Raw genomic sequence first — 144,179 nt, forward strand, 5'->3', positions numbered from 1 at the left:
GCTGATGTTCAAGCCTCCAATGGCCAATAGGATGGCAGAAGGCAGACGAGGCCGACCGAGGAGTCTGTTTTTGCATTCGATGACCACAGAGACTATGGCCTGGCACCTCAAGTTGTCCGTCACCAGCTTATTGGACAGCACATGACTCTGTATGTACTCTGTAGGCATCATGCTCAGCCTCACCTACAACAATACAGAGAATAAAGAGGATATAACTCATCACACTAGATGATATTGCACCTTCTGGCCTATAAAAGGGTAAAGGATGGCTGTACTGGCTTCATCATGACATGGAGCACATCTAATAACTGATAACCCTCTATTGGGCTGAGGTTTGCTTCAGTCACTGTCTTGAAATAGATTAACCTATAATATGAAAACTATAATGTATAATATAAAGTACCTCTGACATAAGAAAAGTGGTGTATCCTTCTCGTTCCTGAGGTTCATGTGTGATCCACCGAATGACGGCCTCAAACACAGCTGCCTCCTGCCTCACAATGAGGTTGTCACTGCTGACGATGTCACTGACATCCTGGGCCGAGAGCTGCAGGAACTCTTTGCCGAAAGCCACTTCCTCAAAGTGACTGAGGACATAGTGGAAAGCCTTGAGGTGCAGTTCAGGGGCGAGGTCGTTTTTTGTAAACTGCCAGATGCCGATGCAGTTGTCTGGGCAGAGCATCTTTTCAAAAAAGTTGCAGCATATTTGCACCAGCTTCACTATTTTAAGCGAATCAGCTGCCATGAAAAGCCTCTGTGCATTGGACTCTGTCACGTTAAGAGAGCCGGTGTATGCAAACTCAATGATGAGCTCCATCACGTCTGAGGATATGTCAGGGATACTGTAGACTTTCCTGTCAGGTTCAGACCAGCGTGTGAAGAGAGCTCTGAAAGACATAGAAAAAGTTCCACAACATTATACACCACTTTTATGCATTTCAGTTTTTAAAATGGATACTAAAATTAGTCACTAAGTCACTGGTGGATTTATGGATAACTTTATTCAACAGTCTAGTTAAAGGTCTAAATCTAATTGGTGTAACATATAATTCACTTATGACTTCTAAACTATAACTCAAGTTTAAGTTTAAGATAAAACTAGAAAAATCATTTCCTGCGTGCAATGCAAGTTTGATTGCAGAAGCTGAGGCATTGCTTTGAAAGCTTATCTGAACAATTGCTTTGAACTCTAAAAATATGAAAAAAACACAGTAGAATGCAAATGAATAGAAGCTGAATGGCAGAACAAGAGCTGATTTACTCTGAACACAATTATTAAACATAAGCTGGATCAGTCATAAATACAGCTAAATTAATCTGAACAGTAGCTGAATCAGTCATAAAAGCAGCTGAATTAACCTGAACAGGAGCTGGATAATTGCTTTGAATAGCACGTGAATTGGCTTATCTTGGAATAATAGCCAAGCTAAGGCTAGCTAAGGCTAGTCACTTCACCGTTTATATGGGCTGTTAATGAGGAAAAGAACGGCACTCTCCCCGAACAGCTGGCTCTACAGGCAAAACGGTTTGGTTCTCAGTTTTAAGAGTGACACCGTCAGAAAGCTAAGAATTTTTCCTTCGAACTGAATTATCCCTGTTAGATAAAAGGTGCAGACATGACAGCAGGATAGAAATGCAGAAACTGGTTTGATTTTTTTCCCTCCCACACTCTTCCTTTGAAGATTCCGCGCAATACACACTAATGTTAAACTGAGAGGAGACCTCAAAAACCACTTGGTATAAAACTGTTAACGATTTGAAAACTATGAATAGCAGAACTCTGAAAATTAAGAGCTAAAAAGACCAGACGAAGCTGAACATTTTGATATATGAACGGTTTCTGTAGCTGAAAGTATGCAGGCGCTGAAAAATTTTAAATGTTGAAGACTCCGAAGGGCTCTCTCATAGAGTTTAATGTTAAATTTAGATTTTAAAATGCTTAATATTTTAAAAACTATAGATAGCTGAAAACAATTAAAAGTTGACCCATCATGTCCTTGGTTACTAACACATTAATTTAAAATTGAGATAATCAGTTCACCTGAAGTAAGTGTACTTCGCCAAGATGACTCTGTGGATGGGAAAGTCATCATCCTCCACTCTGATGACGGCATCGCAGAGCATCCCCTCCTCACGGAGATCTGTGAACACGTTCATGTTGACTTTGCAGACTTATTTGCAGACTATTTTCTCTGTTTGTTGCCTGTCTCCTCTCAGTATATAACAAAAGTTCAAAGACACACTGAGAATGGAACTCTTGTCATCAAAGCACTCCACATCACCATGGAGACATACTACTATGACAACAACTACACCTTTATCAGGTGCTCCAATACATCCCTATAGCCTTCCTCGTTCATAACATGGCTGTATTATTAGTAATCCATGGCTGAGCTGTTGCATTTCATTTTGTAGGTGTGCCAAACAAAGTTGTTCTCCGTTTACAGTTGTAGTCCACATTTTTCTAACATCAACTAACACTAACACATAGGCCATTAGGCCAATTGCCCAACAGGGTCAATCAGGCCACAAACACGAAGTTAACAATTAACTGAGTTAACATTGGACATTTTTCCGACCTGTGCCTCTTAGCAGGCCTATACACATACATACGCCTTATGTGTCATTCAGGAGCAATCATGACCTGTTACTTCAAAGTGATTTGACAGTGCTTTATCATTTATTTTGTAACATTAAAATACATTTTTGAAGATTAAAGCTTTAAAATGGAGCATGATAACATTGTACTAACACATATATAGAACACCTAAAGAAAACAGCTACACAGATATGTACAAATACATAAAAACAGGCAATAAAACTGTAAAATTGTAGTACATCTGACAGGAACATCAGAAGGAACACCTGTAAAACACAACAGCTCCAATTTAAGCAAACATTAGGAGTGGCAGTGGCACACACACACACACCCACACACACACACACACACTGACACCCACACCGACAGACACAGAAAGACAGATACAGACAGACAGACAGACACACACACACACACACACACACTGACACCCACACACACAGACACACACACACAGACACACACACACTGACAGACAGACAGACACACACACACACACCTGGGCAGACACACAAGCTTTAGAGATGAGTGATATTTTTACAAGCTGAGTCAGATTGCGTACTCATGTTGTGAATGATGATGATCATAGAGGCAAAGCATAATTTGGATATTTTCTTAAATGTTTGATTTTTTTCTAACTTGACTTTATATGAGACAGAAATCCTGAAAACATTCTGACAGTAAACACATCACCTAGTACCACTCTCTAAACAATGAGCTTCAGTAGCATCCTTTAACACTTCCCCCTCCAGCTGTCCCATAAAGCGATGCTCTTCCTATCTCTATATAATGTGCCTTTTTTCACCATGTTGCTCTGTCTGTGTGTCTGGTCCTTGTAAAGATTTAGTTTTACCAGATGCTGTCTGCCTCTTTAACTTCAGCCCATTTGTCCCATTGTAGCTCAGCTCCTTTAATAAGATTTGCATGGCTGAACATGAAGTCAACAATTCAAGAAGCTACCCACAGCTATGTGTGGTATAAGTTGAAACTCCTCCAGAGTCTCTTACCCACCACTGCTCCTGCAGCCATGTTTTCTATGTTGTAACTGTAATTACCATAAACCTTTTATCTGTAGTAATACATAATGTTCTATAGTGAAGAAAAGTAGAACATGCTGGTTTTAATCTCAGAAGTGAGGTGTGGTAATGACAATTTATTGCCGCAAGTAGACCTACGTTTGGAGTCTTGGAGGAGCATTCAAATGTAATCTGATCATGGGTTTTGAGTAATATGAGATACTTGAAAAATAAAGATTGATGTATATGTGTAAAAATGAAACATTTTGCTAATCTACGCCTACAATAAATCACACATTTTACCCCAAATCTTTGATACTTTTATGTAAACGTCATGGAGATGTATTACAGTATCAACCTCGGTTGAAATAAATAATCCATCTCTGTCAGATTATAAATGATTTTTTTGTTGGTAAAGCTGACTTTAAGTAATACTTTGGCATAAATGTAGCAGTTTAGTGACCATAATTCCAACCAGATGCACGAATTTAACAAAAAATGTTATCACTGCCATAAACTTCTCAGGGATCTCTGAGTGTCTGTGGCTGCTTTAGCTGTTGTCTCTGTCTTTCCTGACCCCCGGGGGCCAGCTGGCTGGCATTAGGAGAAGGAGGGTGCTTCTCGTTAGCACTGGGGGCCATTTAAAGCTGATTATATGGAGCTGGCTGTGCCATAAAGCTTCCCTTCATGAGAGATCTCACCCAGACAAACCGCACGTCCCACTGTCAATATGACGGCTTGTTGCCCGGCCGGCCAAGCACCGTTAGCTGGAATGCAGAGTGTTTAATCAGAAGACAAATGCCATATTTTGAGCAGTTTGTTTTTATGGCACGGCGGGGGGGTGTGACTCTGTGTCAAGTTTTGTGTGAGATTATATAAACGTGCATTAAGCACGTTTTTTCTGTTGTTTCTGTGCACACATTTGTTAGACGTTTGTTTTGTCAATGGCATGGGGAAGGTGCCTAAATGTACATGTGTGCGTCTACAGTGTTTTTTTTATGTGATTTTTACATACATGGCCTTTTTTTTTTTTACACACACGGCCACCCATGATGATTGAAGTAACACAACTTGAATCAACAGCAGGACAAAACACATCTGAACCCTGCTGAGCTTCTCTGTAAGTAGGCAGTTAATGGTCCTGCTCTGAAAACACAAACAGCAGACAAACGCACAGTAGCAGCCATTGTGTAGCTCTGGCTTCATGCTTCTACCCTGTTTTGACACTTCTGTCTTCAGTTAGCGGACTGTTATTAACAGTGAAGGAGCGCCGACTGCGGCACAGTTACATTTGACTTGTGATGTGGGGTTAGATGTGTACTTGGTGCACCTCCCACACAACTAGACCTGTAGCTGTTTATATACTTTCCTTCCCTCCATCAACGTGTTTACCACAGAAAGAAGAAATATAGTTGTGATGTGCTGCAGGCAAACAGGCTATGCTAATGTTGAATGCCTGTAATGATGCTTGGAGTTCCTGTGCTTTGACATCATCATAAATACAGTGTGAATCTGTCCCTGTGTCCAACCCAGTAAACACACCGATGCCTTCTGTCTGACAACAAAACAGTGGTGCACTTGGAGAGTATACGCTTGTTAGCTCATCATTTTGTTTTCAACTTTAAAAACTGGTTCGTGGTTCCTCTCTTCAGACCTTGCTTATTACAATTCTGCCTACTTTTGCTTCTTTTAATTACTCCCACATTCTAAAGACATGCTGAGGTTAATTGGTCACTCTAAATTGCCCCGTATGTGTGCCTGTGAGTGTGAATGGTTGTCTGTATGTGTGTTGCCCTGTGATGGACTGGTGACCTGTCCAGGGTGTACCACGCCTCTCACCCATAGTTAACTGGGATAGGCTCCAGCCCCCCATGACCCTGCACTGCAGAACAAAGCAGGTTAATAGAAGATGGATTCTATTCTAGTCTTAGTTTGCTTCGTTTTTTATCACTCTTACCTGTCGCGTGTGTGGTGCTGGGAGCTTGTTTTTGTTACCTGGAACCAGACTTCATCTTGTGTTTTTGCAGATTTGCATTGCTTTGCTGCACTAATTGCAATTGTTGCTCATTCTTATCTATAGTATAAGAGCTGCCGTCTCCTAAGATTTTGCTTCTAAAAAAAAAAATCACAAAACTAACAAATTACACCAGGAAAAAAAAATTGATGCAATAGCACATTAAACACCCTAACAATAAATAACACTGCTGCTTTTTAAACTACAGAAAATAAACCACAACATCATAAAAAAGCCTCATAAAAGCTAATATTACTTTTTTTAGTATTTTAGTATTGTGTTAAATCGCTGAATTTGGCATACCTGTTGTTTTGTGAAATATATTTGCACACTATAATAAAATCAACAGGAATGCTCCTGTTTCCCAAATGTCCGCATGAAAAAGACTTAATTTCTGCAGAAGTGAAATGAAGTCATGTTTTTGATTTGTGTAGGACTTTACCTTTAACAAGCAGCATCTGTCTTTAACAAAATGTGGAGGACCGTTCAGTGCTCGGATTTTTTGCTAAACAAATAATAAATAAGAGAGATTTGCACTGGATTAAATTCATACACAACTTCTGTAAATACTAAATATGAGCGGGGCTTTTTGGCAGAGACGGACTCATAGGAGACTGTCTGTTTTGTTCCAGTGCTTATGAAAATGCAGGATAAATAAATGTATGAAGGTTTTTTTCCTTAAACACATTTAAAAGCCTGGGGGGTGCTGGAGTCACATCGCCTGGACCGGCTTCTGTTGATTAGCTCTGTACTGTAGTATTTTTTTATATTACATAGCCCCACTCAGGTCTGTAATTGATTGTTGATTAGTTTGATTTGAGGCAGACTTATGATGACAGTTTGTAGAAATAAATAAATGTGAACTAAAATTTCAACAGCTACCTCTACTCCAGCCAAGGATTTAGAGAAAATATGCATTTAAATCAGCTCCACGGTGAACATATAAACAGTATTTAGCATGATTAGATACACCAACTCAGAGCTGGATGTGGATAGGATTTATCCCATCTTTCTTCCAAACCTTGAACTCTACAGCTGATGTTTTCCCACACCCCGATAAAACCCGATTCTGGCCCAGAGGCGACTGCTACTCGAACATCCTCATTGGAACTGATGATCTGGGTTATTCAGTTCTCATTTTGGAAGCTGGCTGAACGCTCACACTAACCACCACGCTGTTTCCAAAATGGGGAAATAAATAAAGGATATTGGTGTCTTCCCATTCCATTTACAGGAATGCTCTTTCTCCACATCCTGCTGGACCCGACTAACCTCTATGATTGTGAATATTGTGTATGTGAATGAATCAAGAGCCACAGCCAGATCACAGCGACCATAAATACAGAGAGGAAGTTACAAAACACGTGGAAGCAGGAATCTCACCCTGTGAGCCGTCACCTCAAGGTGGTTACACCCATATTTTCCCCCTATGGAAACTCCTCCCAAAGAACATCTGTTAGCCAATCATATCTTAGCAACAGTATCTAGGCGCTGGAACCTGGCAAGCTTTCGATCAACATGCTGATCTATGATCATAGCTTCTCGGGAGTGTATAAACAGGATGCGTGGTGTCAATTTCATCAGATATTGTCTGATCGTTGACAAATAATGTTGTGGATATACTGTCTGCTCCCTCTGCCTGGCTCTTTCGGATACTTTCCGATAATTCCCTTTGGGATATCTGTCGCTAGCATTGTTGAGATATTGTCCTACGGTGAGTATGTGAAAGCTTGCCAGGCGTAGCAACAGTAGCCAAGGAAGGCGGGATTCCTAAAAGTCCTAAAATAGTTAAAATGAGTGAGTTCTTAAAAAATATCTTCTTGTATTCTTGTAATTTAGTTGTGATGAGACAAAAAAAAGTTGTTGTTGTTTATTTCTGCTTTAAAGTTTGCCACTTTAACAAAGGAGTCTATGGGGACTGACTCATTTTTACAGCCAGCCTATAGAGGCTGTGAGGTGAACTGCAGTTTTTAACACTTTATTTTCAGCTGCTCAGTGGGGTTGCTGCTCAGTGTATCATCACTTTGCTTTGCTGAGTTGTGTTTTTGTATCAGTGGTGCATGACGGTACGCTCTGTTTCTTACCGATCACCTGATGCCAGCAGGAAGGAAGGAACGGAAGCTTTGCAGGAAACGATCCCTCATAAATGTATAACTTTATGGACTTTGGCACACCTAAGAGGAGTCATGTAAGCCTGCTAATGTTATCAAGTCATTACAAAGTGGCCCCAAAACTATAGATAAAAGCTGCTTTTATACCTGATGAAGTCTGATTGGTACGGCAGTTACGCTATGTACGGTCTTTCACAGCAGTTTAGGGACAAAAAACATCTAAGAGAATGTTTTCCTCTGCATGCACAGTCTATACGATCTAGTCCATATCTAAAGACAACACAGGCCAGCCTTCCCACTGCATGGAGCGCCTGTGCCTGGGCCTTTGAATGGCAGTCAAAGGAGATCATGTTTTGCATCCTGTTTAGCGGTTTGGGAGAGGAAAGACGCTGGCAGAAATCAAAGACGCGTCTTTGTAGAAACAAAGATCATCTGTCTCTTGTCTTTTCTCCTCTGACAGGAAAAAGACCATCTGAGGGTTGTGATTAATGAAAAGATGGCGAGGGTACAGTAAGTCAAAAAAAAACATGTTCACATGCAGGCCAACAGAGCCTGGGCACCCGGAGGACAAATAATAACCATCACAGTGAGAAAGGCCCCCACCAGCCAGCTCAGCTGTGTGTACTGAGACACACACACACACATCTGCTGGAGGAGCTTCAACTGTCATCAAAAGTTGTGGATGGAATCTTCGTTAGTGAGAATAATGGTGTTATTATTACAGTGAGGTAATGGCAGATGGAGCGGCCAATGTCAGACACACACACACACACACACTCTAAACTACTTTACACCTGTTCTCACAGACACACACGTTCCCTAACCCTAAATCCAAAAGTCATACAAGTAAGTAAGACATACACACATACAACTTGTACACAGATTTACAGACACACGCAGCCATAATGACAGTAAAACTTTTTAACTGCTGTGCGGATTGGCTTCAACTGAGCGTGCTCAGACTGTTCCTAAGTGCTGCGGTACCCTGCGGGAAGCAGAGCTGAGTGTAAATGTGACAGAAGCCGAGTTCCTGTCTCTACTGCTGTCATTACACTTAACTTGTGTTGTTATTGGATGAATTTAAAGCTTTAAACTGCTGCCGTTACAGATTTTCTCATTAGTTGAGCAAAACTTCAGTCAACAGGGGCTCCAGGTCCAAACCTTTCTTTGTATCCTTTCACTTGCTGATAAGTAATGCAACCGTTTATTGATGAGAAGCACTTCTTGATTACATTTTGCAATGTACCCCATCACTTTGACACTACATTACATTTTATCTAGCTTTATAATGAGTAATTATTAATTTCCCTTCGCTTGCTGTTTTAACTTTTTTGTTTACTTTGAGCTAGCATTGACATCAAACCATTTATCAATCACTTTTATCTACACTACTTTTTGATTTTTCCATTCAAAATCAATGGCTGTTGCCATTTGTGCAAAATGTTAGTGTTTACCCATCGCTTTTAACTAGTGCTAGTGAGTATTTTATGAGTTATTTTTAGCTGTCAGCTAGCAGTTTAGTCCTTTGTTCTCAGCTTTGTTTACTTCTCGACTAGCATTCCAATTGATCTAAGCTATGTCTGTATTTAATCAAATTTTACCTGCTCTTATCACGACAGTGTAATTTGAATAGTTGTTCAGTCTGTAGACTCCACAGTCTTCTAATAATGGCTCATACAGGCGAACATGTGTAATTACCCATGCACGCCCATACATTCACATGCACAAGAGCACACACACTAATAATGTGCATCTTTCAGCAATCTGATGGTCTGTCTGCTCTGGTAATAGCCAAGCAAACACACAGTTAGACTGATAGACTCTGTGCATGGAGGAGTGCATAAATTGAAAAAATATGTGTATGTAAGCCGCCATTTTTTTGTCTGGCAACAATTGAGATATGCATGTAGAGTTCTCACATTGCACACAGCAGTTATCACGAAAGCTAAAGTTATCAGTGACGAGTCCTGGAAGCAGTGTGTCTCATGACTTCCACATCCACTGAAACCCACTCAGCGATCAGCGTTACACTGATACCAGCTGAAGCTCTGCACTGCCATCTTCTGGATTTGTACACACTGTGATAAGACGTTTTGGAGGGAGATAACAGGTCACATTCACACCCTACAACTACAATACAACTTTACAGCAGCTTTCATTCCTGTTCTCCACCAGGTTGGAGTTCAAGATTCATAAATGATTCACAACATGCTCAAAAGACTCTTTGTAGCCTTAAATTTGCCAAAAGGAAAACATCAGGAACGTCTGTGGAGACAAAATAACAGGTGGAGACTATTTGACCCTGCAGGTCAGTATGCATTATGCACACGCAGTCCATTTCCTTCTATACGTGCATTCGTGCATCCATTGCTTGATTCAAGCTCCTGTCCACCTTGTAACAATCTGTGCATGCTGTGTATCAAGTCATCCGTTCCAGGCAGTGATTGAAACAAGATGGACATCGCGCTGGGCGGATGATTTGTACAATACATGGCAACAAATTATTTACAGGGATCCTTGCCACCCAAAAAAAACATTTACAGGCTGAGTTTTTACTGGGTCGAATGAGACTTTTATGAGATGTGATGGACAGATACAGGCCTGAGATTTATGGCTCTGGCGTGGCCTTGCTCATCCACTGGGAAACATTATGGAAGGGAGAGATAGATGAAGAGGAAGAGTAAATGGTGAAGGGGAGGAAGAGGGGAAAGAATGTGCAAAGAGGATATAAACTGGAGGAAACAGAGGAGAGAGAGAGAAAAAAAATGAGTGCTGTGGGGATTGTTGAATTCCTTTCATTCAGTGACATTATCAAATAAAAGAACAGCCAGGGCAGCGAGGAGTCGTTCCAGAACATTCCTCCCAAATGGAGGTGAAAAATGCCAACTAATTTGCTCTTGAAAACTTGACAAGCTAACTGTTAAAAAAGCATTATGTTCCATAGAAATTTATAATTGGCCCATTCTCATTTAAATAACACCGAGTGTTGACATTTGTTTATTTTAACAGGAAGTGAAAAGATAATTGGATTTATGCATTTATGTTAAAAAAAGACCTTCTCCGTGTCATTTATTGTAAAGTAAGCCCTCTGTCCTGCAGTTTACCTCTGCTAACATGCTAATATTTTTAAATGTATGATTATTTTCATGCCTATGTCTGTGAAAAAAACTGACTACTTGCATCATGTTTTCTGCTTCATTATTTGTGTCACAAACTGGATCACTGCTGGCTAAATAGATAGAGAAATGCATGACAGCATATAATGCTAATGCTAATTAGTTTGATTGCCGTTGCTAGGCAATCCCTCTTTCTTCTTCTTCATTTGGCGCAGTGTATCTTCAGCATACATTGACCGATTTCAGCCATTCAGTTATCAAAATGTTCATCTCACAGAGGACATTCCGGGTCAACTTCAAGTTTTTTTTCAAAAAATTATAATTTTTCAAATATTAAGCAATTTCGATGTCATTTTTAACATGGGAGTCTATGAGAGAGCCCTTCAACGAGGGTCATCTGCCAAATGTATCTCCACCTACAAATTTCAAGCTACAGACTCAATTTTAGTCTTGAAACGCTCATTAGATGCTGCTCTATCAAACTTGTATTCAGAATTTTCTAATTCTGAATCATTTCCGCACGCCAGGCTCTCAAATTTGGAGTGGTTTTTGAGGTCTCCTCTGCTGTTACCATGGTGACAGGCTGACACACAGAGGCATACAAAGCTCTGAATTGCTCTGATTCTCCAGCAATTCAGAGCAATCCTTCACATCAGCATTCAAAGCAATGCTTCAGCTGCAGCGATCAAACTTGCATTCAGGAAATGCCCTTTTCTAGTGCATTGTGGGATACATTGAGTTAAACTCTCCCTGCATACTTTATGAGTGTGTTCACATTGATGTCAATCAGTGGTCAAAACACCTACTGCTGATTGTACTTGCTGAAAACAAAAGCCATATATCAGGCTGCCTTAGTGGTTTGAAACTTGCTGCGGTTAAATGTCATTTGTTATAAATCAAGGGGAGACACCTTAAATTTATGATGTGGTCACCACAAGGCCGAGTTCCTTCATGCTGAATTCGATCTTTGGCTACTGCTCATTGACATGTCTGCTCTGCCAAAGAGAAATTTTTCTTTAGGTTATACTCCAAGCTGCAAGTGTTAACTGGGCCTTGGGGAGTGGTCCAAGAGAAGGTACGGGGCGTTCGGAGTGGGGGGAGGAAAGGCAGCTGATTGAGGGCTGGACAGAGAGCGTAGGGCTTATAAAAGTTGTCTGGGGCTGATGCGGTCTCGCTGTGTTTCACAGAGGCTGATATTAACTGCTGCAGCAAGGTGGAGGGTCCAAGGCTCAGCCTATTTATCCTGGACAGGAAGGTGGCCGGGGGCTTTAAGAGAGAAAGAGATGTTTCTGGAGGTTCCAGGCGCTGACTGCAGATGGGTGGGCTTTACAGTGCATGTGGGGATGCTCATGCCACCCAGCTGACAGAATGATTGTTGACTTCACATTGTACTCCATCAGGGACTGTCATGTTTCATCATTGACAAATGGATTCTGCATCGCACATAAAGTTATTTTTCTCATCTATCTCAGCTGGATGCAGATCGGCAGCTCAGCTCTTTCCAAACTTTACAGTCACAGTCTGAATTTAAGGAACACAGTGCATACATTCTCCTACTGTAAAACAACAGGCCTCACCTTGATTTATTTCCCTGACTCATTTTCTCATGCACATCTGGGTGGCAACTTACACCAGGATTCAAACCATAAAGTTGCAATGGAGCGTGTCTCATTCTACAGTGCAGCACATTTGGTCAATTAGCACTAACGGTTCAATCCCCAAGCTCTGTGGAGATTCCTGATTTCTTGTGAAGAGTCATCTCACACTTGACTGAATTTTTTTTATCAAGAGCAGCATTAGTGATTGGAGGCAGAGCGTGCTGTGATGTAACTATGATATTAGTGGTTGAAAATTGCAGATTGCTAGATGCTAGTTAGCTCAGCACGCTAGTGTTAATGTTATTGTAAGGTTTAATCTAAATTGTTTGGCTGTAGACTGAATCACTGAGTGAACAGGTCGCATTTATTTGTGTGAAGATTAAGCACTATATTAGCTACTTTAACTTATATTCATGGTGCTGGACTGTTTCTGCAGCTACTTATGTTTGCCTCATTAAGCCACTTCTGGAAAAATGAGTTAATTTGTCACACAATACCTCATCCTTCTGCTCATATCATCACTGCAAAAGGATTCAGGCAAATTAAAGTCCCATCACTCCTCTTACAAGTACCATTCCTCCCTCATTGTAAGTTCATAACCAGAATTTTTGGCCTTGACGCACGCAGAACATGACCTAACCTCAGCTGCGAGGGAGACTGAGCCTCTTTCCCATTTGGCCTGTTTGATCCTTTGCACAGATGGTTTTCTTCTGGGAAAAGGTGCTGAGTGAGAGCTGAAAAGCATTTTTTTGCAGCATCAAAAGCACCCGAGAACACTGACTGACCGTTCACAACGTCCTTCTCGACTAGCAGCAAAATGAGCAAACGAAACCACGGAATGTAGAGATGAGAGTGTTGGAGTCCCCGACATAAGAATAGCAATAATGGAAGAAAAGTTGTAATCTGTAACATAGTAATGCCTCTTGTTTGGGATTCTTCATTGTAAAGCTAGCTACGTTAGCAAGACGTACAATATTCATAGTAATGCAGTCAGACGTTGTCCCAGTACAAAGGCATCTGTGGAGATTCTGCTCATTAGCTGCATTAACCAGCAGTGGAGCACTCTGGCGTTAGTGTGTACCTCCCAGATGTAAATGGGTGTAACCAAGTGTGAAGTTGGTGTTAGTGAGAAAGAGCACATTACAGTCACCTTCCCGGGGATAGGTGGATCTTGTCAGTGTGTCTACAAGTTCCACAGGGTGTATTTATTTCAATGGGAATGGGAGAACTGTAAATCACATATAATGAAGTAATCCCTGAACTCTCTGGCATCAATCAGAAGCCTTATCAGATATATATATTGTAGTGACCTGAGTTATAAACTAACCATTTAATCGTGTTTGAACAGTATTTCTAGCTGTGACACATGAATTATCGGATTCCTGTCGTCAAAATGAGTAAATCTTTCATGATCCTTTTCCGCTTCATGGGCTGTGACAACCACAGCTCCGGCTCCAGCTCAGGGGTCCTCTCCTTGGGTTGTTTTGCTTTGCTAAAAGTGGTGGAGATGTATGATGAGGATTTCCGTTGAAAGAGCTGTTAAATTTCTCCCTTGTGTGTCAGGCTGCGTCCCCCTTGGGCGACCTCCCACACTGAACAATGTTGACACATTATGAGCGAGCTGAGTAACTCCTATTTCTTTTGATTCTCTAATTTTCCCTCTGTGTGTGTCTGCACATATGAATACACACTGACTTACTCTTTCACCCCCTATTCATCTATTTGACATATTGAACTTTTATTCTCTTTTGACTGCTTCCTCCTTTTCATTGACGTCCTGGGTTTCTTTCTCTCCTCCACGCCATTTTGACGCCTCCAGAAACATGGAATTCTTTCCTCCATTAAAATGTGCAATTACCTTTGTTTTCATTTTTAAATATTGACCCATTTTGGTCAGGATATAATTATAATTAGGATATCCTTTTCCATCTGCCAGTAGTAAGTGAGAGCTGGAGGCCTTTTCCAAGTCCAGGGTCCCCTGGATGCTTGGCACTGCAACCATGGTGATGGATTTGAGTCCATTCTCAAAAACAACACAGCTTACCTTTAAACGCAACGTGGTCCACTTTACACATTAGCACAATCAGTTTAATTGGGGAAGCAGCTAAGTGAGAGGTGACATCAAAGACAAACAGGCCGAGGCATGCAATCTGCTGGCATCCATCGCCGCGGTGGGTGAAGCCGTACGTCATGGTGGCTGCAGTGGAAAATGTGAATCGTGCACAATGCCTTGCAATGCAAAGAAAGGCCCTGCCACACTGCATCACTCTGCTCATTTATCTGCTGGTTTTCATGTTGCTTTAGGGGTCATGGAGCTTCAGCATGTGAGGTGCAGACATGCAGAGATGTTTACCCACATAAACAAGCTTAAGGCTGACAACAAGAGACCAGATCACCACCATCTTAGATGTAGCCTAGCTTATAGCTAGGAAAATAGTGTTAATCTCAAGTAAGAAAGGCTACCCTCAGGTTGTCGATATGGCTACCACGCACATACCAACTTAGCAGTTTTATTTCTGGCAAGTGCCTCCTGCATATTCTGTAGTGCTCTGCACTAGCTAGCAGTTGGTTTTCGTGCATAGCAAATGGTCTGACACAGGACACAGTCTCCTGGATATGCTGCAGACACTCACTTAAATCTTTGTTAATACAGCTTTAATGATGGCTAAGATGCTAAATGCTAAAGATAGGCAGATATCTATTTCATGAAAATTCGAAAGAATTTCCCTGAACACTGTGATTAAAACCGCTTTTGAAGTCTTAACAGAGCTCCGTAGTTCAACAGTAAACGCCTGCTTCCAGAAACCACAATTCTATTAAGCTTTTCACAGTAAAACTAAAAAAAGTCACTCAGCAAATGGATGGTGGTTTCCTTTTGTTTTAAAAAAAATCACACATGGCAAAGTTAACAGTGGCTTTATTCCAGCATTTTCATCTATAGTGAATGAGAAAATACTGTTAGCACATAATGAAATGTTCCCTGGTTTATGCAATTATAACGCAATGAAAGCACAAGCAATGATGTTTGTGTTGCTTTTATGCTAAATCCAGGGTCAAAAGGGTCATCCAGAACCTTTGGAGTCCATCACAATGAGGAAGGTCTACTCTGCTGTTGATGATTTCATATTTCTTAATTTTACTGTACACCAGAACAGCTAAACTAAAATCAACTGAAAGACATCTTGGCCCCATCTTTCAGCCATCAGTCATCACCACACGCAGTGACCTGAGTAGAGGCTGCAGAGGTCAAGACCACGCTGTCCACCTCTGTTACTCTCCTCATGAATAAACAGAGGCCGGTGTATGGGTGTGCGTGTCCGTCAGGGCGATTACTTGCACACAAAAACACACTCACACACACGCACACACATACTCATGCCGACTCCACTGGCATAATTAGAAACATTTGGGATCATTTGCAAAGGGAACACAAGCTCTGATGGGATCCAGATGCACTACTGGGTTTCACTGAAAATACAGGAACCCTTATTTACGAGGGGCCATTGCTGGCTGCTCACCCAGGGAGGTGTGGATGTGTGTGTCTGTGTGTGTGTGTGTGCGCACTGCCCAGCTTGTCCACATTCTAAATGACTGTTTGGGAACAGATCATCCATATTCAGGTCAGACTCAGTTTAATGGGCTTTGTTGTGTTGGTTAAATGAATACACATGGCAGAAGATGATGAAGTTTTGTTAAGTTTTTAATAAAATAATGCAACATATTCATATTAATAACTGTGTTTTTTTTGGTCTCAACAAAAATTATACCACAGGTTCTTTTACAGTTTGTGTCAATCATCTTCCTCTTTTAGTGTCTTCAAAATGACTTCCTGTGGAGAAGAATGACAAAGAAATCACATGACTAGCTTCCCAAATAAATTCTGTTAATTGTAAAGTGAGACCTAAACACAGATGAGAGCAAAAAAAAGAGGCTTTTATTATGTAGCACAATGCTACCACCTTGTGGATAAGACACGCATGGCAGCGTGGATAAAGGAGATGTACAGTATGTGGTTGGGTAAGATGTTTGGGTGGTGCGGGTCAGGAAAAGGGCATATCAGTGTGTAAATATTATGAGATTCTATGGCAACAACAAAAATAACCTGATGAGTTTAAGTGCTTTTCAAAGATATATTTTTGTAGGGCACATTAATACAACACTGCTGGATGAGTTGAGTTTGGAAGGAGGACTTTTTCTTTTCCCCATGTTCCATGACTGCTGGTGTGTAACTGTATTAGGGGGGATTTGATTACAGATTACATTGTTATCCACTCACCTGTCATTCAGTTATTTTATCCACAAAGTGTTATTCAGGCTCCAACCTCGCCAAGCTCCTGCTCCATCTCTGTGTCTTTGTATGAAAACATTGATATGTATTAGTGATACATTGTTACCATATTGTGTAAGATATTAGTTTGTTGCATTGCTTCTCATGACTCGTTATGTAATATTATTGTTTGAGGTGATCACTTCATCCCTCTGGACGACCAAACATCATTACACAGACTTGCACGGTGACACTGATAAAAGGTGACGATGCAATCGGATATGACAACACTGCCCCCTGGCTGTTTTAGGGGTCAGGTGGGGGACACAATGTGTTCTGTCAATTTGTATTATGTGATGCCGTGGAACATTACTGACCTTTCTGCGTTGTTGGCGGCCATTGATAGGATCAGATTAATGTTCCTTGATCAGAACAGCTTATCAGCTTTGTCACCTTCACCACTTTCTTCTTAATCAGAAAGCTGCCTCTGAGGGTCCACTATCGTCAATGCTGCTGCGTTACAGTGTGACATCACTCATGTGCCGGTGAACTGATCAATAGATGGAAGAATCCCTGTGCGACACAAACAAACAATGAGTGAAGGCTGTGCAAACTATAAATGGCAGGATTGTCAGAGATATGTGTGCATACCTGGTGGAAGCCGGCAGAGACTCAGTTGTACTTCAGCTGGGGAGTTCTTGAACAGCTTTAGCACCTTCTACAATTGGAAAAGAGAGCAAGGTTTTATATAGATAATCACAGTGCATTTCAGGCTCAGCATTTTGGCATCTGCACGTACTGGATAGGACAGCTCTTTCAGGGACTGGCCGTTTATGGACAACAGGATGTCACCCTCTTGGATTCTGCCGCTCTGCTCAGCCGGCTGGCCAGGGAAAAGCTCCTTTATCCGAACCAGGCTGCCAAAATTGCGGGTGGGTGGGTCCAGCTCACACATTATGAAACTAAAGCCCAGGCCATTGTCAGTCTTGGTCAGAGTCACTTCCTGTGTGTTGTCTTGAAGTAGGAGGGGAACATTGAAGGGTTGATGATAAAACATCATAGCGTTTGATAACAATTAATACTTGGACATCTTTTCGTCTATTTACAGCCCCTAAAGCCCGGCCCTGTCTAAAGAAAGATTTTAAGAAGTCAGGAAATTTTTAGACAAAAACAACTACTTGGTAGTTTAGCAAAATATTGTTACTTGGGCAAATTGCTCTCCTAGAATCTGTCTTATTTTTAAGCCAGTTGTCTTTGAGACAACTGGCTGTGTTTTTGTGTTTTTGAGATCTAATATTAAGGCAAAATCAAAGTAAAAGTCTTAAACCCTGAGACCCAAAATAAATAAATAATTACTTGCTTTCTCTCCTCAGCCAACTGTAGATGTAATAAAAGTGGGATAAAATTGTATTCTGTTAAAACGTGATGTTCAGAAGTGTACGTGGATGTGTGTATGATGTGTAGTGACACACACAAGGACAGGCCATAAGATAAAGGAATAAAGAAGAGGAAGGTCAGGGTCAGTAAGGAAGATCAGGATGAAGCGTGATGAGAAAGTGTGTGAAGGTTCAACTTCAGGCAGTCAGACTATCCTGGACACACACACTTGAGTACACAACAGCTTAAAGGTTCTCTCACCAAGGTTCTTCCTTGCTAGTCATTCATGTTCTCATACTTTTTCCAAATTGTGTTTTTTTATTAAATGTACTTTTTGTGTATTGGCCTACACCTAAACTGTGGTGTCTTACCATCTGTGACAAAGCTGTAGTCTCTGGACTGGTTGGGTATCTTCTTTGGAGAGGTGCTGACGGTTGGGCAGCTGTTGAGTTTTGGCTGATGGATAGGTGGACTGAGGCACTGATTGGAGACACTGTTGCTCTTGTCAGAACTGAGGCAAACCCTGGGTAGGTTGATAGACTCCCTCATTACAACCAAGGATACCACCTGTAGGAGAGAAGAGGATGAGAGGACGAATGAGTTAGAGGAAAGGAAGTATGCGGGTTCAAAGAGAAAGAAATTGCTCAGAAATTTGTCGCAAGGAAAGAGACTGACAGGGCTATAAGCTAACATCAGGGCCGAGCTAACAAAATTTGGACATGGTGATTATAGAGCTATTTGTAAATCAGTGGATTAAAAGATTATTGCAGTTCATCCTGTGGGGAACATGAATGCCTGTACTGCATTTTATACATTATATGAAAATCCAAGTGCTGAAATATTTTACTCATAATGAGCCTTGTAGCACTGGTTTAAATTGAGGTGACACCAAAATTATTGTTGGTTCATCCTCTGAGGACCATGAAAGTCTCATTCATTCAATATTGTTAGGAATTTTCATTCCAATCCTGCCTCATAGTATCACCAATCATTGTGGTTTAATACTCTAGGGATAATAAATGCCTGTACAAAATGCCAGAGAAACCCAAAACCATTTTTAGATGTTTTACTCAAAATCAGCCTCATGTTGGATTGAGGAAACAACCAAAGTGTTATGGGATTATCCTATGGGGACCATGAATGGTTGTGTAAAATTCAACTCAATTAGTGTAAAAGTGATTTTACTCAAATCTAGCTTCATGAGTGCAGCAGCGTACAAGGCAAGAATTCACCTAAATTATTAGGTAAAATTAGAGGGACACCCTCTGGAGACCATGACATTCTAATAGCTATAGAAACAGATGAAATCATTCTTGAGACATGTCACCCACAGCCAGCGTCATGTTTGTGCTCATGGAAAAGTCAGTAAATCACCAAAATTATTATGGTTAATCTTCATTTTGTCATTTACCTCCCCAGTTTTACTCAGACACTCCACAGCCTGCTGGTAGGTGATACTTTGGAAGTTAATTCCATCCACCTCCAACAGTCTATCACCTGTAGATGCACAAAAAGAGGACAAAAAAACAGGTCCATTTTCACTTTAGGAAACTTCTAACTTGGACATTTCTTGCTCACATAGGTCTTAGAAGTGTCACATTTGACTTTGAACTGTAATACCTGCATGTAAACGTCCATCTCTCTCAGCAGCCCCTCCTGACACAAGGCTCTTGATGTAGATTCCCCCACTGGGAGTGTTTACCCCACCCTAAAGAATTAATGACCATTTAGGTTCATCTTTCATCCACAGCATACCACAAGTGATGTAAATATTGCCCTTTGCATTTCTCTTGCTGGATCAGTAAATTATGTGAGTACAGTAACTCCTTCACTCTCTCTCTCTTTCTCTAATCCTGTCAGACCACAGATGTTAATGGGATTGTGTAGAACAGACTTTACTTTACTGATTAGCCTCCCTGACCCCTCATTCCCAATGTTTTAATCTGGTGTTGTAAATGCATAGGGAAGATCGAAAAACGACAAAAAAACCTCAACCCATCCATCTCAGTCCACCTCAAGGGACTGGAGCCTATCCAATTGACAGAAGGCGGGGTACACCCTAAACAGGTTACCAGTCTATCAAGGGGCCAACATAGAAAGACAGACAACCAGTCACACTCACATCTACAGCCAACTCAGAGACCCCATTTAATCGTACATGTAGGTCTTTGGTATGTGGGAGGAAGCTGGGGTACCCAGAGTATCCCCATCAAAAACAGTATTTCCAGGAATGTTTTGTGCAATCATAATCTAGACATCTTTAAAATGCATTCCTAAATGTAGTCCTATTCATTCACCGAATACTTCAAACACTCACAGAGATGCTGATTCCAAGAGTTCCCGATATTTTCCGGAGTTCCACAGGGATTTCCTCCGGCCTCAAACAGTTCAAAGACGGAGACAGCGAGAAGCCATCCTGAAGCCATTGGAAACATTATCAATACAGACATACTCCTGTATATGACTAGCGCTGGGTATTAATTAGTATAGGGTAACCATATCTATTTAACAAAACCACCCCCATCACTATAACAAGAAACAGTTCAGTAACTGGTTTTACCTGTGCACCACGTACTTCACGGGGGACATGTAGCCTGTTCCTGGTCTTCGGTGTCATCATGACAGAGACGATCTCGTCGAGGCTGTCATCTACCGATCGTCCGTCTGCTGTAAGCGTGGACTGGGATTCATAATTCCTCAGCACAGACGAGCGAACACTGTTGGGACTGATGGAGACTGCAGATGAAAACAATAAAACTCAGTTTTAAGATGAGAGGTTGATGCTGCCTCCTGTTTTTCTGATCAACTTTTTTTTAAAATGACAAATACAGATTTATTGTCACATAGCATAAGACATTTTCCTATTTTTCAACATTACACATGCAGTCACAGCCACACTGTTATCACACACACATGCACAGCACCTTTTGGCTGAGAGATAATGAGCTGCACCTCCTCTGGGCTGCTCTGCATGACCTCTGCTGCCTCGTTGAAAGTGACACCCTCCAGGCTGATGTGGTTCAGAGAGATCAGACGACCACCTGAGGGCAAAGGTCACAGTAAAATGGCACTAGTGTCCAGGAACAATGTAGTTTAAAAGACCTTATGTGAACCCAGAGGCCCCACATCCAACCTCAGAAACCCTCTTTGTTCTCTTTTGTGGTGTTCTCCCTGCATTACTTTATGAAAAAATTAGATTTTCTACCTGGTCTGATGCGTCCGTCCTTATCAGCAGGTCCACCAGGCACGATGGAGGCAACAAAGATGCCCAAGTCATAACGGCCCACAGTATCCTCTCCAACTATCACTATCCCTGTATAGACACAAAGCACAGGTGAGTTTGCAGCTTTCCTATTATGATGTATTATCAATGAACCATTGTCTAAAAACCTCTATGATCTAAAACAGCTGTTTGTTGATGATGTATGAGGAACTTACCTAGTCCAAGCTTTGGGTCTTTCTTTAAGGAAACACATATGACCTCTCTCTCTAATGGCGTCCCCAGTTTAGGTGGGGTTTCTGTGAGATTTACAGAATATCACAGTAAATGTCTTTTTCCCTTTAAAGATAGAACAAAGAATCATCTGGCACTGTACCTCTGGCTGCTGGAGAACCAGAGGGTGCTTCAGATCCGCTCCTTTGAGAGCATGCTGGGGAACGCATACCCATGCTGCTACGTTGACTGCTGGAGCAGGTGCTACAAAACAAAAACAGACAAAAGTTGTGGGGAAATATTCAGTGACTTCAGGAACGATTTGAAACACATTCCGACTTGTGCCGGATACCTATATACCTGTGCTCATTGAAGCTCTGGCGCTGCTGTTTTACACGGGCTTCGAACCTGGCTGTGACATCATTGCACAGTTTGTTGAGGGACTCGTCCTGAGGTGTGGTCAGACCGCTGTCATCTTGTGGCGTCTCAGAACACGAGTAGGATTTGAGGTTGCTGCTCTGGGTGCGGCACACTGCTGAATATTGCACAAGGTTATCCTCTGGAAAAAGATGTGAGAAGTCACTAAACACATTTGACTTAAACACAGGAGTAACTCTGCAGTGACTTACCTGAGACCAGGCTGTGGCTCAGCTGACGGGAGTTCATCTCATTGTTAAACTTGTGCTGGGCTGAGCAGAGGTTACACAGGTATTTGGCTATCTTTGACCTCTCTGTGATGAAGGTGTACTTCTTCTTACTGCCTCGACACTCTACTATAAACTTGTGCCTCTGCAGAAAAATAAAGGAAATTCTTTTTAGGACATAAAAAAGTTCACAGAAGAGTAAGCTGTGTCACTGTCAGCCAATTCACTCACATTAGAGGAGATGGTTGCTGTCTCCCTCCAGTAGAAATTCTGAGCTGTGGATCTGCAGCCATCTTTAACCTCATAGACAATAACACCTTTGGCACACACCCCGAGGATAATCTCTCCGTCTAAAGGCTTTTTGTCACGCATCACACGGTGGAACAAGACCCCGTACTCAGGAAGCTGCTGACAAACCTACAGGGATACACAGAACAGATAGTCATGTGGGCGTATAGCAGCAGCATTCTAGCCTGGAATACTCAAATTTCAGATTACCTTAAGGAATTCAAGCTCTGATTCATCTGTAAGCATCTGTGCGTTGTTGGTGTGAAGTCGCAGCAGCTGCCCCTGAATGTAAGGCAAGGCACGTTTCTCCATCACGCTCTTGGAGACGTACTGATCAGGGCGGTAGTAGTTCCTACCATACACCTAAAAAATAACCGATCACAACACTCTTAATAGGCATAGTCACGAGGAGGTGTGTGAATCTTTTTCTATATTTCTGCATAAATATGACTTAAAACAGCAGCTCATTAGAAGTGAGGAAGTTACTGTATTCAAGCATAAGAACCCTCAGTGAAGCATGGTGGTGGTAGTATCATGGTTTGAGCATATTTTGCTTCATCTGGGTCATGGCAGCTTGCCATCATTGATACAACAATTTTGAACTATACCAGTGAAGGAAAATATCAGGACATCTGTCCTGGCATGCATGCAGCCAGAAGAGTAGTAAGTATTTCTTTTAAAAAAAGAAAGAAATGAAAAACATCCTGTTTCAGTTGCATTTGAGAATACAGTAAGATTCAGAACACCAGCTTCAACAATAAACTGAGCTATACTATATTTGTGCTACCTCAGGCATGCAATCTCCATACTCCGTCTGCAGGGCCAGAGCTCCAAGGTACAAGGCTGTCTCCTCATGGCAGGACAGCCTGTCCTCCAGAAGGTCTCTCCTGAGCTGAAGGTAATACTGGTGACGGGTCTGTTTGTGCCTGGTGGAGGAGATTGAAAACATTGGAAGGTTTATGTCACATACTTTGCAAATCAACGTCTGAGATTAACCCAGAATAAAACACTTACAAAAGAAGAGAAATGTCATTGACAAAGAACTTGACTCTGAAGAAAAGGACAAAGGTGGTTGAAGGCACTTTCTTCCAGCTATCTGGTGCAACTTTGGACATCTTAGTATCATTGTCCACAAAGAAAAATTCATTATCTGCCCACAGAATAGGAAAAGGAGCAAAGAAATAATTGAAGAAACACAATGAAATGAGTCTTTGTTGTTGTTGTTGTTGTTTCGACTACAATTCGCTTTACCGTCAATGTAAGCAAGGCCAAAGTAGAAATGTTCCATGAGGTTGGCATGAGCCACAATCATGTCAAAGACGTCCCCTCCTCTGGATTTCACCTCACACTTGACCAGGATGCTCTGACCGTTTGGCATCACCACACTGAGCTCTCTCTGGGTGGTTGGTGATTTCCCTTTCTTTGACAGATGAGAGAGAGAAATCAGACTTGTTAGTTGTTGTTGTTGTTGTTTGACAGCTCAGTTTTTAGTGCCATGTTTCATTAATCAATCCTCCAAACTGAAATTTGGGAAACAGGGAAACGCAACTTTTGAGTACATTTTAAGCATGTTGTGTGCTCACCACAATAGATCCAGGCAGCTCCAAGACAACCAGAGGCTCATCTAGTACCCTAATGAATTCAGGCCCCATTTCCTGCAATGGAACGGAAAAGGGAAATGAAGAGATTCTGTCAACCTTCATATTAAGAGAGATATTAAATTACCGTGTATGACATCATGTCGTTCTCACCTTTAATTTCTTGTCATTCAGACTTATTGAAGACTCAAACTGTGCGAGCGCTCGTGAGTTGGCATTTCGATTGCCATCCATGTACGGACTACAGGGACCACGGTTTAGCTGCTGCCAAATGCCATAACTCTCTCTGCGTCGACCTCCCGAGGGAATCCTGGGGAAAATGAGTTTTCCATTCTCAGTCTGATTGTAGGCGAGATCTGTCACCCGTGAAATGACGGCTTATGATCATACAATATACATATATTATCATGGAAGTGGCTCTGTCACTGAGCCCTCTGGCAGTTTTCTACTCTACATATGTTTTTATACAATTTTAGCAACTACATTGATTTTTTTGTGCTGTACACAAACTATGATTTGGTTTTATTTTGTATCTAATACAGTGTATTATATTCCTCTATTGGACTACTGGACTTCCTACCCTGTGGGTTCAGCTGGATAAGATACTCCTGTGAATGTTCTGGAGACCTTCTTCTTCAGGGCCCACGTGGAGTTACTAAAAGAGCTTCCTGAAAGACAAACTAGAGTGTAACTTTCCATGTAGCAGTGTCATAGCTACAGTATGTAGAAACGTGTCTTTCTGTGTGCCAGTTCAACATGGTTAACATGGATGATTAGGGCTAGATATTGACTTTTTCAAGAACATTCTATTTTTGGGTTACTTGGGACAGAGCCTCATATTTAGAGTGGTATTGATCTTCTTATCTCTTAACAAGAAAGCCAGAAAACTTTACATCTGACAGAGGGATCAATTTCTTACTGTGTAATCTGTCCCTGACCATTTGACTGCGGTCTGTTAGCTGAGTTCCGTTTTCAGCCATGGACATGTGATCAACCTGCAGCGACATCAGAAAAACAAGTGACCATCAGAACAAGAACTAAATCAACAAACCAGCTGAAAGAAAAACGGATCCGTCAAACACAACTCACTGAGATTCTATAAACGTCCTCTACCAGCTGCCTGATGAGACGGTCAACAGGGGGCAGTATGGAGGCCTTGTGGTGAAGCTCACAGGTCTCCAGCACAGACAGAAGGTCAGCCCTCTTCACCGCCACATCCTCGCACATGCTCAGCAGCAAACCCTCCAGCTCAGAGCTCATCTGGACCGGCTGAGAGGAAACAAGTAACAGCAGGATGGGTAAGTGCTAAGAAGTTGGAAGAAGGAGTTTTGAGTCAGAAGCGAGGGGAAAGTACCTGGTTTTGAGGTAGATGATAGTCAACGCACCAATAAAGAGTCATCCCCAGGGAGTACACAACCATCTGAGGAGTACATGACGTACGTTTAGTAAAATGGGGCTCAGTTTCTTTGAAAACTTTTGAATCATAATATCTGGAACAACATGAGTGTTTCCAGAGTTTTCCAACCCTTTCTGCTGCGGTCCTGGTGGAGGGAGCGTGACCCTGCTGGACTTCAGGAGCTGTGAAGGAAGCCACATCTTCGTACCGTGCACAGCTCTTGAAGGCCAGACTTCCATTGGCTGACAGAAGCACTGAGCCTGGGCTCAACACACTGCACATGTTACCTGGACCTAAACAGAGACACAAATTTGATTAAAAAAGGTTTTTCATTGCTTTCAGATTAAACCCTGGACATAAAAATAGGAGCTGACTCTTTCTAGCGATTACCTTTTTTGGAGATTTCCAGTAAGGCGTCAGTGGTAGCGAGCAGCAGACACCAAACCTCATCCTCCTCTAGTGGTGAACCCCGGGCCTCCAACACTTCTGCCAGGGTCACAAAGGTACCCATGCTGCTGGGATACACATGCAGGGGAGGCACAAGCAGTGCTACATTATGTCATCATAGAAAATAAGTCTCTTATTTCTGACCCGTACAGTGACCGGCCAAATTTATAACTCAAGAATAGTGCAGTAATCTTCATATAAAATAATAAACATTAGAAGAAAGCGAAGTTTTGATGCTATTTATGGCATGTAGAAAATGAGGAGATGAGAGGTCAGTGTTTCAACAAGCTTACCCTTAAGTGGGATTTAAGGAAGCTGCACAGAAAGGAATCCAACACTTGTGTATAATGCCTCTCACTCTTTTTCTGTCAGAACGATGTTAACATTTTGCTCATCAGAACACACTCTATACAGGATGTGTGACATAGTGAACACTGACAGGCTTCTAGTTGTAAAAAATATGTGATTAGAATGTATGGATAGTGTGCTGTGAAAATGCTACTGTGTGAACTATAAGCAAATATCATCAGAGTGACAGCATCTACAATACGACAACTAACAACAACTGAGTGGATCCTGAAGGAATTCCTTAATGACTCTAAACATGGAAAAGGGGCTATTCCAAAGCAAACTGACCTAACCCCAATAACCTGGGGTCGGATCTGTCAGATTACCATCCAGATGTGACTTCCTCCTCCTAATAATAACTTCATGGCATCCATTTGTGACCTCGCTGACACATGACATGGGATTAAAACACTGACAGAAAGCAGACATGATTGTAAAGTAAGCCCCGGCTGTATATATAATCATGTTATGTGCACTCTGATTTAATTTTACCCAACATGGAAGATGTCTGCATGGAAACAATTAACGTGGGCCTGTCTTTCATTTTGACTTCTGACACTAGGAAAGCATCAGACATCTCTGCATTCATTTAAGCTGTGGCGGTGTGACAGTAAATTACCAGGACCAAGAAACAAATAAGTGAGCATAGAAGCACACAGTAATTACACCAAAGTGGTTCATTTGGAGACGATGATGCCAATTTTATCCCAGCAGACATTTGTAGTGTCACTGATTGCTCAAGTGCTTGTATCAAACAAATTCCTGTGTCTGTCTTTCCTTTCACACTGCTTCTAATTAACTAGAGAAACAAAGCACAACGCCACGTACCGGTAGTTTTTTGCTGCCTAGCATGAATCCTTACAAATTGGGTTATTACAGTGACTGACATAGAGAATTAAGGACAAAAACCACGCTGACATTTGTGGCTTCGTCCCAGCCAACACACACTTTCCTGCCAACAGGTGGTCTCATGACAGAAAACATTAGAAGTTCTTGCCTACCTTATTTCATCTGAAGGTATCTGAAGAGATTCTTTCTTAAGTTCCTTTCAGACATCCGCCACACCGAACCTAATCCTTCTTCCTCTTATGCATCCCCTGCTGCCATTGCACCCACCTCCTCTCCCTCTTCCAGACAGTGTCTGTCATGGCAGCCCATCACATTCACTGTGTCATCATTTCATGACACATCAATCGTCTCCGCAGGAAAGAAGAAACCAGATCAGCTCCATAACATAATTTACTCAGTGTGCTCACATCTAATGACGTGGTGTTTCTGCGTTTTCCGTCATTTTCTACTATTTTTAGCCCGGGGAACATAAGAACATAATTGGATTTGCAGGGCGAGCTAACGGCAGATGGGGCAGCAAAGGACCAATCCATCCTAGGCGACACTGTGTTAATCTGATGTTTCAACTACAAGTGACACATTAATTGTCCCACTTTCTACAACACAGATAAGCACATAATTAATGGGCTAATACATACAGCTTGACTCCCTAAATAGGTCAAAGAGCATGTTGTACTTTTCTCACTGTCATTTGATTAACTTTTTTTTTTTTTTTTTAATAAAATGAGTTGTTAAAAACTGAAAAGGTTAATTCTCAAATAAATAATTAATTTAATAAAAACAATCCTGTTAATTAATTGATGTGGTGTATAACTATCACTGATCTGTTGACATGTGAGCTGATGTCTTTCAGGCAGATTTGACTTGGCCCTATATGTGCTAGTATGACACACATACGTTATATATGTTATATATGTATGTTTAGCCCATATTTAATTAAGTTGTACACCGCATTTACTGGCCTATAATCTATGCAAATTAATGTATATAAAATTTGTGTTTTACTTGCTCTTACATCTGTCAATGGAAATTGCCCCAGTTATCCTATAAGCTATTTATTAATGTAAAATTAATAATAATAATAATAATAAATAATGTACATTATGAAATTATTATTAATAATACACACACTGTGTGTGTATATAATATGTGTTAAATGTAATTATAACATATCAGCATGTTCCCGTTACGACGTCATTTCAAAACGTTGCGAAACCAGTCCGCTTCCGCTTTGCTGAAGCGACAGTCGGGAACGCGCAGGCGGTCTTGAACGTCCCCCCCCCCGGTCCTCATTGTGCAGCCGAGGAAACATCGGAAGGTTTCGACGACGTCGGTATGAAATGGCAGAAACTGCCCGTGTCACGGAAGCACTAAGATTAGGTTACGTAGAAGCTACACATGTATTTTGCGGCGACCCTGGCATGTTAGTGTGAAGAAATTAGTAGTGTATCTGGAGAAAACAAGGGGATTAAAGAGCTGTTTTTCCTCCTGGAAACCGTTCAGGTTGTGTCTCCGGCAGCAGCAAGCAAGCAGCGAGCAGCGAGCGGCGACTGCGGGTCGACACTGTTGGAATTAACCGGAGAAGGGGGTGAGCTCGACATATGTATATTTTTCCCCCTCTGGGACGTGTTTATTGTCAACTGTTTGTGGGCTGATATGTGTTGCACACGTTACTGTTAATAGGTGGTACTATACCACACACGGTGACCACCACAGCAGGCAGGACAGGTCTGGCCTAAATGGTACGAGGCAACCAGACTGTGTGGCTACACACTGTAACCTATCCGCGTTACACACACATTAGCACCGCTTACACTGTGAAGTGTGCACCGGGTGCTGTTGCCAGTCATTGAACCGGTATAATGTTCAACTAAAAAGGCTGTAATCTCCAGTCTGTTCTCACCTACAGACAACAACACCCTCCTTATTAGCAGAATCCCCTTATTGACGCTGTTGAATACACCCTGTTTTTAGCTAGCATCCGTGTTTTTTATGTGGCTAAAACTCCTTTAGACTGAGTTTGTGTACGTTTACAAAGGGTTATTATACTGTAGCTGCGTCTCTGAATTCAATAACACACACATCAATACGTGGCTGATACACAACACTGCAGTGTTAGTGTAGATTCTAGCTGATGGGCTGCACACTGACAGATGAATGTGATTATCTTGTCTTAAGAGATAGCTTATCATGTCAGTGGATGGAGTGTAAAGTTTTGTAATCCATCATTGATATTAATAACTTTATCATCTGATCAAAGGTGGGCCGACGTTGTCACAGGTTCACTCTTAATGAGTGTGTGTGTGTCCAGCATGCTGTTTACCTGCTGTCATGTTTGGGTGATGTAGCACTCTGACTGGAGCTAGTGAGGTTTTCAGCCTGCCAAGAGGACGGGGGTTGTTGGCCAGATGCACCAAGAAATCTGACTCCTGCACCAAAAGATAGTCTGCAGTGATAACACATGATGAGTCCACTCTTGTTTTTTTTGTTGCCTTGAACAGATTATTTTTGAATATCAGATTGTGATCATTTCTTCAGCTTCAGCAGGTGTATACCATAAATTGGATGGAGTCACTGTTCGGTATAACACACTGTCCTGGTCAGCCATGACACAAATAAAACAGAACACACCACACTTGAAGCAGTCATGGGTGAAGGCAAATACAGTTTCTCTGAGAGCGTGTCTCTTGCTTGTACGTTCGCACCTTTAGATCAGGTCAAATCCTCCCTCGAGATGTCGTGTTTGTTCTGTTGTTATTCTATGCTTGTGCAAACGGAGCAAGCATTCCTGTCAACCTGTCAACATGTCGGTCTTGGCACTAAAATTCAATTCAACATCTTCTGATCACAGCTTATTTTTGCTACAGGTAACTATTTCTAGATAGTAACTATTTATTTAGTAGCTTATTATTTTAGGATCTGCACGTTGACTATGAATGAGTAGACCTCAGATTTTGTCTCTGTGGTCAGGGTCTTTAAAGGTGATAGTGTTTGGCGCAGAATGCATCCTTGTTATCAGGAGACGCCACTTTGGCTGAAGTTGAGATAAAATCCAGGTCGTCTGGTGGACCTGATCGTGGTCATCTAGATAACTCTGACCTAATATATGCAAGAATCCCGCTGCCTTCTGAGTGAAATGGAGCAGACCTGTAATAGCCAGTGAGAGACAGATCCGGTCCCAGGATAGTTGGGAGTGATGGGCAGCTGTGTGAGGGACGATCTGGACATGACTGCTGGTTCAGAAGCCGTATCTGGCTCATTTTGACACAGTTATCGCTTCTTTTCTGTCTGGCTGTCAGAAACAGTACTTGCTCAAAGCCAGGTTATCAGTGGATGGCAGTCGGTGTGCCAGCTGTGGGTGATGGGAAATCTGTGACTTGGCAGTTCATTTTCATCTGTGAGCAAGACGACAAAAAAAATCTGTAGATCTGAATGACCTTTGACCCTTGACCCATGTAGTTAGGTCGATGTTGCTCATTTTTCATTGTCATCAAGAACGAGCATGCGTACGTTCGTTCAATCAGTTATGTTCATGCTTTCCGAGCTCCTCCTGTGTTATGGTGGTCACACATGCATGCTTCTCTGGGTTGTAACGGCTGAATGGGGCTGAATAGGTCTGACACACTGTCAGATCACTGAGCCCCATTTTCCCACACTGCCCCAACCTCCAACGGGGCCTCTGATACTGTACATGTATCACAGCAGTCATGTATGTTGCACTGGCAGAACCCTCCCTCTGGTGTGGCCTATGTATGAATTACCCAATGGCAGTTTATGAAGAGCATGTCAGAAATTGTTTACATTTTATTTTTGGTACTCGTGTTAAATAAATATGAGTTATTAGTAGGTTAAAAGCAACAACAGTAGACTGATAATATGAAGGTGTCAGGACGTGAGGGTGTTACCATTCAGAATTATGGAAATAAATATTTGAATTTTGCTTACTGTTTCTTTTTGGACTAAGCCACAGGGGATTTATCATATCGTATCATCACTTTACCACCAAATGTGTTGCATTCCTGCCTCAGAACAAGATGTTTGCTCAGTGTATCTCTTGTCTGTTTGCCCAAGAAAGATTTTTTGCAAAACAGTTGTCAGAACGCTTCTTGCTAAGATAAAATAACTGTGTTCAGACTTCTTTTGATGGGAACCTTTTATCCATCCCAGTGTCTCAGCACAGTGAGGCTCAGCTGCACACTGCTGACAAGGTTTTGCACCGGGGAGAAGGGAGACGTTGTTCTGATCAGAGTCAGAGTGAATAAGACAGGAGAGAGGAGAGGAGAAGGTGGAAGGATGAAACCCGAAGAGAGGGAGGAGAAACACCGGGAAGTCTTTCAAGAGGAGACAGGAGCTATCTGGCTCAGATATTTTATAATTTGGGATTTTAATTTGACATAGTATTTCTAAAAGTTCCTTTCTGATCTGGACCTTGTCTCAGAATTTACTCCAGTAGAGTAGAGTAGAGGTCTTCATCAGCATTGCACAGTAGGGTTGCGGCAAAAAAAGGTGTAAAGATGTTGAACCCGACGTAGAACGGGGATGGTAATATAGAATAGAGCGAGGAGAAGGAAAAGGATTGAAGGCTAACTGATAGTGAAAGGAAAGGGGTGGGCGGGGTGGGCTCACAGTACTTAGGAGATAGCCATAGGTCAGGTCGTGGCCTGTGAAACGTTCAGCTATCACCACAAAGCCGACCTCCTCAGCACAATGTTCCAAATTCCACTAATGATTTGTCATCTACATACCCAGCATGAAACCCGGCTTCCTGCTTCCTCTCTGCTTCCTCTCTGCTTCTCACTGCTTGGATCACTGCTCCATCACCCTGACCTTTGGATGTTACATATATTGTATGCATAACTCCTCTCTGGCTTATGTGATGGATTTCAGAGGTCATTATAATTGATGAATATCCCTTTAGGAAAGGAAGCATTGGTGACATTAATGAATTCTTTTGATATTAAATTAAGAATTCAATTGGGCTGAAGGGAGAGTAGGATAAGATTTATACTTTGTCTCTGCAGTGGGCTGATGGCTACCGGTAACTCAATAATTGTCTTGTAGATAACAGAGTTAAGCATTCTTTACAAAAGGCCTCCATATACAGTAACACTAATCTGGTAAGTGTTTAATTAAATTAACTGATTGGCTTGAAGACTGTCTGTGCCAGACAGCCTGTAGTGTGGGAGTGCTGTCTGAGCAGTTTTCACCCAAAGGTAGTGTCATTTTAACAATGGCATTGGTGCTAATTTTCTAATTAATATGATTAACAAGAACAAGACTTGCCAGAAACTTCTCCTTAAGTTGCCACATTAGGCTGGCTTCAAAAGAAAGGAATCTTCTTCTTACACCTTAATGTTAAAAATGACCATCCACCATCAGGAAAAACAGGTTTTCACTGTGGCTACTTTTGAGTGACAAGGCTGTCTGTCAAGGTGCCATCTTCCCACCTTTGTTGCCTGTTTACAGACTTTCCAAATAGACATCCATGCTCTACTAATTTCACACTGGGACAGAGTTGCTTTGTGACAAACAGTGACAGCATCTCATGCCCAAGTGGCAACCTACATGGTTGAGAAATGAAGCTCATGCAGCCCAGGCTGACGCCAAAACCCAACAGACTTCCATTTATGTAAACATGTATATTTTTGCTGTGAAGTTTGCTGTTTTAACATGGGAGTCCATGTGGATTGACTTGCTTTTGGAGCCAGCCCCTAGAGGCTGCTGGGTGAATTGCATTTTTTAAACACATTGGTTTCATGTGTGAGAGGTTCCCACTTGACAGCTACCAACATGGCAACCCTATGGGTGACGCCACAGAGGCTTCATCCATAGTTGTGAACAGTGTATACTCATGCCAGAGAGTTTTGTGGTGTAAAGTAAAAAAATTGATTATCGTATGTCATTTTTTTTTAAAAATAAAGAAATGTTATTTTCTTCTCTCTCTTCTCTGCTTGCAGGTCTTGAGAAGCAACCTCCACTTGGATGCCAAGTCACAGTGTTCATCCAAGGCTTCACCATGAACCGGAACAAGCGTGAAAAGGAGTACTACAGTATAGATGTAGGAGATTCAACTTTTACTGTTTTAAAGCGCTACCAGAGCCTCAGACCCATTGGATCTGGTGCACAGGGAATTGTTTGGTGAGTAAAAATAACAAAAATGAAATTGAAAAAGTTTAAAAATGAGGTTAAAAGCTCAGTAACTGATTTTACCAGCTGTTGGCACAGAAAGGTGATGAGATTGGATGTAAAAGAGCAGCATACAACACAGAAACTGATGCAAAATATAATATGTGTTGACAGCACAGTAATCCACAGGGGTTGTGTTACCTGTGGATTTTTGTTGATGTGAGACTGGTGGGTGTTGATGTGACTTTTAATGTGAAACCCACAGTCACTCAGTTCCCATGTCAGAGTGTGCTGTGATACATGGCATTGTTTACATATCTATCGTTCCAGCGGTTCATTGATTGGATGCCTAATTAACTGTCAAGGAATCCAGTGCCAGTTCTTGTAACATGAGTTAAGCATGGTGGAGTCATCTAAGTTCTCTGCTGTCATTAATCTTCTCTGGTCCTCATACCGAGGAGAAACAGCCAGAAACCGATGCACATGAGCATCAGTCAAGACTTCAGTCGGTCATCTGAGGAATGGCTCATATAACTACATCTGCAGTGTTTCTCGCCCAGTGGCTTGATTTAAGAAAATGATGAAAAATTAATCTGCTTTTTGTGGTTAAAAACCCAAAGATACAAGGTTCACAAAGTAACTTGGCAACCAGGCAAGATGGACTGATGTAGGAAACTCCAGTCAACTACAACTCCCAAGATGCATTTCAGCAAAAAGTGTCCAATCATAGGCTTAGATTCTGTCACATGAACAATTAATGACAGGAGAGGGATGAAGAGGAAAAAACACAAACATTCCCTACTTTCCTGACAGGAACTGCTGACAAATATTAGCAGCAATGATTTATATATATATATATATATATATATATATATATATATATATATATATATATATATATATATATATATATATATATATATCAAACTGTTTTTGTTCCAGTAAAATATCTGAAAATATTCCTGTGTAAATGAGTGGCAGACTTCTGTGTGTCGTGGATTACTGTTGATTTAAATTCTGCCTTGGTTCTTCACTCCAGTTCATCATACGACCACAACTTGGAGAGGAACGTCGCCATCAAGAAGCTGAGCCGGCCCTTTCAGAATCAAACTCATGCAAAACGGGCTTACAGAGAACTGGTGCTCATGAAATGTGTCAACCACAAGAACGTAAGGATTTTGTGCTGCTTGTATTTCTTGTGCATGATTTCAGTGTTTCTGTGAAAACTCCTATTTAAGCTGAGACACCCTGACAGGATACATAAAGCACAGATATATGGTCGTATTTAGAGTGATGTTGAAGTGTCAGTGAGGAGATTTTTTGTGTTGTGGGCAGCAGACATGGAGACAGAAACAGTAATCTTTTGCGTCGCCCTGCTATGCTTCATTATTTTTTTTCTAATCTGGTGTTGGGACTTAGTAAAAAGTCCTGCTGTTTATTCATAATTGATGCTCAGGCTACTGCAGTGCGAGCCTGTCAGATAAACAGTCAGCCCTGCTGGTTCAGAGATACAAAGGTGGGGGTGATGTTTATTACAAACCTAACAATGCTTGTTTCTTTTTTTTTATTTTGGCAGATCATCGGACTATTAAATGTATTTACACCACAGAAGACACTGGAGGAATTCCAAGATGTGTGAGTATCACAGAACCAAATAACAGCTGCTCACATCAAATCTGGATATATTGCATGCTGCTGAGGGCTTAAGGGGTTCGACTTTTAAGACCTGGTTAGCTGGATTGTTGTGTTATGTTGTGGACCCCCTAATAAAAGCATCAGTCTATGTCTATGTTTAGCAGAGTCCTGAATGTATTTCAAAGTCCACAAGATGTCCATGTGAGTGGAAACTGGCTGTAGCACACAGAGGGGAACACTAGACAAAGATGTGGGGGAAGTGATGGTTTTGCAGAGTATGACAGGAGCAAACATGATTAATGCCATCCTCTAGAAGCCCTGTGTGTGTGTGTGAGAGAGAGAGAGAGAGAGGAGGAGAGAGTTTGTGTGCGTCTCTACTGCTCTGTCTGCCTGATTGGAGCTAAAAAGGAAACTGGACAAAATCATAGCCAGAGGGTTGCAGTGCTCACACATAGTCAGAGGAAGAACACTCCATTTGCTCATGTGTTTGTATACTTGAATGCATACGTGTATTACAGGGTTGACTGTGCGTTTTTTCTCATTTTCAAAACACAACATATCGTATTTAAAAATGTAGCGAGCGCACACAGAAGTCTTGTCTTGTGACAGCGCTGTTGCCAAGATGTTGCTTTTGGGATAGGAAAAAAAAAATCTGTCAGAGGTTGTGTACTCTATGTAGGAGGGATGAAGGAAGTGATGATGATGTAACAGCTGCCAGATAACATAACATCATCATCATGTTTTGAGAAGGAGAACCTGTACTGTCACTTTCCAAATGCCAGGCAAAAGAGTGCGAGTGGGTGAAGTTATAAACCAAAATATAGCTTGAGATTTGTATTTTGTAAGCATAAAAAACTCTGCATCTTTTTAGCTGCCACATAAGCTTAAATCATGTAAAAAAATACCTGCTGAAGTTAACATGTATTTACTTCTGTCTGCCCATTTTTTTAATCTCTGCTGGTTCCCTGCAGGTATCTAGTGATGGAGTTGATGGATGCCAATCTCTGTCAGGTAATTCAGATGGAGCTGGACCACGAGAGGCTGTCCTACCTGCTCTACCAGATGCTGTGTGGAATCAAACACCTGCATGCCGCAGGCATCATACACAGGGTGGGTCATACCAATATGTATATAAGCACATACCTGAGATTTCATGCAGAGGTTAAAATAACAATGTGGTCCAAAATGATAAAAGGTGCTGATAAATCAGCATTTACAACATAAACAAATTGTTACGGAATGGTGATGTACACACACACACACACACACACACACACATACACACTTACGTCGGTGCTTGAGTTCACCCTAAAGCATCAGCTACAACAAACAAAGGATCCGTCTTCCATGTGTAGTCATGAAGACGCACGCTGTCAGTCACCCTCAGTGAGATCTGCAGCAGTAGATTAGCGGAGCCCCTTCTGCTCTGCCAGCCAGAACTAATGGCGCCACAGGCGGAGCTAACCAGCCTCACTCGCCTTGGCACAGCTCGGCACGCAAAGCTTTCATAAGGTGAACAGATGCAACATGAGTCATGGATCGCCGAAGACCCTGCGCTGTTGTTTGTTTTGTTTTTCAAAACTGAGGATTCACAAAGTTTCCTATCTATGAGGGCAGTGAGACGTACACAGCTTCCAACCTCACAGTCAGAGAATTAAGAAAGATTTTGTGAAAGTAGTGTGTAATGGTAGCGCAGACACCTGTACGTTTGTATGATTCTTTTGAATATTAATTAAAGTTGTTTTCATATAATAAAGCTTTAAATTAAGCTAAAAAAATAATTAGTTAACCTCAAACTGTCATGGCTGGAAAATGAGTTGGAATAAATGTGCTGCCATTTGTAGATCATAAGCACAGGCAGTGAGCCTTTATGACAAGATGCCTTATGGCTTGGAAATATAAATAACTGGAGCTATAATGTCACTTCAGTTCATCAGACGAGAGGAAACAGTCGCTACAAATGAAGCTATTTAAACGCTCTTTTCAGCAGTGATGATCCATACGTCTCAGTCCGCCTAATCTTTCATTGTTTTTTGTTTGCACAGGACCTGAAGCCCAGTAACATAGTGGTGAAGTCTGACTGCACACTGAAGATTCTGGATTTTGGCCTGGCCAGGACGGCCGCCACCGGCCTCCTCATGACGCCCTATGTGGTGACCCGCTACTACCGCGCCCCTGAAGTCATCCTGGGCATGGGCTACCAGGCCAACGGTGAGTGGAGCAAGCAGCTTTCCTGACAGCAACCGGCCAATGAGGAGCTGCTGCTGCCTGGCCTGCTGCATGGCCTTCACATCCCCCTCTGAGATGTTTCAAAAGCACCCCTTCAAACACACAGACACACACACACTCCTTGCTCCTCTAAAGGTTATGCTCAGGAGGAAGTTGGCATGTGGGGCATCAGTGCATTGTGGGGAACTTCCTGTGTGGAGACTCTGGTGCTCAGCAGTGCTTTAGCATGTATTTGATGTTTTATTAATTGGTTGCCTGTCCTGAGCTTCAAAATAACACAACAGGCACTTGAGCATGCTTTAGCAGTTTCACTTTTCACCTCTGCAAAACAGTCATGAAGGAATAGTTCGAATCATCACCCGCTCTCATGTCTGTCCATTAGAAGCCAGTGGTAGGATATGTTTAGCTTCATAGTTAGCATAAAGGCTGGTAGGCGTTGGTCAGCTTTGGACAGAGGAGAAGGATCCCTTCACTGTAGGTGTTTTTGAACTGCAGGAACTCATTTATAGGAACCCTCCTCCCTCGTTAGGCTATTCAGTGTAGTGAAGGATCTGCTCAATCTGCAGTATAACAAGCCAAGAAAGCCTTACCTTCTTCCTTTTCATCTCTTCTTTCTTAGTTCTGTGGTTCTTTGACTTGCTTCTGCTGGATTTTATTTATGCTGTAATCGCATTTGTTTAACAAAAAAAGTCAATATTATTTATATAGCACAATTAAACGAGCCACTTTTGACCAATGTCCGGCACACAACCGATAAATACAAGGGAAAATATCAGCACATCAGAGCTAGCATACATAAAAATGCAATAAAAAGCACTTACAATGTTGAGTATAGCCCATTCTGCCCCACCTACCCTACAATATGTACATTATTCATTTAATAAAACAGGCGGGTAAGTTCCTGTATTTGAAAAACACCTGTGTAGTGTACAGATATGTGATTTAGTGCAGTAAAGTTAGACTTTCAGACACAGAATTAAATGGCCATTTTACGTAGGTCTTTTAGGGATTGGGGGTTTAAGGAGAATAAATCCTCATGTAGCCCAGTCATCGTGAGGTGGAGACAGTTTTACAACAGTAGAATCTTATGAATACTAATCCTAAAACCTCTCCTAAAACCAATTTTTCCTGCTGACTTGTTGCATTTTTTTTATTTTATTTTTATTTTTTTTTTGCTTATTCTCTTCTCCCTCCTTTTATGCTGCGCATATTTAGTGGATATTTGGGCTGTGGGCTGCATTATGGCAGAAATGGTTCGCCACAAAATCCTTTTTCCAGGAAGGGATTGTATCCTTGAGCTGCTTGCAGCAGTGTCTGGCATTCCTTGTGACACAAGCGCGTAGCACAGGAAAAAAAAATCGTTCATTTTTATTTTTACTTATTTATTTATTTTATCATCAAATGGATCGCAACTACAGAAATTCTATTTCCAGACTGATTTGCCTGACACACCTTGACTTACAACCACCCACCTGCTTTTTCCTGCAACACACAACAACACTGTTGCTTCAAGCACCATGACTGTCACATGAAAGAACTGAAATAGAATTTAATAGTTTGCTCTTCCATAGCTGAGAGTGGAACTGCAAAAAAATGCCCTCATCTATCCTCTGACTGCTTCCCGTACGTCTTTGTGGATGCAAAAACGTAATGAATTGGAGCTTAGTCACACAAAGTGAGGCTCTTAATCTGCAAAGTCACACATGTGGGTGTTACGAAAAGCTTAAAAATAATAACTTCATGGCCTTATAGATGAAAATATTTCAGTTTTACATTTCCAGTGTGAAGTGCAGTGAGGATACAGAGGGTGTTAAAATGCATTCCCACAAAACCGCATTCAAACACCTGTGGGACACTGACCCAGGTATGAGAGTGCGCTCAGCCGCATGCAGAACATGTTTTTGGTGTCATGTATCGCACACATCACCTTGCACGAACATCATGTTTTAATTTTTTCCCTTCTGCTTTCAGTTGTGTCTTCGTTTCTTTTGTGTTTTTTTTTGGTCCTGCATGCTAATTAGGTGGTTGTCATTTCATTTTTCAGTTGATGTCTGGTCTGTTGGCTGCATCATGGCTGAAATGGTCCGGGGTAGTGTGTTGTTTCCAGGCACTGATCGTATCCTTAAGTTAAAACCTCCATCTAAACCCCCCCAAAGTACCGTGTTTGTCTCATCCTTTGTCTTGTTCATATCTTTACACTCGAAAGGAAAACCTGACAAGATACTGCTGCTGCTGTTTACTCTTGTCGTGATCTCACTGTGATTAGTGTTGACATTCGACACTTGTTGTGTGTTATTATAGGACTGCTGATGGCTCCATTCCATGTAGGTGCTCCAGGCTGCCTTAGCAGGCAAGCAAATCTCTGAAACTCTAACACTACCGTTCAAAAGCTTGGGGTCACCAGGCCAGTTCTATAGCTTCTCTGATCAGCATAACAGTTCAGCTGTGCTAACATAATTTCACAGGAGTTTTCTAATCATCAATTAGCCTTTTTAAAGGTAGGGTAGGAGATTTCATTCTGATGCACTTTTTGTTAAATTAGTGTAACTTCTCTTTACTGTCCGATAGCAACCGATTAATTTGGCAGTTTCGCTTTAAAACGAAGAATATGAATCATCTGTGGAAGCTATAAAACGCTAAAAACATCAGCCAATCGTCCGGGTGGACCCTGCACGGAGCATTGGCTGGTTGTCACTCTCTTCCTGCTCTGTGCGCACCAGAGAGGTACGTGCATGATGGCTAAAGTCACAGCTCGTCTTCAGGTAATGCACGTCCATGTGATTGGGAGGCGTGGCTTTGGGGTGAGCTCCGAGAGAAAGGGGCGTGTTTTTACTTTTAAAATCTGGCTGACTCTCACTGAGTTTTCAAAATCTCCTACCCTACCTTTAACACGATTAGCTAACACAATGTGTCATTAGAACACAGGAGTGATGGTTGCTGGAAAAGGGCCTCTGTATACCTTTGTATATATTCCATTAAAAATCAGCCTTTTCTAACTAGAATAGAATAGTCACTTACCACATTAACAATGTCTGGACTGTATGTCTGTTATCTTCATTGAAAAAAAAAAACATTTAAAAAAAAAAATAAAGAACGTTATTTAGAGTTTCAGAGAGTACCAAAAAAGTGAATATGGCTTCTTTATCTAGAACCTGTAGTTAGCTGTCATTTATTTCTGAGTTGGTTAAGGTTAGCATTAGCTGAAAATTAGTTTGCAAAGATGAGCTTTACTTGGTTGTTGGACACAGTGAGCACCTCAGTAAAAGAAGATAAAGCATTATATTAGCATAAATGATCTAAATTAGCCTCAAAGTGCCAAGAATGCTGTTTCTTGACATAGTAAGAAAGCACTGAGTGACATTTCTCTCCTGATGTTTTACCTAAAAGTGTGGAGGCTTAGAGTTTTGTCCGAATAATTTCAGGAGACAGGTTTTTCCTTGTTGTTTATTCATTGTAAAGAATGAACAAAGATGTGAACAAGCATTTGTTTACATGTTACATCTGTGTTTATGTGTGTGTTTAGTCCTGTCTAGGAAAAGGTTCTGTATGCATTTCCTGCATCTGCACTTCACCTCACCTAACATGCAGTATTTTACAGTGCAGATGTTTTTTCATAGTGTTTTTATTCCACTCAGTCAGTCCTTACTGTTTGCTACAGGACATTTGGATGAATTAACTTCTGTAGCTGGTCACCAAATGTGCATTTTCCTGCAGGTTGTTTAGTCACTGAGGGAAAAAATGAACTCCTTTTTTTCCCCCTAAGTCTGTTGTCAGGGTGAACAGGGTGAACTTCCTTTACCCTTTTCTGCATCGCTTCCAGATAAAACGATTTGACATTTTCTTTGTCAGCACAGTCTCACGAGTATTTCAGGAACATGTCCAAGACAGAGCAACCCCATCACTGTATATGACCCCCCCCCCCTCCACCCTGTGAACGCCTGCTGCTCTTATCCAAACCCAGCCTGGTGCTTTTCTTAATACTATAACTACAAGATATCGACCAGTGGAATAAAGTCATCGAGCAGTTGGGGACGCCGTCCCAGGAGTTCCTGATGAAGCTCAACCAGTCAGTGAGGACCTACGTGGAGAACCGACCGCGGTACGCTGGATACAGCTTTGAGAAGCTCTTCCCCGATGTCCTCTTTCCAGCAGATTCTGAACACAACAAACTGAAAGGTAAGCACTGCGAGAGCTGCTGTGAATCCAGTGCTGAAGGAGAGCATGTAGAAAATTCAAATAGGCGTTTTATCTCCTGCCTGAAGCTATGTTTAAATTCTACAGTTTAAACAGAAGACCCTGTTCTGTTTTCTAATACAGAATTTATCATTGGAGACTGTTTAAATTGCTGAATAATAATAATGAAAGGATTAATATAATGGGTCTGTGGTGAAGCAGGAAGTTTTCCTCCATCGGTTTTGTGCTGTAGCACTTCTTTGCCGCCTCACAAAAATCTGCCTACAGCAAAGCCCGAGTGACAAATCCATTTTCAGCGGCTGCCTTACATTAAGCACTTATTATGGAAGCTGACAGTTCAGGACTAAGTTGTTTACTGTGAACAAGAATTTACCTCAAGCGTGTCTTCATGTGCAAATTGGAGAGGAGATGACAGGAACACTCGCAGCGAGCGCCGCATCGAGAGAAAAAAAAACAAAAACAGAAAAAAACCTGCATCTTTTCCCGTCCTCATTATTTTAGAGAGGTAGAAATATGTGACGACAGTGTTCCCCCTCAAGTTTCTGGTTAAAATATCATCTATGGGGCCTTCACACTCAGCTGTGAAAGGTCTGGGGAATGACAGAATGTGAGATAATGAGGGTGGATGTCCTTGACAAACTCAAGTATAGACAATAACACACACGTTCTTGAATTTTTGACCTTGATTTTCACAAGGGAGTCATGTATTATTTACAAGTACCTATAAAACAGTGGTAGGGAAGTGTTTGTTTGTGAGGTATAATAAAAACTAAGAATAAAATCCCAAATGTCATGCATTGATTTTTGGGTTTTTGTTCCTTAGTTCCAATCCAGGCCACATTAAATTCGGGGGCCATGCTCCGAGTGGGTTAAGAAGATGGATGGATGTAAATCTGTTGGTTGATTGTGAAACATTTACACTGGTTTGTCCATTTTTCTTCCCCTCAGCGAGCCAAGCCCGAGACCTGTTATCTAAGATGCTGGTAATAGATGCATCGAAGCGGATCTCGGTGGACGAAGCTCTCCAGCACCCCTATATCAATGTGTGGTACGACCCAACCGAAGTAGAGGCCGTAAGTACCTGCTGCAACATCCCGGTGCTCCTCTTTGGAAGCAGATTTGAGCCTTGGATTCTGAGGCTTGTTCTGTGTGTGTGTGTGTGTGTGTGTGTGTGTGCCTCAGCGCCCACAGTCCTCAGAAAGTCTTCGGATCCCTCTCAAGTCTCTCTGTGTAAACACAATGACTCAGCCAGTGCGAATTGATTTTCGCCTATGATGAGGTAGATTTGGGAAATAAGACAATTTGTCGCTCTCTTCCCTCCTGTGTCCTCTGTGGCATAAAGGGGTTTATCAGAACCGACAGTGCAGCCTTGAAAAGTGCAAATTTGTCCACAGATTTGCACTCCGATACATCAAATCTCAGTCGAACTGTGGGGGGGTTCAATAGATGACTTATTAACACATGGCTGACTTTCAGGTAGTTAATTCCAGCTCTGTCAGTGCAATAAAATTTGAATTTAGGAGTTAGTGGTAGTTTTTTTGGAAAGGTTTATGCAGCCCAAAGCTTAAACGCAGCATCAGCTTTAAGTGGTTTTATTGCACAGATGCAGCAGTTTTTTATCAAACTTTTGCTGAGCCTGTAACTTGAAGCTGGAGAGGATCACTTCTTGAAAATAAGACTAAACCACAGGCCATGAAAACAGGTCAATCATAGCTAGACCTCAAACAAAACAGGTTTGAATGAACACTTTGGTCAGTTTTTTGACAGATCTATATGTCTTTAAGTCTTTAATCTTTTTTTTGTTTTTGTTTCAGCCGCCACCCGCGATCACAGACAAGCAGCTGGATGAGAGGGAGCACACAGTGGAGGAGTGGAAAGGTATGATACATTCTCCCATCTCGTCTCCTCTCGGTTAAGACGTCAGAAGCACTTTGGTTTTTGTTGTTTGCAGCATGTGGCTCATAAATCATATGAAAAGCAGTACGTGCGGTCACTCCTGTGTATTATGTGTCCTGGCTGACATACAGCACACCCTTCAGCTTCTCAGAATCTGAGCTCGGGTAATAGCAGTGGGAAATGTTGTTTAATGGAAAACAATAGCAGACCTGTGATTGACCCCTGGGAAGCACCAGAGGGGGAAAGTGTTGGTGGCAGTGACGCGGAAGTGGCGCCTCCTCTATAATGATGTTCTTTTTGAATTTCTTCCACCTTCATTTGGTGCTGACATGGTGATAATGACAAGAGGGGGTTCACACCTGAAGTGTGACTTGTTGCTTCTTCCTGTTTCTACACAGACTCTTTATTTATCTCACTTTAAAATGAATATTTCCTGCAATTTTTAAACTGATGTTTCACTTTTTTCTGGGACTAGATAATTGTCTTTACATCTAACTGATGTTAAATTCTGTTGCAGAGTTGATATATAAAGAAGTGCTGGACTGGGAGGAGAGGACAAAGAACGGTGTCATCCGGGGACAGCCAGCATCCATAGGTTAGTGGAGTTTGTTGTGTGTCTGTGTATGTTGTTGACAGCCATTGTTATTGTAGTTTGTTAGAAGTGATTGAGCAAAAGGTCCCTTCCCCTCTGCTCACATCGGTTCCCATTTATTCTCAGCAGAATAATCCTTTAATGGGAGCATATGTGGGCAGCACAGTGACTAAATTAGCAGACTAATTTGTCATTTATTTTATGCTCTGTTGTAACCCTGCTTGTATTTTCGTGGCTTAGCGACTCTTCATCAATGTGTGTTGTGTATCTACAGCTTGTAAAATGAGGCCGGCATGAGTATTTAATCCAGTCTTTCCTGGGATTACCCAGCTTTATGATCTCAGCTACATGTACATGACTTTCGATGACTGACCACGGGCCGTCCCCTGCTTCTCATAGCACAGGTGCAACAGTGAGCAGCAGCCCACACCCGCACCACCAGCACCACCCCTCCACGTCCTCCTCCTCCTCCATGTCCACCGACCCGACCCTGACCGACACCGACAGCAGCCTGGAGACGGCCAGCAACGCCGCTGCCGCTGCTACAACCGCCGGCCCTGTGGGCTGCTGCAGATGACTATCATCTACACCTCCTCCTGGTCCTGGTCCTGGTCCTGGTTCTAGGCTGGGCCTCACTCCCTGGTCACATCCAGGACCACCAGCTCAACACTGGCTCCTGGTCCCACCCGCTGTATTTGCCACCTCTCCATGCTTGTCCTTAGTAGTGTAGCATTTAGCTAGCTAGCTGTATGAGAAACCTTTTTGAATGGACGGATCTTTTTTTAAGACACTTAATGATCTTCTTCTTTTTTTTTGTAAATTAGGATTTATTGATTGATTTATTGATTTATGAGTCCTAGCTGTAATTTATTGTGGCATTTTCTTAATTTTTCAGAAACTTAAGAAGGTAAGAGAATTCTTACGACGTCACCACATTGCGGTTTGTGTTAACCCACAGTGAACATAGAGAGAAATATCTGTTTTAATGTGATCTATTTTTTTCTGTTGACAGTCATGTGTTTCACTCGTAAGCTACTGCTTTTACAGCTCTCCATATAAATGTAGATTACGTTTGTACAGATTTTATGGTAGATGTAGTTTTATCTTCAATACAACCGTTGCCGTGAGCCATTGAAACCTAATCTAAAACGATGGTCTTAGCGCTCCCCTTATTTCACATCACATGGATATTGTTTTGAATGCTTAGGACATATCCATTGATTTGAACTGAGATAATTTATTCATAAAAAAAAAAAGTCACTACTACTTCCTACGTTGCAAACAAAAACGTTTTTCTTCACTTCCTGTTCAGCAAGATTTTCAGATTCTACAGGATAAAGGCACGGTTAGATGGTCTTCTGTATTTTTTAAAGTGCTTTAAAGTACCTCTTTATCTGCAACAGGCTGTGTGACACGATGGACCCCGACTGGCGGAATTGTTTTCAGGACTTTCGAATGTTCTTTGTTGTGCTTTGAGAGGTTTTCTTTGGGAGGTTGTGAAGTTGGTGTAAAGTAGAATGTGCTTCAAGTCAAGTAGGGAATTGAGAATGCTTGTGAACGTGTTGATGTTCAGTGTGTTGGACAGAAGGTGGTTCTGCAGCCAGTGTGAAAAGATGTCTGCCTCCTACTCACAGATCCTGTTATTAGTAATGAACTTTTGAAATCTGAATTATTATTGTTTTTTTTTTCTTTATAATATTCTTTATCGGCCAAACACTTACCAGACATGCCTGCAATTGTGAATCTAAAAACCTAGCAGCACAAATAAGAGTCAAAAGAAACAAAATAATTCTCATTGTATGCAATAATAGTGCCCTTTTGGAGTGTATCTGATTTTTGTTTTTGAAAGGAAAAGTGCCTGTTGTTTGTCATTCATTCCTGAGTTCTGATTACGTGTAAGGCTGGATAACAACAGTAGTTTTCCATGTCAGAAACGATACCGTATGTGACAGGGTTGTAGTTCTCGCAAATGTATTGTATATTTTTCTACCTGTTTTGATTTGGAGGGCAGGAGACTGTGGCGTCTTGCAGGGTGGGAAGACGGGGATGTATGCTTTGAGGTGCTTCAGCATGAGTTTGAGTCATTTCGGGGCAGTTTTTATCAAGGTCTTTCATCAAAGTAAAAAGAAGTGTTTCTTTGCAGTGACAGCAACCGAAATATAGGTTAGTAGCTTTTTTCATGTTTTCTTTTGAGTAATTATTTAATGTGACGAGTGTAAGAGGAAAAGTTTTAACTACTGGATCAAACTACACGGCTGCGCTATCGTCAGTGTTCTGGATAAAGTATAAAGTATCTCTTGTATCGTCAGGCTTTGGATAAAGTAGCTTCTGAGCGGCATAGTCAGGCGACCACTGTGTTTCTGTAGATTATGTCACACATGTGGTACTGACTTGGAAACCCTAACCAGTTATTCAACTGTTAACCAGCCATATAACTAGCTGCAAACCTGCATGCTGCATGTTTGCATAAATAAGTCTGAGTTAAGATGTGCAGCGCGGCGAGAGAAGCCACCCGAGGAACACACAGCGTCTGAACCTTTGACATGCATGTTTTTCCTATGAAGCTCAAAGCTACGTGATGATGTTATCTTTAGTGTACGCTGCAGCTCTGCTGCCATGGCAACATGTCTCTGTCAGGTGGAACTGTCTCTCAGATAACACCACAACCGACGCTCCGTTTCTGCTTCAGCTTCTGGGCTGGCACCAGCTGTTCGTTAACCCATTACTAATAGTGTTACTAACAACAACCACAAGTTTAAAATGTGATTGATTAAATCTGATCGCACCATTAAAACTAATAAGTATATATCTTTTTAGTAACCTAAGCAATGGATATAAATTAGTGATAGTTAATTAAAAAAATCAATCTAACCCGTTACGCTAACATAATCAGTTTTTAAATGTATTTTGTAAACATTTTTAGATAGATAGAATTCTTTGGTGTAAAACAGCATTTTATCAAATGTCTAGTCAGAGTATTTATCACAACAAATCGCCTCTTACTCCACTCTACACGGGTAACAAACATGTCAACAGTTAAAGGACTCATGTGTGGGATTTACTGACATCTAGTGGCGAGGTTGCAAATTGCAGCCATCTGAATACCCCTAACAACATCAATGGTTCTTAGCAGCACAATGAAATGTTTGTCACTGACGTCAACATACCGTATCTTTAGCTACGTCAGCTAGCCGCACAGCCATTAATATTGTACGTATCAGCAATCTAATGGCGATTTTGTTACAGCGCTACTTGATATTTCACATATTAAAGCAAACGTTAGCTGTGTCAGGTAGCCTATTAGCCATTCGTATAGCACTCGAGGAATAAGCTTCTGAATTAGCAGCACAAGGGTTAAAAATCATGTCACGGCTGTTATTTATACTGAATTATGACAAATGTCGGATGCACAATAGCTAATGTTAGCTTTGCCAGTTAGATTAAAGCAGTGTAAATATTCAGTAACATATTAATCTGGAGGACAGAAGTGGTGCAGTCTGTTCAGATTTAGAGAAAACAAATGAACAGCTGGTGCCTCGACATCCCAGAGTATTGAAGGAATGATTTGGTGATTATTGAGCGTTGATTAGCGAGTATAGAGTAGTACAAACCTAAAATTGATCAGCGAACAGATAAAGAAATGAGCACAGTAGTACAAACTAAAACTGAGAGGTGTAATATGTGTAAAAAAAATCAGCATTAATGGGCAGAAAAAACCTGTTTATCCATTTATCTCTACGTAAAGTGCTCTTAATTTTCTTAGCCCACTATTAGGGGCATTAATTAGGGGATTTTTTTTCTTCTTTTGAGGTTGTTGTTGCTTTATTTTAAATTTGTTTTTGTTATTATTACATCTCTCCAAACAATTTCATTGTGATTTAAGTCGACTTTGATGAACTACCTCACGCTGAATTTCTGCCAGTTCTTGCGTATTCTTAGAAGCCTGCAGAATGAGCTATCGAAGACGTGTGAATAACAGATTCCATTATTTATTTATTTGAAAGTGTACTATTTGTCCGTTTCAACAGACTTCTAGTTTTGTACATTATGTATACTTCACCTAGAAGTAAGAAAATTGTTATATGTATTTTTTTTTGTTCCTTTTTTTTCGTTTTATTTTATTTTTTTTAACTAAATGTGCAATACCTTCAGCAAACTGTGCTATAGTAGTATGTGATGGGCCTAGCCTTTGTTAGCTGTCTCCTGAAGGTAAAGAAAAAAAAATGTTTGGTACTGTCAATCCATGTTTTCCTTTTTTTTATGAATAAGATCAGTTTTTATTTCTGTGACTTGTTTATAGTCATAATGTTACGTAATCGATCTTACCCGCCAAACAAATCTGTCGGCCGCGACTCGCTCAAGCAAGTGGACAACAGATTTTTTTGATTTGGGATGTGGTAAGGATAATAATGTTTAAAAAGAAAAAAAGGTGAGTAAATACCTACAAGAAATCATTATATGTATGGTGCTGGTTTGTAAATGTTTGCTAGTGACTCCAGCCATGCAAGTAGTTTTAAGAATTCCTGGATCTGCGCGTCCCAAAACCGCAAGAAGTGCACTACTAGAAAACATGCACTGGGATCTGATGATGCCACCTCTTAAAAAAATAAAAAATAAACAAAAAACATGTACTGCAAATAAAAGAAATACACTTTGATTCATGATTCTATGTCATCTTTCTGTATACACTAATCTAAGGGAAGACCCTTCAAAATAAAAGTCAAGCGCAATATTGTTATTGTACAGAGCCCCTCTGATGACATAGTCAAAAAATAAATTAAATTATGTATAACATGCGCACGAAATACTAATTTGTGGCCATGAATTAGTAGTAGTACAGTATTAGAATTCATGGACAGGAGCGCACGGGAGCAGGCTGGCCGGTCAGGGAGCACCGACCCCGGGCAGCAGGGAGCAATGATCGAGAGCGATGGACGATCATTGCTCCCTGCTGCCCAGGGAGGGTGCGTCCTGGCTGGGCACCCGCTCCCTGCAGTGCTCCAGCACATTTCCCCAGAGAGGGATGCTCATTGTACCTGGCCGGGCAGCCCACTCCTGTGCACCCCATCAATAACAATACTAATTCGTGGCCACGATTTATTTATTTTTTTGACCATGTCATCAGAGGGGCGCTGTACTTTACCCATCTATAACAAGCCTCTCTGCCATTTTATTGGCTACCATGATATGCTTCTGTCTACAAAAACCAGTGGGGGAAAGTAACTAAGTATTTGTACTACTGTACTTAAGTAAATTTTTATGTATTTATACTTTACTTAAGTACAAATAATAGTACATACTTTATACTTTTACTCCATTACATTTTGCAGCTATTGTCTGTACTTTCTACTCCACTACATTTCTACAGTGTCTGTAGTTACTTGTTACATGTGATGAACACAGTGCTGGACTGATGTGAGGTCAGACTCTGCATGGAGGTGGTGTCACGCTGCCAGCTGTGTTTCTATAATGAGCCTCAGTCATGATGCCGGTGCTCTGGCTCAGTTAGCTAACTAGTTAGCTGCTGTCTGCTAACACAGGTCCATCCATTAATGTCTGATTAACATGAATCATAACATGAATCTACAGCAGGAATACTGACACAGTAAAAAGGCTGAATGCCTGTTTTTTATTAGCAGCCTCTCTGTTCACTTGATGCCCACAGCCTGCCTCATGACACACAGACCTGTCCATAGCTGCTTCTGGACTGAACATGTACATTAACTACACATGGTCCATTTTAATTTTAAGATGATTTCTTTGATTATTTTAACCTGTTCAGATCCTTTGCAATGGAAATCAATAATATATATTTGGTGTGTAAGTACTTTTTTCATACTTTAAGTACATTTAAAAGTACTTAAGACTTTTACTTAAGTAGGATTGTTGATGTAGCACTTCTACATTTACTTGAGTATATATTCTATATATATATTTATATTGAGTATATATACTGGGTAATTGTACTTTTACTTAAGTACCAAGATTCAGTACTTCCTCCACCACTGACAAAAACATACCATAACAAAGCCAGATTTTTTCCCACTTTCTAGGTGCACAGTTGTAGGATGTTAAATAATTTGTCTTTATATAATGTACCGATGTGTAATAAATACACATACATATATATATATTTATATATATATACTCCAAAAAGTTACCTGTGCCGCTGTTTAGCGTGTGATCATTATCATCTTTATTCCCATACATGGCCATTCATTACAATAGAGAAAGTCCATAATAAATAAGCACCATAGATGACCAGCAGAGCAATGAGGAACCAGTAGACTTGTTGGAATCAAAGAGCCTGATAGCAGTGTAGACCATTATATTCCTGACACTGTGTGGTGGTCGCTCATAAAGGACATTTACCTTGTAATCCTGTGCAAAACAATTCTTCATTAAAAAACAAACACACACTTTCATTTTTTATGCTGCTCATAGGGCCCTTTAAGAAATAACCAATGGTTCATGCAATACTCACAAATCCAATATCTGCCCATCTGTTGTAACCAGACCTCAGCCTGCCTTCACATGTAGGCTGAGGCCTGTCTGTCTCTGCATTTCCACCGATATTCATTTTTTTCCTCATTGGGCCGGTTTTGTCAACAACACGTTACATTCACTACAAGGATACATTCTTAATGCAAAAACATCCATTCAATTCACCTTCACAAGAATTGGCACCTTCTAAGGATTCATCAGCGTCAGCAGTTTTTTTTCCCCTTATTAAAAACAAACAATGCAGCCAGCACAGTGTGTACTATGGGTGAATATATGCACTACATCTCCGGACAAGCAAGCAACACTACATTTTTCCTATTTAAAAAAAAAAAAAAACGCGTCCCTGAAGGCACAACCAGGAAACTCCATTGTTTCTTTGAGGGCAGTGTTCAGCTTCATGTGCCAAAATCAACATGGCTTCCAGGCAGGCCGGTCTGATCTCTTAGTGAAGAGCGAACAGCTGAGGCGGTCCAGCTTTGGTATTTACTGTGTACTGTAACTCTGCTCAGCCACATGGCCTGTGTGCTAGGCAACATGCGCTCAGCTGAAAATGCTTGAGGAATAGTTTTCTTGTTGTTGTCCCTGTTATGCTAATCTGTACATTAAAGGTCATTTAGTGAGAGTCGGAGTGAAGCGAGGAGGACTGAGGCTTTGCCATCAAATGGACTCAGAAACCATGTAGATGGTGACGTGAGGCACTGGAAGGGCCTGAGGAGGACAGAGAAGAGTCTATAGAGGCAGCTGTGGCAGACGTCCCACCTGTTGATGCTCCCAGTTTTCTTATCAAACCTGCTTTTTGTTGACGACACAAACATACAGATCAAAACCTCAAAACAAAAAGCCACCACTCTAGTTAAAGAGTCAGTTCACCCAATCACACGACAACACTTACAATTAGTGGTTATTAGCTACTTAAATACGTACTTCCAGTTTTGGAGATATACTTTACATTAGTGCCAATTTGTCCACTGCTGGATTAAAACCAGGTCTGAAGGATTACAGCTGAGCAGAGACACTCACGTATCTTCAATGCCTCGACAACAAAAAACACTGTAAGAGGCCACAATGGGCTGAACTGACCACAGAATATCATTGACATTTTGGCATCTACTTTCCTGCTACCTGCTAGCTAAGAAGATTGATGCCGCTAAATATTAATTATATTTATTTATTATTAATAAAGCTAGAGCCAAACTAGCTTGTGCTAGCATGCAACTTGTACCTTCCTGTAAAAATATAGTGGTTTTTACATCCAATAAACTGGATGTAAGATGCTGTTGATGATGATTTCATCACCAACAGCACGTCAGAGCAGAGCTCGGGTATAACTTCTTTTTGCAGTGCACTGTGTGAGGTGGCAGCATAACCAAAAAGGAAGGGGCACCACCCAGCTCAGCACTCTAAATGTTACACTTAGAAGATTAGTGGGTCAGTGCATAACGTGTGACAATGCTACCCTGTTGGAACAAAACACACACTACATAGTCAAGTTAACAGTATGAACACTGGGCTACATGTGCGCGTACGGAACTACCCGTGAGTGTCTAAGTTAACCAGCTGCTAGCTCCAGCTTCTTTAATGTACCGACATGAAAGTGGCATCAAACTTCTTGAACTCTGCAAGAAAGCAAATTCCAAAATGTAAAACTGTTTTAAGACAAAGTTGCACATATAGATAAATATCAGCCGGCTCGTCCGTTTCTAAAATCTATTCACCTAGGGTCCTTGCAAATTAGTGGTTGTACGAGTCAGTGCTCTCCAGTACAGAGAATGTTACAGTGTTCCTGAAGTGTCATACAGACACCTGGACTGTTTACATCCTGCCTTCACAAGGTGTGTCATCACAGGAGTGCCGCCATCTTCTTAACATTCAGTTTCAAGCGTATGTAGGAAGGTGAACTTCTCCTGGCTCAGAGGAGATCCACACGGTCGTTTCACTTCCTCTGTTGTCTTTCATTTTCCTTTGAGCGCGTCCTGAATGTGGACTGATGTGGTTCCTGTATTTCCTTATCTTCTTTTGAAGGAACATCTTGTTGCGCAGAGGAAGTGAAGTGAGCCCTTAAAAAGACCGCATCCCTCGAAATACAAACCTCATGGACACCCCCCAAACCCCTCCCCCCATAACACGTGAGGCTGTGTTGTATCAAATGTCACTAGTCCTTGCACCCAGAGCCAGATCCCCCAGGGTAGAAAAGAAATCTTCCATTTCCTTCTCCAGAAGCCGGTTGCGGTTCTCGGCGTCCTCTCGTGCTCGCTCGGAGTTTCGGAGTTTGATCTCCAGCATGCGTTGCTTCTTCCTCTCCTGCTCCATCTCTTGTTCCAAACGCTCCATCTGGGCACACAGGGCAGCACTGGACTCTTCCAGTCTGGAGGGGAGGAGGGACAAAGAAGAGGACATTAGAATGAAAAAACATTTTTTTTTTTTTTTTAGAATCTGCTACTTACTTCTGGATCCTGGCCTCATACGTGGTCTTCTGTTTTCTCAACTCATCCTTCAGGCCCTCCACCAGACTGCTCAGTGTTGGGCTTGTCCCATCTCCGTCTTCCGTCATGATGATGGATGGCACTCCAGCTGCCGTGGCCACGTTTCCGTTCTCACTGCAGGCGGCGCTGCTGCTGCACAGCTCCATGGCCTCACAGCTGTCCTGCTCAGAGCTCAGCTCTGTCGTCATCCCTGCATCCCTTCCTCGGTCCATCTCCCTCTGGCTTTCTATCCACTCCCCCTTTTCTCCATCCTCTCCAAAGTTCTGGTGTGCTGAAGGCTCGCTTCCAGAGTCAGGGACGGAGATTTCACAGGAGGAGGTGGACCATGGCGTGCTGGATACACTTGGCACACTCCCCATGCTGGAGGAGGAGGTGACGTTATCGTAGGTGGAGAGTCTCTGTGAGGAGCCGGTGGAATCGCGATCGCGGGCGGAGCGCTCACCTGAAGACGTGCGCCGGTGTCCCCTCAAGGAGGACAAACCGTTCATAAGCCAGTTACCTCCACTGCCTCCTCCACCTCCACCTCCACCTCCGGAGGACACACTGGTTGTATCTGCCACAGAGCTTTGCTTCGCCTGTGGCTGCGAGCGGGGCGCAGAGGAGCTTTTAAAGGAGTACTTCCAGGAAGGCATGGTCTTAGCCTGTTTGCTCGGACTGACCACCGTCTCTCCCTTTCCTGACGAAGATCCCAGTTTTGGTCCTTGGTTTGGGTTTGGGGTCTGGGTGGGGGTGACGGCAGCACACAGTTTCGCATCCAGGGACGATGCACTGCTGTGCAGCTCTTGGTCAGGGTTGGAGATGGGGCAGCTCTGGAGGTCCTCTTCAGAGATCCAGGCTCCCAGGCTACGGTGTTGGAGCTGGAGCTGATGTCCATGGACTGGGAGCTCAGTCTGGGGCACGGTGACTCCCTCCTGGTCTCTCCCTGAGTACAAACGGTTGTGTTCCCTGATGAGGATTGTCATCAGGTGCTGGACCAGAGAGGTTCCTGGACAATGTGGAACACAGAACATTATCAACACTGCGGACTAGCGCTTCTTCTCTTAGCACGAGTTGAGTTCATACCTTCCATGATGGTGACAGGGTCCTCCATCTTGGGTCGAAGGATATTTGGTCCAAATACAGTGGCGAGGTTCTGGACACTCATCTTGTTCTCATTACAGTGGGACTGGACCTCATCGAGGAATCTAAGGACAGAAGATGAGACAAACTAAACACTGATGTCCACACACGTCATGTGGAAACAGGCGGACAAGGTGGACTTACTTGCATATGTACTTGAGGAGATTGTAGTTAGGTAGAGGTAGAGTGCTGACTTGCTTCCCGAGCTCCTGGACCCCCTTAATGAGACAGATGACAGCACTTACAGCTTGTGTGACTACAGATGATGCACACACACACACACACACACACAAAAAACTCAACCAACCTCCTCCTCATCTTTGGCCAAAAGCTGTGCACAGGTTAAGAAGTCTTCATATTTGGAGAAGGGGATAACTGGTTCAGGCAGCTCTCGCAGGTACAACTTCAGCAAGGATGCCACCGTGTGGACGTCTGTGTTACTGCAAGGAGTGAGACAAAAAAAAAGAAGAAACAATAGAGTAACATGCATGAGGACTCTGAATGTCCCTGCACTCCACTTTCTCTTTCTACCTGTCAAACAGAGGCTTGTCCCCGCAGTCGAAGGCCTCCTGCAGCTCTTTGACCAGGTTGGCCTGCCCTGGCATGCGGAAGAGACCCTCCTCATCCAGACCCCGTTCTCTGATGAAGTCCACGCACTGCTCCACCAGCAGAGGTGCCAGGCGGGGGCCGAACTTCTTCTCATACTGCACCGTGTCCTCTAGACGCTGGCCAAAAATCCCTGGTGGTGGGACAGACAGAGGAAAGATGAAATGTTTGAAAGCAGCAGACCTCCATGTCTCCTGGTGCAGACAGACAGAGAGAACACCGGCTCCCTTGTTACCTGTTGACTGGCTGCAGCAGTCGCAGCTGCCGGTGGACAGCTCGCAGTAATCGTAATAATTCACCGAGCAGGAGCTGCACAGCAGCAGAGAGCGTTTCTCATACATCCCCAAACCGCATTTCACCAACTTCATCCATTCCGGTTCAGGCATTTGATTTCAGATGAGTTAATCCTGCATTTACACGCGAGACCCACGCACGAGTGGAGCAAAAAAGACGGAGGAGTCCGAGTCAAACAGCAGCTGACAGAGCACAGAAAAATGTGGCGGGGGTCAGTGTGCTGTGACCGCGGTGCTGCTGTTAACGACCGGTCTATAAGTTGGCGACAGATCTATTCTGGACCGAGAAGTGAGAGACGGACTCCTCCCGCCTGTGAATCCGAGAGGGAGGCTGGAAATACGACGAGTACAGTGAGGGGACCATCGAAGACAGGAGAGGCAAGAGTAAAGAGTTTAAAATTATGTTAATTTTAATGTATTATTGATCCCTGATTAGTATTGTTATTGTTTATTTATCAAAGAGCTAATAACACCAGCTAAGCTAGCATTAGCTTAACACGAATTGCGTTGTAACCGTTAATACTAAAGTCTCTATTTTATTTTAGTATGATTTTCTAAAGTCGTATTTACGTATTTATTAAATTGCTACTATTAACTGTGCTAAAGTAGTAATTAAAACCTCATAAAACAGTTAATATCAACACGACTTCCGCTTTGCTAGCTCAAAGTTAAGCTAGCTTTAATTGGAACATACCAAATGGTGTAATAGAGGGGGGTGTTCATATGTAAACACAGAAGAAAGATTTATTATATATTATATATAAAAAACATAAATAACAAAAATATGGATTTAAAAATTAATTAGAATCCAAATATGTGTTATGTTTGAATGTAAATCACATTTAGTGAATTAAATGTATTTGGCAGGTGAACACTAGTATTATATTGAATAATATTTAAATTGAGCACAAATGAAGAATTAGTAGAAAAATGTACTACTATTGTAATTGTGTGCACTGCAAGATAATTGCTAATTATCCAGTCAGGAGAGACTGCAGTTCTAAAGTGTGACATTTTGTTTTGCATGTGATCTGATGTTTTTGTCTCTTGTTGTGCAGACAAAGCATGGGTGGACACGAGTCAGAAGAATGTTTCTATCAGTGATGCATGAACTAGATTGCATTTTTTTACTGTGCAAAATGAAATTTGTTTTACTAGAAGATAAATACAAAATCAAATGGAGTCATCGGAGTGTGTCACGGCTGTAACACTGCTGTGTTAATATACATTTATCCTCCTATTAATATAGTGCTCCACTGTAACTCAACACCTTGCTGTTCAGCTGCTCCAGTTCACAGCTAGACAGGCCTGGTTTTATTTCTGGCTATTCCTGTCAAGTACACTAGTTAGACATCCAGGGTAGAGCTGAGCAGACAGGGTGAGAAGTAACCACAAGGTGTGCTGCTGGATTGCAGTTCGCATAAAAACCAACCTACAGAAACCCTCTGGATGCTGCACTAGATTAGCCGATCACATTTCTCCAGTCAGGTTCAGTTGTTCAACACCAGGAATATAGAGACATGTGGCTGAGAATTAACATGACATGAGACACAGTAGGGGCAGGTGATACTTTGCATGACTGCATCAAGTGTGTACCCAGTCTGTCTTTTTCTATTTCAGCAGCAGAATCTGTGGAGCCTGCAGGGCAGACAGGAAATGAAGACTTCCTGGTAGGCTTTCAGTCATTATTGGCTTTATTGCTTTATTACCTTCTGTTACTCACATCTATTAAATAAACCTAAGCTGTCTTGTGTGTCATCATTTGTTCTTCATTGTACAGGGATGAGAATAGCAATAGTTTCTTATGTTTCACTTCACAGGGTTGGCCTTACCTCCTCCAAATGGCGCCCAGATGACCCGCCGTATGGCCTTGACCCAGTCGTCCATGTCTGCCTGGGAGTTCGCCATGAGCAGGAAGGATTCATGGCTGATGGGGGCCCGGTCCTTGTCTCCTGTTCCACCTGTGGGGAAGCGGTGTGAAGGTGAGGAACAGACTATTTTCTATATTTGGTTAAATAGAGAATAAGATGCTGTCTTCACATTAGACTAAAACAGGTCAGATTTACATGTTGTTAATGTAAAGCCTTAATTTTTTTTAGTGGTTGTGACAAACTTTAACCATAATCCCTCAAGCGTATGCCCCGTGTTTGGCTCACAGTGGATTTGTTTTTCTTTGACTCATTAGAAAAAGACATGCAGCCAAACCACTCACACTGGATTTATCAGGTTAAATCAAAGTGCTGTACTGCACTGTCACCACTAGATGGCACAGTTACTCCTGTCTTTAGAGTGTGACTTCAAGTGCAGAGGCACATTTTTTACTTTATAAGCATTATCAAAGCTTATAGCTGCCTGTCAACATTTGAACCATAGCCGCTTGTAGTATTACAGATCGTGCTGAACTAGAAGGTTGAGATAAAATAGCTTTAATGAGGATTTGTTATGGGTTTCTTGTTTGGCCGAGGCATTAGTGTTGAATGGTGTTGCTGCCACAGTCATTGTTGTCACAGTCATTTAGCTGTGAGAAGGGAAACCAAATATAAACAGCGGTGCTATAAAGCTAAGTGCCATTGTCACCCAGCTTTTCAAAGTCACACTATCATGATGAACAGCACACTGCAGCCTGTCCTCACATGAGCTCCACTGTCAGAGCGGAGGAGATGCAATTCCTTATTGAACACATGAGTCCTTAAAGGATGATTAGAAAATATATACGGAGCCAAGACGCAGCCGATCTCAGCAGCATGTGGGGCCACACAAATCAATCCAACAGACATCACAACCTGCACAGAAAAGAAGTCCAAAGATCCCTTTTGGGGTCCAGCTATGATAACAACTGACTGCAGGGTTTCCTCTCTTAAGTCTCAGTGGTGATGTTGAATCGCTCCACACAGCCATCAGACTGAGGCTGACATTTGAGACAGCCCTGGGGTTGAATGTTTACAACATCTGCGTTAGATGTACCCTTGAGAAATACTGCTTTTAAATGTCAGGCGCCTCAGAAAGAGCGTTGAATGGGAGATAAGGAGCAGAAAGGACGAGACGGTAGCCTTGTTGTTTTGTTTTGTTTAGTGCTGAAGAAGAAGCATTTCTTTGCTGATGCCACTGTTTGTGATGATGTAGGGTTAAGATACCTTTTGCCAGCATGAAAGCAGTCACTTAAAATGTAACGCACCTGTACCTCTGTGTGGGCTGAATTCCCATAATCCTTCGCTCTTCCCATAACCCTTCGCACCAGAAATCTTCCAGTTTCAGTGCCTAAATCCTGACTGTTTGCTCATATTTTACCTCTTTTAGATTTTGTGCTAAGCTAGACAAACTGTCTCACTGCATGGCCGCATAGACATTATAAGCTATACACTGTCCTTCAGTCCAAGTCTCTTTTTATTAATAATGAGACTGGAGATTAACTTCACGAGAAGTTTGTCTGTTTCCCTACATCGTGGCTTCACTAGCTGCACACACACGACCTTGCTGCCACATTTGAGAGCTAACTTCTTGTTTTCCATCCAGCATGCACTGCTGTGGACACAACAACTTCCCGCCACAATATTTCTACTGTAATGTGTGACACATCACAGTACACACTGAAGCCATCCTGCACCAGCAGCATTGCGAAAGTCACCTTTCAGTCATGCAAGAAACTGCGTATAGATTATGAGTATTTAGAGCTTAAAGACCGACTATCTATGGGACATTTTGTAGAAAGAACTCTACAGACAGTACCCCGCTTCTCTGCCAGAAAGACCACAGATAAGAGTTTGTTCTAAACGTGCCATAAATCAGAGGTTCCAACAGTCTCAAAGCCACTCAGACACTCCACCTCAGTCTGCGCTACACTTGTAAAAACTCTCCAGCATCTGTTTCCCGTTACCTTGGAGATGCTGTTTCTTCAGTCTGTCCGGCTTGCAGCAGACCGGCCCCATGTCTGAGTGAGCGTCGCGGGGTCTGACTCTGGCCTAAAGCATGAAGAAGCGGCTCCTCCGCCGCCACGCAGCCCCGTTTGGAAGCAGATCAGTACGCAGGTAGCACCGACAATCAGAACCTGCCAGTGAGGCATGCTCGATACGCCAGCAGAAACTAAACCCGACAGACGAGCCCCGCTTCCTCACTCGTTTCTTCTGTCCTTTCATTCACTCTTTTTTCTTCCTGTCTCTCTCATTCAGCAGTGTGGGCAGCAGGTCCGTTCCCTCAGCCCCCCGGGGAGAAGCAAATCCCTGAGGAGGAGTGTAACAAGGCTCTCTCTCTCTCTCTCTTTCTCTCTGTGAGTGTGTGTTACTGGGAGATGGGCAGTCCTCCAGTCTTTGTCAAACAAACTCTTATAAACACACACACACACACACAGAAAACAGACAATGCCAATCAGGCTTTGCAAGACTCAGGCAGATTCTTCCTGAAGTCACACACACTCACACTCACAGTCTTTTTCCTGAAGAACAACTTTTTGATTTTACAACATGAGATTTTGTGAAATAGTTGAACACTTAGCTATACGCTAATGTGGAGCCACAGAAGTCAATAGAACATGCGAAACAAGACTATAAGTCGATAAATACTGTTACATGTTCTTTCTAATTTGACAGCTGTATCACTTCTATATTGTAACACAGTTCACAGATGATTGCTACCCTTTCATTCAAACGTACAATAATAATATATTGTTTATATTTGCCTGATATTTGTGGAGTTTTTTTTATCCCTGTGTGATAAAGGACTGATTGATTGTCCACCTGTCTAATATCTCAGTGAGGAGGAAACCTGTTTAGTTGATGTTGACGCTGGGTTCAAAGGCTAAAGGTAACTGCATGTTTTTGTGCTTCAGGTCAGACAACAGGACTCTGAAGTAGCTTTGTTGTTTAAATGATGGAATAATCCTGCATGTGTGTGTGTTGTCCATGCATGAACAGAGGGCTGCTTGAATGGCATTAATGAATTGGCTGAAGCAGCTGTCACATTTGTATGAAAACAACTGTGTGTGTGTGTGTGCGCGGGCTGTGTCTTCCAGGTTGCCTCTAATTGCTTGACTTTGCGGCAACAGAGGGCTTATAGCCTCAAGTCAGAATATTTTAACATGTCCAGTCCGCCTGTTTTCGTCGTGTCTACAGGCTTTGAGAGCAGCTTAGTTCAGACTTTGGCACATGACTGTTGAATCAGCTTTGTTTGGGTGCACTGTGCTCTGCCTGCTGTACGTACTAAGAAAAAAAAAAGATGGCGGATGTCCAGTTTTTGATTGTGTGCATGCTGAGCTACATGCTGAGCTACATGTTATTTAAGACAAAGAGGATTTCTCTGCTTTTGCTTCCACGTTGCCCCCTCTCTCTGTCTTGTATCTACCTTTTTTCAGCTGGACTGGCTACTCCATATCTCCTCTGTAAGCATGACCAATGGATTTACCCACACTTTAAAACACTCCATCCATCAATGACATGACCCAGATGAACAGCCAAGGTCCCTGTGCTCCTTTTGAAGGACAAGGTTGCTATTACAGCAGACAAAAGAGCGCTGAAAGCGAGAGAAAGGCAGCAGGTGATTGATCAGCACTGATAGAATTTATCAGCCTGGGAGCCCTAATCGGCCATCAGCATTGCTTCTTGGCTGTGTGGCTTTCTGCCGCACCTGCCCGTTGCAGCAGTGTCTTACACACAAAACGGACTGGAAGTCTTTCTGAGCCTCTTCCTTCTAACTTCTTGGTTGATATTTGCTTGTAATCTTGTGCACACTTCAGTCCAGACTTAGGCTGGATTGAAGGTGTTAATTTTGATCAAAGGCCAGTTCAGATGTCACCTCATGATGGCTGTATCTGGACCAAAACGTTGTTCAGACACCCTCAACCCTCACCAGCAAGTCGAACCTCGAATATACAAAGAATTTATGCTACAGTTTTGCCCACTACAGACTTATTCAACAGGCACATTGGGCAGAAAGGTTGCTGTCCAACAAGTGTCACATTACAAAAACTAGACTACCAGCGTAAAGAACAAGGTCCTGATAGAAAGAAATGTCTCAGTGTTTTATTTGCTGGTATATAAGAGCCAGAAATCCAGACATCCTTCTTTTTAAAAGGTGTTTGGCATTGACGTGAAAATCAAACCTTATCTATAAAAAATAATTCGATTATTGGTTGACTGATTGCTTAGTATGGTCCATAAAAATAAATATATTCTACCGTACAGTGACACTAGGCTCCTTTAAGGATGTAATAGATTATAAGAACATTTTGTAAAGGAGCATCCTTCAAAGCTGCAGACAGAAATAAGAGGAGGCCTCTTTGAAGCATTACTTTGACACAATGTACAGTCTAACAGCTCCACGTCTATTCATTTCATACAACAGCACTGCAAAGCCTTCATCAGTCTAAGCCGATTACAGGCTGCAGAAAGAAAGAGCAGAGTAACTGGCGTGTTTCTCCCCTGAGCAGCCGACAAATCTAATCATCAAATGTAAGCCGGCGTCAAGTTGTTCCACACGGGTTGAAATGGGGGAAGAATGGAGCTCATGCAGGCTGATCCTCAAATACAATCAGAATTGATCTCAAATAGGGAACATCCACTCTCAACTCTTCTCTCCATCCAGTCCACCCCCCCCACTACCACCACCACCACCACCTTCCCCTTCACTCCCCATCTTCAAGTCAGAAGCTCACGCCCTTCTGCGATGTTGACTGGTCGTAAACAAAACACACAGAGACTGACAGACAGAGCCTTTCTAAACACCAGGAGAGACCTCCAAGCAAACACTCACAGAGATACAGAGACAGAACCAAAACCGTCTGCCTGTGTAAGAGGGTAAGACTTGAGACAGAGCTTTGCTGGTTTAATCAGATTTTTCTTAATATGAGTCAATCTTTTTAGATTTGAATTGAATGCGATAGTTCACTTCAAGTGTCCTTGAAGCTTTAAGGGTTAAGTGACAAATGTAACCTTCCAGATAAATATAAATTAAAGTGGTATTGATTCAGTAAAAAACCTTAAAAGGTCATGTGAGGTCAATCTAACACACCGTTTAGCCCGCAGGCAGAAGCTTCTGTGTGTCAAGCTGTGAGTGTGTGAAGCATGACGGGAGTGAAGTCTCAGAGCGGCTCAGGATGATGGACAGACGGAGCTATTTTTTTTTTCTATTTTATTCTACCTGACATTCACACTCACATAAGCCGCAAGCTTTAGAATGTAATACTGCCGGATGATATTTCACTGAGGTCACCAGATGTGAGACAAGGGAGGCTGGAGCAGCTTAGATTATAGCACACTCTGGTGTCGGAATGCAGAATAGCAACAGCAGAATCTATCATCATCATCCTTTCATTGATGTAATTTTGTGCGCTCTCTGTGTGTAGCCATTAAGAAAAATGATGAGAATGAGAGTATGAGTCGTAGGATGAGACACAGTTAGCAAATCTCACCTGGTACGATCTCAAACAGGTGTCTTCCTGGTTCGTCTGGGTTAGCCGTGAGCTCATTGACCTGGCATCCCTGCAGGGGTATGCAGCCCTGAAACACAAATACAGGTTGTAACAGGGGGAAAAACACAACCATTCCCTCCTCCTGACTTGGTTTTCTTTCATTCTTTATCTGCCCTTCCTCCCTTCTTATTACTCATCTCTTAACCCCTCTAAAATTTTAAGCAGCTACTCCTGTGATTGAACAGGGACCCACACAGATTATCAGAATACATTATCCAGATCAATACCCATTTAGCCTCCGAGAACTGAGGCCAAGCGAGCTGTGAAGGGATGCCAGCCTCTGTAGGTTGGACCCGTTAATCTCCGCACTGGCATCCTCCATCAAACAGGCATAGGAGTCTGCCAAACAGCCTCAGCCAGAGGGCCGGGCTGTCACCGGCATTAGTTGCCATGGTAACAAATGGAAAAGGGGTGGAAGCCGTGGATGGATGGAGCGCAGGGGCAGGGCAGGTTGGGTGTCCCAAGGGTGCTATGTGCTCAGAATAACACAAGTAGCTGGTCAAAGGATGAATGAATAAGAAAAGGTAACATGAGAACACAAATCAGATGGTCAAGCAGTGGAGCCCGAGCACAGTCTGTCCTGTTTCTAGCTTATTATTATGTAACGTGAAGCCTCACCTCAGACTGGCACCGTCCTCCAGCAGTGCTGAAGCAGCTAGCGCACATAAACACCTCAGACTCCTGGCATTTGGCACATGTTCACATCAACAGATGTCAAATCAATTGGACACCAGATCAGATTTCTGTTGTCGTCACTTAACATTTAGCATTAACCTAACCCTAATCCTAATCCAGTTAGCGGTAAACCACAGACACAATCTAATCAGACTCACTGTCAGCAAGGTAAACGCAACAAAAATACTTCTTAGTAAGATGCACTTTTTAGCTCCTTTGAGCTCCTTGTTTTGGTCTTTTCCTGTTTTGGTTCACTCTTCAACTTTGTACCTAGCAGATGCTCTGGCCATACAGGAAGTTCACCATTTCTAGTTTGTTTGAGAGGAAGAGCTAGTTAGCTAGCATTAGCCGTGATAGCAAAGTAAAGCTTTATTCACAGATTGACCTGTGAAAGCCGTTTTTTTTTTTAAATAATGTAAGTCCTGAGTGTGTGTGAAGTGGGTGGTGGAGTCAATGTGTCAGTATGCTGAGTGGATAATCCCACCATCTATTGTCAGATCACTTAAGTCCATTAGTTCAATAATGTTTTTCTCCCCACATGATGAAAAGGATAAGAAACCTTGTATAGATTATCAGGCAGTGTTGCCTTTCCGGCCACCAATTATCACATCCCTTTATCTTGGTGGGGGTGGGAGGGTGAGGATTGTAAGGAGGAGGAGGGGGGGGGGTTGTCTTGTTCTGTTGCAGTAATGGGGCCACACCCTTCTCACCCCCACCCACACTCCCATCCTCGGATTTCTTATCGATTAGAAGATGAGAGGCTGAAAAAGAGAATGACACTTTCTCACACATCCAGATCTCCAAGGGGGGAGGTGTTAGTGTGTGTGTGTGTGTGTGTGTGTGTGTGTGTGTGTGTGTGTGTGTGTGTGTGTGTGCGTGTGTGTGCATTTCTGTATATGTGTGACTTGAATCCAGTGGGAGCTGCAAATCAATATAGGCTGGTTGAGTATTGGCAAGCTCTGATTGAAGACAGTCTGTCAAAGCCTTCAGTCATTTGTTCTCTCCAGAATGGAGACAAGGAGGAGACGTCATTCTGTGTGTCTGTGTATAATGTGTGTGTGTGTGTGACAGAGATGGCAGACAGCTGCCGCCATTGGTGAATGAACAGCAGTCACACAGAGTGAAGACTGAAGAAATCAATAAATGTGTCGAGATTTCAGCCGGAAATGTAGAAAGGTGATTATTATAGACATTTAAAGGAACGTGTGTGTGTGTGTGTGTGTGTGTGTGTGTGTGTGTGAGTAATGGACCAGCTGCCTTTTGTTGCTGGATTACATCATCGGCTCTACAAGTAACCCAGTCTGCTTCAATCTGTGTCCATCCCACATCGTTAATGAGACTGTGTGTTCAATAGGAATTATAATGGGAATATGTGAGTCAGCATTGTGGGACTGATTGGAGATTTACTTTATAATAGTAATAATAATATTTTTATAGGAGTGCACTAATGGAGCTCCTCTGCTATTTCTACGGATGCACTTAAATGTCCTGTGAGTGCAGTGAGTCATCATTACCACTGTGGATTTCCATTTTTATTTGTGGTTATGATGAGGCTGTAATGTTTTTAATTATTATTATGATGTTTTCTTTAGTGAAGGCTTCTGTACCTTTGCATAATTTACTCAGATATAATTAGGTTGCCTAACAGTGATCAAAAAAGTAGTCCCTTATTTGCTTAATTTTGTGTTTGTAATTTCCTGGAATTAATGTTGATGACTCATCCTGCACTGGGAGGCGTACACTAATTTTTCATCCAATGAAATGCCTTCTTAGATTTTTATGTCTCCCCCTCTGCCTGCATCTCTTCTTTAGTGGCAGCCCTACCAAAACAACATGGTCTCATCTATTTGGACTCGCCTGCTCAGGCCTGACCAATCAGAGAAGACCAGGCATTTGAGAACTTGAAGAGCTGTAGCCATGCTAGCAGTCCTGTGAAGCTGTCGGCAGACCATAAGCTAATGTTAGCATGCGGTGCTTGCTGACCTGGGGCTTGGTTTCCTCCTCGTCTTTGTAGAAGTAGAGCTGGTCCGAGCGCAGCACAAACCAGCGGAGCTGCCAGTTCTTCATGATGCTGCGCTGCTTCTTCAGCCAGCCGGCTTTTAGCGCCCCCTCCTGGAGGCTTGGGGAGCCTGGTCGGCATGAGCCTCGTGACACCTCGCCCATCACCATGCTCTTGGACCTGGCTGCTAACACACACACACACAGGTGACATGTTTATTTTGTGCATAGACAGGGAAGATTCGGACAGGTCAAAGGGTCGAGTGTTCTGCTTGATTTTTGTCCGCTCGTGTGTTTTCATTGGCTTGCTAATAGGCGCTAATGCTACCCCCTTATTTTCCCCAGGCAGCTTCGCCTCTAGATGAAAGCACAGACACATATCAACAGAAACCACATACAATAGAGACTCTGAAAGGAAGAAACACACACACATATTACACATAGCCCGAGGTGACAAGGTCCCCCCGCTCCCTCCCTTCCCACCCTTTCCATTTCTGAGGTCCTTGGAAAAGACTTATTGTGTGTTGCTACAACCCGACAGAACAGCAGAGGCTTTTGAGCTGAGATAATAGGACCACATGGGACTGACTGGCTGAGTGACTGAATCATTCGCAGCAAACATGTGTAACCTGAGCTCAGTCAAGGACAGGTTTGAAAGAGAGCAGCCTGGCAGCTTTATGGTCAGATTCTTATTGTATGACATCAGTGTTTAAATTATAATTAATAGTTACTATGCACAAATACTGCGTCTGTAAACATACCAAACATACGGTCAGAGCATAAATCACGTTACACACTCACAGGCTTAAGCTAACCTAAGGCTAACTAGGCTATTTGATGATCATATATAATTTAAAGAAATCAATTGTGCAGACATCCTCCCTGCCACACAAACACACAGAGAAATGATCAATGTCAATGTTGATGGTGCCGAGGCAAAAACAGAGGATGGATGAATGGGAGGAGGGAGGGAAAAAAAATCAATGTTTATTCTTTTATATTGTCGTACCTCTCCACCTCCAGCACATACACATATATATATATATATATATATAGATCTAAAAGGACAAGAGTCATTTTTTTATTGCACCATTTCTTTGACATCCTGCAAAGCTTGTTGAGCGCTGAGATACATTAACCAGCTGTGGCTGCGTTGCTACCTAAGCTTTTTTGTAGCTGCCTCCAGTCAGGATGGAAGCACTTTGTAGAACTAAATCAAAGCTCTTAAAGGCGCACAAATCTTTGTTTACCAAACAACACCCAGCTCCTGCTCTCTGCAGCTGTGAGGGAAAATACCAGAGGGTTTGACTTGGATCCATCATGTACAATCATCTGAGTCCTGTGACAGGTAACAATGCAAAAAGTGAAGCAACAGGCGACCATTACATTTGTTGTCTCATCCAATGCAAAAATGCTGCGCTGACGACTGCAGGCTGGGCGTCCTTCTCCGTGGAGTCACCGGTTTCACATCGCTTATTGTCCTTTATTCAAATGTTAATGTATAAAAATGTATCAGTGCAGCCCCTACGGAGGAAGGTACACACTGATCCCTGAGTTTATAAGTGCTTGTTTGTGTTGATTTCCCTTGATACTTTTAGCTTCTCCTGGGGGATGGACATTACTTTAAAGAGGTGTGGTGTCATCTTACCTCATTTGTTTAGAGATTATTGTTATATAAGATTATATATGTGACTCTAGGAGTATTGTGATGTTCGTGCAACCTCTCAGAAGCATCTTGCTAAATGCTTAATACCCTCGACTCTCCAGTTCTCTCTCTCCTCTGCCTTGGCTTTTCTCATTTATCCACCCTGTGCTAATAATTCCATTTTCTCCCAGCGATTTCTCTCCTGTATTTTCTCTCCTCTTCCCCCCGTCACCCTCCATTTCTTTTACTTTGACTCGCTCTAATTCCTGCCTGCCTCCTTACGCTCAGCACTGCTGAGCTCTGTTAGTCTGGGCGTTCTTCTTGTTATCACTGCTGGCACCTCATTTCAGCAGGCTAAATGAATTAGCTTTTGGATTAGAGGCGTGTTTTCATTGGCTGTAATGAGTTTCATTGTTTTATTTTTTAGGAACAGTGTCAATCTTAAGCATTGCAAACAACAATTTACATGTCTGCCTCTATTACATGTCTGCCTGCAGCCCTTATGAGCTATGATCACAAGCATGTGATGCCATATACCCTTTTGGATATATATATCTTTCAGTGGCTGCTCCTTCCTCAAAAGTTATTTGTGTATATGCAGCCTACCCATCTAATCCTGACATTGAGGCACTCACCTTCCCTGTCCTCATTGACCCCTCTGTTTTTCGTCACCACCTCACATCCCTCGTGTCTTTCCATCTCTCCTTGCCCTGCCAGTGTTTGCATAAAAAGAGCTGCCTGGATCAAACTCTGAGTGGAACATACACAGGCTCACGATGATTCACGCCTGAGTCACAACAACTGACTTTTGAGTCTCTGTGTGTGTGTGTGTGCTAAGCATGACTGCCCGCTGCGCCAGTTTGGACCTTCTGCTCAGAGTGATTCAGTCCTTCCCCTGGTTTGGGTGGAGCTGCTCTGTGGTCACTGCTACAACTATCAGCTACAATGCTGAAAAGAGGCCATTTTACTGTAAAAGTGCACTTTATGCACAATCACTGCAATTCACTGAAATGCAGACCTAATTGTGGCTCATTCAGTTACAGTAGCTAGCGGTTAAAGGAGTCAGATCACAAGCACTCCACATCTTGTGCATGACCGTGTATGCCCACACGACGCACTCCGATGATAATTTATGTAAATTAGTGCATGTGTCGAGTTATTTCAGGGTCACAGATGAATAATTCTGGGTATGAATATCATGGAGTAGCAGATGGGATGGCAACTTATCCAGCCATTAGCTCATGTATGATATCATGAACGTGTATGTTGGTGATGGTGATGCTATGCTGAAGACATCACTATGGGAAAATGTGTAATTTTCAGCACTGCTGCTAACATTAGCACTACTTGAGAGGCCTTTGATGGAACACAAAGGGTCCATATGATAACACAATTCACGGAGCTTATTTGTATATTAGCTGTGTTGCACCATCTGATTTACATTACAGGAGCTGGTGGTTCAAATGTGTGGTATTCAAAGATGTTTTACATTAGCATTGGCCTCCAATCAGAATAATAACAGAACATTTACATTCACTTTGTGGGAACTGATCCTTTAAAGGGGACAGGGACACTGATGGAACAAATGTCTGCAGGCCTAAAAGAAAACACAAGTGTTATGACACATGATGCTACATTCGCTCACACATGTCTGCACACACACACACACACACACTAGATCCCTACAGTATGATGTCATTTTAGCTGGTGTATATTTATCATCAGCAGGAAATGGATGTATGCACATCAGAGAGGTGCATTTCCATTAGCATGGCTACACTAAAGCTAGACAATACTACACTGATGACTAAATAACATGCACCCAAGCACACACATACACATACACATATATGCGAATACATTAGAGGAATTCAATTTCATTAATCTGGTTGTTGCTCAGTGATTTATGGCTTGTGGAAAATGGCAGAGAGAGTTACAGGTGCATCAGCGCGTAACTTCCAGTTAGCCTATCACTCTTGATTAATGTGTTAACCATTTACGTGTGTGTGTGTGTGCAGCCTTCCCTGACAGGCTGGAGGTGTGGCAAATATACTGCCAGTTATGTTAAAGCTGCAGCAGAGTGGAACTGATCGGCAGCAGTGTGTGTGTGTGTGTGTGTGCATGCATGTCACCAACCTCTAGATGAATACTATCTGTGCATGCTCATGAAAGGCAGGATGTCAGGCTGCTGCTACATTGCAGTACTTTGATCACAGAACCATAGTAGTGCGGATCAAAAAGGCGCAGTGAGAGAGTGAAGCAGCTGATATGTGGGCAATTAAAGCTGCAGCTACAGCTTCGGTGCCAGCCGGAGCACTATTACAGTTTTATATGTGATGGTTGTAGTAATTACTGAGGCACAGCGGTGAGATTTTGCTTTTATGAAGAAAATATAGTTTGTGAATAGATTACCAGATGGAGAAATCATCTACTGGCATTCTGCTTTGGTAACGAATTAGAATTTCTCTACTGAACTGTTTCCAATTAGTGTAACCCATAGAAAAAAAGCATAGCAATAGACTGGGAAGAAAATATCCCTCCTTTATCAGATGAAAAATATCTTGTCCTCAAGACAGTGCAGCAGGATACAGTATTCCCAGGCTATGGCGTGTCTTATGCCTTCCTGTGGTGTCCATTTGTCAGATGTTCTGGTGGCTACCATGGTAACCAAACATGGCAGTGAGAGATAGGGAAGCTTCTTTTTGTGGTTGTTAGTGTTTGCTAAAGCTAGGAAAGTAGTTCTAAAAGTGACGTGATTTTTGGAACTTTTGAATCCTCGACTATATCATCATAAAATGGCAACATTTGCTTACATGTTTTACAGCCTGTTGAACCCTATTAGAAGCAGGAATGCATGATATTGAATTTTTAACGATATCCGATAAAAATGTCACATGAGGTTAATATTTTAGTCCTTGAAAATGGATCATGTGTATCTCTGGCCACTTCTCTGTGTGTTTGTGGAACCTAATTAGCGTGTTTTACCCACCTCCTCACCCTGTTTTCAATCTCTAACCTTAACCATTGTTTTTTTTTTCAGCTGTGATTACCTCAAACGCTTGAATGAAAGTCCTCCACAACAAACCACCATCCACAAAGCTCGCTAAAGAGGTGCGTATATTCCTAGGTCGACCCAAACCACTAGCCCACCAAGCATATCTAAGCCAGTTAGAGTGACCTTCCTCCAAAACATCTTCTAAACAAAATATCTATGCCTATTAGCATACACTGACCTTCTAGCGTCATTAATACAACAGCCACAAATGATCAATAAACATGCGACATGATCATCCATTCATATTAGAGTGTCTTCTTTGACACTGAAGTCCAGTCGTCTCTTCTTGGCCTGCTGTGACCCGAGCTGAGCATGCACTCCACATCTACATCTGTCACATACCCATTTATTCGTGGGCTCCACGCAACAAATGTGACGCTGTCAGCAGTCGAACACCGATCTGCAGCAGGCATGTAGAGAATGCTTCTCACAGATGCTTTAATCTCTTCCATTTTCACCATCTCTGACAATGTGTGTGCGATACTCCACCTCTTTAATTAGAATTTGATATCTTTGTGTGCATCTGTAAATTCCACACAGTCTTTATTAAACCGACAACATGAATCATGATGCAGTAATCAATTAAGATAATGTACAAGATGCACACTGTGAATCACTCTTACTCACCAAGCCAGCTGGAGCCCTTTTAATAAATGCAAATACAGATTTAATCCACTTTACTACCAATTTCGTGCTCCTCCAGAGGAGGATTCACACATCACTCTGCCATTCTTAGGAACTATTCATTTCATCCTAATCAGATGCAGCTGTATAATTGCAGTCATGGAGATTAGTGCCAAAGAAGGAAGGAAGGACACACAGTTGGACGTATTAATACACGAATCCACAAAAAACACAACAAAATACACACACACATACTGTACGAGAGCAAGCAGCTGACGGCAGCCTGATAACGTTGCAGTGATGAAACTAGAGATGCTGGTAATAGAATTGACACCAGCAGCATCAGCCAGCTGTAGTAGAATGCTAATGTAGAGGTTTCCTGCGTGGGCAGATCGGCCACTCCATTCAGAAATATGTGACTGCAGAAAGAAAGCCAAGGGAGCGGAGAGAAAAAAGTGTTTCTGCCGTGTAAGATCATAATTAAACACTTTTTGTTTTTCTCTAAATTATTTACAAGTCTGTGATAGACACATTGATTATACCTTCCCATCACTGTGTCTGTCAGAGATGCCAGGATGTGCAGCTACAGAGTTGAGGATGGTGCGGCCAGCTGGCAGGTACTTGCAAAGCAGAGCAAAGAAACGTACCTCTCCTGGTCTGTCGGATCTTTGGGCTCAGCATGGCTGTCATGACTTGTCGGCACGCTCTCCTATCGGCATGTTCCTGTACATCCAAAGCACCCCACCCCTGTGTCTCCCTCTCAGTGCGTCTCCACCTCTCTCTTCTCTCTCTCTGACCTTCTGCAGTGTGGCCGACAGCTAGGGGGTTGGGTGAACATTGGGAGGGGAGGAGAATGGAAAGAGAAGAGGGGGTGGTAGTAAAGGAGGAGGAGGAAAGGAACTACCCCTCTTTTTTTTCCTCCCTCTGCGCACACATACACACACACCCAGTGTCCTCCACCCCTCCCTGTTACATTATTCATAGCGGTACATCCACCCGCCCTGTGTGTAGATGGAGGTTTTTGGGGAGGGTTTCCCACCAGGAGAAGGTTTGACCGGTTAATAGGTGCCTGATTTTAAGCACTCTTATTTTCTGCAATGATTGCTTTTTCATAAAGATCAGTCTGCAAAGAGGTGGAAGAAAAAAAAAGGGGGGGGGGGGGCGTTTATCAGGCAGGTGCCTCCTCCTTCTGCACCTAATTAGGCTGTAGAGGTCCTCAGCTTGTCTCCACCTCCTTCCCTTAATCACTCATTCCCCCCCCCCCCAGCCTTCTTCTGCTTTCTCCCTCATCTTCTTTCCATGTGATGTAAATCTTCTCCTTCTCCTTATACTCCTGTTATTCCACCATTCATCTGTTAGCACTCTTATTTATAGTCACCATAACCTTTTCTGTCTTTCTAAGAATGAATGATGCAGCCTTCAGTCTGGAGTCATGAGACATCAGAAATATCCAGCTCATACAGTCATTTGTAATTACACCCTGCAGGCATTCCAGTGGGACAACTAAGAAAAAAAATACAAATCCTCCTCTGACAGACAATGTCCTGTCGCCTTGAGCTACAGCGGCCTGTAATTGACAGAAGAAAGTGTGTATCAGTGTGTGGAATTTATAGCTTTGGTTTTCATCAGTAAAACTGTACAACCATCATAGATATCGTTGAGAGTTCTGAAGCTACAGTTGCTTTTTCTGTGTGCCGTCATGCAAAGAATCCTTAATGTGGATTGATGGGACACGGACACAGAGGGAGGTTATAGACATTCATCCCCCCAACCCCATTATATAACGTTTGACTTGGGAACCATCCAGCCAGTTGTGCTGTTGCACTTGTGCAGGTAAAGATTTGAAGTTGCACAAAAATGTCGTCATGTATGTGTAAGGGGATTGACTCGATTCTTTGAAGGCACCCTCAAGTGGCCATTTGAGGCACTGCAGTAATGTCTTCAGTCTTCCAGGCCCAGAGAATGATGGTTACAGGTGTTTTTGTTGGTTTTTGGGAGGTTGGCATGAACATTTCCAAGATGTGGTACGGTTAGCAAACCTCTTCTTCATTGTCATTAATTCTAAAGTCTATAAAATGTATTTGACTTTTCTATTATAGTTTAGTTTTTATTCACTGAGAGAAAATGATTTAATTTTAATTGTAAAGGTTTACTTCCGGTCTAATTTTGTCCATTTTTTGTTAATATAATTAATATAGTTACCTATGAACCTTTTAGGGCATTAAAAGTGTTTTCTCGAGGGAGAATTGGTCAGACATGAAGTTGTGGTTACTCTTTAATAACAGGCTGTTTCTTTGCATGTTCTCTGTCTGATGTCTGAAATTTCCCACTCTGTCTTTGCTGGAAAGCAGCATCAAACCTGTCGTTGGTGTAGCAGCTGTGCTACCCTCCTCCTCCTTCTCCTCCTCCTCCTCCTCCTCCTCCAGCGTGCAGAAGATAATAGCCCTAAGTCCTGCACTGCAATTGAATCAGAGCTGGCCTCACGTCAACCACAGCTGCTCTTATTACAGAGCAAAGAGGGAGAAAGACGCAGAGGGGGTGGAGGCGTGTGTGTTTGTGCATGTGTGTGTGCCCACACATAACATACAAGCACATGGTATACACACCAGATAACAATGCACTGTTAGATCTAACATACATGCACAGAGAGCCGACCAACATGGAACCAAAATGAGGCTGACAGAAGCAGAAATAAGAGGTCACAGAAGCTGAAATGGAACAGTGGAAGAGGAGGCACACACACTAACAAGAAACAGACACACACACATGCACCAACACACCAAGAAGCCAAAATGAGACAGCAATAAAAAAAAAAAGACCTTCTGTGCCAGTGTTTAGTTTGAGACTGAGGTTGGGTGGAAGGGATGTGGCCACACCATGCTGGGTGTGGCTCTGAGCGTTGTTCCCTCTAAATTTATCACTCAAATCATCCTCATGTTGTTGTGTTATCACAGTGTGGAATGTCAGACAGGGAGTAAGAGACCTGAGGGTGAGATTAGGGAAGGAAGACGTTTGAAGCCACACAGTGAGACCAGTGGCTGAGCTGACCAATGTTTTCTGTTTTTGTTTAGCTATAACCACGGGGCTGTGTACACCTCACTGGCACCAGAACTCTGCTAATGTGGGGTCTACTTCAACGCTTGGATGAATGTCAGGCTGTTCAGTCCAGCTTAATTTGAAGTAGACTGCATGTATTAAAGCAGGGTGGAGTATTCACTGGTAATTTACTACTAACTTAGATGTGCTGGTTTGGTGTAGGATGGAATGTCAACAAATGCAACCCTGTAACTTACAAGGCAGCAGCCATGTTGAAAATGACCATCATTTGTCTGGCAGAAAAGAGAAAATGGTTAAAAAAAAAAGTTGTATTTGGAAAATAATAAAACACAGGCCGGTCTCATTTCTCAATGAAAGTGCATTAGCAACCATAAGACCGTGAAAAGGCAGTGTAGTTTTATTTGTGTGATGTCACCACAATGCGAGCTGATGTGCACATGCAGCAGGTGGATGCCTGAAAAGGGTTAAAACATAAAATCACCCATAATGTAATGACTGGAATTGTGCAGCACTGCATCATAGTCATCACTCAAAATGTATATGATGATGATTATCAAATTCTTAACTAGTGGTATTGAAGATGAACGATTACAGGCCTTTTGTAAAATTTGATTTTTACTTCCGGAAACAGCAATGGTGTCTCCTCCTCTTCCTCCTCCTTGTGACCTTTGAGGTCAAATGATGTCACTGGGCATGATGCTCGGAACGCTAGTAAGTCCTCAGAATCTGCAGTGTTTAGAAAACCTTTTAAAATATTGATACAGAACATGATTAAAATTTCATATTGTCACTGATGGACTGCTCTAAAACAGACCCGCGGGGTGTCTGCTGAAGGTGTGACTGTTGACTTAGCATTATTTATTGATTGCTGCTGCTCACTGAATGGCGTAAAGCAACCCTACATTATCATAGACACAAAGTTTAAGATTAAGATTAAGAAACCTTTATTAGTCCCACAATGGGGAAATTGCATTATTTGATGAAATTGTTTGATTATTTTATATCATACACACAAAAATGTTAAAGCCTCAGAGGAATTTTGATGGTTTTCTGCAAAGCACTGTCAAGAATACTGGTCACCCTGATGTCAAATGTGGCTCATTAAACCCCTTTTAGTTTGATAATTAACACTTGGCTGACTAAAACTCCTTTAATTAGGTGAAAGAAAATGAAATCTGTGGCCGTTAGGAGAGCTGTGCGACTGACTGAAGACAGACACAGGTGTTTTCCCATGAGGTGTGTGTACGCGGCCGCTCTCTGCCTCCATTACCCTGCCTCCCTGCTCTGTCACTGACAATTAACACAGGGCCATGACTTCATCCACTAATGGTTATGAGAGGAGCAGCAGACACGACAGCAGACTGCGGGGTATGCAATATGGATGGCAGCCTTCTGCCTGTCTGACTGTGTCTCCGTCACCTTGTCTGAATCATCTTGCTCAGGTCTTTTGTCAGAGTACTGCGTGAGCATTTTGCCAGAAGATGTGCTGCTCTAAAGGCATAATGAAATAAACTAAACACTGTAATGGCAGCGATAGGAAGCTAATGCTGCCCATCTGCTACTAGTGAGCACATTTTTCTATTCTTACCATGCATACACTGACTACCTGTAACTGTTGTTGCTTGAATGGACTGGATTAAACCTATTTTGTTGATTTGATTTGTGGTCCTTGTGTTGGGCTGTGTCTGTCAGCAATCTTTTGTAAAACCTCTATTTTTAAAGCCAAACAAGGACAACTTATCAATGTCCTGTCATTGGCAAGAAATCTGCCTGTGACACAAATGCAGATGTGTTATTCAAGATTAAGTTAATCTCTTTAGCCTTTATTATAGAGTGGAGGAAAGCAATAAAACAGTTAAAACTAGAAAATATTGGTATTAAATGATTTGGTTGGATTTATGAGGATTATGTGATTTAGTTAATGTTTGTTTGATATATATCAAAGAAAAATCGGATATTAATGTCAATTTAATGAGAATGAGGGAACTCTGTGCATGCTCCGCCCTCACCGGAAACGGAAGTTTCAGGTTAGCGGACTGTCCGTGAACTCTGATCTCCTGATGTTTGAGGTTGAAGTAATTCAAATATACCTGCACGAATGTAGTTATTTATGTACGATGGGTGATATATCTCTGCTATTGAGCGGTGTGTGGCATTTACGCTATAGATAGACTATAGTAATTAGACAGAAATTAGTTTGCAGAGTACGCTTTGGTGCACGTTAAAGCTTGTGAAGTATTTATTTGTCATTTGGGTGCTTTCCCGAAGGCAATAGTTTTTGGAGACTGTGGTATAACTGCTGGAGGTGTGTGGGTGTTGTGCCAGTAACTAGTCATAGCCCAGGTCAATTATTGTGCGCTGTCAATGCTTATTTTTCCGGAACTGTAGCGCAACGCAAGACATATGAAAATAGTCCTTGTGTGTTGTTGGTCGATGTTGAACAATATATTTGGGATTATCGAATATTTAGAAGAAAATTTGACTAATTGTGCTGAAAGTATTTTATGGTGTGCCTTCAAATGCAATGTTACTGGTTTAAAAAAAAATCTCAGCCACCTCATTAAAAGAACTCCTAATGTTGCTCTGTGTTCGGCTCATACAAGCACCCTTGATGATTTTCTGCTTTCATTTCTAATAAAGTCCAAGTGCTTCAGTCAGGTCCGTGCAATCCAAATGAATTAGATTCTATTTGTGGCCACATTGCTTTGCCTCCACAGCAATTCTGTTTCATTCATTCAGCCTGCCTGTGTGTGTTTGTTTGATTGACACACGTGGGTGGGTGGGGTGTGTGATGGAATGGATAAAGAAGAAGCAGGGAGAGCACATCTATATGAGTGTGAATTGATTTTCAATAGCACTGACAGAGTCCGTGTGTCCGAAGGCTGAAAGAGCACCGGACTGTTCAGCTGTGATGAGCCTGCAGAGCTGCTTAAATCAAAATCACACTAGCAGTCCAAGTAATGGTCAGCCATGAGAACACTTCAGCCATGTGGCATCAGCGCTGCTTTTTAATCTAATCTAATCTAATAAAATGTACCGTGAGTTGCTCCTGCTCACTTTCCCTCCATGTTTTACTGTAAAATTAATCCCTGTCACCACACAGCTGAGTCAATACGAGGCAGCTTGCCTCTTAATTAGTGTTGTCTTAATCCAGCCCACTCAGCACTATGTGGTGCAGTGATGTTGTAAAACCTGGACAACTAGAGCATCTGAGGCTATTCCCCGTTTTCAGATAGTATTGATTGTTTGTGTGGACGTTATGAAGCAGATAAGGACGGAGAAGAACAAATCGATTTCAGCCTGGTAATAAGATGAAGGGGAAGGTGAAGCAAACATTTTCTAAGGCATCATTTGTTATGTGACTGTGTAAAGGGGCTGTTATACACATTAACTGTTGGCTTGAATCCTTATTGTTGGACCGTTTGTGTCATATGCTGAAGTAATATTGCATACTAAGTCAGTCAGTGTATTAATTATAGCTTAGCCAGGGAGCCGAACATCAACAGTTTAAAGCAGATCAGCCAGATGCTCATTGTCGTTCAGTTGAATTTTATTGTTTTTCACACAATCCTGTTAAAAGAAGATATCATTAATGATCAATCCTGCAAAAGGAAGTTAGATCTTCACTAAAAGGTGTTTAAAAACTCATAGTGGTAAAATTAGTTTTACTGGTGATTGTAATGATGAAGACTGCATGTGTACTTTCACTAAAATATTATTTATACACAAATGGATTTGTGGCATTTAAAAAAGCTCAGATTAATGGTGGACTCCTGTAGTGTTTGCTGCCCCCTGGCCTCAGACACCGTCAGTACATGCAGCAGTATTTGTAATATAAAGCCAAAGTGATGCTAGATACAGTTTATTTGAATGTTGTTACATTTACACAGCATGTGCATCAATGACAAAAATGTTTTACTGTAGATGTCAGAACAGCAGGTGGCGCTGTGGTGTAAATTAAAGCTGCTCACAGCTGAGGCCACAGTGTGGAATAAGTAATAAATAATGTGTTGGATCTGCCGGTCTTTTTGGGTCATTCGTTATCTTCCACTTCACTGTCTGTCCTGTTGTGCAGTGCATTTATCGCGGCATTTAATGTGTTTTATTGATGTATTGTGCTTTTTCAGACTTTCAATTCTAAATGTATTACAACCAGTCACAAATGCACTGTTGCCGGCCATAGTCTTCCCACATTCTTTACAGTAAATGCAGTGCGTTATATTTCCAGCTTTACTGTAGCCAGGGAAACTGGTCAAGCCACTCTCTTCGAAATGTATATTTTTTCACCCTTTTAATTTCAGTGGGACCTGGCTCGGACTCTACTGTATGTGGCTCATTACCTAAATCAGTCTCCTGACCAGCGCTTGACATAACCTGGGAGGTTGATGGCTCGGTGTCAGAGCATTGGTTATGATTCTCCGACGAATCAGAACTAACATTTTTAAGAAAAAAGTGGTCAATCGTTAGTTTCATCTTCTCTAATGATTTGCGGCTACATCCACGTTTATCTGACGGGCCTAAACTACTCACCCCTCTCCATCTAGGTCAGACTGCAGCACACGCATTAACAAAAGTACACACACACACACATACAGGAATATCAGAATTGCGTAAAAGATGACGCTGGAGACCAATCAGAATTAGTGAAGGGCGGGAGGTCCCGCGGTTTAGACCGCAATATGGGCCTAGTGTGTGTCTGTTGTTGAACCACAGAGAGACTTTTAAGGTTCACGGAGAATTTTTCTCCCTCCAACAGTTGGTTGCGCCAGTGCGACCTGGGATTTTTTTTGGTTGCACCATTAAGAAATTAGGTCGCACGTGCGACCAAATTGGTCGCACTCTAGAACCCTGCCCGCAGAAAGCTATCCTTTTGGACGACGATGACAACGGGACTGCACCATTCTGAGTTTGATGGTTCAATTACTCCCAGGTCCAGCATGCTCTCGATTTCTTCTCTGAGTTTTCCTACTAACTGCTGGGGAATCCGGTAAGGTCGCTGGCGACTTGGGTGTGCACCCTTCAGTCGAATACCATGCTCAATGAGCGTTGTCCTCCCTGGGTTGCCAGAAAACAGTCACAGTACGTGCTGTAAAACCTGCAAGATATCAGAGACTTGGTTATCCGTAAGGTGGGTAAGAGCCAGTTCATCAGTTTCTGTTGTCTCTTCTTCCTCAGTTTCTTCTTCCAATATTTATTATGTACATCCACACTTCTGGACTTATTTGTTTTCTATTTTTAGTTTAGTTTTATCTGTCCCTGACACTTTACCAGGTTTAAGTAGTGGTAGTTTAAGTAGTTTAAGTAGTAGTAGTAAACAGTTTTCGCTCTGATGTGCTGAGACAAGTTAGCTGAAAGATGATGTTACCCAACACAGTCCAACTGGCTGTAACTGTAGACAAAGTCAAGTTTTACCTTTCTTCTGATCTTTGGTTGTCAGTGCAGGGAGGGGAGCTGCGATAGTGGCAAACTCTGGCACAAAGCGTCGGTACCATCCTGCTAGGCCCAGAAAAGAGCGGACTTCTTTCTTGGTTCGAGGTTGTGGACAATTCAAGATGACTTCCTTCTACCAGAATAAATCAGATTAACAGTAACCTTTTCAGGACTGACTCTTGGCTGTCCATCTGCGTTTTGAAGAGTGGGTTCCTGTTCAGGTTGACCTCCAGTTTATGCAGCTTCAAGAGGCAGCGGGGCACCCGGGTGAATTGGTTTTTGGAGAGGCTGATGTACCGGAGCTCCTTTAGTGCACCGATGAAGGTAGGAAGCTCTTCTAGCTGGTTGAGGCCCAGGTTGAGCGTTTGCAGTTTCTGCAGCGGCCCGAGCTCTCTAGGGAGGCTCCTCAGATGGTTGTTACGCAGGTTTAGTGTCAGCAGGTTCTGGAGGCGTCCAATGCTTGCAGGGAGATTCTTCAGCTGTGATACAAAGACGGTTATAGTTAATATAATAATAATAATAATAACCCTTTACTTTGATTTTCACTTTGGCCTTGTTAAATATTCATCAATCAGTACCAATATTTATTATGTACATCCACACTTCTGGACTTCTTTATTTTTTTATTTATAGTTCAGTTCTATCCGTCCCTGACACTTTACCAGGTTTAACCTTTAATGAAGTATAATTTTCAGCTGTACTCACATAGTTGCTGTGCAGATCCAGAACACAGATGCTCATGAAGTTCGCGATGAAATCTGGAATCTTTGTTAGGTCTAGTTCGTCTATGTCGCACATCTTCTGGGTGCACTTCGGCACCCTGGGCAGTTTCTTTAAGCTCCGGTTCAGGCGCTTTTTACCGCTCAGTGACAGCTCCATGCAGCTCTGAGCCATTTTCAAAGTGATCGGCTTACTTTTAGCCTGCTTGTTGGCCTTTTCTCCCTTCGCCATGCCGCTGCAGGGAGACACAGAACAATGATGGCGGTCTGTAGCAAACAGTTTTCGCTCTGATGTGCTGAGACAAGTTAGCTGTGTCATGGCCCCGGTGCTCCGCTTGGGCCTCCTGCGTGTTGTGTTTGTCTGTCTTGTCTTTCCCCTTTCAGTGTTGCAGGTTGCCTGGTTGGAAGAGTGCTGAGTGGAGATTGGAGACAGCTGGCCACTGCTTCCGCTCCTTTTTAAGACCCGCCTCGTCCCTACAGTTTCCACTTCCTGTTCCCGCTTGGTCCTGTCGACGGCGTCACGCTGAGGCTGCGTCATTATTTTGGATGTTTGTATTTTCAAGCTCAGGGTTTGTTGGCCAATTAACCTTAACTGTTTATAGTGCACGCTTTAGAAGAATATTTTTCTCGGTAAGTTGTGACTTGTTTTTTTGTGCAGGTGCTTGTGTTTTTACAATTGATGCCCCTGTAGGCTTAACGCGTTTTCCATTTTGGAACTCGTGTGCACACCTGTAGTGTGGGGGTCAAAGTGGTTAGAGCCTAGCTCGGGAGCACATCCCTGATCACAACGAGTTGCCAGCGTGCTGGTCGCTTGGTTGTCTCAGAGGAGTTACAGTGCGTAAGTACCCGCCATCAGTAGCCCCCTGAAGACTAGGGTTGAGTTAAGTAGTTTTGGTTAGGCAGTCAGAGGGGTATTCAATTTGTTTAATTGGCACCATTTGGCACAAAACATCACAATTTTTCGATTGTTTTTGTCTATGTAGGAGCGTGAGGTTTCTCATGTAATCATGACTTTTTTAATTCCCCGTCAGAGGAGTTTTTGGAGCAGTGCACCAGAGATCAATTGGTAAAAATATAAAAACAGTAGGTGATAAAAGGTTAAAGGAAAATGTTAAGGCCATTATAAAAGAAAATTTGGTGGAAATGGATATTTTGTCGCTCAATCTGCACAGGTGGAGCGGTTTGCGTCGGCAGCAGCTGCTGGATCTTGTAATGTGCAAGGTAAGACAGCATTTAGTTTTGAGCAGCAGAAGGAATTGCTAAAACTACGTTTAGAAATGGAAAAAGAAAAAGCATTGGCATTGGAGAGTGTGCGCCAACAAGCTGAACTGGAAAAAATAAAACAGCAAACTGAAATGGCCAAATTGGATTTGGAGTCTGTTCGTCTGAATTTAATTAAAGACGGAAAATTGTCTGATTTCTTGTTAAAAGAGGAACAGTTGAATGATAATTCATCTGGCGTCTTAAATAATTTGCGTCTGGTCCCTAAGTTTAATGAACAGGATGTGGAGACTTTTTGCGCTATTTGAGCGTGTTGCAGATGTGAGAGGCTGGACAGGAACAGATCGCATGTGAACATGTACATGCTGAGAGCACACTCAATTCTGCATATAGTTGAAATTCATTAAGAACAGTGTCACTTTGCATATAAGTTATAACAACAAACAATACCAGTCCAATACAACTTTGTTATAAATTTAAATCTTCTAACATCTACTAAGGTCCAAAAACTGTTAAGAGCAGTGACGCTCTCAACCAGAATACCTACATCAGTAAGTTCATCAGCTGACCCATCTTGGCCCCACAGCAGGTCATTCCTCCATGGCTTCTCCTGCCGACTCTGCTTGTGCACTGATGGATCCAGCAGCAGCATCCTGCAGATATAAGGATTACTTAGTTTCACGCTGCATGTTACAAGGCAGGAGAGCAGACAAAAGGAATCTCACCCTGTAGTGTTCCATAGTTTATAACCATGTTTGGCAGTGATTACATTAATTAACACATATCAATGAAGACTCATTATTATACTAACCTTAAAGTTTCTGACCAGGGCGCTTGTAGTTTCTCCTAAACGGTAAATGAGACCTTTGATGACAACCTTTGGGGATTCAACTCTGTAGGGCAAAGAAATATTTAGCTGACCAATTGTATTTCTCCATATCATTCTGATTCATATTCCAAAAATGAACTTGAAATATGTAATAGTATTTTGTAGGGGTGGAACGGGTCACTAAATCCACGGTTTGGTTCGTATCACGGTTCTGAGGTCACGGTTTTCGTTTCGGTTCGGTTTACCTTGTTGAACCTTGTAGGTTTTTTCTACTTTTAACACATCCTAATTATCCAACATTCAACATATTTAAGAATCAGTTTCCCCATCAATATATCAGGTCAAGTGATTTCTTTTTGATTTCTTTTAAATTTCTATATAGCACCAGATCATAACAGAAGCCATTTAAGAAAACCTTTACTATAGAACAGGTCTACCCCTTGTTCCTTTATTAAACAAACTAAACAGCTCATGTTATTTATCTTATCTGCACGGCAGCATGTCATTTCTCTCTGCGCTGCTGTGAGGCCCGATGTGCATACATGCACAGACACACACAGTCGGACAGAGAACGTGTGTTAGTATGCTAGTTGGACAGCCTGAACTCTATGACTACGCTAGGCTAAGCTAACTTGATGTCCGTGTTTTGATTTTATTTTTGCCATTGAAATATGCTATTTACATCCCGCTCTGTAAACCATGACGGGACCAGCGGCAGCTTTGTGCACGATTGGACGCAGAGTGCTGTGGGTCTCTCTGCTCCGCCTGCAGCTGAACCTGCTGCGTGAAGCTACAGTGAGAGTGACCGTCTGTGAGTGCGTTGATGCGGGGGAGGAGCTCACGGTCGCTGCTTGTCGAGGACAGTAGCCTGACTGCAGAATGATTTCACGTCAGTCTCCAAAAGTCACCAGAGAGAGTCACTAGTTGCTTTTGATTAAAAAAAAAAAGTTTGGAAAAGCCGCCAAATGTAGCGAGAGAGACGCCAAGTTGCCAACACTCGTCTATATGCTGTGGTAAAAAGGCCTCCCTGTATTACTTGATGCGCATGTCCAGAACCGAACAGAACACGCACTAGGGGTGGGCGATACTGAAGATTTCGGTATCGATCCGATACCAAGTAAATACAGGGCCAGTATTGCCGATACCAATACCGATACCGATACTTTTACTTTGAAATTTCATGATCATAAATAATTATTTTTTTGCCTTCTTTTTTGCCTTTAAATAGATTATCGTGATTAGCAGAATAATAATACACAAGACACATTTGTTAAGTAAATCAAGCTGCAAACAAAAGTGCAGAACTGTATAAGTTTGAAATTTTAACTTCACAATCATGTCAGCAATGCTCCTTGTGACAGCCATGGCTCTTTGTGAATCATGTAGGTGAAACAGCATGACTAATATACTTTTATAAAAGTTTAACACCTACCTGCATGGAGCCTAAATATGAAGAATAAAGATCCTTCAACAGTTATCACCAAAGCATATTTTATATTAACCATACTGAAATACATATCATTATATAAACTTATATAATTAAATTATTAGATATATTTTGGAATTTGAGAAAAACGAGATTTATTTCAGCTGGTGATATGATGACTGTTCAGTCATTCTGCTAAAATTGCATGTCTTATCACAGCACTCAGAACGACACCATTAATTCATGCTGCAGATTACTCAATCTAAACCTTCACTTTTTTAAATCATCTCCTGGATATTTATGAGTGTTTTGCAGTAAAGCCTTTGTCAGTCACCTCTGTCTCTGGTTCATGTTTGGGGATCTGCCTCTTCCTCCTCCCTCTGTTTACTCTGCAGCTCGAGGTCTTTGGGCTCTGCTGCTTTATGTTTGTGTAAATTAGTTGTGTTTCCACAGCGGCATGTCGCTTTCCTCCGCACCTCACAAGTAGCAGTTTCTTCTTCTCGTCTGTCGCTGTGAAATAACTCCAAACAGCGCTCCTCTTCCTCTCTGCCATCTCCATGATTCTAGCTGTACTTTACAGCCAATCAGGAGCTCTGTCTGCTCCGGCAGAGTGGAGAAGGAAGGGGAGGGGTGGAGTGCGCCTGCGCACTGAGCAGAGTGAGAGAGGAGCGTTGTCTGCACTGCGAGTAAATACGAGTAAAGCTGCTGAAGGTATAGAAGAGAAACTTCCACAGAAATATCGATCTCATCACGCTAGTATCGAGTAATTACTGATCCTGACTTTGGTATCGATACTATCGATATTTAGATCGATTCGCCCACCCCTAACACGCACCCCGAACCGGAACACGTTTACCGAACGGTTCGGATTTTTTTCCTGAACCGTCCCACCCCTATAAAACAAGTAATTCTCCCTTAACACTGCGATATTACCGTGCGCTGGTTGAACCTTTGGTCGGACGTCTTCAGAAGAGGAGCCATTACAGCAGCTACAGCTAGCTAGTTTAGCTAACAGCTGCAGCACGGACACCGCGATATTCAAAATATTATAGCGTGAAGCTGTTTTAGCTGAACGACAGGTCACTGTTTAATTTATCTTTGCTTAATGGTTACTCACCAGACTGGACGCGGGGTGTTCCAGGTTGTGGCGGCAGCAGTGGCTTCTTGCCAAGACTGTGTCCAGTTGTAAACAGTCTACATAACCGTGGCACCTTTTCTCAGGTCACATGTGTGTATTTTGCCTGAATGATGATATTAGCACACTATATTTTGGCCTGTTTTAGCTCAATATTTTGAACTTGTAGCTTACCTGGGCTAACTTAGACCCATCTCAGTGTCTCTATGTTTTCAATAATAATAATAATAATAATAATAATAATAATGGTTACTGTTGTGCCATATGTGCATAAACATGTGAAGGTATGGATCATTGTGACCACAATTACTCAGCTGTCCCAGTTCTCCACTTTTTCTTCATATGAATAACAGTAACGCCTGCTTACCAGCAGATGGTGCTGTCTTTATATAAATCTGAGCGTAGCATCACGTTTTCAGTTAAATGATGGTAGAAGAGGAGAATCTGCTTGTGGTTACGTTCCACTGCAGACCGTGGAAAAAGCTGCCACAACATGCAGTATGCTTCATAATCTTCAGCTACGCTCAAACCCCTGTTTGCTTCCTGTTTGATTGTATCTTTCTTTTTATTTATAGCTTTATTCTGCTGAAGCAGCAGGCAGCCAGAGTTGAGTTGTTTCCCTTTGCATTGTGAAATACAGGTCAGGAGAGCTCACACAGGAGGAAATGGTGCTGACCTAATTAAGTGAGGTAGTGCAGAGAGAAGTTCAGATTACATCTAACGATAGGAAATGTGAGCGGCGTGTCTCAGTGTGTACATGTGTGAGAATTATAGAGGGTGTGAGAGAGCTATTTACTGCACACAGTAGTGTAACAAAAAACTATTTTTTAATGAATTTTATTTTTTGTTTGTCTAGGAATCTATTTTATATTTTATTTGTTATGCATACTAAGCTATATCGCCACAATCTCAGCTTATACTCAGCATGAAGTATCAGAGGGCTTTAATATTTTTTTATTGCATACTTATTATTTGCTTGATATTGGAGCTGTTTTTGTTGTGTAGTGACCCCTCTGGGGTGGAACCAGGTAGGAAAGCAGCACAGTTGTGGTTCAGCAGCCCTTTATTTGGTTTACCAAGACCCTCCTGCACAGTCCATCCCTGGGTTCAGGGTGAAACACATGACAAATAACAAGTGCTGATGTCATGCATGTCATGTATGTCATCATTCATATACGTCTTTCCTGCATGGATGTCCTTTTTCAGTCACTCCTTTCCTTCCCTTCTTCTCTCACAGCTGCTTTACAGCAGTTTGAACCATTTTCCAGTTTACCAGCTGTGCAGTTTTTGGGCTCTCGTAGTATCCTTGACGCCTTCATGAGACACGTTGTTAATCACAGAAAGCTGTTAACTGCCATGTGATCACACTCTGATTTAAAATATATATATATAAGACTTTACCATGAACCTCTCCAATCAGGATCAGACACAGAATGAGCTGCATCCCTGAGTAAAGTCAAGTTCCTCCTCCTCCTCCTGCATGCTTTTTGTTTAGTCTCTAAATAAAGGGAAAAAAAGAGTTAATCTCAGCAATGAGTGATAGTGTGTTGGACATGTTTAGGAAAGCTGGCACCACGCTGGCTGAGGCATTCATGTGGTTTCCCCGACTCTTGTGTTACCCTTGCTTTAGGTCTGAAACTTCAAAGAGCTCCTTTTCCTTTTTGTAAATGTTTGTCCAGCAAAGTCCACCAGGACTGCCGGTGTGTGTGGTTGGTTAAATCCATCAGATCACATGATAGCTGGAGTGTTTTAGAGGTTTATAAGAGAGAATTGACTGGCACTGCCAAATGATGCACGTTTTAACACGGACTTCTGTGGGGATTGACAGACTTTTGGAGCCAGCCTCAGGTGGATATTTAAAGGAACTGCACTCGGTTTTTACTGTACGTACGGAGTCTTCCACTTGTAAACACCCGATGTTACCCTTAAGTAGTTCCAAGAAATAATAACATTAACGCACACAAGTTGAGAATGAATCTGATCTGATTCAGCGAGCTTAAACCATGAGACACTTTGGAGGCCCCCAATCCAGGAAGCAGGACCATCATTCATCAAACCCTTGCCGCCTCTCTTACTGAGTGCTAATCTTGAAAGCTGGTCCGGTATGATTTCATCACTTTGGGGAGCTCAGAGAGGGGGTGACGGGCAGCCGGATGGTGAGCCTCAGCCTGACGAGCTGTTTCTTATTAGTCCTGCAGCTCAACACAACAGCAGAGAGAGATGCAGCAGCTCCTCACTGTTTTGATTTAACAACAGACATGTAAAGTGGCGTGCAGAGGAATGAGCTTTGTTTCTCTTCCCATTGTTAAAACTTCCTGTTTGTACTGATGTTTTCTTTCCTTTTCCACTGTCTCCATCCTTGGTAATTCACGAGCGGACGAACACAGTGAATATTTTTAACCTCACAATGTGAAGTCTTGAGTAAACCTTTTAACCCGCGGGCTGGTTGACTGCTTCTTTGGATGCGGCAGGCGTCCTGCACTCTGCCAGAGTGTTTTTTTGAGACTCAAGCTGCTGGAAAGCCGTCGGGTTTTAGAGACTTGTTGTACTTAACAAAGAGATCAAGAAGGACACGGTCACTTTTCCAACATGGACACGGGATGCTGCTTTGGAGCCTTAATCTAATTCCTCCTTCCTGTGATTTCCACTTGCTGAAGTCTTTCATTATTGTGTTTTTTTGGCCCTGAGGCCAGTGTAGCTATGCATTACTGTAACCACACAGGATATGCTGCTTGTAGAGTGTGTGTTTACTATGCATTGTATTTCTATGGTGGCATGCATGAGACGGAAACGAGTGCGGACACATGCAACAACTTTAACAATGGGTTTTGTTTGGCTGTTTCACCGGTGACATCACTTGTTTATTTTTAAGGGAGCAGCCTGTCAGTTTGTGCTTGGACAAGAAGGTTTTGTCTCAGTTCTGGGTCTGCCAGCCTCCTCTTCCACACACAAAATCCCTTCCCTCCTTTTAGGAATCCCACCCACTTAAAAAAAAAATTCAATTTATTTTCTTAACTCATTGAATTTTTATTGCTACTGGACCACATCCCTTCAAACCAGGTCATCTACTACTGATCTGTGTTTTCTTTGTGGGTGAGACATTTTTATAAGACCCCTGGGGTTCCTTTTGTCCTTTCCTTTTTTTCCTTTTTGGGAACAATTTGGCAGTTGTCCGTGTAAACTAAACCTAACATTAAGACCCCCTCCCCTTCTCTCATTACAGCTCTTTCACCACCACAGGAGGAGCTGACACCCATCCATGGCTGCTCACAGCATATTCTAAGCCAAAAATGTAGGAGACTTTAGCATTCTAAGTTGTTCACAGCCTTTTTAGAAGATGGTTGTTCAATGATTTTTTTTACTTTAAATGCACAAGCTGCTTCTTCCTCTTATGTTGGTCTGAAGGCAGGTTAGCATGCTAATATTATATGATATCTGCAAACCACCGGTACACAGACATCTCTTCATGTTTTGGTAACAGATGTTGTTCATCTCAGAGTGTCTGGCACTTTAAGGAAAATTAAGGATAAAAAGCATTTCTCTTAAAGCTGCTGCTTACATCCACTTTGATATTTATTTATCGATACACAAATGAAATGTACAAAACGCACACAGGCAGAAATGCTGGAATGTTGATGAATGCAGAGGTCAGTGGTGGGCAGAGGGAGGGAAACGAGAGAGGAAGAGAGCACAGAGGCACAATTCACACACATGGTTCTAGTTACGCCGACTCCCATTAAGGACATTGTGGTCTGGAAGAAACTTTACATTTCACAGTCTAAGGGCATTTTTAAGCCACTTCTACCCACCGCTGAAAGGTCACTTTAAGTCACTTGGTTTCATACAGGGATAATACACACTGTGCAAACATTAGAGAACAAATGCAGAGGTCAGCAGTGGTTTACACTGTAACACAGTATACAGACAGAAGGACACAACATGTTGCTGTATGAATATGTGGTACATTTGCAGCGATACAGGCAGCCATAGTGGAGCTTAACAGGAGGATCGGAGCAGTAAAAAGTGCGTGGATAACTCTATAAGATAGCAGAGGGAAGGACTGGGTGCCTTTGTGTCTGGGTTTCAAGTTCGCCGTTTAAAATGGCTGAGTCCAGAGGATCATTAAATGGAAAAAAAGAGTCCAAAGTAGTTTCACACTCATGGAAAGTGAGAAAGTAAGGAGACCATAGCATAGGTATGTTGTGATTTTCGCCAATATGGCCTCTGGTTCTTATCTGCTATGAGAAAATCGCCACAAAATTGAATGTGAGGCAGCCCGAAAACAGGTCATAGATCAGGTGTCACAATTATTTGCAGCTTTCTGGATTTGCAGTGTGAGCGTTTGTGTACGAGCCTTCATGTAATTCCACCCTGATATGTATATAAGTGTGTGTGGTGTTGCTAACAGCCTGTTAAGTTGATGTTGGCACAAGTTGAAAGGGATCGTATGGCCTCACATACTTGCTTGTTTGGTGGGGGAGGGGGGTAATTGCAGGTTTAGTATGAACTCTGTTGAGCAGTCATTAGAAACTGCAGCCTGACACACATACTGAACACAGATGCAGTGACGCTGATATCGCTGGGAACACAAGGAGTAAATCACATCTGATAATGCACAACAACGGATGAGGGGGTTTCCAAAATGCATCCAAAATGGATGCAGCCCTTGAACTAAGACAATACTGCTACCTGTATCTGTGATTGAATTCTTTTCTTTCTTACTTTAAACTAGAGGGTCATACCAGCTCCAGTACTATGTTTGGAGAACAAGCCGGCCTCAGAGCTAGGATCAAGTTCCAGAGAGACATACAGGACTGCAACATCAGCCTCACCAAGACATGGCTGACTCGATCCCGGACCACACCGTTCATCGTGGCGACAGAACAGCTGATTCAGGCAAGTCGAAGGGAGGCAGTGTCTGTATGTAAACAACAACCGGTGTGATAGCAAGAATGTTATCATCCCTCTCTGTTTCTATTCACAGAACCTGGAACTACTGACAGTGAAACGCAGAGTCCTTCTGCTACCTTCCCCAGGAGTTCACCTCAGTCATCTTCAGTTCCATTTATATTCCGCCACAGGCGGACACAGACACTGCTCTCTGACCTGCAAACTGCTTGGCTAACCACCGGGATACAGCCCTGACTGTGGCCGGAGATTTAACAGTGGGTATCTGAAGAGGGCAAACCAGACCTCTACCAGCACCCCACCAGAAGCAACAGGACTCCTCACCACTGCTACACGGCAAAATCCCTCACACAAAAATATATACAAAGGCTGAAAATGGGAATTGACTGACCAATCAGAGGCCGCCCTGATAGCTCATAGCTTGAATCAGAGTCACTGACTGTGATGCAGAATGAACTTTATCCTGCTGACATCAAGCTGCAAACACCACATTTAATATATTTGATAAGAATGCAGAGTTGTCCAAACCCCCAACATCCCTTTGCAAAATAAAATATTCCAGTATAAAAGGAAATGTCCCTTTTTTGCATCATAAATTGAAGTTATACCAAAGTTCATATGAATTCCTATGTACAGTTCCCTTCACAAACCAATTGAATACAAAATAACACAGATTATAAATAGACAGTACTTTTTACATAAGGCACAGTTAATGGTGTTTGTGTTCCTCTCATAGCTGCTGCTCTTCAAACAGTATCTGAGCGTACACTGTGCCGCTACAAGATGCCTTGGTCTCCGGAAGTGGCTTCACCAGATCCAGCTCCGCGTAGGTCAAATTCTCCTCCACTATCTTCGGCTAGAAATGTGGTCAAAGACGGAGTCAGTGGCAAAAGCAAATGTTAATTAAGTTAATTACAAGTCTGTGTGGAGACAATACTTTAAAGGGAATTGGGCTGAGGTAACCAAAAATTTAATAAGCTCTTGTAGTATTTTGAGTTACATTATGGTGCCAAGATGCCACAGGGCCACTTAATTGGTTCCAGTGGCAATTATATAATTAAACGTGGCACATTTTTGGTACTCCCCTAGACTGGTAAATAGACTAAAGGTACCAACTAATGTGTACTGTTGGTACAGATTTCTGCAGCGCTGAATGCACTGCACATAAAAAATAAACAAGTGAAAGCCAACATAAGCATGCAAAAAATAAAAATGATAGTTACTCACCAACAAGATTTTCCTTGGTTGTGGTTTTAAAAGTTTTGGCTTGTGTGTTTTGTCTCCAATGGGAGCTGCAGGAAAAAACAAGTTAGTGGTTTCAAGCAGCAAATTTAACTAGATAAAGCATTTCCTGAGGAAAATGTGAGTTTGAATGCCGATTTGAAAGATTGCTCTGAATTTAATTTACTGTAACATGTTGAACAAGAAGAAAACATCTGAATGTTAGGAAGATATGCTGCTCAACACAACCACCACCATTCACCATCCCCCATCTACTCTCCTCATCTTCCTCCTTCATCAGGCCAACTTATGATCGGTTATTTTATGTCACTAACTGTGTGCCCAGTTTTGCCCGTAATTTTGTCTCTTTCTCAACTGGCCCTCTGATATTAATAAAATGTAATAAAACAATATTATAGGCCTGAAAAACGAGTGGCGAGTGGCACACAGTGAGTGGTGGGTAGCAGTAAGTGCCTATATTATTATCCTCCCCTTTTTTAATAAAATGTGCCTTTTTTGCAAGAAACTACAAAGTAGTTGTTAAAGGTCTCCTCTATCGCTGCAGAATTATGGAGAATTGAAAGGTTAAATTGGCACTAAAATTCAATTTTTTGAGAAATTTTGCATTTTTAAAAAATCACTATAAATAATCCATAGAAGCTGCAGCAGACATTTTACTGGATTATTATTAAAGAAGGTCTCCTTTATCACTGCAGTGAGTTTCATGAAAAAATACTGCAGAATTATGGAGAAATGAAAGGTTAAATTGGCACTAAAATCCACTTTTTTGAAAAATTTTGCATTTTTAAAAAATCACTATAAATAATCCATAGAAGCTGCAGCAGATATTTCACTGGATTATTATTAAAGAAGGTCTCCTCTATCACCGCAATGAGTTTCATGAAAAAATACGGCAGAATTATGGAGAAATGAAAGGTTAAATTGGCACTAAAATCCCCTTTTTTTGAGAAATTTTGCATTTTTAAAAAATCACTATAAATAATCCATAGAAGCTGCAGCAGATATTTCACTGGATTATTATTAAAGAAGGTCTCCTCTATCACCGCAGTGAGTTTCAAAAAATACGGCAGAATTATGGAGAATTGAAAGGTTAAATTGGCACTAAAATCACAATTTTTTTTTAATTTTTCCATTTTTTGCAGGAATGCTGCAGAAGATTAGCAGAGTATTTGAGTTCAATACGTTTTGCCAAATTAAGGAACTCCATCGTTAACATGAATGAGTGAACTTTTTCTACATGTTTCAGTGAAATGTCTGGATTGTGTGAACAAATTGTGTGAACAATCCAGACATTTGTACCTTTTGCTGGTATCTCTGGTGGTATCTCCTCCTGGTAATCTCTGCTCCTTTTCTTCCTGTACCTTCTCTCCTTCTTTGGCAGAGCAGGAGACACACTGACCACACTGGTGACGGTCTCTCCTGAACTGGAGTGGAACAAAACAAGTACAAGTTCAGTCATCCATACATGTATCAAGAAGATGTGTTCACTTAAAATCTTACCTGTTCTGAGGACTTTTGACCAAGAGGTAATTATCTGCAAAGATAAAACCCACATTAATGTCCTTAGTTTGGTTTAAAGATGGTTGAAGGAACATGCTGGAGACCGCTAACCTTTTAGCCTCTGCTTCCTCTGTATGTACTGGCAGGTTACCGTCACAGTGAACATGCACATGCACAGCAGACCCACTGAGCAGATCAGCACCGCACACAGGTACACATCTGAAACACACACAAAAATCTTAGTTAAAACTAAAGGAGTGCATGTATGGCTGAACTAATTCCAGGCTGTATCCTTTTGGTTGGGTTATTTTTACCAACTAAGGTCAATACAGCACCAGTCCACTGTAAAAACACACACAAAGAGACACACTAAAAATATCACAGCTTACCTTCAAACAAGCTCCACAGGCTTTCTTTGGCCTTGGTGGCTGGGAGGACATGCACTGCAGAGAAAAGGAAAAGAGAAACACGTGAAGTCCGAAGTCATCACTGCGGCTGTCTGATTACATGCTGACTAAACAAAGCAAACAGAAGAAAAGTTGGCCTCCTCCCTGCGTGATTGTGATTCACAGGGGTTAACCTCTGCTGGGTGAGAAGAGGAACCATCCTAAACTCTCACCTCAGTCTTATAAATATTGCATTTATATGTTTTCCAGCCTGGACCTTTTAAAAGTTCTGCAGGGTAAATAAAAATAAACACATTCAACAACTTCATGTGCAGCCTGCTGTCTAATATGATGAATAAAAGACGTGGCTTTCAGTGTTTTGTTAAAGAAATCGCAGCAACATGAAAGTACATAATATGATATAAATACAGCACAACACAACAGAAACATTCCCGGGGTTCATACAAAGTGATAGAATGCTAATAACCAGGGAAAAGCCAACACAAATAATGAGCTTAGCATGTTAACATAATTCCAACTAGACATAAAGGAGTCCTAAATAAGGGAAAGCTCACTAAATCATGACTTACATGTGACTTTCACCAGGACACAGACAGTAAACAGTGATGGGGAACTGAAGGCCTGTGAGTTCTGTGTAATGAGAATCCCAGCTATGTCACTTCACACACTTTCTCCACCAGATCTCACCACAGCAGTCCTAACACACCACTCTACTCTTACTGACGTGGTGGTATGAGGCTTGTGAAGTGACACCCACTACTGCATCTTGAAATATCCCAAACCGCCAGCAGCTGACGACGGGTAGGCTCGCCACCACGCCTGCTGGAGATGTTCCCACAGGCAGACTGGCTGACTGTCAAACCAGCCGGCACGCCAGCCTGCATGCCTCAGAGCGTATAGAAGCTACAGTCATTTCTACTTTTTTTACTAATTAACCTACCAGTGTACAGTTTGCTACTTATAGCATCTCTAACCTTGTGGTAGAAATGTAGCAAGCGGCAGCACATTTTCTATGTGAGATATTTAAAACAGATTTGTTTCAAATGGCATCCTCCACGGTAAATTATTCACTTGCTGTAAATCTTGCTAACATCTCTGACATTTATGAGTGCGTCAGGTTCTGTGTAGCCCTGTCGGTGCAGCAGCTGTGCCTTCTGGAATCACTGTGAATCAGATAAATCTGCTGTGCTGGGTGCCATAAAACTGCCTTCTATCCTCATCACAACAAAACGTCTTCTTTTCTACTGCGACTTTTGTTTGGCTGAAGACCGCATCAGGCTACAGTGGAAACATTCATGAGACTACTCTGTGTCCCTCAGAGGCTGTAGACTTCTTTCTGTGCCCAACACTGTAAACATCAATGCTGAATAATGACCCTCTGTGACTGAATCAATCACCATTTCAATGTACTGTTTTAGAAATGACAGAATGAACTGAAGTAAAGAAACAATAATCCACTTTTAGCCTTCCTTTGCCTCCAGTGTCTCTGCTCACTTCACTGTGTCTCCTTTATAAACATAAACATAGACCTATTTTGTTGGCTTCTTACTCATATTTCTCTTTTCTTACAGAAAAAAAAGGTCTAAAAAGACGCTTGCGGTTTCGATTTCCATTTTTCCTCATGGATTTCTTACTATACTTAAATGCACGCCACATCCGAGTACCTCCTCGAAACACCCTCGTTAGCTCACAATCGCCCACACGTGTTATAGAAATACCTACGAGTTTGGTTTGTTTATGCCAAGAGGAGGCGGTGTCCCTGCGCAGCCCTATATCAAACCCTCTGACCCCTCTGGATGTGTTTATTATAGTAGTAAGTAGAGTAATGGGGGTTTTGTGTGGAAACACCTGGTCACCTGATGTTATCCCAGCCTGAGAATTCCAATAGTTTGATGTCAGAGAAACACACGGTTATCTGCTGTATGTCATCTGAAAGGGGGGACCAGGAGAAACGGTCCCACGGGTGGTTTTAACCCTTCAAATGTGTAGCTGATGTTTATCAAAGCTGTCAACGCGCAGCCTGGATAGTGGGAAGAAATTCCACTCCCTGCTGGGCCGCTGCACCGAAACGGGGCTGTTTTCCTGTTTTTAGACTTTCAGCCTGTGCACTATGATTTACACAAGGCAGATTCTGGACTACGTATCGGTTCCCCAGGGCTAATGATCACTGGATTTGCCAAGGTTTTATGTTACTTTAAGGTGCGAAAACCATAAAAGAGCAACAAATATCACCCTTGAACATGAAAACATCAACTTCAGTCCCATTTTTCACAAGTTAAATCATTATTTTCTACAATCACTATCAGGAGATAAGCACACTCTCTTAAATGCTGGTTCCCACACATTATCAGCATCATGACGCACTACAGCTGTCAGTCGAACTGATGTAATGTTTGGTCCGGGAGTGAAAATAACTGAACAAATATCCATTTTTACACTGAAATTAGTGCATCAGTGTATTTGCAAATTATGTCAATTTGCAAAAAAACAATTACATTCACATTGTTCCAACTGTTAGTAGGAACAGGGCTGGTAAACAACAGAAAGCAGCATGGAGGGCAGTACGTACGTACAGCTGTTCTTTTACCTCTGACACATGTTAAACTGGCCAACTTTATAGCAGACTAGGGGTCCCCTTTGTGTAGGGGGGGGCGCATTTTTTATTTTTAGAACTTAAAATTACTCATAATCATGTGTGTGACCTCTTTAAGTGACAGGCAGGGGCTAATTCATAGTGCTAGTTTCTTACTTTGTGACTTCCCACCCATCTCAGCTCCACTAACACTCCACTAACACTCTCGCCTGTATTTGGATTTCGGTGACATGGCTACGTTGGAGTGGCCCTTCAGAAACCAACGGGCAACGCTACAGAAGGTTCGTCCATAGTAGTATACTATATGGTTTAAACAGAATAATCAATGTTCGGATGAGTGTGTATATAATAAGGTTAAAAGAATCAACAAAGAAATCTTAAAATTACACATCTTTATCAAATTAAAAATGACAATGTGTAGTTAAATTACATTTTTGAGTACAAACATATTATAAAGGTACCCAGTCAACTCTGTGTGTCATGGGGCAGACTGTGGGCAATACGTGAAGAGAGAGGCTGCTAAATGGATGATAAATAAAGGTAATAGAAAATAACAATCCCTATTTTTACTGTGTTTTAAATGATCAAACTAGCTGACAGCAAGCAAAGTCTTCCTACTTTATCCATCCATCCATTTTGAGCAGCTGTTCCTACTTTAGTTATGTTAATCAGCCTGTCATTGACAGACGGACTTATGTTAGCAGACACTAGCTAACAAGTTAACTAACTAACGAGCCAGAGCACCGGCACCATGATTGAAGAACATTATAAAAACACAGCGCAGCATCCAGTCTGAACTGGCATCGGGCTACAGTCCTCTGTCTCTCGGCCGCAGCACTCAACTGTCTCTCCTGTTTGTTAACACGGCCCAAAAACTTGCCCCAAAGGTCTTATATTAACGCTAAGAGCTCACATGCTACTACATACACACACAAACAGCAACGGCGCAGGTGATCAGGACAGAGTGAGACATCTGTGTTATAAAAGATCTTTGAGGCACCATGAGAATAGGTGATAGACTAACATGAAAACATTTTTAAATGACACGCGACCGACCCGCACCTCCGCGATCGACGTAATGGGCACCCCTGCTATAAAGTCACAATGTTTGTACAGTGTGACCAGTAATCTGTGATATTCTTATTCATTTTCAGAAGTAATTTATACACTAAAAAGTCCACAGAAGAATATATTATGGTATGTTAGCTCCTCACATACACTACATACTGTATATTGTCATTCATATCCAGATATGTTAGTGTAGGCTTCTTTATTATTATCACTGAAACCATAATGGTCCTGCGCTTCCTTGGATAAAAATAACTTCCCACATCCTCAACCACAAAAGGTTAGGAGCCAGCTGCCCACTCCACTGTCACTGCAGACAAACATTCCAGTTCTACCTTCCTCAGCACAACTATCTCTTGTTCCATTTCTGCTGAGCGTCTCTGGGTTCTCTCTGTTTGTTCTACTTTTGGGAGGGAAACTCCGTGTCGAAGCCAACGTCAACAGCTCACAGAGGGGACGGCGTGTCTGTGAGGGCCCAGACTTGGCTGGGTTTGACACCCCAAAAGTCGCAGCCCGTAGGAACGCTTCCATGGAAAATGTGGTGAGCAAAATGTGGGGAGGAAGACAGTACTACGGTAAATTAGAGCAGATGGTTGCGAAGATGAAACAAACTGAAACACTATTATAAAGTGCGGATTAGCTGTTCACAACTTCATTGTGCATTGTCTGCCTGCTGCTAAAAGCTAAAACAAGATACCATATCTCAACTCCCCCTCATCCTAGAAGTCTTCTCTCTATTGGTGGTCCAAAAGGTGGCAACACGAAATAGAAGGCAGGAAATACATTTGTCAGATTGTTAAGCTGTAGCTCCCTGTCCTAGCTGCCATTAAACTCAATCTGACACACCACAAAAGTCCACAGTCTCTCTGTCTCTGTGTTAAAGTACATTTAAACTGTAAGTATAAGGACCTGTGCGTAGTATCTGCTACCAATGAATGTGTCATCCATTCCACTGAGCGTCTGGAGTGCCAGCGGCGGCAGCGAAAGCCTCACACTCTCTGCTCTTCCTCCAAGATCATTCACTCAAGCAGAGCCGCAAAACTCTGAGACGGAGGATCCTTTTATCTCAGGCTTGTTTCTAACCAATGACATTTCCCCTCCCAAATCCAAAGCTGGGTGGCGCAGTGTGCTCACAGAAACCGCTTCTCCAGCAGCATATTCAGCCAAGATGAATGACATCATCCAGATGTGGTCAGAAAAGCTGCTGCTACTGGAGCCACATAATTGATCCCCAATGACAAACAGCTCCAACAGCTCAGCCTGTGAACATCAAACCATTTACTTCATAGACGTACGTCCACATTCTGTTTAATTATCTTTTAGTCCGTGTTCGGACGGATACTAAAAAAGTATTCAGCTACAGAATACAGATTACATGTCCTAAAATGTAATCTGTAATGTGTTCCGTTACATTAGAGTACCGTAATCTGAATACTTGGATTACTTACACATTGAATTGCATGTGTAAAAGTTAATGTCCAGATTGTTCCAGCTGACTGCATTCACATCAATGTTATTCTATTTAGAGGAACGCAAACAGAACGTAATGACGTCATAATAATAATAATATGTTTTTAAAAGGTCATTTTACACAGAAACAATGTTTGAATACATACATAAAACAGGCGTTCTTCATGCTATCATGTATAAAACTAAATGTAAGCCCCATGTTCGTACTTAAATGTTAATTAGCCTCGGTTTGGACGTAGTTAGCTAGCAGCTAGCAGCTAACAGCTAACTAGTCACTCATTGAAGTGATGCACAGGTGTGTCGGATTAACCGGTTGCCGCTGATACAAATGTAACGTAGGCATGGCGTTAGATTAATTTAACTGTGTACCACTTATGTCACTAAACTAAGTGTTAAGTGGTCAGTAAACACGTTTGTTTCTTAGCGTCAAACTTTAAGCCAGGTGAGACTGTCACAAGTTAACCTGGTGAAGACACTCATCACCTTTACTTCCGTCCTCACTCAGGATCAATATATGTCCTCAGCGCTTGATCAATGTAGCGATCAACGTTGACAAACTTTAACAATAAAGTTTTTAATTTCAAGACAAACGTGTAGCGGTGTCTCCAGAGGGTTTCAGGTGACCGCTCATCTGCCTGATCAAAATACTGCGGCACGAAACAATCCGATAAATAACTGCTTATAGTGCGCGTACATTATCATATATTTATGTCATTATCATTATCATTTGTGTTGATCATACTGTTGATTTGGCAGTGATAAGATTTGGTTCCTGGCTGTGAGTCAGCCACATATAAACTACCTGATCACAGCTAGCAGATGCTAATAATATATAGTCTATTGGTCCATCAAACCTCCAGTGATGACGTGTTTTCTCTTTACATTTGGCCTCGCAATATATTTGGGCAGACATCGATAGGACTGTCACGTTTATCGCGACTCCTGAAACGATTAAAACTTGGATATTGTGGAAGAAGAAATCCAGATGTTTACTTCCGGGTTCGGGTCCTGCAGAGGCACGCCCACGTTACATCTGTATGACACGCCCACGTGGCATCTGTATGACACGCTGAGGCGGCAACCAGTTGACCCAAAAACCTAAACCTTGATCAAAGATTTTGTATGGACGGTAAGAGCTCTCACTCCACTAACTATTACTATTAATTCAATGACTTGTTTTATCCAGCAACACTATAACACTATAAATCCTGGACCCCAATTCTGAATTTTTCAGTCACTTTCCACAACCTCATCTCACTGGTGACCATGAAGACCATCACAGCATCCACATTAGGCAGTCAGCTGAGGCAGCTACTGTCATGATCAAAGTGCCTTAGTTCCTCACCTCTGAGCTCTGTAGCAGCGGTGCAGTTGGACGAGGCCTTCCACCGGTCCTGGTGCTTTTTAAACTCCTGCACCCGGCACATGTAGAGTCCTCGGTCCCCCTCGGACACGCTCAGAATGAGCAGATCAAAGATCTTTCCCTGCTTCACCACCGTCAGCTTCAGCTTGGGCCACGGGAAACTCTTTGTGTAGTTACCATAGAAACGGGCCTTCCTCATGTTCACACGGGCGATGAGGAGCTCGTCCTCCGGTCGATCCGTGCCTGCTGGCAGAAAGGTCCATTTAACCACCGGTAAAGCGGAGTTGCGGCGTCGCTGAGACACGACGCAGGTGAGCGTGATGTTCTGACCCTCCTGGGCCACCGTAAAGGGGGAGGGAGTGATGGTGACGTTGATGGCCAAACACAGATCTGGGAAATCAAAGCATAAGTTTAATCACAGAGTTTAACTACACTGTCAGATTAAGCAGTGCATGTCTTCACTGGGTGTCCTTAAAGACAAGCCTGAGGACCTGTGCTGGAGAAAGCTGTGACTGTCCTGATGTGCAGCCATTTTTATAATGGAAATGTTTTGGGTGATGAAGCCTGATGGTTCAGTCGTGGTGAGTTTGTTGTTGCTCAACAGCCTTCTTCCCTCTGGAGATGACAGCCGTGTTATTTTTGGCCTTTGTGACGGTACGTAGGATGTACAGAAGTTGAGAGGAACTTCATTGTGTGTTGCGTGACAACATCTGAAGACATCTGCTTTTTCAGCATTTGGTTATTTTATAGTCCACAGTTTTCCATGACACGCAGGCATTTTACTGAGCACAGCACGTCCAGTAATTAAGACAGCTTTGACAAAACAAAACAAAACAGAGGAGAGGAGGTCACTTAAATTAACCAGGAGGTGAAACTACCAGCACCGTTTTACTTTCAAACTCTCGCAGGAAAACCACCAATTTTCACTTGGAAATGCCTTCACATGAGTGCAAACATGTCCCACTTTGATAAACGTGTTATTTTCTTGCCAACACAGCCTGCAATCTCAACAAAAACATCTCAGCAGGAATAAATCCACCTCCTCACCATCACCTCACCACAGCAGACAGAACCTCTGAAAAGTTTCTGCAAAGTTAAAAAAAATAGAAAAAACTTTTGTCTTTGTCACATTAAAGTAAAACGAGCTTTTCTTACCTCCAAACAGGGCTCGGGTAAAGAGAGCGAAGATCACAGAGGAGACCTTCATTTTTCTGCCGCGGCTGCAGCCTCCATACACTCCCAGTTAAATGTCTCTAAAGAAAAGAAGCCCCGGGTCTCCCTCCTCCTCTTCCTCCTCCTCCTCCTCCTCTTCTTCTTCTCTTTTTTTGCCCCAGCTGAGGAGTGTAATATGAAACATTGGACGCTCTGGTTCTACTCAGAACCTCCCTCTGCTCCTCCCCGTCCTGTCACACACAGTAAAAGCACATTTGGCACACACTCACACACACACACATATACATGCAGAACAGACAGAAACAGACAGGTGAGCATGTGTGAGGACACACACACACACACACACACACGGCACCTCTGGTTCTGGGGAGAGAGAGAGAGAGTGGGAAATGTAATTTCCTGTGCAGGATGGAGGGCGGAGAGGAAAGGAGAGGGGAGTGTTGTTGAGATTGACGCCGAGCAAATCACACTTCCAGCTGTGGAGGACGGCGGGCGCAGACCTCAGTCAAGGCTTTTATTTTGGAACACACACGCACACATGCTGACACAGAGGAGGAGGAGGAGGAGGAGGAGGAGGAGGAGGAGGAGGAGGAGGGTTGCAGTCTGGGACCTCTGAGACTCTGTGGCCAATGAGATGATGAAGAAAAACTTTTAATCTACTGCAACAACCTCAGATTTACTCATCTTCAAAAGAAAGTCCTGAACACTGAGGCGACCATTGTGCCTGCAACACTCTGCCACTGTGTTTTTGTCTTGTGTAACAAGAGCCCACAGTGAATCTTTGTGCAGCCGTCTGTCAGCTCAGGATTTTTTTAGGGCACTTTGCAGGTTTATATCAAACCTGAGAGAACCTGAGAGTCATCAGTGCCTGATGATGTCATAACAAACCCTATGGATTAAGAATGTTTGTTCTTGGGAATTTCTGTAGTTTTGGAAACTGTAGTAAACAGTAGTACTTCAACAATGACTACATCTGTTAGTTATTATTCCATGCTTGCATACAGAGTTACCAGGGTATTAGAAACGTTTTTTATTGGTTCTTCTTCATCCGTCTGTGGGCTGAAAACAAAAAAACACTCAGTCTGAAAAACTTGGCAAAGCACACAGACTTCTGGTGTGGTGATATAGATCATATGGCAGAGCAGTGTGATGACTGTCTAATGCAATATGAGCACATATATGGCTTCAATACAGATTATAATTGATGGATATACTGTTCACGTTTTTGTAGTCTTGTCAAAAAGCAAGTTTTCTCCACTCCTCTGCAGTATTAGAAATTTAAAAAATAGGCCCTTTAATTATTAACATTATTGAAATTGTCCAGGACCCTACAACAGTGGGCACAAACAATACCCACGAAGACAGGAGCAAAAACTACAACACTGTCCTTTCATCATCTTCCTAGCAGGTTTCACCCATTCAAACCAAAACAATGGGCCGTTAACTAGTACTGCACGGGGCCCTGGCACAGTTTCAGGTCGTTAACCGACATTAACCAGTGGCAAAACGTATTAAAAAAAAAATAAAATTAAAAAATCCTTGAGTCCAGTTGCCTCGATTTAAACTCTTGACCTGGGAGCATCCACAGACACATTATTGCAATTAAATATTTTAATCAATTAATACCAAAATATTTAATTACATCTTCCTATAAATGGATTGAAAGAACCATCATTCCATTCACTTAGTTTTATTTATGTTTTTAAATTGATTTATTCATGTAATAAAAGTACAGAGAGCTCACAGCACAGCAGTTTGTTTGAGGTAAACATTGCCCCCTGGTGGTGAAGATACTTTCCTCAGTTTCTGCTGAGTGTTGCTAAATAATCAGAGCAGTATGTGTGTCAGTGGAGCAGCTCGTTTTTCCAAGAAGCAAGCGAAAGAAGGAGTGTATTAAGACACTTTAAAATGCATTAAGTTAATACAAATCCTCCCTTAAACATTGAGGGATTGTCTGGCAGCAGTTAGGCCACATATTTTACCCGATTGTCATGAAACTTTGCACAGATGATCTTCAGACCATTGCTGATACAACTTATCACTTGATTTTTTTATGTCTGCCAAAGCGTTCAGCCATCACAGCCAATCAAATGTTATGGCGAAGCCGCCAAACAGGAAGTGAGCTCATTTTTAGGCAGCGCTTTGCTGTATCATAACCAAACTTGGTCCCATTATCCTTGACCTCACAACACAATTTGGTGCAGTTTGGCCACTAGAGGGCGATGTGATTGTGTTGTGAATCCTTGGAATGCTAAAGATCGTTTCTCTGACTTAACTACACTGTGTTGCTGTAGTTACTTCAGCCTCCTTTGCTGCTTGCAGCCATATTTATTTTTCTTTTTGTCAAGAGTGACGGACATTATTAAGATGGTAAATGAGGTTAAATAGTTGTAGTTTGACATTTGTGCGACTGAACGTGAGGAGACGATGGGTCGCCTGGTTGCGCCTCCACTCAGGTGTCACTTTTGCAGGGTTCTTGTGCACATCACTCTGCGTGACCTTTGACACCACATGTTACCGGACACTTTGGCTCACTGGCGATTGGCTGAGAAGGCTCGATGGGAGCGTGTGCAGCTGTAGATGATAGTAAACAAAGGTTATGGGAACCTGAAGCTTCCGAAAATCATTACAAAGAACATTTAGGGTCCATCCTCACGTCCTCCACGAATACAGAAGAACGCAGAAAGAGATGAATCAGGTTTGTGTTCAGTTTGATGTGTTTATCGTTGAATAATTCAGTAAATATCTTACCTCTGACTGTCTCCTGATGCTGTCTGCGGGGAAGAACAGGGTCATGTAAATAACCATGTGTGAGCATTATCATGAAAAGTGTCACATGACATCATGTCCATCATCTCACCTGTGCTGTTTTCAAGCACTTGTTTCCTGATGATCCAGATCTTTACGAGAATGAACACAAGAGCAAAAAACAGGCCGATCCCTCCTCCGATCAAAGCATACTTAATCTCTAAAAGGAAAACAACAAGCAACACAACACCTACGACATCAGCGTGACAGCTCATGTTCAGCCCTCCTGACACAGAGGAAGATGTTTGATTTCACAACTTGTTTACTCTGTGGGGAAAAAAAGCACCCAGTCATGGTCTCATGCTTCTTTCCTTGCAAGAGAAATTGCATCACGGGTGTTTGCAATCTGAATCCTGAGCATCTAGGAATCATTGAGGGAGGATGGGAGGGTTGCTGCCGGTCAGTGTAAGACAGCACTGTCATGTGAATTGAAAGAAACTGCTGACTTTGTATCATTAGAAAATAAGTAGTATATGTAAACGAACAATGTGTCTATTCCTTTCTGCTTAAAACTGGACTTAGAGGGGACTTTTACAAGCAGTGCTGAGGAGTCAGATGAGTATGTAGGAGCTCAGTGAAGAGCTCCTGGTAGCGAGCTGGGACAGCTTCTTTTGTGATGTTACAGGAAAAATCCAAAAGTTTAAAATACAGGCAGCTGGACTCAGCAGAGTTGCTCTGAATCAGTTTGACTGCGCCCCCCAAGAGGCTTCATCAGGTCTGCTTAACTGATGAAGTGATGAAGCCAATGGAGTGGCAAACATCTTCAGAAAAACTATGTTATAAGTTCAGATGCCACAATTTTACACTTTTGGATAAATCATCAGGAAAGTCTTCACAAACAGTGGACAGGCGAAGGCTGGATGTCCTTATCCTGATTCCCTTAAAATTCTCAAAATGTTTTTAGTTAAAGGTAAGCAGAGTTAACCTGGGTCACTTTTCTTCGGCGGGTAATAATGCAATAAAGCACATTATTAGCCAAAAGACGGATGGTAGGATTACTGCTATAGGTGATTTTAAAGGTAGGGTAGGAGATTTCATTCTGATGCACTTTTTGTTAAATTAGTGTAACTTCTCTTTACAATCCGATAGCAACCAATTAGTTTCGCATTAAAACGAAGAATATGAATCATCTGTGGAAGCTATAAAATGCTAAAAACATCAGCCAATCCTCCGGGTGGACCCTGCGCGGAGTATTGGCTGGTTGTCACTCTCTTCCTGCTCTGCGCGCACCAGAGAGGTACGTGCATGATGGCCGAAGTCACAGACCGCAGCTCGTCTTAGGTAATGCGCATGTGATTGGGAGGCGTGGCTTCGGGGTGAGCTCCGAGAGAAAGGGGCGTGTGTTTACTTTCGAAATCTGGCTGACTCTCACTGAGTTTTCAAAATCTCCCTCCCTACCTTTAACAACAGTATAAACATAATTCAAATTGTATCAAGCGAAACAACTATGCATGAAAGTAAGATGACATTCAAATACCTCAAAACTACCTTAAACCTTGTAGATTGACAACAACACTAACTACTGTAAACCATGTTGACATTGTAAAGGCACACTGCCCGGTGTGTATCTTCTGATGAACCCACCCAGCTTGTTTCCAGAGTCTCCTCCTTCTCCCCTCACACTCGTCAGCAGACACTCTGAAACACATTGTTTTCAGTAAATTATTTTCAGCTCATCAATGTAGGCTGTTTACGGCTGCCAGGAAGGATGTAACGCTTCGATCAGATAAGGCTGAGGCTCAGCCACCAGCGTTCCATATAGATAACAAACAAAAACACACAGTTGCACAACACTCACTGAGGCTCTCTTAATGCCACTGCAGGCCTAAGACCGGGCATCAGGCACTTTTGGACTGGACTCAGAGGTTAACCTTGAACCTCTGGCTCCCTCTCCAGATAACATACATATCTGGGTGCGCAGATTGAACTCATGCTTATTTTTGACCAGCTCTTTTTAAGGTGAAAACATTAAAGGTGTGACATAAGAGGGAGGACATGAGCCAGGTTCTACATTGTCAGCTGCTCCTGCAGGACTGGCGCTGTGTGGGCATACATGCTCAACAAGCAGCTATCTTTAATTTGAACCCACTTGTCACATTCCTGTCAGTGTTGTTACTGTAAACAGGATTATAAAAAGAGACAAGTGCAGCTCCAGCAGAAATCTGTGCATATGTTTCTTTGATCACAGCAGTGCTGGCTGACCAGGATCTATAGGTGTTATGTATGTGTGGTTATATCAGGTTAACACGTCCTGAGTGCTGGACGAGTGAGTCAGATAAAGTTTCCAGTGACCAGAGTGCGACCTGTTACATAATGAGTCACGTCCAGCCGGCAGAGAGTGCACTGAGGTTTTTTGACTCACAGTCTCACAAGTCAAGGTGCAAAGATCAGTCTTGTAGATTGACAACAACACCTACTACTGAAAATCAGGTTGTAGTTACTTTGCAAACAGACACAGGAAACAAGAAAAATAGTGACATTTTAAATTTCGTGAGAAATTTAAGTGAGACAGCAAGTGTGGAAATGTCCCACAAAACAATTGGCAGACTAAAATACAGTAAAAATGTAAAAAAAAATGTGATGATTAGAAAACTCCTGTGAAGTTATGTTAGCATAGCTGAACTGTTATGCTGATCAGGGAGCTATAGAACTGACCTGGTGACCCCAAACCTTTGGGGTGCTTTTCTTCTTCTACTTCTAGCAAATGTGAATTTAGTTAATCATGAAGAGTGAGGAAGAGAGGAGAGGAAGAAGTAAGGATAAGATTAGTAATATAACGCACCCCCATAACATGTACAAAACTCCTTGAAACAGTAATATCTGCCATTTTTTTTAATTTGATAGCTAATAAAAATGGATATTTTAATGCTATATTGACAGTCAAAGTAAAATTGCCCCCACCTTATAAATCCAGTTATCTTTATCTTCTAGTAATCTTTGTCAAATTGTAGTGTAATATAGAATATAATATAATATAATATAGAAAATATCTACAGTGAAACACAGCTAACAGATCAGATCAGATTCTGCAGGTATTCAGTACAACTAACACATGACACTGGTTACTTATACTACACAGGATGCTGCACTCTCATTCATCCCCACACAGCACAGATGTCTAATGTTTCTTCATATCAGTGCCCACTACTACACACAGACTTCCACTGTACTCACCAGTGATAAAGAAAGCCCTGATGGCATCTGACACACACCCTAGCGTCTGAAAGGCTCTCATCTCTCTGGGAGTTTCTGGGACGTTCGCTGACTTCTTGAGGCGCTCTGAGACTTTCATATGAAGACGAGCAGCTTCCTGAGTGTGTGTGTGTGTGTGTGTGTGTGTGTGTGTGTGTTTGAAAGCTTTGCTGATGATGAGATTACGTGTCTCTCTGAGTTGAGCCAAATCTGCTGATGTGACACAAAGCCCTCACATATCTTCTTGGACTTAGCATTAAATCACTATAAATTTGCAAATGAATGAATATTTCAGAGGGGTTGTTTGAGTGTGTTGTTGGCACTGAGACCTGCTGTCTAAAAGATTTGCAGGCCAGATGTGGGCACAGCAGACGACTGATAGGTCACCAGCGGCGAGCTGTTCGGCAGCCAGTTTTCGTCCCTGTCTGACAACCTGTATGATAATGATGTAACTGCATTTCAAGACTCTTATTGCTCTTTTCTGATTGGTCAGCCAGCTGCAGCTTTTGGGGATATCAGTCATTGCAGTGCTGTCATCACCCACCCACCCCCTCGCACAAGACACATAACAGCTGGCTGAGTTGTGTGAAGTCGGAGCTGCAGTCTAGACACTCTTCAGTGTTGATGTCTGTAAAATGAGAAAAACACCTTTCGTCCAAACAGATCAAAACAAATCTACCATGTCAACACTGCAGAAAATTAAACCAGAGAGGAAACAACACCTTTAAATTGGGCTCATTCACAAGAATCTTTTCCACAGTGACACACTTGACATTTTATTGTAATCTCCACAATCTGACTTCATTTTTCTTTGCTAAAATAAACATGTGTAAAGTCTTTCACCCTCACTGCCCTCATACTGTATATGATCTGTCTCAGCTGTCCTCCCATACCTGGGTTTACTGGCCTGGCAGTCCTGAAGGCCACTTACCCCCCCCTCTTGCCTGCCTGTCCCACTTCTCAGCAGGCATGAGGAGGCCTGAGCCAGACTGCATGCTCGCTTCCAACGATTGCATAGCCAACCCAGACACATGTAGGTGTCAGTCATAGTGGCAAAAACAAAGGCTCGGTCCTCACTTTGTGGTGGTGGGGGGGACTCCTTTTCACTCACTCTGGTATCCTCGATACTTCTCCATCACTTGTTCCAGAAATAAATCACTTCAGACATGTAATGATGTGAAACAAAAACACCCTCAGTTTAAGGTAGCAGAAAAAAAGCTTCACTGCCTGTTTTAGTGCCCCCTACACAAACAATAAGTCAACGCACAACATCTTGTATCTTAGCATGTAGCCCAACACAAGGTTCAAATTTTCATCCAGAATTGACCTAAGCAACATACTCGGGACTCATTCCCTGTGTCACATGTCTACACATCTGCTATTTAGTGTGCGAAAAAAAGCATTAGTGTGCCCCAATACAAAGTGATGTAGCATGCTAAAAGTACCTGCCTCAGGTACGACGAAGATATTTGCGTCACATGACTGAGCTGCCATGTAAACACACGGCGAAGTAACAACAGTGGAACTCTGTGATGTCAGCAGAGGCTGAGGGTAAAAGTTTTAAATAAAGACATGTGGACAGTGAGATGCAGATGTTTACTCTCCACCAATTACATCACACGCCTATGTTCTGATAGGAGACAGGAAGTGTTTCTCATTTCATACCAGTGGAGCAGCTAGTAACACGTCATCTATCACTGTGTCAGTGAGTGACATCCTAACTGTTAAGAACTGTCAAACAAATCCTGCTCGTTCCTCACACCAGCAGATGAAGACGTGTGTGTAATACTGTATGTTATCTACAATCCATCCACACCCAGTTTCTAACCAGTAAACTTGCACATTAATGGAGCTCTGCACTGAAAGCATGAGCTCCAAAAGTGACATAACTATGTTTGGTTTCAAAGACAAAAGGACGACCGTGTGGGGTCTTATTCTGGACAACATAACAATCCCATACTGCCAGTAAAAGTCTGTCTCCTCAGATGAAAGCAGGGACTTCTCTCCATTTGTTGTCTTTGTAGCACAAATGTGTCCATTTTTGCAGCATGTCACCTCACAAGTGCAAGGTCATAGTGATTAGCTTAGGTGTGAAAGGTGCAGTCAGCACAGAGGCAGGCTGTTACCTTATGAAATACAACTTGACAAAAATAGACTGGCGCTTGATGGAGGACAACACTGTTGCTGCATGTAATATACAGGTACACACTTAGCAGCTCTAAAAGTGCTAAGCTGCAGCATATTTCTCAAATGCTCCACTTTCTCCATTTTAGGAATGTAGAGGGTCACATGTGACCTCATTCTGTGACTTCCTGTGACTCACAAAGGGTAACAAGTCAACAAACTGCCCCCTCCATTTCAGCATAATCTCACAGTAACAACAGCTGCACGAGGCCTAAAACAGGCCCACATGTCCACAACACAGCCTTGTAAACAGAGCTGGATCAACAAGAATCAGCCCAGCCACGTCACAGTCATATCACTCAGCAGACGTCTGCCGACCTCCGCTTCAGGGACTGTCTCGCTTATATGAAGTTGTGTGATGCAACAGGCTAAATCAGAGAGCTTGTTTCTCTGGGTGACAGAGGCAGAATGAGTCAGCTGCTAAAGGTGTAAGCAGGTATGTCACCACACCCATCTGTACTGTCCAAAGCGACACCTCCTCACCCACAAGAAAGCCCCTTCGTATTTTCAAGCCTATCAGCCCACACTGCTTAGATACAAAAATAACCAATGACAGTGTCTATTTCGTCCCACTGGCCTGTCCTGCCCTGCCACTCGACACCCAATGTGAGCTTGCTAGCCGGGTGCTGTGTTGCTGCTCAGTTTGGCCACACCGACTTGTGGGTCTATTTTGGTATCTTTTGAGTTTGCTTTCAGGAGACTGGCCACACCAGTGCATTTGAACATGGATCTGAGGGCTTGACTTAGTTTGGTGAGTTTTCTTTGTCTCTTGAACTTCAGCAGAACAAACAAACAAAAAAAAAGTTTGTTTACTGTGACTGACAGCCGCTAACTAAACTGTGTGTACAGCAGGTGGCATCGCAGTCGAGTCTTGGATTCTACTTTAAGGACTTGTGTTTGACATCAGAGTCTATATCTTGGATCCTTGCACTTAACATGAAAGACCCACCACCCAGGTGAGTGAGTAGTGTGGTTATATGGGTGTTAACAAAGAGAGCAGGGAGAAAAAAAAATACAACACTGTAAAATATTCTTCAAGTGTGTATAAACATACAGTAAAAAAAACAGCACTAACAATAATAATAATCAAAAATTTCACATTATTTTCTCTGACGTATGACTTAAATACAGTATAAACACCAATGGTTGCACCCTTTTACAGTATAGTTAACTGGACTATCTCATTCCTCTGGTATAAATACACAAGCAGATGCTGGGAAAGTACCGTGGGGGCTAACTGATCTCTGGTTATGAGAGCTGGAAGATTGTTGGCGACCAAAGTGCCCTGGAAAGCTATCTGTAAGTCAGACTTAAGATACAGTAAAGTAACTCAGTGCTAACAATCTGTTAGATTCTAGTAATGATATTATAATAACATATAATTAACTAAATATGACCGGTCCAGCTTTTGAGTCCTAACACTAACACTAAAGACACACACATGATTGATTTATGAAATAAATATCATGGAACTATTTGTCACAATCACCCTTATCTTCTTATAAGGAGAGGGATAGTTGTGTGGATATAGTTGAAGACTTGAGTGGGCTATGCTCCCAGGTCAGGCCATGTAAATAGGTTAATGAGCTATTCTAAGACCTCACCCAGATAGCTAAAGTAAGCTACAGTAGAGCAGCAGCTGCTGAGGCGCACTGTGACATGGTGTGATGATTTACTTGCATTTCCTGCGCTCTGTGCTGTAAAAATCTGCTGATGAGAATAATGTTCAAAGGCTTTACAGTCAAACTGTATGCATGTTTTCCATTTGATGGAAATCACCACAGGGTGAAGTGTGTTTTTTTTTCTTATTAAATATGCACATGATGAATGTTAATGTTTTTCCTATAATTGGAGAAGTTGTTCTCAAGGCCACCAACACTGAGTTTAGTGCTCACAGCTTCAGGCAGCTTAAAATAGCCCACAGCATGGTATGAAGTGTTTGTCTGCTGCCTGCATAGTGACAGAATGGCAGAAGCTGGCCATGTACATAAAGGTCATCAGTGCAACCACAGTTCAAAACCATTTATAGTAAAAAAAAGCCAAATCAAACTGAGTTTTGTGAGCTGACAACACACTGATACCCTGATTCCTTTTTTTTTAGGATGTTTTCAGATCTCCCTGCTTCCCTGATGTCAGACTGAGCTGAAAGAAACCTAAACCACCCACTGAGCTGCAGCAGCTGTAGAGGACTCTGGTGATGTACAAGGCACTAAGACGCTTGTTGACATCATGAGCTGTGTGGAAAAGCGACATGTGAGCCACCGGATGGGGAGCATGCTCCACCATCGCTTCCCTAATGGCTTCACTGATCTGTTTATGGATGAGACTGATCGAGAGGTGAGCACCCTCACTGACCGGGCCTTCCGCAGTCTCTGTGTTGGAGATGACGCCGTTTACAACGACGAGTTTTTGTACGGATATTCGCCTTTCAACTGCCACAAACCTGTGGTGGGGGAGCCTGTTAAAAAGAATCATCATCATAAGGAATCTAAAAAACAGCAAAACAAAAATGACAAAAATGACACGCAACCGTGGAAACAGCAGCAGCAGAAGAACTTATCGTCTTTCCTCAAGGCACTGAGTGCTACAGAGGGAAGCTGTGAGGGGATGTTGATTAAAAATGGTGGTTCGACAGACTCTAATGGAGAATCATGGGATAAGTCTGCACTTCGCAGCATCCAAAGAGAGCTATCAGAGTTCTCCTCTGACTATCACACTGGTCTCACAGATCGGCATCACAAGAACCATCACTCTGCTGATGGGTCATCCAAAAAAACAGGCAAAGATGCTGGCCTATCCTCAGGGAAATCCACAAAGATCAAAAACGGGAAATCCACTGTCAAAATAAGGAAACTTAACATCAAGAACTTTTTTCTTCACAGTGAGTTTAGTCCCTTCCAATCATGGAAAGATTTTAACCGCTTCCCCTTTGGACAAAAGGACTCTATCACCTCTATTCTGCCGACAGACAGTGTACCTAAGTGGTATGATTTGCCTTTTTACAAGGAGCTAACTGAGGCGCATAGAAAAGAGACTTTGCAGGCAGAGGAGGAACAGTCGTGCCAGAAAGCAGCAGTAGAGCCCTCTCCTCCCACTGCTCCTAAACCCATCCCTCCTCCTCCTCCTCCAAAGGTACTGCCAAAGCACTCAGCCACTCTAGCTGAGAAGAGGTGCTCATCGGATCTAGGTGATGGGAGTGCTGCCCCCTGGAGGCGCAACAGGTCCAGAGCAAAAAGTGCTATTCCAGTCAATCAGACTGGGATACAGCCTCATGATAACTCTTCAAAAATACTGGAGGAAAGTGTTTTCCAGGTGAAGAAGGAAGCTCGATCTGTGGAAGTGAAAGCCATTGAGGAGGTCAGCTCTTTGGCCTCTACACCGTTCAGCATCTGCCAGCTAATGACCCCCCTCATTCCCTCTAGACAACCAACAGAAACATCAGAGATCCTCCAAGGAGTCATTTCTCCCTCTGTCCTTGACCTTCCACTCAGACCACACTCTGAGGCCAAAGGGACCCCAGAACCTCCAGTCAAGCGGGAAAGCTACAAATCACTCGCCTCCAGCATCCTTTTCAACCTCAAAGACAACAGGAAAAGGGTGAAGAGCCGCTACAGCCCACCTAAATTTAAAACTTTAGAGCTGCCCGAAGGTGATGCACAATCACCACAATCCCAACCACAAGTCGGCACTGAGGGTGATCCATCTGGCTTCAGTACATCTGCTCTTCAGAAAGATGAGCTGACAGTTTTCAGTCCTGTTGTGGAATCTGTCATATCCCCAAGTATAACAAAGCATGAGACTGACAGGCCTTTGTCGGGGGATTATTTATTATCCAATCTACTGCAAACCAACAGTCTTGGTGAAGACAACCCAATCTCCCCTTTTATACACTCAAAAAAGAAGAGCCCCGGGGCTAAAAAGCAAAGCTATCCTTCTCTGAATCTGTACAAGAAAGCCAGCCCTGTTGACAACGATATGAAATATCTTCAAGTCCCTCTGAGTGCCAGCACTGCTGCACACATAGATTCAAGTGAAGTTTCACCATTTAGACTAAATAAAGAACTTTCTCCAAAACCGCTGCCAACAGACACAGGGCTTTCACCAAACACTTTAAATGTCATCAAAGATTGCTCACCCATAATCTCACCCCACACGATTGAGAAAGAAACGCTGTCAACAGTCGGGAAAAGACCCCCCAACGTACCAGAGAAAACAAAACGGCCAGTGAAAGACTTTGGAGTGCAGCCGACTTCTAAGGAAAAAGAGACGGGTGGCCAGAGCATGAGTACAAAAGATGTGATCAGAGCAGCGAGGGAAGCAATTAATGCAGCCAGGAGTAGAGCTTTATCAGGAAGTCATTCAGAGAGCAGCAACAAGGCAGAGACAGACGTAAGGCTGAAAGAAATGGATGAGAAACTTTCAAAAGAAAGTACCAAACAAGAGAGTTCAGCACCAGAAAACTCTTTATCCAAGAGTAACAAAAATCCTGTTAAGAGAGAGCCTCCACCAATTCCAAAGAGAACCTTTGCTAAATCTGACATCCAGCATACTCTGGATAAAACACACGATGTAGACAAAATTTCTAATGAAGATTCCACAGACACAAAACTACCTTTAACGCCACAAGAAAATGAATCTGTTCAAAAACAAAGTAAGCTAAAACATATATTCTCATCCAGGCAGAACAACTATATTAAACATCAGAGATACACAGTGACAGATGATGAACAGGTGGAGGAGTCTGAGGAAGGCAATCTGAATGTGGACAAAAGGGATGACAAGATGTCAGTGAAAGAAATGAGAGACAGCGAGCATATAATGAGTGATTTGCATGCTTTAAAGGAGCTGGACAAAGCAAGGCTCGGCGATCGTGTTCTTGAAAACGCCATGAACAAACTAGGAGAGGAGGCGAAAGCTACAAACGATTTGATCTCAAGAGAGCTAAGGAACATAAAGAAAGGCATGCTGTCAATGAGAGGGAACACGTCAGCGAAGAGAGACATGTTTACAAAAAAAGAGAAGGAGCAGAGCAAGCAGACAGCTTTCACAAAGCTAGACAGTAACGTCATCATAAACAAAGCACTTATAAATGACAATTATGACAAAGCCAAAATGGCACTTGAAGAAATCATCTCAGATAGAGAGAAGAGGAAAAATAAATCCACAGACATGGATGCAAATCAAACACCTGATGAGAATGTGGGTGATGAAAGTTACACAGCAAGAAGAGAGCAATGTAAAACAGCTACGAAAGATCCTTTGACTGAAGACTGGGAGAAACGAAACGGCAAAGAGGCAGACCTAAAAGAGAGATTAGGTGATCTGAGAGACCACAATCATTTGAGGCAGATTCTGTCACTAACCGAACCTGAACTCGGTAAGACTCACAGGTCAGGTGGGAGGGTAGCACTTCCTGGCATGGACAAGATTGGCCATCAGCTAAAGACCAAAGCTAAACATGTCAACAACAACATAAGTGATAAGACCAGCAATGTCTCTGATAATTCAGACAGGCAGATATCAAGACAGGTGTCTGAAGAGAGTGGAGAGTACCTGATTAATGAAAATGAAGGCAAAAAGTTAGATGCTCCTCCGGTTCCTCCAAGGAGCAAAAAGGGAGGTACTAGAGGGGATGAGGGTGTCACAAAGGCGCAAGATTCAACAGAAGAAAAAGATGAAAATCACATAGGCCTAAATGAGAATAGAACAGATTTAGAAAAACAAGAAGCAGGTAGTAAAGAAGCTGTGCCCAGTCATAGTGAAACTGGGTCTTGGAAAGGGTGGTGCACCACAGCTGACACAGTTAAATGTGAGCCAGCTGAAGGTACATTTTGGTCGTCACCAGACTTTAATGACAATATCTTGCAGATCAATAAGAGCCCTACAAGTGAGGCCACACCACAAAACAACAATGCACAGGCACAGGAAACATGCAAGAAAAAGCGGCAGGCCCCTTTAAAACCAGACCACTTAATCACACCAGCAGCAGAAGAAGACAAAACAAACCGAGCTGGTGAGGATGCAGATCTCAGTGAAATCCCCAGAAACATAATATCACCCTTGCTATTGGTCAATGGTGTTAGCCCACCTGATCAAGCCAGTCTGTCCTCGAAGTCCTCCTATTTCTCTGTGGAGAGCGCTCTGCTCAGAAATACTGAGACAGAATCAAATGTTTACCACTCGCTGGAGAACTTGGTCGGGGAGGTGGAGGAGGTCAATGAGGCGGAGCAGTTGCAGAGTAACTCAAAACAGGATTCAGACAGAGCAGAAGTGGAATATTATTCTTTTAGTGATCATGAAAGTGAGCCAGAGGTTTCAAAACGACCAGTAAAATCTCCTCCACAAGTAGCATACAAAGATGACAGAAACAGAGAAACTACCTCCAATGATCAAACTCAGGATGAAAATAGTTCAACAACATCACCTTCTAATACTTTCTCACCGACTCTGGGGATCCCTTCCTTGTTCAAAGTCAAAGATAACACTTTCAGTAACAAGTTGAAGAAGGCAGTACAGCCCTGGTCACCAAGAGGGAGTCTGAGCGGGTCAGAGAAAGGAGAGGATGAGTTACGCCAAGTGAAGGAAAATCCAGAACCCCCACCAGCTAATGAAACTCCTGCAAGTGGTGGTACCTTTATTCAAGCAGAAGTCTTCAAACCTACAGAGATTGTATCAGCTCAGTCTCCACCCCTGCTGCTCTCACCTTCAAATTGCACATCTCCAAAGAAACCTGAATTTGGAACTTTCCTCACCGTCCCACAGGAGGAAGATAGATCCTCTGGCATAAGTCCATCCTCTGGCGTGGAGAGCCTGACAGCCAGCACAGCTGATGAAATGCCAACAAACACTGGAGGGCTAGTGGAACAGGAAGTAACAAAGGCTCCCAGTGAACACTCAGGCTCCACTTGCAGTGCCAATGATAGCCAAACAGGACTACCTAAGCCACCAGCTGTCTTACCTAAATCTGAAAAGGCAGTTCTAAAAGCAATAAAGCTGGCAAATAGAAGAATGAAGAAGGAGGAGGCCCAGAAGACATCTCAGAGCAGCAGCAAACACAGAGCAGAAAGACACAAGAGCGAAAAATCTGAACACAAAAGCAGCAGCAGTAAAAATAGCAAGACTACTGAGAGAAAACACAAATCTGAAGATCGTCACAATGACAGTCACCGTAGTAAAAATAGCAACAAACAAAGTGAGCAGCAACTGAGTAGCAATGAAGACCACCACAGCAAGACAGAAATGCACCATAAGACTCGGAGGCAGAGCCACGATTCAGTCGATAGCAGCCACAACAACAGAGAGGCATCCGAAAGGCAAGGCCGCAGAAGCGACAGGCACGTTCGAGACAAACCAGAGCCGAGACATTATAGCAGTGACAGAGTCATCAGTAACGTGCCTGTATACAAAGCTCAGGTCAATGAGAGACCCATGTCGGACCGGCCGTTTCAACGGTCACAAAGCATCGATAGATACTTAGGAGATAAAGTAGAGCGCAGACTCAGTGCTGACATGTCAGAGAAGCCTGATCTAAGAGCCCAGCGTATCGAGAAGTCCATCATGGACGAGCTTCAGCAGAGAGGCAGGGCCAGAGACAAGCCCAGCAGAGAGAACCCATTAAGAAGGAGCCACAGCACTGAAGCACCTCACCCTTCACCCCTGTCACGCCAGTCCAGCCTCACCAGCCAGTTTTCTCGCCAGTCCAGCATCGAGCATGCCATTGTTACGCAGTCCTTCCCTATCACCCAACGAAAGCTCCTCCAGGATCCAGACTCGGGGCAGTACTTCTTCGTAGACATGCCTGTTCAAGTCAAAACAAAAACCTTCTTTGATCCTGAAACAGGAAGCTATGTGCAGCTACCTGTCCAGCCACCAGATGGTGCTGTCCCTCAGGCATCCCCTTTGGAAGTCCTGACCCCACCGATGGTTGTTTACCATGGCTTTGTCCCAGTACCTCTGTCCCCCATGGCTCAGAAAGCCACTATCCCAGTGCCTCATATGGAGCCGAATGAGTTTGAGCACAGACACCTTGAAAGGTCCAGACAAATGCACTGTAAGGAGGGACATCCATATTTAGAGCCTCTTTATGGTCAGCATGAGCACATGTTAGGGGAGTTCATGGGCACCGAGGAGCTGGACTGTCCCAGTTGATAAGTTAAGGAAGAAAATCTGTCCTCACCTGACATCATCGTGTTTAAGGGTGTTTTTCTTCTCAGTTCAGATCTTTTGTTCTGGTTTTGCTTTCATGAGACACAGAAGTGTGTGTCGGCTGTGTGAAGCTCCTGAGACCTGGATGGATTAAAGTTGCTGAATGCAGGTTTGTGTGAGATAATGTGCAATTTTTTGAGAAAGAACATGGAAAATCCATGTACATAATGTATTTAAGTGTAAACAGAGAGGGAAAGCTTGAATGTAAAATGTTTATTTATTGTAAATGCAGACAGTTTGTTATATTTTACAGTGGTGTCGGGTCTCCACTGTACTTTTTAGGCTTTTGTTTTGTTACCTGCCGTTTGATGACTTGAGATTTCTCTTTGCACCAGACAGTTTGCAGTTATTTCAAATTAGACAGAAATTAATTATTATCAAATTAGAAATAAATATGAAATATTTTTTTTAATTAATGACTGAATACAACTAAATTTTACAAACATTTTGCATGCTGAAGAGTCGTTCCTGTGTTTAATACATCACAAATTTCATTTATACTGTCTAAAAGCTTCAACTGGCATTACTGCAATTTTTTTTCTTTTTTTAATGAAAGAGGACAGGAAGGAGAAAATTGATTTTGCAAGTTTGTTGCATTGGTTTTTCTAAACTAGAATCAAGCAGGGCTGTCTTGTGTCTGTGATCCATTCCAATAAAAAAACAACTGTTGTTACAGATTTTCATTGCACCGGTGTCATTATTTTACTGCACTACAACTGTACTACAACTATTATTCTTTTATAGAAAAACATCACTTTTCTACATTAAATCTGAAGTAAATCAATAATTGTTTTAACTACGTCTGCGCATCACTGCTGCAGAGCAGGTTTGTAGTTTATGCCGCTATTCTGCCACCTGCTGGTCAAATATTAATGCAGCATTGAACTGTTTCTGACCACCAGTTATTGATCTAACTGGTCTATTAGATCAATTTAACAGATTACTCCCTTGGTTTTCATTGTCTCTTTTGCTCTTAAACCCAGAAAATTCCATTTTAGTTCTATAGCTTCATCACATTCACTTAATTTATCATGTTAGCTTGCCTGCTAACATGATAAATTGAGTGAATGTGATGAGCATAAATGTTGTTTTCTTTCCAATCCTGCACATAGAACTAAATCCACAGACTTGGTAGCAGCCAAGAAAGTCAGGAAAGGTCTTATAATCCATGAACACAGCTTAAATGGTAATTTCTGTGCCATAAATTTTGGACAAAAGATCCTGGATTAATAGCTGAGGAATAGTTCTTTTTTTTTATTTCTCAAAATAATACAATATTTAAACATATACAGTGTATTAATCAATTTAAGCAAAGCATCACCACTTTCCCATCTACCAGTGTCCCAGTGTTTTTGAGTGCAGGAGATGCACACACAGTCAGTGACAGCCACAGCTTAATGCCACCATGTCATCATACTGCTTCAACACCACGTTCTCCTCGTCATCAAAGTATAGCAAACTGATGGACTGCAGTTTGTCAGGCACGCAGCAGGGAGCTCCCACTTCATCACTTGAAAGCTTGAGGGCGTGCATTATGGAGCGTACCGTGGCATGGTTTGTGGCTCTGAGGCCCACTCCCAACGGGAATGGGCAGGAACCTTTGCAGTGGTAGGCGTTGTACCCGCGGGGAGAGATGATCCACCCGGACCAGCCGATCTCGTCAAAGTCGACGAAAAGGGGAACACGCTGGCAGGACTGAGAGCGGGCCTGAGGAGGGAGATCTGAGGAAGCACGCCGCTTCCTGCTGCGCTGGTAACTGGGCTCAGGTGCTGCAGCAGGCTGGGGTTGTCCTATAAGAAGATTAGAATACCATTATAAATAAAGTTTCAGTTTAACACATATATGTGTTGAATAGTAAAACATCTTGAGATGATACAATCAGAAGAATAGCCACCACCATCTTACCCAGGTACGACTGGTTTGACACTTCTGTCTTTCCGTCATCAGAGAATATGACCAGGTAGGCATTTGTGTCTGTCTGCTCTCCACTCTGCTTAGATGAGGACACCACTGAATCCATCCAGTTACCAGAAGGAAATGTGGTCACCACCAGTATGCCGTTGTTCTCCTGGCTGTTCTGGATCCATTTGGACACCTGACACGCAAAGTATAGATGTTTAGACAAACCAGCACATGTTTTCATGTTTAACTTCCGGAAAAATGTCCAAAAATGTTCAAAATATAAACAGAAGCATGCAAAGCCTTACCATCTGAGTGACATTGAAGACCTCCCATCCCTGTGTGTACAGGGGTACCAGCCTGGAGGTGACCAGGTTTCCTCGCCAAGGCTTGACACGGCTATCCAGCACTTCATATAGGTCCACCTGAAGAGTCAAAACATACTGATGTTAGTGCGCTCAAACCTCGGTTTATATGTTGTGTATGTGTAAAAAATACTGAAATATTCAGGATCATTTGTCCATTACACAGACAAAAAAAATCAAACATGCCCAGCACTACATCATAATAACAAATTATAAATGACACAAACTCTAATTTACCTTGTAGAAATGAGGTCCGTGTGACTTTCCGAGATAAAACTTTTGTTTCTTTCTGAACCAGCGGAACTCAGCTTTGATCATTCTCTCCTCTTTGCCGAAAGATGACAAGTTGAAGAAGTGAAACCTCTCTCCAGTGTGACCTGCGGGCGACAACATATCACGTTAGCGTTTTCAAATCATACTTTGTAAAAAAATATATATGTATAGTTGTTAAAAGGCGTGCGCAACCGTGCGTAATCGGTTACGCACACGGCACACTATTTTTAGCTTTGTGGCGCAAATGTGCACACATTTCAAGAAATAAATTATGATTACAAACCAGTTAAATCTTATGCGTAAATGTCAGATTGAAAATCTTTGCTCACCTTTGTCCTCAAAACTTCTCACTATGTTCCCCTCCAAGATGTCCTTCTGGCTTCTTGAGATCCCATCAGAGACTGACACCGCGTTAAAAAGGTCCAACATAAACTGAGGCGCCTTCTTACGAGGGGGCAGCGCCGGACCTCGGGGTAAATCCTTCAAATGTAAAAGCGCATCCAGCTTCTGACTCGCTGCATCCAAACCGTCCTCCTCCTGCTGTTGCTGCAGCTGCTGCCCCTGTTTCTCCACCGCGCCTCTGCTCTGTGGGATCACCAGCGGGGTGGCGCAGCTCAGCAGGAGAGCGAAAAGGAGGCAGAGGTGCAGAGCTCCTGCTGACATTTTTAGTGAGAGTGAACTGAGCTCTACACCTGTGGGACGGTGGGTGATAAGGGCGAAGCCGCTGCCTTTGATGACAGGCTGTCCCTGTATCCGGCTAACAGCAAGAGATGATTGGGTGGTGATTGATGATGGAAACGAGCACAAAAAGAAAGGTGAAAACGACCCGAGAGTCAGCTAAAAATAAATAAGTGACACACTTCCCTTCATTTGTTTATGAGTTCAGGTGTTTAGGAGCCATTTAGCTTATGTGTCCCGTTTTCTTTTCAGAATTTTATCAAAAATTACAGAAACTAAATTAATAAAAGAGATCTTGTGACCATGGAAACCACTATAAAATGACGTGCCAAATAATTCTCAGTCCTTTAGCCATAAATATAGGCTACAATACAACCTGATGTGTGAATTATTATATATTTTTTTTTAAAAATAAATCCGCATGAACAGCAAACAGCGCCTCTTTTCAGGAGAGGCCCTACATTACCATCGTTTTACAACGAGGGACCAATTAGCGGGCCAACCAAATAAAGTTATCCCATTATGATGTTTTGTCGCCGCTGCTTCACATCATGTGTTATCAGTATGAGGCCAGTTGCTAGAGAGCAAACGAACGGCCGAGCCGTGACGCACACGAGGCGCGTTTTCAAAAGCTGCCTGTTAATGCGCACATTTCCACAAAGTGCAAACCGGTCACGCTGTCCCCATACAACCCCCCCACCCCAATCTGCCTTCACCCGTTACTGTTTGGACAGTGACTCAGAGTTAACACCGAAATCAGAATGACGTGTTTATTCCTCCATTAAGATGAATCCGGGATGATCTCTAATCAACCAGCTCGAACAATAGGGATCATATTCCCAAGATGATCATGCTGATCAATAGCTTAGCATTCCCCTCTATTGTTAATCAAATTCAAGGCCATTACACGGGATGATGATCCCCTCATTCAGGGGCCATTACTCACCTTTAAGGCCACATAGTAACTGGGGCCTGCTTCTGATCTCTGTTGGATCACTTTGTGGCCCACACTGCCAGATAAGCCCCTGGATAGATTATAGCCATAAACACTGTAAACAACAAGACAAGGAGATCAAATGCTGATTAGATTTACTGAAACAGAGCATGTATTTTATTCTACACAACTGTTAAACTGTCACACTTTATGTGATCACTCCAGCGCATGTGTAACAGAAAGACATGCAGCATATCCATTCTAAACTGAGGGATGCCACAGAGGGCGTAATGACTCACCCGTGTTTCCCTTGTGCACATGTGTGTGACGTGGAACGTGAACATATATGAGACAGCCGCTGGGGGTGTTTACACTGACCGTGTGCTGATTCCTGATAGACTTAAAGGGAAGCCCTCTGACGCAGGTGTTCTCATAGCAGACCACAGTGTGTGCTCAATACATGAAGCCTGTGCAGTAACAGCTTTTATATATGAAATATCTCACTGTTTGTCACAGTCTATTCAATAAGCTAATAAGCTCATGGAGTAATGTATTTTACTATATTTTATGGTATAATTGTGGGATTGACATCTGGATTTAGACATAAACATCGAGATCTTTGAGTCTAAGCTCAATACTGCTCCTTCAGACTCGATAAGAGGTGATTAAGTCTTAGCTTGTTTCTCGGCTTAAAGAAGTGAATTTCTGGAGTTCTTGTTGGCTGAAGACAAGAGACATGGAGTCACAGTACTAACCTGGCACAAATGAAACTCCGTCACATGCTGCTCAGCATCCTAAACAACACTCACACTCTTGTGTTTTAGAGGAGCCACACAGGAGCTCCTTTCTTCCAAACTAGTAGTGACACTTTGTCATTGTGCAACATTACGTCCATCTATCATGATTGTTTCTAGATTTGCTCATATTTGTTTATAAAGTGTACTGCCCACTCCAGAACACAAACATCCCACCTGCAGCAGCAGTTTTTTTAAGATGCTCTGACCTCGACGTCCGGCCATCACAGTTCGGCCCTCAGCACAGTCACTTAGAAGCTTCCTATTCACTACTTTTCTTGCTTCTATCACATCAGCTTTGAGGACAAATATAATCACTCCTGACAAGTGCCATGATAAGCAGATAATCAGTGTTATTCTCTTCACCTATAAAGTTACAGCTGGTCTGTGTATTGCGATATAAGCTACCCAACCTCTGGTAGTATATGACATTTACAGAAAGTTCAAAAAGTTTCAAAATGAGTCATAGGTCCATGGATCTAGCAAAAACATGCTGAAGTGTGCACTGCCTGCCTGTCCTCGCCAGAAAAACTGGCTTCCATTGCTGTTTTGACTGAACTCAGCTAGCTAACATGATAAACAAGAAGCAAAGCTGTTTCAATGAGGAACAGGTATCGATGATAAATAATGTTCATTTTAAAATAGGTGTAAATTACATTGATTGCTGCTAAAACTTCCACTAGCTTAGCTGATTGTCTTTCTGACCTGGTTCACGTTTATATATGTGAATTTGCACCACTGGTTTTTAAGTGTTTAAGCAGCAGTCATGGTTTGAACCTGTCTCTCTCTCAGTCTGTTTCCCTTTCAGCCAGGTGGATGTGGTGTTCCTGTTTGAACAGCAGGTGGGGCTCTTGACTTATTAAACGCATTAAAAAACAAGAAACTCTTCCATGTCCTTGTTGACCATCATGATTCTGCATTCACTTGTCACTCTGATATTTAAGAGATGTGGTCATCATGTAACACTTTTTTTTACTAAAAACTGGATGTGCTGATATTTTCTCATAAGGAACAGAAACATTGTTTCTCATTAACTTGTTTAGGATTACCCCCTGACGATACTTTGGTGCGCCGTCCCTTGTGTTTCTTTGTTGTGTTCCATGTGCTGATGTCTACTCTTTCACCCCAAGCTGCCTGGCTCCACATCTGACAAGTGTGTCCATGTGTTAATGACTTCACCTTGTGTTAAATACCTCTACCGCTGCAATTAGAGACACATGGAAGGCATTTTCTCCAAGTGCTGGCCACTGCTGCCGCTGCTGCTGCTGCTGCTCTGCTCGAATGAATAATGAAGAGGAATACAGTCACAGGGAAAGTGGAAACACATGACAGGGGTGTCGGAGTCAGCCACAATGTAACGAGACTTACAAAAGTGTATCTCTATTGCCTCTGAACACAAACAAGCAGGGTCAGCTGTCCATTTTAACCACGTCTGCATGCCACTGTGACTAATGTGGTCATGTACTGCAGCAACACACAGGTAGGCTTTATGCATGAGGAGTTAGCAGAGATGGATATCACTGAATGGTAACTTAGTTTGATCTGTTTTCTCCAAGTTCTCTTGTAATTTAGAAATATTTTACAGTGCAACCAAGAAAGGTGTATCTTCTTTCCAAAAGATCCAGGATGGATCATCCATCCATCTTCGTTTAACTCGCTTGTCCCGCAGTGCAGGGTCACAGGGGGCTGGAGCCTATCCCAGTTAGCTTTGGGTGAGAGTCCAGTCCATCACAGGGCAACACACAGACACAGACAATCATTCACATTCACACCTATGGGCAATTTAGAGTCAACAATTAACCTAGCACCTCTTTAGAATGTCGGAGGATGCCGCCCCAGGATGGATCATGATATCCCCAAATTGATTAATGCTGTTGACAAACATTTTTTAATTCCAGTGCACATGAATGAAACTTGATCATCCCAGGATTAGACTTTTAAATAACAGCAGCTGTCAAAAGAAAATAAACCGCACACCAGAATGACTCATCTAACAATGATAGGCTTATAAATAAAATGACTCCACCGACTGTGATCTTCGCCAGTCCATGATGAGTTTTAAAGATTGTTCCATTTGATGAACTAAGCTAAGAATGCTAAATATGTCAGAAATCAAAGCAGCAGCACGCTGACGTGTTGAGGCTGCCAGCGGCCGAGTGTTTCATATAACACACTGTGGTCAGGGTGATGACTCTCCAGGGTAATAATTCACTGTGGTAACTGGCAGCTGGTATCTAACCAAAGCACAGGGGTCATAATCCCAAACACTCCCACTGCATTTTACTTTTCTTCAAATTCTTTGAGTTTGCCTTTCATTTTTGCGAGCTCATCGACAGTTCTCTGGCTCTGCTCGGCTGACTGACTGATATACAGAGCAGCATCTTCATACGCTGACAGCTGACGCGTTCCTTTCAGAAGCTGCTGGAATGTTTCAATCTCTGAGAAGGTGGTGCACGCTGGCACTCCAACTGTTGCCACCAACACTGACGACTTCTGTGCCAGCTCCTCCGACACTTTCTGTATGTCCTTCAGGACATCCCTTAGTGGTGTGAAGATGGCCATGAGTTGTGCATTCAACTGCACCACAGATTTTATTACTTCATTTTCTGTCACTGAGTTCTTTGCATTAGCTTGAGAAATAGCATGAACCCCAGATAAGGTCGTAGCACATCCCATTAGGAGGGTAAACCCTCCAGCTGGTACCGGTATTTGTCCAGTTCCTAATCTAACAGCTGCAAGCGAAAACACTACTGCTCCGACTCCTCCCAGCATCTTCCAACCCGCGCTTTTCCATGAAGTTTTATACTTCATCTCTTTAAATTCATCAGATATCTCCTTCAGCTCCTTTGCAAAATCACTCATTCTTGATTGGTCTTGTTTGAATAGTGTAATGAACATTCTGGCGCTTTTACAAAGCCGCTTTTGTAGATCAACCAAATAACAGGGGAGCTCTTCAGCCATTTGGGCTCTTTTTGTGTATAATAAACTCTGTGACCTCTGCAGACGAAAGAGGCCCTGGTCAGCTGAGAGGTTGTAATATGTCTGAAATGAAAAACAAGTCCATCACTAGTTAGTACCCATCATACTGTACTGTGTCGCACTTATTAAGTTACCAGGTGAAGAAACATGAAAAAAAACTAAAATCCAGTGAATAACTAAAATTATAAAATTATTATTATTATTAGCACTAACATTTCAATAACTGATAAAAAGGAAAAAATCAAAATCGAAAAATAAATCAAGCAAAAATGTACATGCATCTCTAAAACAATAAAAATGTCTCTTTTTAAATGTACTTTCATTAATTTTTTAATGTACACTTCACTAAAAATAACCTATAAGAGCAAAAGTTGTTTTTTATGGCTTCTAACTTGAAGCTAGGAGCTAACTTGAAAGAGAAAATCCAACCAATCAACATGATCTGAATCTAACTCAAATAAATTAAACAGGTTACAATAAGACCAAACATCATGGAAATAAAATCTTACCACATAGGTCTGTGCCACAGGTCGCCCTTGCTATGAAACATTTTCATGAAAGCACTGTCCTTAATTACACAAAGTCATGTGAACACTCTACTAATCCAACCTGTTTCAGTGGACACAGAAAGGACGTGTGCTGCTGCTCCTCCTGAACTTTTATTCTTTGTTTCTATATTTGGGCGTTGGTTGATCCTGACTGATCACATATTTCAGTGTATTTGTAAATACGAAACTGAAACTACCTCAACAACATGAGACTATCACCAATGTCAAACATCCCTATGTCAAAGCACCTTGTGTCATGACCTGGCCACAACCGAAAACATATGTTTATATATATATACATACATATATATGACATGTTGTCATTCTTTGCATACATCTTTTGAATATTGCTGTTCAAAATAAAACTACAGAAAAATATGGACATGACTCACACACCCAAGCACAGCCCTTACCTTTGTTATGTTCATGTTCAGTTAAAGGTGGATCTTGGGTTTATAATTCAACACAATCTCAATAGAATAGAATACTCAATAGATGTTTATTTAATCCCAATTACAAGCAATATAAATAGCATAAATGTTTAATATTTTCCCTTGACCTTTGCTAGATCACATTTAAAACATTCACATTCAAAATTAAAGTGCTACTCAATAAAGAAACCAAAAGTCCATAAGCAAGCTCAAAAACAAAGTTCAAACAAAAAGAGAACCCAAGACCAACCAGAATTGAAGAACTAACATGGGAGACCACATGGGTTAGCGACACAGGAACAAACACAGGGGGAGCATCACCGGTTGCAAACAGGACATACTGCTCAAGACAACGGGGAGGACAAGACTCACATACACAAAGGGAAGCAAGACGATCAGGGCGGGAAACACAAAGGGAAGTGGAACACACAGAAAGAAACACTACGTTTAAAATAACAACAAAACACCTGAATAATAAATAAACCAGGAAATCCACACATTTAAATGAAAACAACACAAAACAAACTGTGGATCATGACAACTCCACCCTTTACAAAGCTTGGCTGCTCCATTGGCTGCTGACCCCAATATTACTTCCTCCTTTAATATAATTCAATATATCAAAAAAATGTAAACATTTAAACACAGATTAGTGTATTTACAGCCTATTGACTCCCACTATGGTTGAAGTGATGATATGAATAGCAAACTCTCCTTGTATTGTTCACATATATATAAAAAAAATCTAAATACCGTTGTGACATTTTGCAGTAAGGCAGGCTGAAAATGAGAGGCTTTAAAGAAAGACAAAGTAAAAAAGGTCTAATAAGAGAAACGACAGACGTCAATAGGGAATGACAGAGGAGGGAGACACAGAACACTGGAAGCAGCCAGGTTTCTGTAAGCCTCCATCACCATACTTGAGACAGGAGTATTACATTAATACTCACTGGAGCCATTAGGATGACTGCAGGATATCCTCCTCAGCTCAAATAGAGCTGATGAGAGTAGGAGTGCATGTGCTGGTCAGGTAGGGGAGGGCTTGAGGACTTCCTGCTTCATTTTACCATCAATGAAGAACTGGCTTGCTTTTAAATGAGTCCATTTCATGATGGAAAACGGCCTAAAAGTTACACAAGTGTGCAGTTTGTGTGGATGCATAAATCCATTGTAGATATTGATTATCATCATATCATCATAATACAGAGAACAGCACACAGTTGCTGGAGGCAAGGTTGAGGTATTTTTGTTGTTGCTGACAGTGGTGGAAAGTAACTAAGTATTTGTATTTGTAAGTAAAAACAATAGTGCATACTTTATACTTTTACTCCATTACATTCTACAGCTGTTATCTGTACTTTCTACTCCACTACATTTCTACAGTGTCTGTAGTTACTTGTTCCATGTGATGAACACAGTGCTGGACTGATGTGAGGTCAGACTCTGCATGGAGGTGGTGTCACGCTGCAGCTGTGTTTCTATAATGAGCCTCAGTCATGATGCCGGTGCTCTGGCTCAGTTAGCTAACTAGTTAGCTGCTGTCTGCTAACACAGGTCCATCCATTAATGTCTGATTAACATGAATCATAACATGAATCTACAGCAGGAATACTGACACAGTAAAAATGCTGAATGCCTGTTTGTTATCAGCAGCCTCTCTGTTCACTTGATGCCCACAGCCTGCCTCATGACACACAGACCTGTCCATAGCTGCTTCTGGACTGAACATGTACATTAACTACACATTGTCCATTTTAATTTTTAGACGATTTCTTTGATTATTTTAACCTGTTCAGATCCTTTGCAGTGGAAATCAATAATATATATTTGGTGTGTGAGTACTTTTACTTTTAATACTTTAAGTACATTTAAAAGTACTTAAGACTTTTACTTAAGTAGGATTGTTGATGTAGCACTTCTACTTTTACTTAAGTACCAAGCTTCAGTACTTCCTCCACTGCTGCTGTAGTAAAATGCAAGATTAACTTTTTTTTTGTCATGCAGCTTGTGCTTATTTTATGTTAAAGATCAGGTTGCATAAAAATTATCTTTTAATGTTATGGTACAGTTCAAACTGGATTTTTTTCTGTTGTTGTGTTCTCAGACTGCTGCACAGGTTTGACCCTTCTGTGTTTCCAGTTTGCTAATCCAATATCTGAATTCAATCTTTCACCTCACTCAGATCACAGTTTTCATTTAAGAAAAACACAAAAAAAACATTTAGCCTTGGCTCTAGCTGCAGAGGCAGATGTATTGTATGTGGCTGTGGACCAGATATTTTGTTTTATTTACTCCTAAATCTCATTTCCCTGCCCAGCGTGACGACCTCACCTTTCTGTCATTAAGTCAGCCAGACGCTACTTCATCTGGCAAATCATTGCGGTTTAGATGATATTCCTAATCGCTGAAACACACTCGCTCCCCCGTCTGCTCCGTGTTTGTCCCATATTCGCAGTAGAAAGTGCTTTATAACGGTCACCTGTTCTTCATTAGGCTGCTTGTTATCGTGGCCGGCCACCTGCGCGGTGTGTGTCGAGGTTGCATGTAGGAATACATTCATATTTGATTGCATAAGTGTGTCTGCCTCTGAGATTGTGTATGTGTGTGATCTCGAGTGCTTTGTTTTTTATTTAGTCTGCATGTGTGTTGCTAAGCTCCTGCTGTTTCTCTGCAGCAGCAAACTTTCCCTGCGGGTCAAACAAATAGGTGGCGCTCATACTCACTGTCTACCAACTGGAAATGTAATACTTCCTGTTTGTCGTAGGATTTTTACCCACACAGAAAAACAAAGCGACTACAGTGTTGACAACAGCATATAATCCTTTGCCAGTGTGTTCAGCCTCTCTGGTGCCAGTGACGGCGGCCAACAGAGGAAATTGGTGGCAGAAGGATGCAAAGAGGGAGCGACGGAGGAGCTTAAAGGCAGAATCATCACAGCGACAGATTCTGAGAAAGAGATGAGAAATGAATCAGCCTGCGATTGTATTAAAACATAATTTAACAATAAAATCTCCAAAAAATAGAATAAACTGTTTATTTGTGATCCTATTCTTTTCTCCAGGATGCCAAGATTGATGATGCCATTGTTTTATATCACTTCTTGAGATCAGGAATACATCATAATTTGGAGTAAGGTGCACTGTTTTACAACCAGGAAAACTAAATTTAAAAAAATACATAGACATCAGACATTTATGTGCTTTTAGTGTGAAACTATTCCATTGGGTCCCATGTATTTGGGCCATCCTAAGCTGCAATAATGTGAATACGGTCACTCATACAAGGAGGCGGAAGAAGTTCTACTTATTCTTAGTCTTTTAGCCTTGTTAAACTCATTGTTTTGGTTATTGTGTCAGCAATGTTAACTTCTGTTAATCTAGTAACTGCTTTGAACAAATCACATCTCACATTTGAAAGGACCAGTTCATCTGGCACCTACCTGTGGTCATTTATATCTTGTGCATGTTAATGTGTTGTGAGGGCAGGACTCACAGGGACAGCAGTTAAATATAATAATAATGTTGTTAAAGCTTTAACCCAAAGCGACACACCGAACCAAGTAATTTAATGTCTACGACTAACCTGCAATTGTAAATAAGTAAGTGCAATGTTGTTATTTCTGAGGCAGGTATGAAGATGTGTTGAAAAATCTCTAAAACCCGGTATGCTCCATCTTCCAAGCTACAGTATGCTATGGGATTAACACCATGTGATTGGTGGCCAGAATTGCGTCTACTGAATATGTCAGCAACACATCGAATGTATATTTGCAGCTTCTCCTGCTGCTCAAATGCAGCTATCAATACATAAAATGTAAACAGAGTCATCACTCTTCACAGTGAGACCGATGGAAGACGTTACATATTAAACAGAGGAAGTGAGGACTGGACGTGTTGACAGGACGGTTAGCAGGAGGGAAGTTGCTGCACTTCTCTCTCTCTGACTCTTTTTCTTTGTATGCCAGCATCCTGTGGCTCCTGCTGCTCCCTGATGTAGATTAAGGCAGACTGGCCAAATAGACTGAAGTAGCCCAGTTGTTGTAGCCATGGCTCCAGCGGCTCCAGCAGCTCCAGGGAACCGGAGAACGTTGAGTAACAAAGGGTAATGTTTGTTTGTTGGTGCCATATGTGCTTTACTGTGTGCTCAGATATTGTATGTATAGATGTGTGTGTGTGTAGTCTCCAGATGAAGTAAGGGTTTATGTTATTTAAATTGGCTCATACATCATGCTACCAGCCCATTATTACAGAGGTCTGCTATCTGAACCACACATCTCCTGTTCCCCTTTTTGTGTTCTTTATTTGCATAAACTGGTCACTGGTTTGAAAAATGTTGATCACAAATGGTGCGAGTAAAAAACTGGAGCTTTGCCTATCTACTTCAAATTGTTCTTTCCATTTTTTTTTGCTACTGCAGGATCTGAGACCGCAGTCAGAAGAAAAACACAAGAAAAAAAACAGCAGCTGAATTTGTGTCTTTCAGCAGTGACCAAAAACAGACCAGACTAAAACCTCAGGCTGGGATATAGTATACATTAGAAAACCTATAGTAGATGTTGTTACAAATCTTGTGGCTGTGTGGCTTTTACCCACTTGGATATATAGAAAGTTGCACCATAAATAACTTCAGATTGCACATTACCACCTGTGGATATCTGGAAGCCTCAGCATGTGTCGCTGCAGTTAACGCACAGGTGCGATTCATTGAGTTAATGAATGATGACTGCATTTCACTTAGGTCTTCCAGATCCCAGGACGATCCATTATTATGTATCATTGCCATAGAGACTTGAAAACCATTGTTAATGAACACTATTATTTAAACCTGTGTTTTTCCTGGGGTTTAAGGTTTGTTATTTTTCTCATATTATGTATATTGAAAGACTGAAAAGTTGTCACTGTTTTATTTTTTCTTTGTATAAAAAAATAAATAGTGGGACAGTAGCACAATGTTGCATCATTGCTGAATGTGTGCTAGTCAAGCATAGTATGACAAATTAATTTTCATTCTTCTGTGGAAGTCTCAAAAACTGCAGTTCCGCCTACAGCCTCTGGGGGCTACCTTCAAATGCAATCTCCATAGACCTCCATGTTAAAAAACCCTCAAAACATCACAGTAGACATCAGTATGCCTGGTACAGACACAGTTTTGGGGTCCTTTGTTAATTGCCACACTGGACCTCTGTGCCTTAATGTTGACTTCAGGTGGGAAGAACCTCTCACATGCACTCATAGCATCTCTTCAGTGACATCACTGAGCGTTCATCCATATTTATTTACAGTCTTTGGACCCCCAAGCTCTGCTTATATTAAGGTCTGCTGTCAAATGCAAGGAAGTATTTGATGCTGTTTGCTTATTGAGGCTGATTAATGGCTCTGAATTGGTGTCCACTTGTAATCCTCTGTGAGAATTCAATGCTAAGCCTCTACATGCAGTGATCCAAGAAGTCAACAGCTCTTCACCTCCAGGTGATGATGCCATGTCTCGGTTCAATTGTCATATGTTGAAAACATTAGCTTGAACCGGAAGGTAAGCACTAAGCTAACCATGTAGAAGCAAACATAAAACAGAAAGAACTAAGAAGCACAGTCATAGTAAAAACAACTACAATGCCCACAGATTATTATACAGCAATATGAAGTTCTGAGTATCAGTAACACAGTACCATGCTGAAACCTTCAGTCTGGGGTCACAGCGTGCCAAATTGTCCTCAAGCAAAATCTTTGTATGGATAAAAATACAGAGGATCAAGAAACCCTAGATTCTGATTTGTGGTCAGTTTTCCTGCTTTCTAGGCCCTGGTCTAGTATTGGGATTTGGGATGGGGGAACCTGATCCAGGCCTCTTGTCTGAGAGGAGAGCGGCATATGGAATCCATCCAGCACATACATCCATTTTTCATCATCACCCTCCTCTTCTTTCTCCATTGTAGTGCCGAGTTCCTAATGGGACTCTGGTCGACCGGTGGGCCATTTGTGCGCCAAATGCTCTGCAGTCTCTCATCCCCATCACTCCCTTCTATCGACAAGGTCCAGGAATGGTTCTTGTCTTCTAAACTGTCTTTAAACTGAAAAATCAGCCTGGATCAAATAAAGGTCCATTTCATATGGTAAAGTGGCAGTGGATCGTGAAACCTTCAAAACATACTAACGACTAAGTGAACTGTTTCTCTTTGGAGACAAAGGCTAAAAAAACAGAAGTGGAAAAGCCACGGCCAAAGCTCTTTACCTCTTTGGCTTCTCGCTTTAGGCAGATTGTGGTTTTGTTGCAAAGCCTCCATGAACAATCTGAGACAGGCCTCATTTATAAATAAGTACCTCAATTGCTTGGAGCAAGAAGATACTCTTGTGTGTGTGTGTGTGTGCAGACGCTCGTACTTGGAAGGATTTATAAAGTGTTTATATAAAGTGTGAGTGGGACTGACGATGCCAAACGCAGAAAAGGAGCTCGAGTTTCAACCGAAATGCTTGTTTGAGGAGAAGCTGATAACAGCTCGGTTTGACTGTAATTACGTTTAATTAATGACTGAAAAATCTTTTGCTACTGCCAGCTCCCGATTTTTATGGAAACACGCATGTGCATAGACTCGCATGCACTGCACCGAGGTGTGAGGCCTGGCTTGGGGAACAGCTACTGCTATTTGATTTCGCCTTTAATGGATAATTACATTGTAGGAATGTTTATCACCAGATTGCTAAGCAGCCCAGATGTTTCTCCCTTTGCGTCAAAACTCCAATTAATGACAATCGTTGAGAATCTTTAAACATTTAGAAAATGTGTGATGGTTTAATGTGCAGGTCCGCAGTGTGTTCTTCTTTGTAATCTAGATGAATGTGGTCACAGTTAATAAATGATGTAAATATTCCCAAAGATTTAAGCTGGTCTGGGATCAGATCATCCTTACTGCTGACATCAGCTAATTTGCTGGCTGAATATACACCCGGTCTTCTAAGAGGTAAAGTCCAAAATCACAGGGAGCTATGTCGGACTTAGAGAAGATTGAAGCAAGGCGTCTGGACTTGCAGATTTTTCTTGAAGATGTTTTGATACTCATCCAAGCAGCTTCATCAGTTCTAACTGTTTGGTGGGGAAACATGGTTTATATGTGGTGGAGGACCCACTGAGGGCTCCACCACATATAAATGTCTCCATACATTACAAATGTCTCCATACTTACCTGTGTTGATCTGGCTGACTGATGAAGCTGCTTGGATGAGCAGCGAAACGTCTTCAAGAAAACTCTACAAGTCCAGACGCCTTGCTTCAATCTTCTCTACGTATTATGACCTGGATGACTGAGAATCGACATCAACATACGTCGGACTTGTTTTGATTCAACAGTGCGCCTCAAAATCCTTATCATGCCTGTTTATGCAGTGGTCACTACAAATGCTCCATTCAGAGCCACTAGAGCAACAACAAAGCACCCTCCACTAAAGAGTGGAGTACTACATACAGTATGGATACTGTACTGACAATTCTGTCACTGCTGGTTAGGAAATTATTATTAAACATACATTTCTGGGGGTAATGCGTCGTGGTGAAAAAGAAGCTGAACCGAAAAGCGAAGCTCTCGATTTACCTAGCCTGACCTATGGTCATGAGCTTTGGGTAGTGACTGAAAGAATGAGATCGCGAATACAAGTGGCTGAAATGAGGTTCCATCGTAGGGTGGCTGGGTGCTCCCTTAAAGATAGGGTGAGGAGCTTGGTCACCCGAGAGGTGCTCGGAGTAGAGCCGCTGCTCCTCCACATCGGAAAGAGCCTGCTGAGGTGGCTCGGGCATCTGTTTCAGATGCCTCCTGCACGCCTCCCCGGGGAAGGACGCGGTTGAGAGACTATGTCTCTCAGGATGGCCTGGGAACGTCATTGGATTCCCTCAGAAGAGCTGGAGGAAGTGTCCAGTGAGAGGGAAGTCTGGGTGTCCCTGCTTAGACTGCTGCCCCCACGACCCATCCCTGGATAAGCGATTGAAGAGGGATGGATGGCATTTCTGTATCCTAAGGTTAGAGGGTATGTAAACTCCACAGCTGTAAGGACAGGGTTGCATCATCGACAGAAAACTTGTTAAATCTTCTTTTAGATTCTCATCTGGTGACTTACAAACTCAGGAATGTATTTATATGCAATGTAGTAAGATTTATTGACAAAACTATGCACCATGCCTGAAAATCTGAAGCTTTCTGTGTCTGTTTTGTTGTCAGTTGATCCAACAGCACCACCTTCTCTTCTCATTAGAAAGCACTTTTTTACCAGGAAATAGAAAATGTCATCAGGCATCTGTACGGTCTGTTAAATCGCTAAAACGATGATGTAACTCAAACCTCTCATTCTGTCTCTACCTGTATCTGAGCTCTCCTTCATCCAGCTTAGCGTTTACTTCTGGCAACAATTTTAGACAGTACTCCCGTTGAAAGAAATTCAACAAATATTCATCATTCAGACAAGACTCTCACCTTCTATCCATCTGCCTTCCTCACCAGCACTCTTCTCTTTTTGTCCCTTCCTTCTCCTCCTCTGAGGAGGCATCAGAAGAGGAAGTTGTTCCATCTTGAATCTATTTTTTTGGTCTGACCATAAACTGAGCTTTTCTTTACCCCACACTGGGCTTAGTGTGGGTTGCCCTTGGGATGCAGTGTGAATGGGATGACATGGGGAAGCTCTGGGTAATCAAACCAAAATGTCTTCCTGGGGACTTTTAGATTTGGTTTGGCATTTGACTTTGAGTAGAAGGGTGGAACGTGTTCCGACATCTGTTCATATTAAAGAAAAAGAAAGAAAGAAAAACACCTCCAGCTAACATTATGAAGCTTGCAGAATGCTGCTACATTTTTAAGGAAATGCTTGCTGAGTGGGTCGAACATTTTGTTTCATCAAGTGGCACAAACAGCAGACCTTGACTGCCACAATCTGAATTAAATAGCCTGCAACTGTAGTGTAAATTGAGTTAATTACCAGCACATGCCATAATGAGTTGATAAGTAAAATCGATGTTTCAGGGTGATATGAAGAGGAGGTAACAAGCTGACTTTTAGTTCAAATAAACTGTCTGTGCTGACATCCATCAGCAGCACCACTCCCTCCCTAACTATTAGTCATAACTGTAAAAGATAACTCAGTCCTATGTGTGCACAGCTTTTGTTGAGAAGTGATAAAATATTCAGAAATTTGGAGTAAAAAGCACAACTGTGTCTGTCGTCTTCTGCATTTAGGAGCATCAGTGATACACATTTTCCGTTTGCCACCGGAACATTATTAAAAGCAAATAGTTTGAGGGATAATGGCAATCACTTATATCCCATTCACATTGGGGAAATCAATCCGACTAGAGCTGGATTCGGGCCGTATCTAGACATATTTGGATATTTTTTTTCTGACCCTGAACAACACAAATCCGGATATATCCAGATTGATTTCAATCCACCTCTGGTGGATCTAGCCGGATTGACCCAAATGTGGCTCAGGTTTGCAAATGCAGCTAGCGAATCTGGCTAGTGACGTGATGCTTCCGGTTCACGGGGACAGCGTCCGCGTCACGTACAAAAGCCGTATATAAACAACCGTCGAACTACGACAGCTTTGCCCCAAATTTATTTTGACAGGGCTACAAAGGAATAAACTGCTTTTTGAACCGAAAAAAAACAAAACATGAGCGACACAGGACAAAAAAAAAAGATTAAGTTTCTTTTTAATTCTAATACTGTTTGGATCACTTTGATTGCAGAGTGCCAAGAAAGAGCGAGATTAATGGAAGCGAGTTAAAGTTAGAGGTGAGGCACAGGAGAAGGATGAGGAACTGTACCAGAGAAACGTGAAAATATCTCTTTGGTTTGTGCTCGCCAAGACAAACTGAATGCAAACCCTTTCAGGAGGAACACTCAGCGAGCTATCCTTCATCAATACATCAGAGAGCCTTTTACTTCTCAGCAATTAGTCAGGCATTACATTGTAGTTTGGGGATCACACACACACACATCATTAACTGCAGAGTTCACTGAGGTCATCAGTGCATTGCTGTAGCTGGTCCAAGACAAACAGAGGAGTCCGGGGTCCTACAGTGTGGACGTCACGTAGCAGGACAGAAGTCTTGTTATTTTAATGTCTACTTGACTTGAGTTTATGGCCCTGCCTCTGTATTTATGGTATGGAGCCCTGCTTATGTTGGTTCCTCGGAGCGCCGATAGATCCAGTGATTGTTGCAGCTTTTGTTATTTGTACCTCAAATGCAGCCTGAAGCCAGTTTTCATCACTAGTTCTGCGTGTTTGTGCAAAAGCTCTCCTCTAGCTCAGTTCTGCCAGATTGGTGGGTTTTTTTTTTTTTTTTTTTTTTTGGGAAAATATTCTGCATCAGTCAGCCAACAGTATATGAGTCAATTATGGTGCACTGCCTTAATTTGAAACACATCATTTAAAACGCATAAACATTTACTCAGGATCACATCTACCTCCAAGTTGCACTAATAAATGTTTTTGTATTACGGATGGATCAGATTACTAGAAATAATCAATCCACAAAGATTTTTAAGCCCCTCTCAGCTAGAACTTCTGGTTTAATGTTCCACAGACTCAGCAGCAGACGACAGAAAGCCAAAGAATAAAAAGATCTGTCAAATATGATCAGCTGATTTTATCGTTCTCCATATCATTTAAGAAAAGAGGACAGCGTGTGTATGTTCAGCTCTAAGGGAGGAGTCTTTTCCCTTAAAACAAAGTGCCAGGATTTACCCAAATGATATCCTGTTACTCTGTTGGCTTCAACTTCCAAGTTTGGCTAGAAGCACACTGCCTGCCCGCCGCTTATTCTCGGTTTTGTTAAAAAGCAAAAAAAAATGCCAAGAACAATATAAACACACTGTACATGTCTCTTGAATTCATTTTTAAAAATCAAATATCTCATGAATTGTTTAGGGACTTGTGAGTTCTTTTTTATCACTTAAACTTAAAAAAATAATTTGTCTAAAACTGAGTCATCTAATTTAATCTAAATTCTTGATGATATCAACAATGACCATTTGGTTGTAATTAGTTAAAATGTAAAAGTAGCTTTCTAAAACCTTTTCTGCTCAGCTCTGCTTTTTGCTGCTAAGCATTAGCATTACTGGTTTTAACACTAGCTGGTGGCAATGTCCCCATTGTGGTACAAATAAAGGTTTTCTTAATCTTAATCTTAATCTTAATCTTAATCTTAATCTTAATCTTAATCTTAATCTTAATGTCACATAGAGTAAAACTATAATCATCAACCCTAACTGAAAGTTAACTAGTAGCAGAAAACACAGCTTCAAATAATTAGTGATGTTGCTTTTTGGCTACAGAATTACTGGATTTAGCACTAGCTTGTGGTGTTATGCACAATAAAGTGGATGTAAGCTTCTGAGTGCAACATTTTTTTAGAAGAATATCTAAAAACACAGCAAACAGGGGTCAAGCATTGGTTTTAATGTCATGCAGGAGCTAAAGAAACAGCTCCACATGCATGCTCCAATTCCGTTTGTCTATGGGATGCATATTAGGGTCGCTGGTAATGTTAATTAACATGGTAATGTTTACATTAATGTTGAATCAGTCTACCAGCTTTATATATTGCTAATGTTAGCATAAAGCTTAAACTTCTGCCTGGCTTTGGATTCAATACACACATGTCAAAATAAAAGCGTTTTATCAAAGTGGAGCTAATGTGTAATGAATGTGACATCATTACCTCAACTTTGTGGCTAATGAAGGCCCGACCCTGTGATAACTGCACCTCTCATGCAAGACAACATCATCCTCGACCCCTCTGTGATTCAGTCAGATCTTTGTCAGTCCCCCTTTTCTCTGGTTCTCATTTCTGGCATCCCCTGTCTTATGCGAGTGTGAAATTCCCTGAAGGTTTGGCAGAATTTGTGAAATTTCTCCCATCAGACATCTGCTCCGGCTTTCCTCTGCAGTTTCATCTGGCAGGAGATTTGAGCGTTGTTGCTGCTTTGTTCCAACTGCTCGGAGAGAAAAGTCAGCGTTTCAGGCACTCGCTCTCAACCACAGCGATTTACAGTGAGTGTAATGGCAGTAAACACGTTTGAATACCACATGAAACTGCAGTGCCAGCCTGATGTGTGGAGTGAACCATTCCCTGATATTACAATTCCAGTTAATTATATTTTACTATAACTATGAGAAGTGAAACACGGCAGCGACACAGAGGCAGAGCTGACTCAAAGAAAAAGCTGCAGCTCAGTATGTGTTGAAAAGTGTACCATTAATGACACTTCCTCTGGAAATGGCAGGGGGAAAAATGCATGAATAATTAATGAGCTTATGATGCTTTAATGAATCACAAATAAACAAAAGTGTCTAATGTTAGTTTTCCTTTTGATTTTAATGGTAGGTGAAGTTGCTGACTGTCACTGCAGGTCTGCATTGTTTGGAATAAACAGTATTTTTGGATGTGGCGTTAACTAGTCAGCAGTGAATCATGTTGATTTGCAACTGAAGGATAAAATAAAGAACAAAAGACTGCAAACAGAATGCATTTGTTCAGGCAGAGCCCTGTATTAAACCTACTAATCTACTACTGCTAATCAGGGAGTAAAAAAAATGAAACATCCTCAGAAGGCGCCTTGGGGTGCTTCTTATTTTAGAGATCCTGAACCCTGAAATCATTTCTTCCATCATCTAACATAATTAAAGTTCCTTAAATATCCATTTTAGAGAGTTCTACATCGAGTCCCATGCAGTGTTTCCAAATGTGAGTATTTAAACCTGTACTAAGGGATGCTACACCTCCTGCCCCACCATGCACAAACATAACAAATATCATTATTGGCTTTCAATCTTCAGTGTTTATCAGGATTTGTTTAACTTTCAACATAAAAAAGTATTTATTATTATTTCAACACAGTTACACTATAGGGAAGGCTCCAATGAGAAAGGTCAGAAACCACTGATTTACTCACGATTGTGAGTATTTATACTTCTGTTTACATTTGGAGATAAAGATGGCTGAAACTGAGCAGATCATGCCAGAAATGGAACTAATAAATCATAAAGCAACACGTACGATGTGAGAGGAAGGAGCAATTATTAACCATGAAAGCAACTGAGGCATACGGAGGGTGAATCATAGACGGACACGCATGAAGAAATGCATCAGTTTCCTGTATCGACAGCAGCTGAAAGGCACACAAAGAAAAACAATGCTACAGGATTTTACTTTACAAAATCAACAACAATTCTCAACAGAATGTGAAGGAAGCTACTATCAGATATGCACAGTGCTGGAGGAAGTACTGAAGCTTGGTACTTAAGTAAAAGTAGAAGTGCTACATCAACAATCCTACTTAAGTAAAAGTCTTAAGTACTTTAAAATGTACTTAAAGTATTAAAAGTAAAAGTACTCACACACCGAATATATATGATTGATTTCCATTGCAAAGGATCTGAACAGGTTAAAATAATCAAAGAAATCATCTTAAAATTAAAATGGAAAATGTGTAGTTAATGTACATGTTCAGTCCAGAAGCAGCTATGGACAGGTCTGTGTGTCATGAGGCAGGCTGTGGGCATCAAGTGAACAGAGAGGCTGCTAATAAAAAACAGGCATTCAGCGTTTTTACTGTGTCAGTATTCCCGCTGTAGATTTATGTTATGATTCATGTTAATCAGACATTAATGGATGGACCTGTGTTAGCAGACAGCAGCTAACTAGTTAGCTGCCAGAGCACCGGAATCATGACTGAGGCTCATTATAGAAACACAGCTGGCAGCGTGACACCACCTCCATGCATAGTCTGACCTCACATCAGTCCAGCACTGTGTTCATCACATGGAACAAGAACTACAGACACTGTAGAAATGTAGTGGAGTAGAAAGTACAGGTAACGGCTGCAACATGTAATGGAGTAAAAGTATAAAGTATGCACTATTATTTTTACTTAAGTAAAGTATAAATACATAAAAATTTACTCAAGTAAAGTAACAAAGTACAAATACTCAGTTACTTTCCACCACCGGTTATGCACTTAGATGACATCTTGACCTGCTGGCCTTGGGCTGTAACACTCAGAGGCCTAAATACAGAAGCAGAAAATGAGATCCACAAGGAAGAGTCTTAACACTGCAGGCTTACACTAACACTGGAATCAGTGACCTGCATGTTAACACATTAACCCATCCAACCCCGAAACAATCACAGACGTTGAGTGGTCACTATACCGTGAGCGCCTGCCTGCAGGTAGCACGCTTTCTGCTTCATTCAGCAGTCGTGCTAACAGGGAGTCAGACAAAAGTTTCAGTTGCAGACTCTCGATGATAATAGCAATCCATCACAGTTAGGATTGATTTTACATGTCTGGTCATACTTTGAAGACATGTACTGATTTGAAAAACATGGCCAGGCACTGCGTGGTGTTGATGAAAAGCACTGACAACCACATTTGTGTCTGGCCACATTTTTTTTACGTAATGCAAGAAGCTAGCATATGGTCCATTTCACTTGGTCTTTGTTTGTGTATCGTTTGTCTTCTGGGTTTCATAACTTGAGAATGCGACGCTTGTCAAAAGAAAGAAAACAAAAGGAAAAGACATTCAAATATCTAAAAATATGTTTTGGCATAACTAGATGATTGCTAATATAAAGTATTTCCCTCAGCTGCCAATAAGTTTTTAGCCACTTGTCTGTTCCCTGTCAGGTGGATGAGTTAGGCAGAGAGCTGGCCTGTGATAGTGCTTCATACATATAATGAGTGTTATGGGCCTTGAGTCTGTAATCTGTTAGCGTGTCCAGCTGGCTCCTGCAGGGGAGTGTGGAGAGATAATGCATTTTCCATCCCCAAAGTGCCCCCGAAGGCCTTCTTCTCCTGCTCTCCTGCTCTCATATGTGGGTCTTTATGTCAGCAGCCGCACAGGTAGATATTTATGGTAGGAGTGACTGTCATGTTGGCAGTATTTAAGCGAATATGGTGTAATTTTGGTGCCAAGAAAGAAAATAGTTCTAGCTCTTAAGCAAAAGGAGATATACCTGAATTATGGTGCTTAAAAAACCTCAACAACAATCTGTCTTTCCCATAAATCCTTTTATTTTATGTTGCAACTAGTCTCTACAAAAATACACCCAGCACCCACGACAAACCATCAATGTTTACATATTCATTTCCATGTGTGAAGTAAATTTTACATTAAAAAATATGCAGAAAAGGTGCAACTCTGGAGCCCTGATACTCCACAGTAAGTTTCTTTACTGTCGGCTTCTGATACTTTATCAATAATTCAATCATACAAGAGGTGATGTTTGTCAGTGAGTGATTCAGCCTTTAGGAACTAAAAATTACAGTAGTCGTACAGTGTAATGATGGGTGTCAATGGTTTAGTACACAACCACTTTTTTCCCCTGAGTGGTGGGCTTCGCTCTAGTCTCTATCTGCAGTTCCTAGTCTCAGCTGGTGGGGGCAGTAAAGCACCACGTAGGAGCAAACACACCCCTCAGCAGCCAGAGATGTGTGCCTCAGCACGTCCATTACAGGAAGGAGATAATTAGAGGCAATACATTAAAAAAAAAAAAAAAAAAAAAAAGCAGTGACACCGTGTGCTTTCTGTTTCTAAGCCACAGCCTGTGTCCTCAACAGGTACGACAAAAACACACAAACCACACATTTAGTTTTAAGAAAGAGGCACACAAAGCAAGATGACACCAGTGCCGGCCATGGGCTCCAAGATAAGAGCACGCTCAACCAACACACACACGACCATACGTTTGCCATCTGAGTGGGAAGCATGTTTGGAGATAAATGCAGGCGGAGCTGCCATATGTTCACACACTATATAGACACTTTCTTTTTACAACAAGGAACTTTATAAAGAAGCTGTGAACGGTTCCTCATGCAAAAAACAGATGCAGGTGTCACGGTGGCCAACTGGTGAAAAGGAAGATGAAGAAATAAGCTCCATACAGCCCAGCATGAACTCTCAACTTGTGCAAGAAGAAGCCATTAGCATGGCTGCCATCTACATATGCCTGATGTGATGTGGCCAACAACTCAACTGTTGGCTGGTTTAACAAGAACCATTTCTGCACATGGTGCACACCAGGAATAGCAAAGACCTGAAGTATCATGGTCCCCAGAGGAGATTTTCCAGCTCTGTCTGAGCCAAAAATACACTGTATTAGTTCAGATAAGCCTGCTATCTCTTTCTATAGTGCCTTTGCCATTCTTCATCTTTTTTTCCCCTCCCACCCACCCACCGTCAGGATCTGTCCTCATCAGTTACTTTACATGATCTCAGGGATTATCAGCCAGCAGCACTTGGCGCTTGTTAATGATGTCATCATTAGTTCCCAGTGGGGACGTTGAGGTCAGCCGAGGAATGATAAAGGGCCTTTTGGTTAAACAGCAGTATCGTCTTGTTAACCCCCAAATTGGCAGTACAAACAAGATTAGAGTGTTTTTGGAGGAAGTCAGTCTTCTGAGACTTGGCGGTGGTACCGTGTGCCGTTTCCAAGAGTCTGGGTTTCTGTGGGTGGGAAGAGGAAGATGGGCACAGATTGGAAAGCTAAAGGGAAAATACTATCTGAGGAGAATGAGACAGAACGTATCACATGGTATGGACTTAAAGCTTCCTCAGGCTTTTTCAGTTAGTTTAGGTTTTCCTGTCATAATAACAATGACTGCTAATACCGCTACTGCTAAATGGTCAATGGTGATAACAGCCCACTACACACAGAATACTGAGCAGGAGTGCAAAAATATGCAGTCAATGTGAACACAGTTCTATTGTGTGGTTATGCTCTGAAAACTGTTTGACTATTTTAGTTTGAAAAATAAGGATCGGCTAAACTCAATGTCTCTTTCTGCTTTCTTGCTGTCAAACTTGGAAATGTAGAAGAGAAAACCAACAGAATCAACACTATGCTGTCCTCGCCAAAAAAGTGCTGTTGCAGGCAGTGTCCTTCAGCTAGACAGCTAGCTAACATGGGAGCCTTATTTCAACAATTTAGCCTCCAAGGATCAGACGTTGAGGTGTTGACAGGCTTTATTGAGAAAGTCTCTCTTGTAAAACTGAAAAACATGATACAAATAAAACTGTTTCAAATATACAAATACTCCGAATCATATAACAACAAAGTAAGTATAAACCAGGCAAAATACTCAAAAATACAATGAAACACTGTCAACCAAACAATGGAATGGAATGAAAAGGTCACCAAACCATCAGGAAATTATCATTAAATTATTCCCAATAATAAACCAAAGCAAACAAATAATTAAACAAACAAATTAATATAACCATAAACTAAACATAACTTACGGATAGTGCTGTTTTGCGGTGTCTCACTGCAGGGATTGACTAGATTATGCTGTGATGTGATTAACTGCACTATTTCCTGGTCCTGACTTCCCATTTCCTGCTTCCTGTTTAGAAGTTCTTCACCTGGAACCTATTTTTTACATCGCCACCAAGTGGCGGTCTGGAGAACAATGCACAATCCAGCACAAATCAGAATCAGAATTACTTTATTTATTGATACTCTTGCCCTGTGTGAGTAATACAAAGAGCATTAGAGCAATAGAAAAGGAAATGGTAAATCGTAAAAGTAAAATGTGACTTTTAACCCTAATAGGTCTGAAGTGAAACACCAAGAAAAAGATGCATGCATGTGTCACATTAGCTTGTGTTGTAAATACAGCCTTTTTATTTTTGTTATGCTAGGCTAAGCTAACTGTCTCATGGCTCAGAGACACTCCCCAGCAAAGATATGACAGCTAATATCATGACTTAGGATGTAACATGACTTAGGACTGTTAAAAGAAAGCAGTGACATCTTGTATAATTTTACTTTTAAAACAATGCACATTTTTTGTATATTTGCATCAAAACAGGTCACAGTGAAGCTTTCTCTGACTTGCAGCCCATTAAAGAGTAGAGGTGGTTAACTAAATATACAGTAGTAGTGTGCAGGTGTATTTCTGCCTTTGTATCCTAGCAGCTACAGTGAGAGGGGGAAGCCCCGCTCTGAGCTAATGACTACTGTTCATCAGATGTTTGCCTGAGTCAGCACGTAATCTCCCTCAGCCAGAACAGATAACTGACATTTCAGCAACACCCCCCCCCCTCACACACACAAACCTCGCTTCCACTTCTCCAGCCCTTCCAGGTGTGTGACAGAGGCTGGATTTAGCGCCGTGTGTGGACATAGAAAGACTCATGCAGCTGCAGTGTCACTGACATCAGCACTGCAGCTTTTAGAAGACGTCTCTAATTAGTACTGTGTGCCCTGTCATCACATGACTGCTGTTATCCCCCAAGCAGCTGCCTCACACACACACAGATACGGGTGCTCCCACCCAACACAGGTGTCCCAAGTAGAGACAAATCTCATAGCAACCTTTTGTGATACAGGTCAAGACAACAAACACTACAAGGAGACAGAAGAAGGATAACATTAAAAACATGCTTTGCTTAACCCTTGTGCAACGTTCATAAACACTACCCTTTCATGTTGTTTGGGATGAAAACGTCCACTAATTTCAACAGTTTTATAAAATATATCAGATAAACATTTTTTTCACATTTTTTTGCATAGACCTTTGATTTAACTTCGTTTCTAATCAAAAGCAGCAAAAAAAAAAAAAAAGAATTTCCCCCCAGGATTAATTACCAATTTCCAATGATTTTTTCTCCCTTACATGTTGTTCATTGTTGTCCCATAGACTTCCATTATAACCAAATTTTTGTTAATCATTTTTGGATGTTTTTAATATTATATCATATTTATCTGATAAATAATATAAAATAATATAATAATAGTTGAAATCAGTGGACGTTTTTGTCCCGAACAACACAAAAGGGTGTAAAATTTGCCCACAGTGTATTATTAACCTATGAAAAATTTTCTAAAATGTATGTAAAATTAAGCTTATTCACCAAAAATTATTTAATTTGCTCACATATATTCAAAGTTATGGCCAAATTAAATAGAAAAATTAATCTTGGAGGACAAAAATGTCCCGAACAGTGCACAAGGGTTAAAAGAAACAGAAGTGCATGCAAAAGCATGATACTGTAGATACCTGAAAGCCAGGTCAAGGTGTGTATTTGTTGACAGACTCTAGTTTCAGATCTTTCTTGCATTTTAGCAT

The 144,179-nt window shown here is 42.1% G+C and overlaps 7 protein-coding genes across 14 annotated transcripts; 2 read left to right on the top strand and 5 right to left on the bottom strand.

The window, feature by feature from the left end:
- Positions 1-16,202: 16,202 nt before the first annotated feature.
- frmpd2 (FERM and PDZ domain containing 2) lies at positions 16,203-25,968 on the bottom strand. Its single transcript, XM_028408774.1, has 28 exons — positions 25,848-25,968; positions 25,587-25,750; positions 25,416-25,481; positions 25,151-25,330; positions 24,981-25,056; positions 24,215-24,417; positions 24,049-24,118; positions 23,715-23,891; positions 23,478-23,613; positions 23,251-23,389; positions 22,674-22,826; positions 22,407-22,592; positions 22,161-22,320; positions 21,892-22,090; positions 21,695-21,795; positions 21,537-21,617; positions 21,304-21,411; positions 21,023-21,139; positions 20,659-20,834; positions 20,416-20,514; positions 19,719-19,806; positions 19,510-19,595; positions 18,470-18,665; positions 17,521-17,735; positions 17,373-17,439; positions 17,099-17,294; positions 16,731-16,805; positions 16,203-16,283 (listed from the first exon to the last, which is right to left on the bottom strand). Exons 1-26 carry the CDS (start codon positions 25,966-25,968, stop codon positions 17,257-17,259), a joined length of 3,402 nt encoding a protein of 1,133 aa, XP_028264575.1. The 3' UTR covers positions 16,203-16,283; positions 16,731-16,805; positions 17,099-17,256.
- A 2,388-nt stretch (positions 25,969-28,356) lies between these two features.
- Positions 28,357-48,430, top strand: mapk8b (mitogen-activated protein kinase 8b). Of its 4 annotated transcripts, none has more exons than XM_028407473.1 (13): positions 28,357-28,434; positions 28,605-28,689; positions 33,059-33,239; positions 34,267-34,396; positions 34,804-34,862; positions 35,834-35,972; positions 36,908-37,073; positions 39,136-39,207; positions 41,085-41,267; positions 42,234-42,358; positions 43,100-43,163; positions 43,699-43,776; positions 44,178-48,430. In XM_028407473.1, the coding sequence occupies exons 3-13, from the start codon at positions 33,118-33,120 to the stop codon at positions 44,348-44,350; spliced, it is 1,311 nt and encodes a 436-aa protein (XP_028263274.1). In that variant the 5' UTR covers positions 28,357-28,434; positions 28,605-28,689; positions 33,059-33,117; the 3' UTR covers positions 44,351-48,430. The 4 variants fall into 4 exon arrangements, with proteins under 4 accessions (XP_028263274.1, XP_028263277.1, XP_028263276.1 ...); XM_028407474.1 differs by having other exon boundaries at positions 28,389-28,481; XM_028407475.1 differs by having other exon boundaries at positions 28,386-28,689; positions 44,173-44,327.
- A 3,989-nt stretch (positions 48,431-52,419) lies between these two features.
- Positions 52,420-71,007, bottom strand: arhgap22b (Rho GTPase activating protein 22b). Its single transcript, XM_028407992.1, has 10 exons — positions 70,882-71,007; positions 64,896-65,095; positions 62,178-62,265; positions 56,611-56,739; positions 54,411-54,618; positions 54,187-54,319; positions 54,024-54,097; positions 53,823-53,944; positions 52,722-53,745; positions 52,420-52,642 (listed from the first exon to the last, which is right to left on the bottom strand). The coding sequence occupies exons 1-10, from the start codon at positions 70,922-70,924 to the stop codon at positions 52,420-52,422; spliced, it is 2,244 nt and encodes a 747-aa protein (XP_028263793.1). The 5' UTR covers positions 70,925-71,007.
- A 7,124-nt stretch (positions 71,008-78,131) lies between these two features.
- On the bottom strand, positions 78,132-81,523 carry lrrc18b (leucine rich repeat containing 18b). The gene is made up of 6 exons (XM_028408775.1): positions 81,473-81,523; positions 81,209-81,314; positions 79,427-79,676; positions 78,895-79,200; positions 78,704-78,851; positions 78,132-78,346 (listed from the first exon to the last, which is right to left on the bottom strand). Exons 2-6 carry the CDS (start codon positions 81,253-81,255, stop codon positions 78,132-78,134), a joined length of 966 nt encoding a protein of 321 aa, XP_028264576.1. The 5' UTR covers positions 81,256-81,314; positions 81,473-81,523.
- Positions 81,524-87,606: 6,083 nt separating this feature from the next.
- vstm4b (V-set and transmembrane domain containing 4b) lies at positions 87,607-99,809 on the bottom strand. Its single transcript, XM_028408752.1, has 8 exons — positions 99,758-99,809; positions 98,585-98,992; positions 92,091-92,144; positions 91,813-91,920; positions 91,702-91,735; positions 91,501-91,625; positions 90,187-90,251; positions 87,607-89,815 (listed from the first exon to the last, which is right to left on the bottom strand). The coding sequence occupies exons 1-8, from the start codon at positions 99,807-99,809 to the stop codon at positions 89,690-89,692; spliced, it is 972 nt and encodes a 323-aa protein (XP_028264553.1). The 3' UTR covers positions 87,607-89,689.
- Positions 99,810-108,492: 8,683 nt separating this feature from the next.
- On the top strand, positions 108,493-116,710 carry LOC114437210 (uncharacterized). 5 transcript variants are annotated; one of them, XM_028407746.1, is made up of 4 exons: positions 108,493-108,710; positions 108,809-108,915; positions 109,167-109,258; positions 110,061-116,710. In XM_028407746.1, the coding sequence occupies exon 4, from the start codon at positions 110,189-110,191 to the stop codon at positions 116,105-116,107; it is 5,919 nt and encodes a 1,972-aa protein (XP_028263547.1). In that variant the 5' UTR covers positions 108,493-108,710; positions 108,809-108,915; positions 109,167-109,258; positions 110,061-110,188; the 3' UTR covers positions 116,108-116,710. The 5 variants fall into 5 exon arrangements, with proteins under 5 accessions (XP_028263547.1, XP_028263546.1, XP_028263549.1 ...); XM_028407745.1 differs by having other exon boundaries at positions 109,170-109,258; XM_028407748.1 differs by having other exon boundaries at positions 108,812-108,915; positions 109,170-109,258.
- Positions 116,711-117,541: 831 nt separating this feature from the next.
- On the bottom strand, positions 117,542-119,364 carry LOC114437713 (bone morphogenetic protein 2). The gene is given in 6 exon segments (XM_028408568.1): positions 117,542-118,027; positions 118,062-118,259; positions 118,372-118,488; positions 118,666-118,805; positions 119,031-119,208; positions 119,299-119,364. Coding segments are annotated over 6 exon segments (1,185 nt in total).
- Between the last annotated feature and the right edge of the window lie 24,815 nt (positions 119,365-144,179).

This window comes from Parambassis ranga, chromosome 6 (assembly GCF_900634625.1).
Source record: "Parambassis ranga chromosome 6, fParRan2.1, whole genome shotgun sequence".
Taxonomy (NCBI): Eukaryota; Metazoa; Chordata; class Actinopteri; family Ambassidae; genus Parambassis; species Parambassis ranga.

Bases quoted from the DNA above. Each gene is read 5' to 3' on its own strand.
- vstm4b (XM_028408752.1), bottom strand. From the start codon at position 99,809: ATGAAGGTCTCCTCTGTGATCTTCGCTCTCTTTACCCGAGCCCTGTTT. The intron at 91,626-91,701 runs GTAAGATTTTAA...GTTCCACTCCAG, and splicing joins GTCAAAAGTCCTCAGAACAG to TTCAGGAGAGACCGTCACCA. The intron at 90,252-91,500 runs GTACAAATGTCT...TTTTTCCTGCAG, and splicing joins ACCAGAGATACCAGCAAAAG to CTCCCATTGGAGACAAAACA.
- lrrc18b (XM_028408775.1), bottom strand. From the start codon at position 81,255: ATGACCTGCTGTGGGGCCAAGATGGGTCAGCTGATGAACTTACTGAT. The intron at 79,677-81,208 runs GTAGGTATTCTG...GTCTCCCTGCAG, and splicing joins CAGCTGATGAACTTACTGAT to CGGCATGGCGAAGGGAGAAA. The intron at 79,201-79,426 runs GTGAGTACAGCT...TTTGTATCACAG, and splicing joins TGGATCTGCACAGCAACTAT to CTGAAGAATCTCCCTGCAAG.
- mapk8b (XM_028407473.1), top strand. From the start codon at position 33,118: ATGAACCGGAACAAGCGTGAAAAGGAGTACTACAGTATAGATGTAGGA. The intron at 33,240-34,266 runs GTGAGTAAAAAT...TCTTCACTCCAG, and splicing joins GGTGCACAGGGAATTGTTTG to TTCATCATACGACCACAACT. The intron at 39,208-41,084 runs GTATCCTTAAGT...TATAACTACAAG, and splicing joins GTTGTTTCCAGGCACTGATC to ATATCGACCAGTGGAATAAA.
- frmpd2 (XM_028408774.1), bottom strand. From the start codon at position 25,968: ATGGGTACCTTTGTGACCCTGGCAGAAGTGTTGGAGGCCCGGGGTTCA. The intron at 22,321-22,406 runs GTGAGTGAATTG...ATTTTTCTGCAG, and splicing joins CAGCAACCATCTCCTCTAAT to AGGCACAAGTTTATAGTAGA. The intron at 21,412-21,536 runs GTAAGTTCCTCA...GTGTCTATACAG, and splicing joins AGACCCAAAGCTTGGACTAG to GGATAGTGATAGTTGGAGAG.
- LOC114437210 (XM_028407746.1), top strand. From the start codon at position 110,189: ATGAGCTGTGTGGAAAAGCGACATGTGAGCCACCGGATGGGGAGCATG.
- arhgap22b (XM_028407992.1), bottom strand. From the start codon at position 70,924: ATGACAGCCATGCTGAGCCCAAAGATCCGACAGACCAGGAGAG. The intron at 62,266-64,895 runs GTCAGCAAGCAC...TTTGTGTTTCAG, and splicing joins AGGAGGAAACCAAGCCCCAG to GGCTGCATACCCCTGCAGGG. The intron at 54,619-56,610 runs GTAAGGCCAACC...TCCCACCACCAG, and splicing joins CTGGGCGCCATTTGGAGGAG to GGATTTTTGGCCAGCGTCTA.